The 122,059-nt window shown below is 35.1% G+C and overlaps 2 protein-coding genes across 2 annotated transcripts; both read right to left on the bottom strand.

The window, feature by feature from the left end:
- Positions 1-40,572: 40,572 nt before the first annotated feature.
- LOC129000542 (thyroid receptor-interacting protein 11-like) lies at positions 40,573-108,375 on the bottom strand. Its single transcript, XM_054427504.1, has 22 exons — positions 108,135-108,375; positions 103,428-103,513; positions 88,740-88,820; positions 63,936-64,026; positions 63,417-63,502; positions 63,066-63,165; positions 61,690-61,808; positions 60,588-60,726; positions 57,681-59,746; positions 57,092-57,208; positions 56,301-56,459; positions 55,255-55,365; positions 54,741-54,896; positions 54,466-54,606; positions 54,123-54,316; positions 53,335-53,498; positions 52,494-52,597; positions 51,624-51,723; positions 44,570-44,651; positions 42,925-43,084; positions 42,246-42,329; positions 40,573-40,782 (listed from the first exon to the last, which is right to left on the bottom strand). The coding sequence occupies exons 1-22, from the start codon at positions 108,247-108,249 to the stop codon at positions 40,675-40,677; spliced, it is 4,563 nt and encodes a 1,520-aa protein (XP_054283479.1). The 5' UTR covers positions 108,250-108,375; the 3' UTR covers positions 40,573-40,674.
- A 4,857-nt stretch (positions 108,376-113,232) lies between these two features.
- LOC129000104 (protein FAM98A) lies at positions 113,233-121,584 on the bottom strand. Its single transcript, XM_054427000.1, has 8 exons — positions 121,285-121,584; positions 120,063-120,262; positions 118,917-119,068; positions 117,783-117,902; positions 116,728-116,907; positions 115,369-115,569; positions 114,461-114,536; positions 113,233-113,823 (listed from the first exon to the last, which is right to left on the bottom strand). Exons 1-8 carry the CDS (start codon positions 121,320-121,322, stop codon positions 113,471-113,473), a joined length of 1,320 nt encoding a protein of 439 aa, XP_054282975.1. The 5' UTR covers positions 121,323-121,584; the 3' UTR covers positions 113,233-113,470.
- Between the last annotated feature and the right edge of the window lie 475 nt (positions 121,585-122,059).

Below are 122,059 nucleotides of genomic sequence, written 5' to 3' on the forward strand. Positions count from 1 at the left end.
CTGGGATATCCTAGATGTTCAGGATAGCCTAGGACGGACATTCTAGTGGTGGATCCCGTACAGTGAAGAAGGCAGTGTTGGTGTCCTGTGTAAACGGCCGGCGTACGTTGGAGGTACAGAGTGTACGTGGTGTGATCGCGCCGAGTGTTGGTGTAAGTTGGGTACAGACGGTACAGACCCACTGTTGGTGAGTGGACGACGTTCCTTACACTTTGGTTTAAGATTTGATTTAATATTAATCTTACACTTTATTGCGAGAGTTAGAGTTGTAACCGTGTTAGTCAAAGCCTGACGATAGTTAGGATTTATTTACAGGTGTCAGGAATAAAAAGTGTATTCCTGGCGGTTCTGGGCAGGTGCCAGAGCGCAAATAATATAATTTATTGACTGTAGTAGTTATTATTTTGCGTTGTACCAAGAGTTAGTTATATTACTAATAACTCTGAGGCCCGACAAACCTAGGTTGCACGATTTAGCGTGCGTAGTTGGAAACACGTGGCCAGTAGGCTAGTAGCTAATATTATTAGCCTATCAACAGAAGCCCAGCTAAGTAACATAAAGTTGGTAGTAGCAGTAACAGTAGTAGGGTTGTTATTGTATATTCATTCGATTATTTTAATTTAATGGTAGTCCAACACGTTATCTTGGTAGCTTGGATAGCGGAGTACCGGCTATCAGATAATACATTTATCTAGTGTTTGGAACGTAGTTAATATTTATTCATCTGCTACTAAGTTGCTCAATAATTTTAATAGTGCAATGGCCATTTAGTTTTGCTTGTTTAGCTTGGTATTTATTGAGACCAGCTACTAGCGGTGTAGTCACTCTACCTATAGTGTACTTGTATATTATTAGGTGGTACGATTATTGAGTGAACTGTTTGATTCTTAGCTTGGGCATTAGAGTTGTGTATTGGATTGTAGTGGCCTAGTAGACCCCGCCTGGTGATAACACGCGTTGTGGTTTTTATTGGCAAGTCGTCGTGTAACTCACCGTGTTTTAGGCACTCTGGGCTTAACTATTGGATAGTTAGGACGAAGCCCGAGTTGCGTAGTCAGCAACGACCCCCTAGGAGTGTGGAGAATCGGCGTAGGCCTGGTAGTGATTATTGCACGTTTGTTTTGGTGACTTGTTTTTGACTTGTTCACAGTGCCCGTGTATGAGCCAGTCCTATACCGGTTAGACCCGGCTTTTGGCCTAGTGGTTTCCCTGACCTTATCGCAGACCCTGGAATTTTACCCAGCCATCGTAGGCTGAGCTATCCCCGGCAAACGGTTGCGACTGGACTGCACTTTTAATATTTATTTTTCCAGTGCAGAAAATTTCGTCGCAAATCATATTACACTTTATCTTTATTGACAACAGAAACACGTTCAGGCTCAAAAAGTGATCTATGCAAACCGTTATGTGGCACAAGAACCTCCTACAGTCTGATATTTGCTTTAATGACCACAAATGACTTTTTGAGGCAGGGAATCTTCTTGAAAGTTCGAGACTAAGGCGTGACTCCAATTGTTACCACAACCCCATAGAAATATGGAATTCCCCTTTTATGTTAAGGAAATGCTAGATAGTTAATTTTATTTTTTTTCAACACGGGCTTTTTACAAAATATTAGTTTTCAAAATGAAAGCAAGTAAAAAAAGTTTCCCATATATTTATATTATTATAAAGTATCCTTTTTATCCGATCTCATAATCAGTTCCCACAATTCCTTTCTCCTTTTCACAACCACATTGCTGGGATTTTAATTCCGTTTACCTGACGATTATATTTCCAATTTTGCTAGGAAAAATCTTAATAAATTTAAATAAAAAATCACTTAAGTACCATTTATGATTGAATAGAAGTAAATAAACGCCCGAAAATTAAAGTTTAAGCATGATAAGCATTGGGTTGTCACTACACTAAAATATGAATGGACTCTGGTCGTTAGGTCCTTTCAAATGCATTTAATAGTGTGTTAGTTTTAATGTGGTAACCTCAGACACTTTATTACCAAATCGGCAATAACTCAAATCGGTTAACATTTACTAAACTGAATCTTTACTAGAAATGAGCTTAGATATAATAAACATAAATCAATACTATTGCTTTTCAATTGCAGAATTAGACATTCCATGCATATTAACTTTATGTAGTGTAATTTATAAAATTAAAAAATGAACAGTACTTTTTGCGTGAGTAAAAGCTTCTTTTCCAGATTTTTACCAATCATTTTCTTTGAAATCCTTCACAGGTTTTACTCTACTTACATTCTTCTATCCTTATGAGTTTAAGCGGAACTATTCTATCCTGAACTACGAGGAAGGTTTAAGTGTTTTTTGACCAAATCTAATAGTATATGATGAATAAAATAGATTTTACAAAACTGATCCATAAATAAGCAAACTACAAAGTTTAATTTTTCTTCATAAAAATAAGATAGTAATCTTAAACATGTAAAGTTTTTCTTTTCTCCGTAACGTTTGATTTCTAAAAAAACGCTTCAACATACAAAATTATTTCTTCATTTAGTTCTTAATTATGCCCGTAATGAAAGTCGAACAATTTAATATTTTATAGATACAACTTTTTTTTATTATTTTAAAGCCCCAAAACACTTTGTTCTTATGAGCCGATCTTGCAAGTTCGGAAACTAATTCAAGTTTATTCCGTCCTACACCTCTAAGCCGAATTTCATCAAAATCGGACCAAAACTATTGACCCCGCGTCTTGGTCTAACCATGCCATAACTACTTCCCTACAGAAAAATGTTCCAACAATAAACTCAAACTAGTTCAATGTCTTTTTTAGTAGATGAATAGTTTCGCTAACTCATAACGGTTACCCCTAATACATTGTCTAAATTCCTAAAGGCGAGTTCTAGATGTTTCCATAAAAACAAGAGGTTTGAGGCTAATGACCACAGTCATTACATTCACAGGATATTACCATCTAAAATACAGTCATTACCAAGAAATACTCGTATAGAGAAGATACTTATTTAGTTTTTTTAGCAGATTTCTCTAGAGGAAGGTTGACTGTTATGTAGTTAGACCTAAACCTGTTTCATTATAAATTGTTCTAAAGCTCTTGGAGGTAAAAACATCATTAAAATTAATTAATCATCTACACATCTACACATATTGTTTACAGAGACATAAAAATGCTAAGCTCAATCTATAATTTTTTCAAATAAATGTTCTCATATAATGTTATCATAACCAGTATTTTATTCTTAAAACATAACATTTTCTCATTTTCGTTCTAAACATTTTATGAACGGATCGACAATTTCCTTGACGCCAAAATTGAGCCAAATTCGGTTATGCTAAGCATTTGTTTGATTTTAAATATTTTTTCGCCATTAAACTAACTTAGTACGAACTAATTTCAGCTTCAAATTAATCCATTGGTTTATTGAGAAGGAGATATTTACCCTTTTAACTTTTTTTGTATAAAACTCATTTTTCTTTATATGACTTTTTCCTACATTTTACAAAAAAAAAACATAAATTATAGCAGCAAACCAAATTAATCGTTGAGGATAGTGTTTTTTAAATTGGGAATAAATGTGGCATTGTTGGGGTACCGGTAGTATTTTTGGTTGTGAACTATTTTTTATGGAAGTTTTAAGAATAAACGATCACCAATGAAGTGAGAACTCCTTCACCACTTAAACGCAATTCAGCTACTGCATTGATATTGCATTTACTGTTAAGCAGGCGTTTGACTAACACGATCAATATAAGGTTACAACCGTTTACAACGGTATGTAACAATTAACAATCACGTCAAAGAGAAAATTACAATCATACGCATTTGCAATTAAAATACTTATAGGTTTTTAAGTTAAACAATAATAAATTGTAAGCAATGTATTTTCATAGTTTAGCAACTATTATTTACGATACAAGCATTCACATTTTTCATTATGTAAAGTAAAATTCTTGTATGTTAAAATATTAATTAATGTTTAAATTAAATAATAAATGAATTATACAATTATTTAATTATTCATTTAATGAACCAAATGAGTACTTGAGTCAGGCTAATGTATTAATTTACTTCTACTGCACCAAATCAAGGCTTTTTATTCATTTGAATGGGTTTAATTACGTGAATCGTCTAAAAAAAGGTTTATTATTACGTATGCGTGATTTTCCAAACCAACTTAACAATAAATATTATAAAACTATTTATAATTTTTGCAAATTAAATTGTTATTATGTTAACTAACACTCTATGGTAATTACATAGCAAATTGTAGCTTTCATGATGGATAACCAAATATAGTCGTAAAGAAGATATTGGCATAATCAACTTTTTTCGTTTATTACCACAGGCCTACGCAACAAAACGTTTATCTAATGCCCTTTGATATTTCTGATTCACCAAAGAAAATTGTATTTGATCATTATATGCCATGTTTTATTGATGTTTACTTTAAATGTAAAGATTTGTTCGTAGTTTTAAATTCATAACAATTTAGTAAAGCTTAGCATTATTTTCTAAACGTTAATGCACCAGGAATATTTATTACTAATTCACTATATGCCTAATGATTGATTGTTTAAAGAGAAGTCACTCATGTACATCTTGACTTAATATTCCCTTTTCACTACTTCATGCAATATTCCTGAAAATTGATCGAATGTTTGTAATTGTATGAAATGGTCCAAAATATCCAATTTCTTAAAGTACTGAAACGTTATGAAACTAATTTAAGTTTACTTAGTTTAGAGTTTAAAGGTAGTTATGATAATGTAGTTATGAATAGCTAAGGGCTTGGTATCCTCTAAAAGCATTGTTTAAGAATGTGTTTAAACATTTTTAGTAGATAATGCTCCATTCTTCGAACAAATTACTATCCATACCATATCATAATAAATGATAATATGCAAACTTTTTAAGCACACAAATCCTCAAAAATCCACAATTACTATAAAGATAAATTACAATATGTACTTGTTATTCGGCTGTTTATAAAGTATATTTAAAATGTGTTATGCGATTACAGCCGTCCTACATTTGTATGTGAAATGCACCGACATTTACATCAACTATGCAAGGCAAGTGTAGAAGGGCACACCTGGTCCGTACAGCAAATGCTTCGAATAGTTGTAAAGAATACTTGAGTAGGGAAGTGCAGTCATTACAACCTTATGTTGTTCTACATTATAAACATTTAATCGTAATGAAAATGTAAAACTAGGTTAATCTGAGCCCATAAATTGCCACATTGCAAAATTGTAATCAAATTGTACAATTATTGTAAACCATAATATCCACCCCGTGGCAAACATGCAGACTAAGCGAATTTCCATCTTCCTGAATTAATATACAATTAAATCTATTTAAATAACATTAGGTTACTAGAGTACGAAGTTTGATGCTACAGTGAGTTTTAGTGTTTTTTTTAGTAAAATATTAATAGCTTAGTATAAAATAAATAAATTTGTCAAGTTTGATCAAAATATATCTATAAACAATCCAACTACAACATTTTACAATATTCTTCATAAGAATGAAATGGGAATTATAATTTTACAATTTGTTTAATTTTTCTCCGTAACCAATAACAGCACAAAAACACTTCAATATACAAAATTATGTTTTTAAGTGCTTTAAAATGGTCTAGAGAGAAATTGTTTTTTTTTTATCGGGTTACAGCAACCTTTTTAGATATGAAGGTCAATAAAAATGATGTTTGATTTTGAAAATGTTGCCCTTAGTTTCATCAAGGCCTGTAACATAGTAGCAAAGATGGCTATAATTCCCATTTGAAAATGTTGAGCGAACCCCTAGCCCCACCACCAGTAAGGGGAAAATTTTCAAAATTAACCATAATTATTGTAGCCTCTCCTATCTAAGAAGTTGCCACAAACAGATTTCAAATAGGCCTATCTCTAATTGTTAAAAATATAAGGAAAGAGAGGGTTCAAACTACTTTTCAGCCAACCTGTTTATGAGTAAATCAATAATTAATTTTTCCTTTCTAATTACCAATATGACGAAGGAATTCATGCAGAAATTGTAATCTTGTGATAATTAAATAATAGTGGTTTGCCTCTATTGAGCTATGTTTGGTATTGTAAGTCACTTAACTCTAATGAAGGCAATTAATTATTCATTCAGGCATATATTCAGGCGTATGATGATTTCAATGATGATCATATGCCCGGTTGAAATAAAATAATTTACTTACAACAACTAATAAATATGTTCAATAAGTTTTTACTTGAATGTTTATAGATTATGAAGAAGTAATTGATATACAATACTAAAGTTTTCCTCAAAAGCCACTACACCATTGAAAATCGATTCAACCAAAGTATATAGATCCGTTGACAAAATATTGGGCCAATAGAAGGTTGATATTAATACAGAGAGTTGCATTGATGAAAATAGCTATGCATTTTATTGATGAAAATACACAGGTATTGATCTGATGGAAATACCTTAGTGACAACACAAGCCACTTAACCTGTCCTTTGAAGTTGGCAGCTTTGCCATCGCGATCTGAAAGAAACGTGAAGTTGAAAGTTACTTTCAACTATCAAATAAAAATTATATTAGGAAATTGTGTGTAGGCTAAATAAAACATAATCAAATATTAATTATTTATTCTTCATCTTCCATGTTCTAAAATATGTCTGTGTAATGCTAGTTTCTAAAAAAAATAACTAGCATATTATAGTGAATCAACTGAAATAAAGTATAACCTTTTCACTCATACTCGGCTAATTTTTGTATTCCAAACCTCCTCCTGACTATCAGTCTTTTGACGAAGTGAAAGATATTTAAAATGTGCAAAAAATAAAATGGAAATGGGTAATAAGCTAAACCTGTTAAAATACCTATACCAACTTTTCAGACTTTCCAGGTTTTAAATTTGTTTTTTGTTAACACAATTAATTTCTTGAGATTTTTGTACTACTACACACCAAATTTCTGAATAAAAAAATGGGAAGTTAATTTAAAATATTTATTAACGTCACTTCCTCCATGAGACACCTACATAGGCAAACATAGGCCAGAAACGTATGTAACAACAAATTATTGTACTTTTCATAAAAATGAAACTATCGTATCCTGAAAATAAAAGTTCCAATAGTTGCCTTTGTGGTTTGACTTTTGTTTAAGAAAAACACCTGAACGAAGCCAACTCACAGGAGGTTAACGTGTTGAATATCTCCAATCTACCAGCTGTCTCTGGGGTGAGCCAAACAAAGACACACTTTGGGGAACGATTTGTACGAGGGAATGTGTCCAGGGATATGTTCCTATATTCATTTGAATGTTTTCAACAACATTTAATCCCTGTGCATATGTTTTAAATCACAAAAATGCATTAGACATCAATGCCTTGATGTCCCACGATTACCTAATAGGATAAATCAAAAGACTACACTTTTTGGTTATCTAGCACCAATGACAATTTCTTAATAGTACCAATAGTTTGTGTTACAACTAGGATAGTTTAAGTCAACACATTTCGATGCTACGCAGATAACTATTGTTTAAGTAAGAAACTAAAATCAATAACTAAAATTATTAATGTATTATTACAATAATGTAAATAATAATTCATGTTGTTCTTAATAAAATATTGATTTGTGCACTGTGCATAATTCTGGAAGTTTACAAATCAATAGCAGCTTACATTGGAGACCAATAATTACAATATCACCATTATTTACCACGGGTCAATGATGACTATTCAGTGTAGCAGAAGTAAACTGAATTCATTACTAGCTTGATTAAAACATTTCTCTTATAATTATTATTCATAGTTTAAATTGATAGTTAACGATGCAATGCAAATTCAAATTATTTTGAGCGCAGTGTATATTATACATGTAGAATATTAAAACAAAACTTTGTTTTTTATCTAATATGTTTAATCATAATTAATGTGTATTTAAATATTTTGGTAAGCAAAAATTATGGTTCAAACATCACCCTCCACGAAATACACAATCTTAAAATCAAATAATGCTTTACGTTGAACCTGTCATATAAATGTTGTAAATCAATATAACATTGAAAATAAGGAATTTGTCGGTCTGAGAGAACTGACAGTTAGTTCGGTACGTGACAGACGTTGGAATGTTACCGTATCGGAACTGGTAGTAAAAATGCACTTTTATAATGGTAAGATTTCCAAATCTTAAATTCAAAACTACATGTGCACGTTTGTTTGAGAATAATATAAACTTTAGTATTTTAATAATGTAATCTGTATACGGAAAAAAAGAGGAAATTATCTATCTCGAGCGTTTTGTAATATAAATGGAAATAGTGTCCTCATAACGCTAAGTAATTTAAAGCTAGCTAGAATTTTGCATTTTAACTGCCACCAAAAATACCTGTTTTACTACTAAGAACAGATTCAATGTTACGTGACGAAAATAGAAAAAACAAATAATAATTCCTTTTATTCAATCTCGATACTGCAAGTAGATTACCATCTTGTAACCTACTACATTAAGTCTACTATGATAAATATAATGCAAATATATTTAAAGGCTAGTTACTTTTCAGTAAGATTGTGTTGACTTTATGTTTGTTGAATGTTTTCAGGATAACTGAAGAGTTTAACTCTATGGTTATAACATCAGATTAAAAGCAAGGATTCTATATCTGGTGTTTAATTTGGCGGTAAAAGTTCTAAAGGAAAAAAATAGAAGACATCAATGCACAAAATTGTGTTCAGGTAGCATGTTTAAATCTAATGTTAAGCTTTTTGTTCTAATTCGTAGCCGGGATTAAGTGAATACAATTTAACATTGTCATTCCAATCACCTTCTTTACAGCTGGCCCATCCCAAGTGTGACCTAGAAGACTTAACTATATTATCAATATTTTACTCATCCCTGCAGTATCAAGCACATTATATTGCTTCTACTAGAATGATACATAGTAAACCTAAGATCTTTTTGATTAGCTAAGGAAAGTAAAGTGAAGTTTTTTGTGGAAGTTATTAATGCTTTAATTCTTTTAAAATTTAAAATTTCAAGATTTGATATTGAAAATTCTACATAGAGTTATTTTTTTAATAATGTGTAAAATGTACATTACTAATATTAACGCATTTTGTATAGCTTTGGTTACTATGAGATCAAATTGCTCGGCAGGTCCATGGCAGCGATGTCGTGGGTTCGGAACCTGGACTTCCCACTATATCAGTAAAATTCAACTCTTTTACCATACCAGGTCACTCCTTGTTTTACTGGATACGTTCCACGCATGTGGACACGCAAATGCAGGGGTAAAAGTGACCTCGGCTTTTCTTATTTAACAATTTATTACTACACTGACTGATGTATTAAGACTAAAATAGCTCCAAAACACTTTTTGGTAATTGTGGGAGTAAATGGTCATGAATACGTCTTTCGTTGTATGAGGTCAGTGTTATATAAGTAATATTAAGTGTTTAATTTACAATCCATAATATCTTTCATTTTATTACTCCTAAAGATTTCAATTGTACATACGCTGCTAAGTGTTTGTATAGAACCCCATGGCAATCTTGTGCAGTAGACTAATTAATAGATGGCTACAGTAACAGAACTGGAGGCGAGTAAATGTAGCAACAAACGCTGCGAGCTACTTAATATCTTCTGTTTGTGGACATTACAACCTGCAAACTGTTTGTATAGAACCCCACTTGGCAATCTAGTGTTGTAGACTAATTAATAGATGGCTACAGTTACAGAACTGGAGGCGAGCAAATGTAGCAACAAACGCTGCGAGCTACTTAATATCTTCTGTTTGTGGACATTACAGCCTGCAAACTGTTTGTGTAAGATGCAATATCACTACGCAATCACGCATTAAAAATACTAGCATATTGTGTTTTGGATTTTATTATTTGTATTTTATATAAGTTCATTGAGTTATTTAGGCAATATAATTTCAAATTTACATAGACTAATCTTAATGTGTATTTAAAAGCATAACTAAAAATAAAATGACTTACTTCAATTAAAATACATCCCTAAAAAAGTGATATTTGTTCCCCTAAAATAAGATATACGAGTACTTAAATTTGCTGCTATGAGGAAGGGAAAGTATGTTTTGATCAAATGTAAATACTATACGATTAAACAATAAATTCGTCAAATTTGATAAAAAATACATTTATAAACAAACATACTACGTTTCCTCAATAAGAATAACATTGGAATTTTAATTTACGAATATTTATATTTTCTCCGTAACCTTTAATTAATTGAATAACAATATTTCAATATACATAATGTACGTAATGATTTGTTTATTTAGATCCTATACGGTGGTCATGTTTAGACTAATTAATCATTTGCATGTTTTATAAACATTGGGACAGAAAACAAGTTGATTGATGGTGGGCAGCGTCTCAATATGTGCTTAAAAACAATGTTCCACAGATGAGCTGATTGACATTTATGTTCTGCAAAACAATGTTTACGCATGTATTGCTGTATTATGTAAATTATATTAATTTGCGAAAACTGCGACCACATGGTTATTTACTACTCAATTTTAGTAAAGTACCTGGGGACCGAGCTTTGCTCGAGGAAAATCATTAGTTTACTCTGAAAGCAGTCTCAGCATTGCAGATACAAAAATCCATTCGCAAAATCGTATACACTATTAATGCACTATTTTTTAACACATTTATGCAAAATTTGAAGTTGCTATCTTAAATCAATCTTGAGTATTAAAATCATTTGTATAAAGCACATACAGACAGATGGACGGGAAACTAATACCCGATGAATCATGTTTATATTGTGAGATAATTGTGAAACAATTTTTTGTGTTATGTTCCAGAGAGTTCCGGACCACAATGCATATATAAATTTGAGCTAATGGTGCTTTTTATTTGAAATAGCTTCTTCCCTAGAGAAAAAAAACTATAAAAAGAATAAACATAATAATTGATAGCATTTATATTTTACTGGTAATCATTGTATGTATTTTTAAATACAGGCATACGTTTTCAAAATGTTGTTAATGCATAATATGCTTATTGAGAACGGAGTTTCCCTTATAATATTCAAATTACAATTTAGCACGTTTATGGCTTGAGGCTCTCACATAAGGGTGTGAAAGACTTTTTTACTAAGCCATCAATGAATTACTGAATGTGTCTTTTATTGTAAGGAAGAAAAGCCATACTTTTATCCGGTTAAGTTTTTTCCGAAGTCTTTGTGTTTTTTTAGTATCACAGAATTTAGTTTTGACTAAATTGTGTGATACTAATGTACTACTATAAATTAATACTAATAATGTGATAGTAGCTTTGGCTTAATTTTTCTTCTACGTGCCAAAGATGTGTCAATGTATTTTGTCAGGAATCCTCAGGCTTTACTGATAGTTGAACTGGATGATACTATTTTAAAAATGTAAACAATATTCCGCCCACCTAATTATAATAGTTTTGTCTTCATATTACAAATTTTAAATACTTTTAGCATTAGCTGAATATCAAGAAACTGCAATTAATTATATTGACGACATATGAACCCTGACTCATCACAGAGAAAGCATGATAAACATTGAGTTGTAAATATTCATCCACTCTGGAAGTTAGGTAAGAGAGTGATATTTAAAACTGTGTTAGTTTATTTGTGGGCACTTCAGACGGTACGTGTTGGCGAATCGGTTAACATTTTTGCCAAATTACATGATTGCCAAAAGCAACCTTTAATAAAACTATCTATAAAGTAAACTAAACATATTTAAGTTATTTGTCATCGGATTTTAAGTTTATAAGATCAAACGCAATAACCAAAATATATGCTTACTAACCACACGTGAATTGTATAGCTAGGTTTTCTACCTATACAAACAGGACTTTTACTACCATTTTTAACTAATGTGCAACTAAATTTTCGATATGGTCTTCTCAAGCTAATTTATATTTATTTATTTATCTATTTTTTTTAATGAATAGTTTTTTTTAAGACATATTGGTTACTCGGTAATACAGGTTGGCTGAAAAGTAACTTGGACCCATTACCTTTTTAAACGTTTGAGATATTTGAAATCGGTTTGCGGACAACCATCTTAGATTTGAGAGGCTACAATAATTATGGTTAATTTTGAAAATGTTGCTCTTAGGTGGGGATAGAGACTGGTTATACATTTTCAAACGGAAAGTATAGTCAAGTTTGGTATCATTTTACTGGTCGGGATGAAACCATATCCATGACAAAAAGAAAATAATAGCAAAATGGCGCCCTAAAATGGACAGAGATCACTAATGAAAGCAATTATGGGAAGTTGGGGATTTTCCAGGCACCATTACTAACCACGCATATGTTATTAGAAATTATATGAACTAAACAAATGTCGCCTTGTTAAAAACTGAAAGTTTATAATAACTTTTACGACCACAATGCTTTTAAGACGGGTTATTAAGTAATTGTTTAGTTACCATTTTGTTATTAGTGGTTCGATTTGAATTTTCTTTATGTGAATTGTTTAGTTCCCTCAAGACCTGTAAAACGACACCACACTCTACTATACTCCCTTTCTAACAAATCAATGGGGGTGCAAGTTTCTTTTCGGACACCATGTATATTTTCCACATAAGTTTCTGGAGGTGAATTCAAGATGTTTCCAGGAAAAACCAGAGTGCCGAGACTAATGACTGGAGTCATTACATTCGCAGGCTATTGCCATCTAAGAGTCAGTCATTACCAAGTATGTATTTACTTAGTTTTTATAAAAGTAAGCAACTATCGTAGTAATCATGGTGTGGGTATATAACTTATCATTCTGAGACATCTGGAAATATAAATTTGTTGTTCAAATTCATATGAATAAAATAACTTAAACTGATAAATACTGCTATTTCGGTTGTTTTCAGATTATAGTGTAATCGATTGGCAATGTTCAATAGGTGTTCAAAAACGTCACGAGAAAACTACAAAACGTTGAACATTGAGTGTCTCCCCCCCAATACCTACGTTTTTTGGCCGTCCCAATATTTTCATCCCCCCCCCCCTCCCAACGAGCTACAACAGCGGACATCAAAAACTCGTCATCCCTCATCTACATGTCGCTGAGGGTCTCTATTATGTGTTTTTGCCTTTTCGTTCCCCAAAGGAAGACGTTAAGGTACCATTTTATTGAGTATATCATCCATTTATAGCAGTTTGCACTGCTTTCATGCATTTTATATCACCAATAATCGTTTTTTGAATGTTTATTCAGTATGTTAGCTACAATTCTGCGTGTGTTGAGCCTTGGGGAGGGTTTTGTACGTTTCATAACTTACTTTGTCATTGTCAATATAAGAAAAATTAAATTCAATAAAATTGACAAAGTACGCAAGTTTTCATTCATGAAGCATGTTTAGAAGTACAGTACTATATTTGACTTGAAGTAGCCTATTTTCTTTAACTGGTAAATAGATTGTCGTGCTTTTGTAACGTCATTTTGTACTAATAAATAAGTTGAAGCTTAGAGTACCTTACCTATTAAAGGCCTGAAAATTAAATATGATAACTCATTTCTTTTAGAAGCAAATCCCGAAAGTGTTTAAACCTTTAAGCATCTAGGATAATAGGAAAACTCGTTTTGATATGAATTAATGGCAATAATTTATCTTAAGAGACAATATAAACCATAGTAATTACGGTAAAGATTTTGGAAGGTATTGAATAAGTTAACGTTTAGAATGGTGTTTGGCATAAATTAGTTGTTAGGTTAGGCTGACAAACATTAAATATAGAATTTAGAACAATTTATTAAAAACTGTTTTGTAGTCTTTGTATGTAAATATGTAATTGACAAAAGCACAAATTTGAAGATGCGTTGATGAGGTCATGTACCAACTGATGTACCTATGGTTAAGGAAGTTGTTATGTCCAAGTACCTATGGCTAAGGAAGTTGTTATGTCCAAGTACCTATGGCTAAGGAAGTTTTTATGTCCAAGTACCTATGGCTAAGGAAATAATTATGTCCAAGTACCTATGGCTAAGGAAGTTGTTATGTCCAAGTACCTATGGCTAAGGAAGTAATTATGTCCTAGTACCTATGGCAAAGGAAGTAATTATGTCCTAGTACCTATGGCTAAGGAAGTAATTATGTCCTAGTACCTATGGTTAAGGAAGTAATTAGGTAAGTATTGAAACTAACGTTGCTTTATAACCATTTAAAAGTACCCTCATCATCATTACAGTTCCATTCAAATGCAGCCAAATCATCAAGTGAAATGAAGTGTTGTTGTTAACCAGTAATCGTCAGTTTATCATTCCTTGGTGAAACATAACGGATTCAATCAGTGTCGTCCACAATCACGTTGTAACTCCGCTGAGAGAATGAACAACGAGTCAATCTTTGCTAAATGTCTGCGGATGAACGTTTTAAGAAAACTTTTGACAATCGTGCAAAACAATAGGCTTTAAAAACTACATCATTAATTCAAAATTGGATTCAATCCAAACAAAAAAGATTAACAAAACTAAATAATAAAACTGTTTGTGAAAATATAACCATTGGCTAGAGTAATTGTGAAATAATTGCCTTACTTATTTTCTTAAATCGAATTAAAAAACAACTACAGTACAGACTTTGCGGATTTAACTCAAATTAATTTTTAATCAAGACATTACAACTAATTATGCATTAATGTATTCTTATTGACGTAGCATAGTCAGCACAAACGAATGTAGTATTTAAAATTATTTTTCGTAATATTAACTCCAAATATCACCTATACATTCAATAAGTAGCTACATGTGTTGAATTTTTACCGAAATATGCCTTTTGTTGAACCTTAAAAGATTTTTGATAAATTAACACAAAAACTTTGCTTAATAAGCCTCGTGTATTCATCAAGGTCCCTATTTATAGAGCGCTGCATAGATCGCCTGACAGGAATACCTTAGTGGCAACACAGCAAGCCACTTAACCTGCCCTTTGAAGTTCGTAGCTGAGCTAGAGAAATATAAGGGCGGGGATACAACTACGCAATGAAACACTAACAGAGATATACATATTATCTAACCTAATATGATATTCTTGATTTTTTTAAAGACATTTTTTAGCCTATCAGTAAACCTTTAACTGTTTTAGACACTTTGTTTTTTTTTTCATTTGTTGAAATATTTAATAACAGTATTGTGAGAAGTAATAAATATGTTCCATTAAACTTTGTTAATACCTCCCAGGAACGTATTAATAATAAAATTGGAAAAAAGAAAGTATTTGAATTATTGGTATACTTTTGATCGTCGTAAAAAAAAAAACACTTTTCATACTTTCCAAAGCTTAAAGCCTACTGTACATTTATTCTCAATATGTTGATGTTACGTGTGAGTTATATAATTTAATAAATGAATAAATTTCTTGCATTAGGCACACGACTATTCACACAAAAATTCGTATCCTACTTTTCGTAAAAGAAATTTACAGTATATACTATGAAAATTCACCTATACTTTTGTAGTTTGAATAATTTGCGTAAAATATAAACACCTGAACGAAGCCAACTCACAGGAGGTTAACGTGTTGAATATCTCCAATCTACCAGCTGTCTCTGGGGTGAGCCAAACAAAGACACACTTTGGGGAACGATTTGTACGACGGAATGTGTCCAGGGATTTAAAAACATTCAATTACTTGTTTCAAATACTTTTGAAAACTTTTAATAAAATCTGCTCATCTTCTATACACTGAAGAAACTGAGAGACTATTTATAAGTTTAAAAAAATAAACAATATAATTAATTACTTCAGAATTTTTGGTATTTTAAGTGGTGCATCCAGTATAATTCATATATTAGATATTTACTGAATCAACCGTTATAAGATGTATTGTATTTTGAATTCCAATTAAAAGTTCAAATTAAACTTTACCTGTAAATATACGGTTGATTCAGCAAAAATAAAATATATACATTAACTGAAAATGCACCTTTTTTTTAATTTTACTAACAACGCCAATCAATAATTCAAATTCATAAACTCGTCGTTTCATTTATCATTGTTAAATAATCCCAATGTCATTAATTAACAAAATTAACGTGTGCATCAGCCTGGAATTTTACAGATCAAAAACAATATCAAACTTATATTTGAGACCAATAATTAAATTATCAGCATTTACTACGGGTCAACGACAACTATTCAGTGCAGTAAAAGTTAATTAAATTGATTTACTGGGTTGTTTTAAACCATTTTCGTGTAATGATTATTCATAACTATTCTAATTGATGGTCTTGATCAATTAAAAATTAGTTGTAGCTTCAGCATGTTTTATCATGTTAAAACTTAAACTCCTTAATATTAAACTTGACTTACTTTTGGACATTTTAAACTTGTCATATTAGAGCTTAGTTTTATCCTATAAAAATTATACAGGGTGTTTATAAAAAAACTTTACAACTTTAAACAATCATAAAACCTTTATTTTTTCACTTACAGCTATGAAACAAAAATTAAAATTTAGGAAATTTTCTCAAGTTTATTTACATGATAAGAAGTTTACCTAACTTCAATGTGTTTCCCGTTGTTTGCTCGCAAAAAATCAAGTCGACATTCCAGTTCTGACCAAACACGACGCAAAATTGAATGATCTATTTCATCAAACGCTCTCCTGATCCTTTCTCTTAGTTCTTCTTTGTTGTTCACTTTACTAGCGTAGACACGATTCTTAACAAAACCCCAAACAAAAAAGTCACATGGAGTTATATCTGGTGACCTAGGAGGCCAAGGTGTTGGCCCACCACGGCCAATCCAACGATTTGGGAATTTTTGATCCAAACAATCCCGAACAAACCTCTTCCAGTGCGGGGGAGCACCGTCCTGTTGAAAAATTACATTTAGCTGTAATTCTTCTAGTTGGGGAAAAGCAAAATTCTCCAACATATCAATGTAAATGTTTCCATTTATGTTGTTTTCTTGGAAGAAAAAAGGACCTATCACCCTATCATGAAACAATCCACACCAAACATTAATTTTTTCACTGTCCCTGGTGTGCTCTTGATAACAATGGGGGTTCTCGGTTCCCCATATTCTAACATTTTGCTTGTTGACTTTACCTGATAAATGAAAGGTAGCCTCGTCTGAAAAAAAAATTCTTCTCAAATAATTTTCATCTTCCGCCAACCGATCTAGCACAGTCACAGCAAATTCTTTTCGGAGAATCCAGTCATTCGGCGTGATCTTTTGCAAAATTTGAAGTTTGTATGAACGAAATTTCAATGATTTAAGGATTTTGTGTACAGTAGAATGTTTTATATTCAAATCACGTGCCGCAGATCTGGTGGATTTTTTCGGGTCGTTCACAAATGATTGTTGAACACGCCGCACATCTTCATCGCTTACACGGGGTCGACCGTTTCCTCTCTTGTGATTCAAACTGCCAGTGTTCATAAACTTATAGTACCAAGCCCTAATTGTGGGTCTTGAAGGAGGATTCCTATTATATCTTGTCCGAAATCTCCGTTGAACAACAACATCAGATTTCGTTTCAATGAACCACTCCACACACTGCGCTTTGATTCGTGCTTCCATTGCGATGCTAATGAGACTTTTCAATTATTTGTTTTTGTTTACCAAACAACAATGTAAGGCCATCAGCTGATTGAACTGCCAGCTGATTAAAACTTTTTGAGCAGCCCTTTCATGTGGTGTCAATAGGAAACGTTTATGTCCCATGGATCATGAATGGGAGAATGTTAAAGTTGTAAAGTTTTTTTATAAACACCCTGTATTAACATTGCTTTCAAAGCGGTGAAAGCCAGTTGGAAGGAGCGCTTACGTTTAATGTTATAAAGTTGAGAGTGACAACTGATGGTTTAATGAAACCATATCAAGCATTTAAATCATCAGGTTAACTCAGAACTATTAACATCCATAGTAAGTGTGATAAGTAAAGAGGTTGGGTAGACAATCCACTCAAATCAAACTGTATATTATTCAACTATTGTAACCGGTGGAACACATTTTTCTTTACTGGAAGCAGTAGTGGTATAGATTTAGGAAGACTCTAACATAGCCCCTCAATTGCCGAAATCTACACAAAGCATCGTGTGTAGTACCAAGTAAAATCTTTAGGTTACAAAATTCTGTATTGGTATTGGGGAGCATTGGGTTTCAGTATTTAATATCACTGTCTGTTTCTATAACACTCTATGGCATGGAATACTTTTGGACGTGTTGCACGATAATCTACATACCAGCTTCTGATTTCCTTTGTGTGATTTATAGCAATACCAAGATTGTTAATTGTTCTTCTTAGTTGTGAAAGATCTCAATCTGTGTGGCAAGAAGCCGCTTTACTATCTGTTTTTATTTGTTAGTAGACAAAAATATGCCTAGTGGCATTTTTAAAGAAGATATCACAAACGTATATTTCTCAAACATCGTGTTTAAATCACCAACATGCGATTCAAACAGCTTGCCCAATATTGATAATATTTGCTTTCCATTGTAATTTTGTTGCCCTGCTGGCCTTATCTCATAAACGCACAGCGCTGGCTGAACCCAAGCAATTAACATTAATTTGCACGATAAAGGACAGATAGCAATCCAGGCACAGCAAAGCCTGTATCCATTTGGTTAGCCGAAGTACATTTTAAATACTTATCTTCCTTACAAAAATAGCAATAATCGTTTCCTCCATACTTTATATGTTCTGTTTTCTTACATTTTGTACAGCTTAAAAGCTTACATTATATGTGTTCTACCAACAGTTTTCTTACAACATCGTCAGCGTTTGTTTGACTGTTTCGTACGTTTTTCTCATCTTGATCTTCTGCCAATATCAGGAAGATTTCAAGAAGGCGTTCTAGCTCTCTCCTTACTCCTCATGTTTTTTAAGAAACGCATCTCTTGTAAAAAAATATTTAAAAACTGCTAAACACTATTTAATGCTAAAAGAGAGATTAATTGAACTGAAATGTAATACCCTAAAAGTCAAAAATATTAAAAATTCAAAATATTAAGTCATTTTTAAATTCCATAGACATTGGGTTAATTTTTCACAGTTAGGTCACTTGCTTTAGTATAATTCCCAAATCCAAATCGATGTCACTAAACCTTCTACCAGGATAAGCTTGGCAAAACGGATGAATCGTGCCGTGTCTGAAATTGTCTCTGAATTTTAATAGCGGCGGTATAAACTAAATTCAAGCTTAATTTTTATAACATTAAATTATTATTGTTAAATTTATAGTTGGTTTAAGAATAAGACCCTACTTTTATCAAAGATAGCCTGAATGACCTACGCCAGGAGGATCTAAATCGGCGGTCTTACTCGAAAACAAGCACTTACTGAAATCGTCACGATAAATAATTATCTGTTCCAACTAAAGCCGAGATTATTAAAAACCGTCATCTTGTTTAGTTTCATAATAGAGGAGCTTCTTCAAATCCTAACTCAAAACTGACGATAACTCAACTTTAGTCTTAGAATGGAGTTATTAATGGTAAACCACGGACCAGCGCCTGTTGAAGAGCAAACACAATCTGAAGACTGTATCTGAATTGCCTCAAGAAAAGGAAGGCGTTACGATTTTAACCGGTTAGGATAGTTTGACGTTTTTATTGGATTTAATGATCGCTTGGTCATTTTATTGATCAAGTTTGATTTGTATAGTAGCAGTTGGTGTTTAAAGATTATTTATTTAACAATTTTTTCTAACATGTAAGAAGAGAAGATATGGCCTATAGATCATATAAAATTCTTTTAAAATATTTTACACGGTTCAACCTCCACTTGGGATGAAATATTTTAATTAAGTAAAGTTTGTATTAAGGCCAAAGTCGTCTATTGAATTATTCAAAGAAAAATAAGTAATTCACTCCGGGGGATACTTTCCTATTCCATTAGTAGCATCGTAGCATCCACTTATCATGTTTATGTTATAAATTTATTCCGGTGTGCACTACTTCTTCAATTTACCTTCTTTTTTGTTAGATATTCTATCAAACAGAAAATATTATGACAGACGGCCTTTTACCAGGCAAATATCATGGATAATATGCACTGGATTACCTTATTTTATGAAGCAAATATTGTTTTATTATTTTTATACATTAAGATAGAACAATTTTCAACAGTCCATTTTGTGATTTCACTATCATAGAATACCTACTGTATTCATGAAGTTGCATGGTTCTTATTTGTTTAATTAGTTGATAGCTAAGATTTATTTTACTGCACAGTGTCACAAAATGTATTTACAGTTATCCACCGAATATATGAGACAATACAATTGTGACAAGGTTTGTATTTGTTTTGCCAAAAACTATAAATAATCGGTTGAAACAGAGCTTATATTTGTTTCACCGTAATGTATCTGTTGTATGGGTAAAGTTTGTATGTAACACAAAAGAATAACAATACAAAATGGATTATAACCGTACCATTGTATGGTGAGCCTACGATAAACTATTGTTGAATTGTTGAATTACTGTCAAAAAATCAATTCATTATATAGATATAAAGGTTGGTAACGTTCTTTCCTTGCAAGACATTCTGGATAGATTTATAAGCCGTTCAGAAGGTTTATTTGATTTATGATGGTAAAGTAAAAACTCTTAAAGTCATTCAAGCGCTGTTTTATTGTAATTTAGTCTATTACGAAACTAGTTGAAAAATAGGTGCTTATCAGACGAGTGATAGCTATGTATTATCTGAAGGTTTCATGAGGAGCAAAATACAACAGCTTCAAAACACAAATGACACAAATGATACAGGTTAAAACTTATATTGCATTTGTTATGAAAATATTTAAATATTTTTGTTGATGTAAAATTCACGTTAAGACAATTTCATATAAAGACAATTACAAAGTTACCGCTTTGTAATTGTATTTAACTTAAGATTTTGGTGACGTGAATTTTACATAAACAAAAATATTTGAATACTTTCATTACAAAATCCAATAGAAATTTAAACCTGATCTATCAAAATAGCAAGATACTTGATTTTCTACGTACATACGACGGATGACAGTAACACAACTCTGAACGTGTCCACCATGTTGTCAGGGCCGTCGCGAGAACACAACTGAACACACTTTGAGTCTCTCACCCTTACAATAATACACCCCCCCCTACCACCCCCTCCGTGGACATCAGAAGCTCATCATCCCCGTCACCATTAGTCGTATTTACACCTGTTTGTATGGTTAATAGAGGCTTCAAACTCCACATGCGAAAATTATTTTTAACTTTTTTCGCACGAAGGGTAGATTTTTATTTAAAATGACTAGAATAGTTTATGTGACTGAGTGAGTTTTTAAGGTGTTTAAGTATTTTACACACACTGTGTATATTGTTCAATCTACTTAATTTAAAAATCATAATACACATTAAATATATTCGTGTAAACTTCAACTCACACATCAACTCAAGTTATCCTGCCCAAATTGGACGCTGTCTAAAAAATAAAAACCTGCAAGACCTCAAGTATCTTCTCAGTCAAGAAAACTGGCTTAGTGTTACCTCAATAAACAATGCCGAAGAAGCTTTTAAAACTTTTAGTAACATAGTGAGAGTAGCTATGGATGCAGCCTGCCCCCAAAAGAAGATAAAAATACAAAGAAAACATAAACTAAAATTCTCCATGGACCCAGAAGCAGTGAGACTTAAAGCCGAATTTCTTAAAGCTCTAAGAAAGTTTGAGGTGACGGGAAATCCAGATGACAGAAGGGTTTCTATTGAAAATAAAAAGAACTATGACCTGTACTTGAAAACGATGCGGAAAAAGGTTAACTCTGACCAGTTTATGAAAGCTGAAAATAAATCTAAAGCTATCTGGGAAACAAAAAACACAGTGTGGTCCAAAAAGGAAACATCCCTAAATGAAATAACCCTTCAAGTAGATGGCCAACTCATGAGTAATGTGACCCATGTTGCAGAGCATTTGAATACATTTTTTACACAAGTAGGAGAAAAAACAGTAGAGAAACAAAAACACCTAAAGACCACAGCTCAAACTCCTGACGTAACTCAAACAGGTCCACTGTTTTCCTCCTTTCAAAGCACAGACGAGAAGGAAGTTAAAATGATTATAAACAAACTCGTCTGGAATTGATGAAATCTCGTCAAAAATACTTAAGCATTGCTGCAATGAACTAGCACTACCATTGGCTGATTTGATAAATAAGTCCCTAAAACAAGGCATCTTTCCTTCACTACTTAAAATAACTAAAGTATACCCGAAATTTAAAAAAGGTAGCACATTAGAAGCAAGCAACTACAGACCAATTTCCCTCGTTTCCACCTTCTCCAAAATATAAGAAAAAGTTGTTTTAAAAAGACTTTTAGACCACTGCACAAATCACAACCTACTAAACAACCTTCAACATGGATTTACAAAAGGGAAATCCACAACAACAGCAATAATTCAGATGGTTGAGTCCCTGATTGACAGCCTAGATGAAGGAAATCTAACAACAGGAATCTTTCTTGATTTCAGTAAGGCATTTGACTGCCTTGACCACCAGCTAATCATTAAAAAGCTGGATTCCCTGGGGGTATCAGGGATAGTAAGAGAATGGTTTCAAAGCTACCTTACAGACAGGAGTCAGTTTGTAGAACTAAGGCACAGAGATAACAGCCTAATAAGAAAAACAAGATCAAATTTTCAACCAATAAATCGAGGAGTTCCCCAAGGTTCAGTTATGGGTCCGGTACTGTTTATTCTTTTTACAAACGATTTGCCGCAACAAATAGGAGACGCCTGCCTTACTCTTATGTATGCTGATGACACAACCTTAGTGTTTAATGAACCACTAGCTGAAAATCTAGAAGTAAAATCCTATGTGTCACTCAGTATGGCCTACCAATACTGCTATAACAATGATCTCGCAGTAAACACGTCTAAAACAACTCAAATAGCTTTTGGCCGTAAATCTCAAGAAGTGCCACGACTCCCAGATGTAGAAGTGGAAGATGAAGCTAAGTTTTTGGGCATCACACTCGACAAGAATTTAACCTGGACCCCTCATGTGGACAATATATGTAAAAAATTAAGTTCAACCATCTATGCTCTTAAACATATAAAAAATGCAACAGATGACATGACAACAAAAGTAGCATACTTTGCACTTTTCGAGTCGCATATGAGATATGGACTTGTAGCATGGGGTGGAACCTCTGCCACTAACATGCAAAGAGTTCTCAGAAAACAAAAAAAGGCAGTCAGAATAACTGCAGGACTCCACAGACTCGACAGCTGCAGGGAAGCATTCAGGTCACTCAAAGTACTTACCCTTGTAGCACTCTACATCCAGGAAGTTGTGTTATTTGCAGTAAGAAATAACCCTACAAGGCGTGGCGAAATGCACCAACACAACCTGAGAAACACCATGCAGTACAACCTTCCACAACATCGCACGGCACAGTTTGAAAAGAAACCTTCATACGCAGGAATGAAAATCTACAACAGGCTACCTCCAGATCTAAGAAGCAAGTCAGAAGATGACCTCAAACCAGCTTTGCATCAATGGCTCATTAATCGACCTTTCTATTCCTTAGAAGAATACCATCAACAGGTCTTTGACCAAACAACACCTCAACCAAACATTTAGAAAAAATTGTAAATTGACGCTACTACTATTCTTAATGAATGTGTAAATAAAGATTATTTGTCTATTGTCTATTGTGTTTAGTGTTTTAAAAATGTATAGTGTGTATGCATAGTGTGTTATGTGTATTAAATGTAGCTTTCCTCATATGGTACTTAACACTAGGATGAATTGCTAAATAGAATTATGTTAGTCCTTTGAAGCTATAGTCATAAAACTTATTATGACTATAACTCATCCTATTTTAGCCTAGAAGCTTAACTACTGAAATCATCTAATGGAAATAGCAGTTTCTACCAAAATATTTTAAAAAATCGGGGTTTTAAGTCGTCTTGCGAAAATTCTATCTTACAAAATTACAAAATTGTAAACCTATAACAATGGTAATGAAATTATTTGAGAAATTCGGGGTGGTAATTAGATAGACACAATTAATTGATATAATAAAAAAAATAGATCATTACTACACACCGAACCATTTTCCTATCAGTTTTTTCACTGTGATTTGTTTACTTTAACCAACCAACCAACAACTTAACTACCAATAACCAACAACCAACAAACCAACAACTAACACAGTCCTACCTACACTTTGGTGATCAACAATCAGGCGTTTAAGATCAGTTTGATTTGACATGATTCATTTATGAATTTTGTTTAACTTGTCTAAATAGTCCTTGTTTGAGTAAACAAATTAAATTTTAACTTTTTCTAGTTAATGCAGATCATTTTGAAATACTAATTAGAAACAATCACATCCGCAGTAATTATTAACAATGAAAATTAATCATTCTTGGAATTAATTTTATCTCTAGTGCAATATTGTTGTTGTTTGGCAGAAAATGTGTTTAATGGCGCCATTAGCGTTGCAAATGGAAACTAAAAGATTAATGAATCAAATTATTCAGCAATTACAGTTTTATAATTACTTCTATTATGTTAAAACAAAAACCACAAACAACAACAAATCGAACAAATCGAATTATCCGAATGTTGTTACATGTTACTTCCCACCGAACACCCAACAGAAGAATAGTTTCTGGACTGAATCCCCATTTTTCTACAGTTTTCGGGAATTAGCAAGGCCATCAGGGATTTGGACCAATTCCCCAGAATAACGTTAAGTTTTCCAGCCACTAGAAAAAAACACACAAAAATAATCTATTGGAATCTGTAGTTTTATTTGGAACCAAAGAAGTCAAAAAATCAAAGCCGTTTAGTAGTATAATTGACGTTTGGACGCTGGATATATTAATAGTCAAAGGTATTATTTTGATCCTGGCAAAACTATTCAACATCTCTCATAGTTTTTAAGATCTAAACTAATTCAATCATGAAAATTAGTTACTTAACTGAACTAATAAGGTACATTGGTACATAACAATGTATAATTTTAAAGAATCAAATAAAATATAATCATTGACATGAGTATAGTTAGAAACCTTATCCTACAGCAAGTAAGCGTGGCCCAACAAAAAAGATTGTCATTTGCTGATTAACTTTGTTCAGCACAAACAACAAATAGTCCAAAGCAATGAGCAAATAACAGTACGTTAATGATCAGCCAAGCGCGATCATATTTAGCACACCTGGCTGCACTCAACCAGCCTCGGGAGTCTCAAGTATTCGACTGGAAAATATTACGAGGAAATATTACAGTTTGAAATGGGATTGTTTATTATACTTGTGAATAAATATTTCTGAAATGCTTTATACAAAAATGTGTTTATAAACCCACTCCAATAAGTTATACCATCTTTAAAACGATTAACTTGTATTCTACATTTTAAAATTAAACTTTAATTGTTATTCTATTAGTCAATTTTTTTTTAAGTGCTCGCTTTTTTATTTAAACAAATATTGTTGTCTGGAATAGATACTATCTGTCTCCACGAGTCCTACATCAAACGTCTAGAAGTCAGTTGGTTCATGAATGAAGTGGACGAAGAAAATAGTCTTTATATTTTTTAAGTTGGCACGATAGAAAACATTGTGAATAAAAAATAATTTCAAAACTCTTTCAACAATCATTACAAAATACTGTTATATCCTTTTAAAGTTAAGTATACGTAACATTTATTCTTCACACTTTGAAGTTCATTCGAAAATAAGCACAGGTTTTGCGACGGAAGCAACAAAAACAGTAAAAACGAAAGAGGAACAAAACATTTCCCGCAGAATTGGATATTGTGATTGGGTAACCAGTTGTGGCTGGGACGTGAGTTTGTAGGAATTCGTTTCCTTTTGATGAGTAGAGCGTACTTTCAAAATGTGTAGAACTGTTCTCACATTCTTTTAGTATTATAATAATGTAGAATTAGCATTTGCACTTTTCTCTTAGTTGGATTCAACAATTTTTCATCTGCAAGTGAAAACCTTCAACTGTGTATACAAAGGCTTACGACACAAAACAATCATGGAAATTTTAAAATAATTTATTTTTATATTTTTTATGACATATTATAAGCTTTGAATATAAAATATTCCTCTTAGAAATTTCCCATTTTCATAATTTGTTGGTTTGCACAACAACTAGGCTGTAAGTTCCGATGAGGCCAATTATCTGAAATAAGAAAATTTCCCGAGTTTTATTCATGTATTGACATCACAATAGTATTATATAGTAAATATCTTGAGGTACATAAACAGAAAACAATTCTTAAGACGTATTATTAGTGTAAAATGTAATGGTTTTATTTTCTAAGCATACGTCAACTGTATTTGTAACAGTAACACAGCAAAATTCATTATTGATTAAAATTTACTTTCAAATAGAACCCTATGCCTGAGAAATCCAAAAACTTGATGATCATAATTTTAAAAATCTTTGTTAATTAAGTAACTGCAATACATAAGAGGCACATTTTATACATACAATAAGTCTGCATGCGTGCAAATAGTACATTTACTTGTAACCCTTCAAACGTGTTTAATATAGCCACTAGGTTTTGTTTATCGGTCAATAAGGAAAGTACAAACATTTCACATTTTAGTTATTTCAAAGAGTTATTTTTAAAGTGAGGATAATAATCATACCCTCGGGGTCACACATTGTTGTACAAAAAAGTAAAAATGTTGTTGTTATCAAACCCCACTGCATTTTTAATATTGAATACTGTAGTTATTCTTTGTATGTTTGCCTAACTCGCATAAGCTTTGCCTCGACATGTTTCTTTACAAACTTTGCAGTATAATGTAATTTCGACCTTCGAAAATTTTCCATTTGGGCTTTGCCTAAGTTGTTAAACTAGAGCTCAAACCGAAAATAGCCACTTTAGGCTCTAGAAACAAATTATACTTATAGTTTTATACAGTATTTATTTTATGCACAACAAACTCAAACTCCTGCTAGATATTAACTACTGGTTAAAATACGAGATTTTATTAATCTGCAGAAGAAAACCCTTGCTGTGATTGTTTACTTTTTATTATTATCCATACAACTCACATTCAGCAGCTGTTTCATGCTGATAGGGAAGAGACCACAAGCTGTAAACTCCACTGAAGATCCTCCTATCAGGTCTTCGTATATGTCAAGCTGGAAAAAAATTAAATCAGTTATGTAAAAGATAAACTTGTCATTTTGAACAAAAAATTAAAAGGTGGTCGGACATTTGCTTCATCTACACGTTTGATACGGGTTATTTATTTTTACATTATTTTAGAACATTGTGAAAAATAATTTTTAAATCACGGGGGAAGCGTTTGGTAAGTTTTAGATACTTTCAACATGATGTTAAGCCTGTGAACACTTACTTTCATTCTTAGCATGACGTATGTTAAATCGACAACTCTGTAAGATGAAATTAAAAGAGATGGCCCAATGCGTACCTAGAGCCGAAAATGAGCTGCTCTCGATCGTTTTAAGTTCTTGACTTCGTCTCGAACTTAAAAACTATCTCAAGCCAGCAAAACCATTTCGGTCCATGGTATGAACGCTATTTTTCACCACACTAAACTCTATTACCACTATTCACCACAATACTAATGCCCTCTAACATTTTAAACTTCAACTTTAAGGTTATGTGAAAAAATAATTAAAGGAATCAGCAACAATAATAATAAATAGTTGCTAGGCAACGGTGACAATGAAAACAAGTCTATTGCAATGCTATGGATACTGATTGTGTATTTAATATGCATGTTTTAAGAAAATAAGCAAACATCTGATTTTCGGCCCTAGGGATGTAAAAACCTGCTCGGTCCCCAAAAGATGATGACAGCTGGCATGAACAGCAAAACGTAGCTTTCCACCTCCAATAACCGTTTGTATAAGGGGTAAAAACATCGTAGTTTGGTGAAAAACTAAACTATTTACGATAACAAACAAAATTTGATACACAGATGAACAATTAAAGACAGATGTTGGAGTTAAGGGACATGACACCCGAAATATTTACTATTTCAAAATTTTTATTATATCTATATCTATAAAAAAGGAAGTATGTATGTATACCCTATGGACTCCGAAACTGCTAGACATATTGTAATAAAACTTTCAGGCATTATTAGGCATTATTCAAGGAAGGTTTGTGTGAAGTTTGGTGCAGATCCGTCAAAAGGGCTCCGCCCCAGAGGATCTGAAGGGGTCTAATCTCACTTTTGGAACTTCAATGTTTACAAAGAAATGTAATTTGTATGTATCGTTTTACGATAAGATAAATATATAAACAGAAAGATGGGTACAAGAGTTACTAACCTGTATAGATTGCTGTCGAGGCAACTGGTCAGCCCAACAGACTCGTAAACGACGTAAAATCCTCAAAGTTGTGTCACTCTATAAAATATTAAAACTCAACATAAACATGATCTTATTCAGAGACAAAAAATATGTTTAGTCAAGAATTCAACTGAATTAATAATACATTTGTTATCATATGGCCTAAACTGCTTTAGTTTCTTTATATGAATTACACTCAAAATGTGTTTTGATTATTCAGTTGAATAATAAAACATATCTTGAGAAACTCAATAAATATTTTACATTGTATTAACCACAGTAGTACAATTATGTTCTAACCAATAATACATCTTAAATATGTTTTGCATTGTTCAGTATCATTTTTATCCAACAAAATTACATAATTTCACAACAAAGATCAATTCAAATTCAAATTATCTTTATTCGTCAAGTACATATATACATGAATAGTGTCACATTTCTTAATGATAAAGTTATAAAAAAGTATTTAAAATTTAAGAAAACGCTTCAAATTGTTAACCATCCTACAAATCACGTAACAATGAAATGTCTAGTTGTTATCATATTATGATACACACCCCTTTTACCAAATTGAACAATCATCTTGGAGTGTTATTTATTTAAACAATTTATCTTCGTATGTCTATCTATGTGATTGACCAGGAACTCAATATTTGACGAAAAATTGATACAAGACCATATCTGAGTGGTTTTAAAGCTAGAGTCTCCAAATCTGAAGGTCACGTTTATTCCTGAGAAGGTTCTTGCCAGTATTCAATTTTGCCATACTACTGATAATGTTTAATTATAACCAGCATTATAAATAAATATTAATAACCTAAAAATTCTAAAGCTTACCTCTTCCTTTACTTCTTGACACCAACGACAAATTACAACAAATCGAAAAGTATTAAAAGAGGCATAAAGGGCGTACGAAAAAACCTCGTCAAAAACCTTCATTTTCACCATCCGTGTGAACAGGACCGCGTAGCATATCATTGTTAAAATGAACACAGTAAACGTACAAACAAAGATAGGTCCAAAATAGAAAATATAAGATCTCACAAATTTTGATATTGAAACATATTCTCGAAGCAATATTTTCAACGAGTAAAAACTTTCTTGGTTGAAATGCTTAAGTTTTCTCAACTTTTTGTTCACTTCTGAATAAGCCTTTAAAGCTACGCAGTTAAACGTAAAAACAGCCACGTCTTCACCTGAATCAGGAATACAAGTGTAAGAATACAACAAAAGGTTTAGAATCGTCCAGTAGGACATTGTTCTGTGGACAGTGAGGTCTTTGAAAATTTTAACAAAAGGGTATATGAGACATGTGAAGTATAGGGTTACACAGAGACATTTGTTGTGAAAACTATAAGATTGAGAATAGAGGAAATATAAACTGCAAGCTGATGAGGAAGCTCGGGCTAGTAAGGGTGTTCGGAAAAGAACAAGTAACAGAAGTACAACAGTTGTGAAGATACGAAGGATCCAAAAAACATCAACAACTGATCTCGGGGGAAAAACACTTGACCCGATGATTGACACAACGATGATGACACCAACCAGGTGCAAAATCGTAAACATTCTGCCAAACATGCTGGGAGAGAAGCAACCTGGAAATGTAAAAACCATAACAATTGTTATACATTTATTGTAACTGTTAATATGTCAATGTATAAACTAGTTGTGTAAAAATAATGACAGGACCATTTTTTATATCCCCTTATACCATAGGACAACCTACATGATCTTTGTGTGATTTTGAGTTGCTCTAACAACCTATAGTCATGTTTACAAATAGCTTTAATTTAGCAGATGATCACGCCGACGTGAACAAACAAATATTAGTTTTTGTATTATCAACTGTTTTACTTTCCAACAACTAAAGTAAACATTAACTTTAAATTGAACCATAATCTAAAAGATGATATCAGTTTTGTAAGGAAGAAAATAATTGTAGTGTAGAGAAAATAACGTTCATAACACTAGTGAATGTGAGTCTATACAATAATTCACAACCATTTAAAATGCTAGATAAATCTCGCACTTCAAACATGGTTACAAATATGTAATGACTCACTTTCCACTCTTGTTATGAAATATACTATTTCACCAGCGTTAAAACTGCTCTGAAGGTATCACAGATAATACAGAAATGAATTACCTTGATTTGAAGTTTCACAGACCTAATTTAATAAATTACCTTGTTACCAATTAATTACCAATTAATAAATTCACTAAGCACCAGCTTAATCAAGTTATTCTACTACGATCTTTAATCTTTGATAATGAAAATATCTCACTTAAGAACTTATATACAAGGTGATTAGGCCTCTGTTGGCCAGTGATTTCTATAAGATATAACATCACATATCACAAGAGAACAAGTTTCAATTTCATACAAGTAACTTGAAAAAAAATTAACTTACCTACTGAGCCTATAATTGTTTTATTTACAAATAGTACAAAATAAAAGAAACAACAAAAAGTTAATAAATGTAAACCACCTTTGTATTTCCGTTGGGTATTGTGTTCGTGGCCATTGAAGTTAAGAGGAAGTATTCCAGAAAATATCAACATGTAATAGAAATGTGCAAAAACTACATGATCTCTGTCATTGCCCATTTTAAATAAAGAATAAATAGAAATTCAATTTTTTATGTATTCGAAAGAAGTTTTTGAATGTAATACCTCTCAATATCGTTACTGAGATATTTCATACAACAACGAGTATTGGAGAAATATTGAAAATCACTTACCTGTGTTTGTTTGGGGAACAATTCCACAGTGATTCATTTGGCCAGATAAGTGAGAGGCGAGATATCTTGTTTTTCTTACACCCCAAACTACCAGTGTTTATATTTCCTTGTATTTGTAAATGACCTCACCAAATGAGATTATCCCAATGAAGTTAGTTTTCCTAACATTTGTAAATAACCTAGCGAACAAATCTCAACGAAGTGAGTTTCATTACACCTTAATATTAATTGTTTTTCACATTTTCTAATCAAAACCAACTGGAAAAATCAAGTACTAGGTTACTTTAATCATCCACGAATTAAATAACCAATGTATATATATTACCGGTACTATTGATGTTTATTTATATTATAGATTTGATTTGTTATATGGTAATCAATAATTATTTGGATTTATAACAATAGTTACCAAAGGTTAGTGAAGCCCCAGTAAAGCTTTGTTGACATCCTTACCCAACAACAGTCTAGGGAAGTTTCTGCTACGATGGGCTTTCAAAAGTTGGCTTCCAACATTTTCCAAGTATCAAACTTTGCCTCCGCAGGTTTGCAAAGTTTGTAACTATGATTGAACTTACATTTGGTTGTACCAATCTGAATCTAATTCCGAAATTTCAACATTATTTTATAATACCTATATAAATATTCTTTTATAGCACTCAGGAATTGGAGTGTTAAACCCCCCTCCCCCCAATATAAGTTATTATTGGGTTTTACGATATATTTATATTTCATTCATTATATTTTACGATATACTCATTCACTTGTAATACTAGAACTGCAATGTATCCTTAAAATATGCTGACTACTGTCCTTTGAAAATACAGTTTTTATACAGTGTTTATATATATTGCATACACTATATGATAGCATACAAAACATTCAAAGTAAAATTTTGAAGCCAAAAATATCCTAGTTCATGGTAGCATTACTGTACTGTCTTGTTTAAGTATTCAGTTGGTTTACTTGACTGATTTTTCAACAATTAATTATCATTAATCAGCACTACTGCTTGGCAGGGGGAGGGAGCTGGTGTAGTGGTTAGAGTGCAGGACTTCGGTCCATGAGGGGTTCAAATCTTGCTAAATCACCAATGGATTTTAAGTGATAATTCCGCAACTCCTAGGTCAAGCGTGAATTAATGTGAAAAACAATCCCGGCTCGTGCCTAGCGTCCTAGGACAAAAACTACTACTTCGCATTTTAGTAATCTAACTTATGTTTTTTCTACTCAATCTGCATCTTTGCAATAAAGGTGTTTAATTGGGCTTCTTCAAGATACTGTTACTGATGCTATGTTATTCTGTTCTTTCACCAAATTTATGTGGTTTGAGGGGAATTTTCCCCATTATTTTTTTTATGTATATTTTGCAGCTGATTATCGTTTTGGCAAACCTCCCCAGCTGTTGAGCTATTGTTTGTAAGGTAGAAACTAGTATATAAACAGAAAATCAAAACAAATTGAAGAAACTACAATTACATGTTTCATTTATAGCGTCGGGTAAAAATAGTAAGTCTGTACATAATATATTGTTGGTCAAGTTTTCGACCACTAGTATATATTAATAGACAAGCATGTTTATTGAAACCTTTTTTTCTCAGCTCCTGTGCATCGCAGGGAAAATCTACGAATACTGTTAGAAAGATGTTTGCCTGTAGATGTGCAGAATCCCTTTATAAATTAAAATACCTGAAAAAACAAAAAGATATACGTCTAATAACACTAGTAATAATATTTTGTTTTTGTATGTCTTTTGTATAGAACCATAGATACCATTTTGTTCAGAATTTAAAGGGCTACAACATACTACTTTTTCATCAAAATCGTTTGGGCCATTTTTGAGAAAATCCTATTTCTCCGTAATTTTATGGGTTTTTATGGGAAAATCAACACTAAAAATCAAAATAAAAAAAAATAAAGAAAACACCTGGAGATATAATGGATTAGTACCTGAATACCAAATTTCATCAAAATCTGACTACAGGTGTGGTCTGTAGCTCTGTACACATTCAGACATCACTTTGAAAACCACGTTTTTGGGTTCAGGGGGACCCAAAATAGATACATCCACTCACTCAAAAATTATGACGAAAACACTACTTTCTCCATATACTATGTATAGGAGGAGAAGGTAAAAATCTATCTCGAAAATGGTGAACTTGTAATTTTACAACTGAATTGTGTTTTAATTTATTACAGCAATCAATGCTATAAGCAATCAAGGTTCCGAATAAAGGCCTTGTCCAGAGTTACACAAATTAGTTTCTACTCTCGAAACAATTCAAACTTTCACAGAACCTACCAACGCTACCTCATGTTTGATTTTCATTTTATATTGATTTGTCAGTTGTTGAATCAACTATAACTATTCACTAACATTAAATCAAGAGGGTTCACTGAAAAATCATATGTATGCATGTGTATATTTTTCAATGCTGAACACAAATTAATAACTAAACTAATCAAATAACAAACTAAATTCATTTGAAATGTTTAACCATAAGAAGCAATTTATTTTGATTGAAGTGCGACTAAAGAGTATGTAGCAATCACTCCTAGTACCTGCAACCAACAAATAGGAAAATCACACTTGTAGATTAATTAATTAGAAGAATACAAATTTGAAATGATTACGTGTGTTTTATAATAAAATCAATGATAAACATTGTATTTAAACTTTTCAACCTTATATGGATCACCTTAAAACAAGTTTGAGGTAAATATTTTTTCGCCTATCTAGATTGTGTTTATGTTTAAATTAATTTGTATCGTTGCACCCATCTTTAAACTATTCTACTCAAACAATCTACTACTGTCGCTAGTCCACTGGCTTTCATTCGCTCAAAAATAATGGAAAACATTCAGAAAGACTTTGGGACAAAATCACCTGGAAATGAAACACATCGAAACAGTCTTAATAAAAGAATGAGAAGTCTACATGCAGAACTTAGTAAATGGCACTATAATGCAAACACATCAAGGCACATAGTTTAATGCTATGATCAATTATGAATAAATAAAATGTACGGTAACTTGTCAAAGCATTGTTACTGTCAAGTGTTACTGTCTAGGGCCACATAATTCTTACCCAGGACTGCAGTTGTCATTGAGGACACCAGAGGGTGCAGTTATGAACCAACAAGGGTGAAAACTTGTCTTAAGATCAAACCAGTGACCTTGAGATTACTATATAAACTCTTTAACACCATATTATACTAGCAGAACTTGCCTTACAACTCCTTTCAAATTCAATACATTCCTACAATTTCCAACTTCAATACAGGCCAGATATTTCCCTTTATGTATTCACATAGTTTTATCATGTTCTACTGAGTACATATTTTATATGTATAACATTCATACTTGCATTTAGAATCTGCTGCAAGCTGATATGAAACATGCCACAAGCTGTGAACTCCACATTACAACTCTGCATGATCTCCTCGTAACCATCTAACTGTAAAACACCAGCAGATACAGCATTTTACAGAAGCTAAATCTAACCATTTAGCTTCTAAGCAAGGGTGACTGCAGGCCAAATCCTGTACAGGGCACTCACTACTGTACCGGGATGTTATTTTTTGTATTAAGTGCTTAAAAACAAGTCTTTACACACTTTAGGAACATAGAAATAAAATACCCCTGCTGCAGCAAACCTGCAGACTAAGTGAAGTTCCATTTGCCTGATTTGATTTTCACTTAAATCTACTTACATAACATTAGATATAATGAGTACCTAGGTTTGCTGCCACAGGAAGGGGAATAGAGTGTGTTTTTCAGTAAAATATTAACAGCTTAGTATAAAATAAATAAATTCGCCAAGTGGTATCAAAATACATATCCATAAACAAGGAAACTACAACGGTTTTCTTATTCTACATAACATGGAAATATTAAGTTTACATTTTTTTTAATCTTCTCTGTAACCAATAACTGTACAAAAACACTTCAATAGACTATATTATTTGTTTTTGAAGCTATTGAAAATAGTTTAGAGAGAGATTAGAAAAAAATATGTTTTAAGGGTGAAAATGGGGAAAAACAAATTTTCACCCAGTAAAGTACCCCTTAAAACCTTGTTTCCATGGTCCAATCATCATTTGCGAACTCATTAAAGTTTATCCCGCACTACACCTTAAATCCAAATTTCATCAAAATCGGACATAAATTACTCAAGTTATCACGTTCAAGGACACACAGTCTGAAATCTGATTACAAGTTTTGTTAGGTACATTTTTTTAGAGGTTGGCAGCCTCTTTTAACCTTGCATTTGCCCGTCCACATAGACTACAGATCTGTGCGTGGAACGTTTCCAGCAAAGCAAGGGGTGAGCCATTACAGTACGAAGGTGAACTGTACTGATAAAATGTTTGCGGCAGTGACCAGGATCCGAACCCACGACATCGCTGCCTTGGGCCTGAAAAAAGGACTAACTGAGCCACCGACTCAACTAATTTTTTTGCATGAAGAAATGCTGACAGATTCTGTCTTCAACTTGTCAGTACACTATTATTTGTTTGATCCCAAAAATCTGTTTAGGATTATTTTTACTATTCAAATGATTTTGACATACTGTAATTTATTTTATTAATACTGTACTTTGTTTTCAATAAATTACTGCACTTTAGTTTGAATTCCGCTGTTAAATCTGGCATTGGCTGAACTTAAATACCCAGAACATATCTCACAGAACAGATCTCACTTTGGCATATTGTTTTTTTCTGTTTTTTCTACATATTACCGGTACTTATTTTTTGTCAGGTTATAACGCAATCCATTTATTACAACTACGTAAATAGTAAGTTGTTTTACCCATAAAGGATACTTGACTCTTTAAACTTTGTATATTACCATAAGATACTACCTCGCAACCTTGTACCTTACCAACATGTCTTCGTCAGTAGACATTTGCACAGTCCATGAAATACGGAGATTTCGAAAGGTTACCAATGTTTCATTTAACTGAAAAAATATTTTAGTTCTTAAACACTTTGTCAATACCGTACTAATTTTAGAGTTTGGATATTATGAAAGTAATCTTTGGGGCAACTGGAAGTAATTCTTGTAGGAATAACTGCCTCTTGAAATAGCTGCATTTTATCATAACTTAATTTACATCTACGTTTTCTTAAAAATCTTTTTGAAAAAATTTATATCTTATAATTTTAGTTTATTTGACATCACTCATAAATTTAGGCGTTTCAATTTTTCCCTCTCATGTTTTTATGAATTAGTCACTAAAACTAATGAAAAGCTTACTTTGTTGCCATAAATTATAAGGTATTGTTCTTTATTTATTTTATTTTTTTTATTTGTAGTAATTCAGATGCAAGTGGCATCTTGGTGGATAAAATGCATCAACATTTACTCTTTAATTACAAATTGTTATTCCATCTAACTGTTATTCATTTTGTTTAGCTACTAAAATACATAAATGTTATAATTTATTGCTTACGGTAATTTTTTTTTTTTATTGGTTTTTTACTAATCAAAATTTACCTACATGACAGAAAATAACATGTGATTAATCAGTTACATCTCAATCACCTCATCCATATTCCAAATTCATAAAAAATTATGATTGTCATTTTACATTAGAAACAATATCTTAATCTAAAAGAATAATCGTACCTCAAGCTTCACCTTATGACACCAGTGACATATGAAAAACAAGCGGACGGTTGTGTACAGCGCGTGAATACCGAAAGGTATGATGCTGTCTAAGTTTCCTGATCTCACAGTGGCAATAATTGTGATGGCAAACCATATCATCCTGAATATATAAGCTGCAAAAGTGTTGAGAAAATGCGGACTAAAGTGTGCGGCAACTAACTGACAAAACTTTGATACAAATATATGTCTTTTCAACAGAACGATGAAATATTTGAAATTCTTTTTATTTAGCGCTTTAAGCTTTTGCATCTCTGAATTTATGCTGCTATACGCCCTGGATGAGATTAAACAAAAAATCGTCACTACAACTTCAACACCAGCGATGGGTGTGTAGAGATAATTGGATCTTGCAAGCATGGAAAAAAACTCAAAACTCACATTGTTCAGAAATGCATAAATTATTATATAATATATTGTAATGAAGGGATAGATACAAAGAAATGTAAACAGCCAAAAGGAGAATACATTCTTATGGGTTGATGGTAGACTGTAAACTTTACATGCCCTACTACAACACTGGGCAAGCTGTTGTGGTTTGTACAGGAGTGAAAGAAGCAAAGAGCAGATTGCAGCTCCTTTACTGATCACAAGAACAAGTCCTGTCATTGACAACAGATATCTCCAAGGAACCCGATTGAAGAGGTTGTAAGTTTCGTAGATAATGAATGCTACGTTGATGAACGAGAACGCTTGCCATTGTCTGCTCCCAGAAAAACAATCTGGAACAAATTGATACTAACAGACTAGAAAATACAATGTCATATAAAACTTATAAAGAATCAATGGTTAAGAACATGAAACATAACGAGGCAGGTGTTTCTTCATCCACGTTATTTGCCTCACACTATCGTTTAAAATCAACATTAATAACACATCAATTAAATGTATTTTGGGTCAAATAACAGCTGTTGTAGACACTGTTCTTTTATTCTGAAACGGAAAGATTCAAAACATAGATAAGACATACTTCCTTGGATTTCTCATCCTTATGGAACAGTTAAAGCCAATTTTATTGTTAGTTCTGACCAGTGAACTGTACTGTAGAGTTTGTTTTTTGTTTACAATTGGTATCTTATTATTTCAGTAATTTAAACCCCCGTTTAGCCAAATAAAACGATCTAACCATAAATAATAACTCATAATCTAGTTATATAACCAAACATTAAAGCACAAATTATGAAATTAACTCTAAAATAATATAAACTAAATTTCGTCAACACTAGCAATCAGTGTGTCACCGGACATGAACTAGACATGAAAAACGAGCCTCAAAATTTACAATGGGGTGGGAAGTCTACTTGTGTTGCTTAGTCTATGTTCAAACTCTAAACTTGCTACCTCTGTACCTTTTATTATACAGTACAATCACATAACACTAAAATGTCAAATACACAACTAATGTCCCCCAAAGTTAGAAGAAGTTTTCAACTGTACAAAAACCAGACCAAAACAAAGTGCTCAATAAACCCCAACAAAAACTATATATATACTACCCAAGTACTTTAGTACAGTTCACACTATAAATCTGTTCTTACCCGAATGATGACCACAGAGGTGCAGTGTATAATTTATGTGTCTGTTCCACTTTACAGGTAGAACTCCGATGATTTGTGCCATCAGAAGCAAAACCGACAAATATAGCCAGTCCCGACTCATAGCTTATATCACTGCACAATGGTTGTACAACAAAACAAAATATTGTATTGGTCAACACCGATTTGTATAATGGTGAGACAGCTGCAATTTACTTGGTTTGTTCCTAAATGGTCATTTAGGTTTGATAGTGATTCCCAAAATGTCTTTTATTGTGACAAGATTGCAATGTAGTGAAAAGGCTATTCAATAAATAATTAAGTGATAGGAAAATGTACATTTTTGTTCTAACAGTAGATACGTTGAAGTAGACGTTAGTTCCGTAATGGTTTCGTTCTCATCTTAAACTTGTAGCAATATTTTAGAATAACAAAAGAACTTCAATTTAGCCTAGCTATAGCTTGGGCTGATGTAAAATAAAATTATTGTTTTCATCAACTTTATAACATGGTAATGTTATAATAAAAAGGGCAACTTGTTTCAAACCAAAACAAAATATCATATGCACCCATTAACTATCATAGGATATTAAACAACCAGGATAGATCTTCCATTTGTATGAACCAGCTTTAGACAAAATGTTATTCATGTAGAACATTACAGTATGAATAACACACCACAAAATGCCACCTAGGCAATGAATATTTCATTAAAATATTCAACATTCTTCCATAATTTGTAAAACAACCTCAATATAATAAATAATACTTTAAATATTATTATGCCGTGGCACTAAATATTATGTAACAATGATGAAGTTACATAACCGAGGAAACACGATACATTTTTGTCTCCCCTGGGAGATCAACTAACAACTCAATTCAATTCCTGAGCAAACTTCATTAGTTGCAATCAAAATGTCTCTGTAAACTTGGTTGGTTTCTTCTCACCTGCCAGAAACCTAAAACCAAGCCAATTTGGATCTTGTTAAGTTTTCTATATTATTGAGTTATCATGACTTCAATAGCTTTTTCATTTTGCTTCTCTTTGCATTTATATGTATATTTTAAACCTTTAACTTTTAAAAGAAAACAAAATAATTTTTATTTAGATAAATATTATTAATTTCATTTCTCAATATTTTTAATGAGCAACATTACAATTACTTCTACAGAACCAGCTTCGGATTTGTAATGTTGGACGGTCAACTAGTATATAAATGACAAGCCCACTTTGGTTAACTATATAAAGGATGAGTACACTTTAATCGTTACTGGACCCAAATGTCAATATTTGTTATTAGGCTATCAATTAGTGATGCTATCTAACAAAAAGGGTCAAAGCTAGATCGTAACAGGACCAGAGTTTGGATCGTTCCCTTGTAAAAACGTAAAAAATGCTAATTGCGTGAAACAAATATGTACATTGAGAAAATTTAAATAGCAAGAAAAACCTGGAGGAGAGTGGTAGGGTTATGAGTTTCTGCATCTTTCTGTGATTTCATCAAAATTGTGAGTCTGTTAAGTAGATTTATGCCTACAGACACCCACACAGATTAATATGTCAAACAAAACCAAATGGTAATGATGGGATCTGAGGATAATGAAACAAAAACATACAACTGTACCAGACATATATGACTTATTGTAGAGACTTTAGTAGAGGTATGTACTCTAATATTGGATAAAACATGTACTAATGAATGTTGTTTATCTTTGTCAATATCTTACGACATCTCAAACTTTTAAATGAAGATAATAAAATAATAAACCCATATAAGAAAACTCAATACACTTGATTTAAATAAGTTGCCCACCAGTTCCCTATAACGAAAATTGTTTACTATTAGCAGTACACTTTTTCTACACAAAATGCATCCAAATGGTTTCTTTATGTTTTATAATTACTTAAACCTTAATACTGTGTAATACCTTATAAACCTTAATAACGTTAATAACCTGTATGAAAACTTAACTAAAGATTAAAAATCAATTTTAGTTCTTTTCCGGGCATTTTAGGTTAGGTATGCATTATCATCGATCACTAAGCAACTCATAGTCCTCGATAATTGGGAGTCCACTGTAATTTTTTTTCTTGAGGTTAACTGTAAGAAAGGATTGTGAGTTCCTATGTTTGTCTCAATACAGAAGCATTTAATTTTAATTTTTAAAAAAATGTTCAAGTGACTCAAATTAAATACAGAGTTACTTTGTCAAAATTAAAAAAATAATAGCCCAATATAATTTTACTATTTAGTCCTAATAATAAGTTTAAACAAAAAAAGATGCACCTCATTGATTGCCAAAAGGGTATATAAAATTATTTTAATTCTGTGGTAATGGATTTTTAACGGAGTCAGGTTAATTGAAACGCCAAATTAAAACAACATTTTCTTGAACCATAATAATACAATGAGATATAATAATAAGTATTTATACAATATAATACAAAATACTCTAAAATAGTTATTGAATATAAATTAAAGGTCTTGTTTGAGAACATCCTTAAGGACGGAACCGCTGGTTCGGCGAGCAGGCGGCAACGCTAGTTCACCTGAATTGAAAGATGTCTTACGACTCCTTGAACCCTGAAATAAGACATCATACTTGAAATTGAATCATAAGGCTTATTACTTTATACAAAAAACAAAATTCTAAAGGCACATAAAATTTAAGGGAGGGAAACAATATCTAAATTATTGGCTTAAAGACAACCCAAATCTTCTTAGGTCATGGATGGGGCCGACTTGCAGCCAATGAATAAGGTTTGCTTTGGCTGCAAGTAGGCCCTTCCCTGACTGCCTTAGTTATTTGAACAGACTACAGGGGAAAGTTTTTATACTAAAGCTCACAAAGGCAAGTGCCTGTTTTATATCTAGTTTACTTACTACCACTTCTCAAACAATAAAATATGTTACAGAGGGGAGCCGAATATTTGAACAAAACTCTGAACCCCATTTGTCAACTTTGGTAATTTGGATTTGGCTTCCTGAGTCCTGTTTCATAATAAACTACACATTAATATGACTAGTAAATCAACTGATCACCCAATGCAATTTTTTTTCTAATGGAAACTACAAGTTACAGCTTGTAACTTGTAAGTGTGTCATGAAACATGCCCCGATGAAGAATTTGGCTGACAAAAAACGTCTTGAAGTTGAAGAAACATAAAATTAGCTAGTTTAAAAAAATAAGGTTTTATAGGTTATATTTTCAAAATATTTACCGCGAATTTCCTTATAGGGAAGACTTGAGCCCGGGACCGATTTACTTTTTTATTTTGATGTCCCTAGAGGCCAAAAACACAATTGGTTCAAATCTGTATATATGTATAGGTGTGTCCATGAACTTGGGTAATTTTTGTTTGATTTTGATGAAATTTGGTTTGAAGGTGGATAATATTGTAAAATGTTGTAAATTGCTTATTTATTGATATGTTTTGATCAAACTTGGCAAATTTCTTTATTTTATACTAAGCTGTTAATATTTTACTAAAAACACACTTTATTAGCCTCCCTGTAGCAGCAAACCTATGTACTCATTTAATTATGTAATTAATTAGATTTAATTGTATAATATCAATACAGGCAAATGGAAATTTGTTTAGTTTGCAGGTAAGCTGCGGTGGGGGTATTTTTTTATTTGATGTCTTCACATTTTACTCATTTATTAATGAAAGAAAAGTAATACAGTTATGTAAAGATGACTGATTTGTTGCTTTTCATTTAATCTTTCAAAGACCATATGCATGACAAGAGGCCTTAACAGCATTTTAAGACTATAGGTCGGCCGCTTAGAAAACGACCTTCTCCAGCATTGGTTTAGCATTAGCGCGCAGGTCGTTTTCTAAGCGGCCGAACTATAGTTCAATGTCCTAACAAATTGGTGATTTGTACTAGAACTACATCTGGTCCAAACCTTTTTTACTTTCTACTTTACTTAGAGCAGAGGTGTAATTAACAATCAGATTTCTATGGATTAAAGCAATACCAATGTGAGATTTATCACACAGTTTGTATGAAAAATGATGTGGTTTATAATTTAAGATCACCTCAGTCTCCTGAACAGGCAGTCGCAGTTGTGGCTGAGGCCGTGACTCGCTCTCCAGAAAACGGACAAAAGCCTCAGACAAGCTCTGTGAACAACATTATAACATCTGAATCCAACATTTCATATAGGATAATATACATCTTGGACAGTAATTACTTACATCTTACACGATCATATTATAATTAAAATATTTAAGGAGTTTTCAAAGTAATTAATTCTGACCTTTTCTTGGCTTTTAACAGATTAACTTGAGTTTACTTTAATAATAGGTTGGTTCCTATTTGTTGTTAATCCACTACTAAGAAATTCACCAACAATTCCTTTTCTTTCGTTTGTTTATCGAGATATTGGAGTATTATAGCTTCACTTACAAACCACACAAGATCTTATAAATTTTCAAAAACATATTTGTGCAACTAGTGGGAAAATAAGCACTTTTTTAATGAAAGAAAAATAGACACCAAGTGAATTTTCATATCAAAACATGATGAAAGATTGTAGTAAAAAATTAAGAAAGTTAGTCTGTGACTGAGTCGATAACAGGACCAAGGTGGAGATGTTGGTTCGGTACTGCCAATAATATTTATCGGACAATTCACTCTTGTACTGCACCGGCTCTTTCTTTGATTTATATGCCTTTATGAACGTGATAAATAGGGGGCTGCAGACTCTAGACGCACCTGTTGCTTGAGCTTGATGTCTTTGGAGGCCGGCTCCAGGCCAATCCTCTGTCTGTCCTCAGGGCTGAAGTCCAACACAGTAGCTATCACACCTAGCGCCTGGGCTCGGCTGCTGGGAGGCGCACACAGGTGGCCCACCACTAGGTTACGCACCAGGCACCTGCAACCAACAACTCATTCTCATCACGTTACATGGACAGGTGTTTTAACTGTCTTAAAACTAAAACTAGTTAACAAACACATCTACACCAGAGTCCCGTTAGTAAAAACGTCCGGCTCATCCGAATCACATGTTCAAAAGAATAACCCTGTCACAGAAAACATGCACCAAGTTTTCTAGTGCGGCCGCAGCCTAAAATTTTCTTCAACGGCATACAAAAAGTAATAATTTAATTGTAGTGCATTATTCAAAAAGCATTTTTTTTTTACCCATTTTACAGCATGCTCCTGTTCAGGTATAACAAAAAATACAGTATACAGAGAAATTTGCTGAAACCAACAGTAATTAATAATGTTTACAATTTCTGAAATATTATTCTGACTGATCAGGTTACCCAACCCAAATATTTGTTAAGAAATCATCAGTAAATTCTATCAATTTCCAGCAAGTGTGAACGGTTAAAATTTTGAAAATAATTTGGGACTTAAAATATTTTGTTTTAATACATAATCTTTCCTAGATACAGGCCTAACGCCTAATGAGCTCTTTACGCACATATTAAAATGAAACAATAATCCACTATCACAGCAGTTTACTGATTGATTCCCAGATGAGTTAACTGGACATTATTGCAGTATGATTAATGCGTTGTAGACATCAGACTATTGTTAATTCCAAATGGACTGAAGCATAACACCTAGTCCTTGAGAGATAAGACTGGTATTGTTAGAGACAAGCCACCAGTGAGAAGCATTGTTAACATATCGATAATACGTTGAATACTACACTTCTTTGGAATTTATTGATTACCTTATCACACATTCACATTTACTGTTAATGAGTTTAAGTTCTTTAAGGGATTAAATTTACACGTTGAGTTTTTCATGGTAATATTTCAAAATTCAATCAAACAACACCAAGCAGAACTAATTTCTACTAAACTAATTTCACTTTATCGCTGTTTTCCTAATTTACTAGAAGATGGGATTCTCCAGTTTGCTATGATGGAATTGTTTTAAATAAAGAAAATTATTTATCACACCAACCTTAAGTAACAAGTGCAATGACTAACAACGTTGTTAAGACATTGTGACAAACATTTTTGGTGAAAACAGAAATCAAGGCTATCCAACAAACCAAAAACTAAAACAATAATATATCTTCCAACTGCACATCAAAAAATTACTTAATTTGAATATCTGCCACAATATGTAGAAGAAAACTATATAACTAAAAAAATCATTCAAACAATCCAATGAATATAAACATTTGATAAGGAAGTCGTAAATTGCTTAATGAAAAAAGTACTTATTGTGTGGACGACTTTTCTAATAATGTACTTGTCAAAGATTTGTACATAATAAGTATTGCATTGACTTCAAGTCCAAAACCTTCGCCTGGTTATGTAGCTAAAGGCTTGATGTAGATGTTTATGCAAAATAATAAAATTGCCTACGGTATTGACTGATTCAACACAAAACTTACCGATCTACTTTGCCTTCGACACTGACGCTGGCTGCTTGAATCCTCTCATCTGCCTTCTTCAGCTTCTCTGCCAACTCCGACACTAACAGTCAACAATCACAATGGTAAGTATCTGGACAGGCACACTGCTAGTTTAACTCAATACAGTTAATAAGTAGACATTCCATCTGAATGGGCCAGTAGCACACAGCTACACAGTAATGGGGATTGAGACATGGAATATGCTACTGTTTACAAATTTAGTACTGTACTTTCAGATTGGCATAGTTCAAGAGTTGTGTGAGAAAGCAAACTGTTCAGCAGCACAACCTGTGAAATGCTCGGTATTTTAATTTGTATTTATTTATTTTTGTTATTGTAAATCTGGCAGCTACTTAACCCATTGGCGCCGACTTACGAGCGTTACTCGTACGGCCGCTGCAGGCCCGGCGGACGACTTACGAGAGCCGCTCGTGTCACCGCTAGGCAGCGCCATTTGTTATTTAGTTATTATTATTTTTCGCCCTTTTAGCGAATTTCCCTATAGGGAAGTAGCTATTACCGTAGGTGGCACGGTAAGACCTAGACCCGGGACCGATTTACTTTTTCATTTTGATGTCCCCAGAGGCCAAAAACACTATTCGTTCAAATTTTTATATATGTATATATATATATATATATATATATATATATATATATATATATATAGACTTATATATATATATATACGTCCGTGAACGCGATAACTTGAGTAATTTTTGTCCGATTTTGATGAAATTTGGTTTAAAGGTGTAAAGCGGGATAAACTTGAATGAGTTCGCGAACCAGCACGACCGGACCATGGGAACGGGGCTTTACGGGGGGTTTTATGGGGTAAAAATTGGTTTTTCTCACTTTTGACCCTCAAAACACAAAATTTCCCAATTTCTCTTTAGACCTTTTTAAAGAGCTTAAAAAAACAAATAATTTAGTATATAAAAGTATTTTTGTTCGATTATTAGTAACGGAGAAAATTGTAAATTTAAAATTCCCATGTTATTCTTATGGAGAATATTGTCAAATGTTGTAGTTTGCTTGTTTATGAATATATTTTAATCAAACTTGGCAAATTTATTTATTTTCTACTAAGCTATCAATATTTTACTCAAAAACACACTTTATTAGTTTCCTTGTAGCAGCAAACCTAGGTACTTGTTAAACCTAATGTTATTAAAATATATTTAACTGAAAATCAATTCAGACAAATCGAAATTCGCTTAGTCGGCAGGTTTGCTGCGGCGGGGGTATTTGTTTCTTCTTACTATTATAATGTTTATAAATATCTTGCTTCTTGATTTGCGTATTTACTCATTTATTTTAGCGAATAACAAACAATTTTGTGTTGCCATGGAAACCACATATCACCAAAAATCAGCTGTGGTAAGGTAAACAAACAATTTTTAAAAAATGTTATTACTTATAAAAGTACACAACTTTTGATTTTTCTACGTAGGGAATCGATTGACCTTTATAATAGTAGTGTTATTTGGTGTCTGGATTAATCGTGGAATTTGTATATCAAGTTTACTTTCAAAATATTGTTTTTAAAATTTTTATTTTTATAATCTTTATATATATATATATTTTTAGTTTAGAACTTTGACTATCCAATTACCACTTTTCTGTAGACAATTTTACTGTGAACAAAATGGTGAAAGAATTATTAATTTATTACCTAAGGTTTTCATTTTATAGCAGTTAGAGTAAAAGTCTACAAATTCGGTAAAATTAATTGCCGCCAGAGGGTGCTGCAGATAGCGCATTAGTTCCTTCCCCAATGGGTTAAACATGGGGAAGGAATGCCTACTTTCCAGTAGTATTTTCTTATCAATCAAAGGTTAAACTTATTAGCACTGATAATAAATAGCTACATTGTATTTCTACTCATAAGGTCACTCCCTTTTATGTAATTAGGAATCATTGGTTCAAGAAATGCTGAATTGGTTCAACTGTGCACCCATTTTTTTTATGTTACACATTGCATTCTAGGCAATTGACCCAAACAGTTAATGTTTGGGTAAATAGTAAAAGTATATAATTTTAAATATTGTATTCTTAAATAAAATTATTCTTAAATAATACAGGTGAAATAAAATATCACAAATTAATTCTAAAGTTAACTCTGTTTAAGAAAAAATTTTAACTTATAAACGTTGGTAACAGAAAATCTTGTTTAAGATGAGCTTTTTTATTTAATTGGATGTATGAAGGATACATTTATTTGTAAGTACTTAAATAGGCCTACATTGGTCACATTTTTTAAACAATTGGTTGTCCCTAAGGTCCATGTCCAAGCCTTTAAAAAAAAATTTTCTTTAAAAAAACTGCTTCAGCCAGTTTTAAAATAGTCCAACTACAAAACACAAATACAATTGACTGCATTGTAGCACAGAACTAAGAGTAAACCAAGAAAGTTATGTCTAATCTTTATTTTGTAATTATAATAAATACATTATGCTTTCTTGTAAACAGTTAAATAAATTTAGTAGCACAAAACCTTAATAAGTTATAGCCTATTAAATAAATATACATACTATTATTGTGACACTGCACTTACTTAAATAAGGGTGTTTATCTTCCGACGATGTTAACTACTGATCAACTCTACATATGTACCTGAAGCTGACGATGGTGTTTTAAAACCAAAACATGTCCTGAATTGACATATTTTATTGAGCTATGACGTTTATAAGGGTAGATTGTATGAAAATTGTGAATTATGAGAATTGATTAAATTGTACAACATTTCTACAGATTATAGTAGAAAATAGGCTTTTAACTATTTTACTGGAGCATTTTGATGAAGTCTACTCTTACTAGAAGTTACAAACTAAAAAATTGTTTAATCAGTCTAGTTCATTTAAAAAAATCCTTAATGCACAACACAGATATCAAGGCTCAGCTTGACTATAGTTATAATATAAACTTAAAGAACATATTCAGGAAGGTCAATACCATTAAGATGGAAAAAGTACTGTACTGGTATTTACTTACATACTTACTTGTAAAGTGAATACATATACAATACATTGAAAATGTACAATAGTTATTTATTGATCTAAATGAATTATAAACACTAGAAGGTTGATTGAATAATATTTAGCTGAGTTCCATTGACACAACTATGTTGAATCTGTGAATCTGACAAAAAGTTGCAAGATTTTATGCAAACCTGTTGATATAAGGAAAATGGCAACCACAACTGACATAGTACTTACAAAAAGTAGGCCTATATTTTTCATGAACCATAACATACTGCAGTATTTATTTGGCAACATATTTATGAAATGTTTTTCTACTTTTTACTTTTCACTTTTACTTTTTTTTGCTTTTACTTTTTCTCTTTTACTTTTTAATTTACTATTTTACTTTTACTGTTTTACTTTTACTACTTTACTTTAACTATTAAACTCTTTTCACTGAGCCAACAAAAATAAAAAACTCCTGGGTTATAACGTACGTTCGCAAATAAATTTCAAGGGTGGTTTTTCCTTTGGCAAACAAAAAGATTAATTAATGATGAAGTTTTAAAAATTTACCAAATTAAAATTTGCTGGCAATCGATGAGATTACATTTAATAAAATAAGTTTATTGACGACTACATTCTAAATCTAAGCTTAACCCCTAACTAAGGTTTAATAAAAACAAAATTAAATAATGCAAATAATTCATTCTCATCTCAGTTAAAATAAACCATCCATTTGTCACAGTTATATTGAATGTATTTAGTCTTCCGACAATAAGTGTCTTCAATTATTTCATTCCAATCCAGGTATCTTTTGAGTCTTATTTTTTACCAGTTAACTTTTTTACCGTGCATAGCACATATTTTCCTTACATAAACAGTTGCAGCGTTACTACTCACTAGTAAAACCAGTTAACTTTGTAAACGTCATACTCACTGAAAGTACAAACTCAACGTAACAAACAGATGATAATTTACAACATGATCACACACAGAGAGCATTGTAATGTACTACGAAGCGTCTGGAGGTCTGGCTTCTCAGATGGATGAAAGTGAGGGAACTCGTCCAAGTATAACACAGGTACAGGTGTGTGCATGACCAGTACCTGATGGAATACTCAGACCAGAACTCTCCAACTCATGCTGCTATGCTGGCTCATGCTGTCATGCTACACTACCATGCTGTCTGGATACACTCAATTCCACGTTCACCAGTACAGGTTTTATAGGAGATCGTGCTATCAAGATTACTTAGATTCATTGTTATTGCCATGCAGGCTGGGTTTTTAATTATTTCTATACTTAAATGCTTGTTATTAAAAATATATCGTATTTTTACTTAACTTGGCTTTGGATATAGGTATTGTGGAAGGTTGAAATACAAGTAAAGGAGCTGAAACTGCTACTTGAAATGCATTCTATTGCATATTATTGGTTCTCTGTATGGCACAGTGAACTTGGAATGGAGAATTTACCAGTCATGAACTGCACTCATTATAACTATAGGTATATTAGAACTATGATGGAAAATACCAGTACTTAACTTTCCAGAGTTACTTCATTTTATCATTGACTTTAAGATATAAAGTCAATGATTTTATATAATTTCAATAGCCCTGCATATTGTAGACATGGACTGTACTGATCATGTAACTAACTAACTATGTATGGAAAGTAAACAAATTTTACAATTGAAATGTTTACTTAACTTTCAAGGTACGGATGTTTAATGATGAATTTGTTTACCAACTTAAATTAGGTTTAATTTAGTTGTAAGAGCAAAATGATACAGTGGATTATTGTTAAGAATATAACTTTTTCTAACTATGCAAAACCTAAAAACAAGTATATTTTTTGAATAAAATGTTACGGACACATTTACAAACACGCAACTAATAGTCAAAGCTTGTTTCTTTTTAACGGTTTGAAATTGTTTTAGGAAACAAAATTGGTAATCGTTAAAGTTCATTAGTACTGTTTTGTATGTGATGTCGGATGATCAGTTGGATGATGTCACTACCTCTCTTGATACCGGAAGTCAATTCTGCTTCTGATAAAAAGCGAGATTAACACCACCATCCAGAACATGACGTCGCGGCTTCTTTACTTCGCATTCCATAACATAACAAACCTGGCATTGCTACAAAACTTGTAGTGAATCTTGTAATAAATTAACAGTAAGACCCTGGTAGTAGTCAATTTAAGCAACAACTTATATTTTACCAGTCAGTGAAACTTTGAGTACTGTTTGAGACATTTAATAAACTGATAAGGTAGTAAAACTTTGATGTACTTTAGTCACCTTCAAAACTATAAATAAATTTATATGTTTCAAAACTAAACAAGGCCTATTTTATATTATATGTTGAGTTGTTGGGAATGTAATATAAAATTATTTACAGCATAATAAAATACTATGAAAAACAAATATATTACATGCTTCAATAGCAATAAATAATTTCTTTTTATTGACATATAACGTATTTAGCTATAACAAAGCATATTCATTACAACAAAAAATTCCACAGTAAGGGTGATTAATTTTAAATCATACACTTTTGTATCATAACAAATTTGCTTACCCTAATAATATATTCTTGTAAGAAATGGAGATGTCTGATTTGAAAGAAATTGCAATTGTAAATAGTTTCTTTGCGATTTGTTCTTTGAGGTACTGTTATTTTAGGTTTGTTGCAGTTTTGTACTAGAATTCTCAAAAAAAATCACACAATTTTATTATATTACTCTAACAAATTTTATTTAAAATCAAGTTATTATGAATCAAATAGGAACCCGATGGTTACAGTGAGTTGAAGTGAATGGAGTATTTGTACTCCGCATTGGTTTGAAAACTAATTTAAAGCTAGATCAGACAAAATATGTTTTAATCACTCACAACAAAACTAGAAATCACTTAGGCCCTACCTCATACAAAAGAGTAAATTACTACTAAGCACTCATCACAACCATTATAAATTACATGCACAAATTGTATATTAAAAATTACATAAAACACTAATAAAATGTTTGATCTAATAACCCTTGACAGCTAAGTTTTCAAGATCTATAAATAAATCGGAAATTAAAATGAGCTATCATATTGGCAGAATGGCGAAGTAGTACTTATCTCGATGGTGAAGAGTGGAGAATGAAGTTGAAGCCGGCATAAAGCTTGATACCAGCGAGCAATCTGAGCAAGACTTCTCAGAATTACCAGCTGATATTCAGCTATATAACCGGGACGAACGTAATCTATGCCATTAGATCACCTTCATAAACTCTAGATAAATGAACATTATAGATTGGCAGTGAAATAAAACTGTGCGTGAGGAGACAATGCATGTTGTGACGCTGATACTCATGTCTGATAATGTTCACCTAGTTTACTTATCAGTTCAATACCTTGTCATTAGCAGAAATTGTGATTCATAGTACGTAGAGACTACTATCCTGGTGATGGTTGTTTGTAAGGAAAAACGTTATGTTCATAGATGCAAAGAGGGACTTAAAATCAATAAATATGGATAAAAGAATTTAATTAGTTTTTTTCTACAATTGTTTGTCTACAAAGTGTTTCAGGTGATTTGTAATTGTTGTAAAGTTACCGGACAAAACTTTTCTATAGATACCTACCAACTTTCACAAATTTTAGTCTAAAACATTTAAAGAAACAATTTGCAACTGAACTCTAAGAAAATTTAGAAAAACTAAAAACAAAACAAGACAGTTTGGTGATTCTGGGCTAATATATTGGTCGCCAAATTTATGAAAAAAACCAAACCACTTTATGAAATAAGCAAATAGAACATCATTTTAGTCCATTGACTGCACAATCTGTATAAACAAACCAAAGCTAAAAACATAATCTCCTAAAATACACAATTTACGTTATTTCATACCAAAATTCTCGTAATCTCTATTAAATCATTCACAATACAACGAAAAATGCTAGTCACAAAAAATCACAAGATGCACTATAAAAGCCAAAACTTTAGCAATTTCATTCTTTTGTTATGGATCATCTATAAAATCAAGACAGAGACAAACAGAATGTTGACAGTAGTTTTTACCTTCTTGCTTCAGTTCTGTGATGACTTTGGACTTGTGATCCAACTGCTCAGTCAAACGAGACGCCGCGCTCAAACCTTCCTTGGCTTCTTTCAATTGTAGCTGTTGACATATTGTAATATTATAACATAATAGTGCTATGCTATTTAACTGAAATGAATAATCAAGGTTTGCATTTGCTAAACAATTCTGATTTCATCCTCACAGTCTTTACTAGAAACCTCGAAATTCAAAAATTTAAATCAAAACTGTCAAGCTGGTTGTAAAAAGTCCAGGCCAGCAATTGACTGATTGGTTTTCAACAGGACATTTTCAATTTTAAATATTTGTAATTATATTGAAATTTAAATTTATCCTTATCTATTTACCTTTATTTGGATTATTTGAAATTTTGATGCTATATGTACTTTATTAGGCTCACCCCTTGCTTTGCTGCCACGCACGGGCAGTTAGTCTATGTGGACGAGCAAATACAAAGTTAAAAAAGGCCGCCGACCTCTTAAAAAAAAAAAAAAATAAATAAATAAAAGAGAGTTTCCAGGCACACGTGTACAAGTGTGTACACTATTAGCCGCGCGTGTACTGGAGGGTTAATGAGGCAAAAAGTGTTATAAGTTCTAGGAATTGTGTTGTTTGGCTTTCTTGGGCTAAACACATAGATTTTGTGTGTTGTAGGCTGTCTAGAGTTTTATATTTACTGAGAAATCTGTAAATATGTGTGCCTAAAGACTAAACTACATATAAAACCCTTTTCGAAAGTAATTTTATACAGCTTGAGGCTATGCAGCACTGTATTGCTATTATTGCTTGTATTGTATAGTGTTCAAAGGAAAATAAATATTCTTATTCTTAGGTTATAAGCCAACACTGACCTGCAGAGCCTTGATCTCACTGGACAACTCCATGTTCTTGTTGTTTGCTTGCTGCAGTGTCTGCCTGATTCGTTCATTCTCCATTGCAACATCACGCTCCTTGTCTGCAAAATATTTACCACTGAAGAGTCTTTCATTGTAATTCTTTGATATGCTAAGAGGAGTAAATAAATTACATGTATAAACATCTAATAATCTTTGCCTTCTATCACAACTACCTGATGGTGCAGAGCTGGAAAAAAATGGAGAACAGCACTCCAGCTTAGGCTTAGTTTAGTGGCCAGCTTAGAAAACTGTTTCAATTAGCTTTCAACGGATTTTAAATTGGTAAAAAAATAACTGAAAGTAAATAAAGATACGTCTTATAACACTTCAAACATATATTTACGCTTATACTGTTACTCACAAGACGGTAAATATACAAAAGATGGTAAGTGGTGATCGATTTCGATTGGACACTCCAATCATCATCAGACCCAATAGGCGAATGAACTAATTCATTGTCATTCGCCTATTGGGTCTGATGATGATTATCAGATTCACCAATATTGGATGAAAACTGAAAACTATGTAACGGTAAACTTTGAAGCAACATCATTTGAACAGTTTAGTGAGTTTATACACCACCACATAGTAAAAGTTCTACCATAAAGATCTACGTTTACAGCAAAAGTTGCAGTAAATCTTCACTAAGCAAATTTTAAAACTTCACCACACCTTGATGAACAGTTTTCCTATAGTCGTGGACAAGCTAACGTGAACCTAAGGGTTGGGTCTGTGCCATTGTTCAAAGGTGCAGCGCCACTTGACTGAAGTTGACATGACTATAGCAGGTACCTACCTCGTTGGAACTGTTCCAATACAATCTGCAGGTTGGTGAGAGCCGCTTGCTGTTTGTGTAGTTTGTCTTCAGCCGTCGCCAACTGTGCTGATAATTTTTCTTTTTGTTCTGATAGTTGACGCACCTGACCAGCCAATGACTCCACCTGCTGATTCGCTCTAATACTGAAACAGAAACGTGTAAGATGATGAACAAACTAAACTGTTTAAGATTAGAACAAATGCATTTTTCTGACTAAAATATATTCACAATAAAATGATTTTTTATCACTTCGCACCGAAAGTAACTATTTTTGATAACAGCTGACATTGATGAAAGTAGTTGTTTCCCAAGCTCTAATTAAGAGCGAGGGGAAAATGATCAGCTGATTTTCCCTCGCTCCAAATATAGTTTCCCTCGTCCTCAATTAGTTCTCCATTTACCTAAAAATACATTCAAAAGAATATTCAATCATCAAAATTATTTGTATACAGGACACATTGTCATTTAATATTCATGAGTGTGTCTATGGAACTGCCTGCAATTTGTATGGACAATAAGTGTCAGTGTATCGCCTAGCTGTTCACAAACAGTTGTGAAACTTGATTTAAATTCCAATTGAGATGCCTTAGTATTCGTAGAGTAAAGAACTAATTTTTATTGTCGCAACACCTTTATCTCATAAAACCTGCAGACTATCAAGTTATTTTTATGTTATGGAGTACCAAATACAAGGATAAACATAAGGATTACAAAAGCATACATTGATTCATTACAAAATAAACGGTACAATATAACTCATAAATTACCTAGCTGAAGTGTAAGCAGTTGACGAGGACTTTGCTCTCTCCTCTGCAACAGAGAGTCTCTGTGTCAGCTCCTGCATCTGCTGCTCAGCCCTCACCATCTCCTGAGTGTAGTTGTCCTCCACAGCTACCAGATGTCCTCTCAGACGCTCCAACTCCCTCAACAACCCTGCCTCCTTCTCATGTTGTTCTGACACCTACAACATTGGTACATGTTGTAGTCATCTGCTGCTCAGCCCTCGCCATCTCCTGAGTGTAGTTGTCCTCCACAGCTACCAGATGTCCTCTCAGACGCTCCAACTCCCTCAACAACCCTGCCTCCTTCTCATGTTGTTCTGACACCTACAACATTGGTACATGTTGTAGTCATCTGCTGCTCAGCCCTCGCCATCTCCTGAGTGTAGTTGTCCTCCACAGCTACCAGATGTCCTCTCAGACGCTCCAACTCCCTCAACAACCCTGCCTCCTTCTCATGTTGTTCTGACACCTACAACATTGGTACATGTTGTAGTCATCTGCTGCTCAGCCCTCGCCATCTCCTGAGTGTAGTTGTCCTCCACAGCTACCAGATGTCCTCTCAGACGCTCCAACTCCCTCAACAACCCTGCCTCCTTCTCATGTTGTTCTGACACCTACAACATTGGTACATGTTGTAGTCATCTGCTGCTCAGCCCTCGCCATCTCCTGAGTGTAGTTGTCCTCCACAGCTACCAGATGTCCTCTCAGACGCTCCAACTCCCTCAACAACCCTGCCTCCTTCTCATGTTGTTCTGACACCTACAACATTGGTACATGTTGTAGTCATCTGCTGCTCAGCCCTCACCATCTCCTGAGTTAGTTGTCCACATACAGCTGAGCTAGAGGTTGTACACATAAATGCATAAACAGCAATCAAAACCACTAATTTTCTTGCCAGAACCTTGCTAACCTTTAACCTCAACATCTACGTTCATTCCGAGATTCATTACGGTATTTTACAAGGTGATAAAAAAGGGGGTATCACTAGGATTACCGGTACAGGACAAACGGGACGTGTTAACTAACATGATTGGTAAAGAGAACTGAATTAATTTCAAATTGTTAACTATAAACTGTCAATAAAACATGAAATCATTAGGTGATGTTAAAGTAATACCTCATCCTGAAGATATTTGTTCCTCAGCTGTTCTTGCTGTAAACTCTCGTAAAGTTCATCAACTCTGCGAGCCTCCTTTTCTTCTACTTCCGCTTTATCAGACTGCAATTTCTACAAAAAATATAAAGAAGTTAATGATTTTTTTAATAAAAATAATTTACTTTTTATTATTTTGGTACAACTGCCACTGTAATTGAGAAGTATGCTAACAATAAGGGGTGGTTCAGTAAGTTGGTTGTTGGTTTGATTATGGATAGAAAATGTGTTTTAGCGAATTTTCATAAAGGGAATAAGCTATTACCGTAGTACTCGTTGTAAGACCTGGACCCGGGACCGATTTAATTTTTTATCTTGAGGTCCCTTGAGGCCAAAAACACCAAATTCAAATTCATATATAATATATATTACATATTATGTGTGTGTTCATTAACCCGTAACTCAAGCAAAAATGATCCGATTTAGATTAAATTTGGTACAGACGCATAACCCACGTTTATTCAAACGTGTTTGCAAACCTGCAAGATTGAACTATGGGATTGGGGATTTATGGGGTTTTTATTGGGTAAAAATTGGTTTTTCCATTTTTGACGGAAAAACATAAAATTTTACAATTTATTTCCAAACCCTTTTGTAGAGCTCAAAAAAACAAACAATTTAGTACACTGAAGCGTTGTTATGCACCTAATAGTTACAGAGAAAATTCCAAAGTTTTAAATTTAAAATTCCCATGTTATTCTTATAGAGAATATTGTAAAATTTTATAGTTTGCTTTTTAATGGATATATTTTTATCAAACTTGGCAAATTTATTTATTTTATACTATTATAAGCTATTAATATTTTACTAGAAAATGCACTTTATTAGTTTCCTTGTAGCAGCAAACCTATGTACTCGTTAAACCTAATGTTGTTTAAATAGATTTAATTGAAAATCAATTCGGACGAATGGAAATTCGCTTAGTCCGCAGGTTTGCTGCTGCAGAGGTATTTTTGTTTATTGGTAGCTAGGTATGCAATAATATTGCAAGTTATTAGGTGGCTACTGACCGAGTTGGCTGTGTCGCTAGCGGGCTGGCCCTCTGCCTCCTGTCTGTCAGTGACTCTCAGTAGCTGGGACACATACTCCAGCTGGTTCTGCAGAGTGTGTATCTGCTCATTGAGAGACACCACCTGCTTGTCACTGGCCGCCACTAGAGCCTCCTTCTCCTGCAACCAGAAGTTCTAGAATATCCGGGCAGAAAAATTAACGAGAATCTAAAATGATCATCATTTTCAAATAAGCCTTGCATCAAAAATTTTTTTATGATTAGAAAGATTTAAAATCTATAGGTTTACAAGCAGCTCTTGCTCTTTATTATCTTTATTTTATATCTACTGCTTTCAATGGTTTCCCCATTGACAAGAGTATTTTTATTTGCAATAGCTATTAGAGTGTTGGCCAAATGTTGATATTTTGGTGGTTTAATAGAAGAAGGAAGATATAAGTGTTGGGTTTGGTTTATAGCTATTGACTAGGTTTTTGTTCAAGTATTTGTGGTTAATTATGAATTCAGTTCTCCCTAAGTAATTCCTTTCTAAAGGGAACTTACCATATACCTTATGTTAAAAATACCTAAGCTGTACTTATTTGTTTGTTATTCTTTCAATTTATTACCTAATTGAAATCAGGTGTGATTATTTGTTTGTATTACTGTATTCTGTTTTGTTTATTTCAGCTTAACTTAACCAATCAATAGTTTTATTAATACTTATGAAGTCAAACGGGGTGAAGCGTGGGTAACTGCTAGTTTTCATAAAGCTCTTTGCTAAAGTAGTTCATCATAGAAACAATTATCTACCTCCAGCTGTTTTTGCAGTTGACTTGTCGTTGATATTCTTTGTTGCTCTGTCTTGTTCAGTTCAGCACAAAGTCGTTGAATTTCTGCATGATATTTCAAACATTCAGTATGTTTTGTCTGTAATCATGATTTCCAAAAGTATAATCATACCATACAAAATAAAAACCTTTCAGTACAGCAAAACTCCAACTAATCTAATTATCAAAATAGCTAATGGTGTTTTATTGAATATATTCTCTGATAACAGCTTCATAATGTACTATAATTAATCTCTCAGTTGTTTCAATGCGAGCATTGCCTTATTGTAATTATTTTCAATACTCCGATACTCTACACGTCTCTTAATCTGTTAATATGAATTACATGGCATTGGTTAAGTGACAACTAAGTTGTGCTCCTTTAAATTATGAAGGGCTCATCCTCAACTATTTTATTAGAAACATTTCAAACAGAATGTGTGATCAAAGTATATTTTAATAGATGCTGGAATAACTTTAACAAATATTCAACTTAATGCACTGAACAAACCAAAGAAACTTCCCTAGATCAAATAAAAATGTTGTGATAGCTAAATGTTTTGATTATTTACCTGAACAGTTTCTATCAGTTGTTGTCGTTCTGCATGAAGGCTTCGTAGTTGGTCGTTGAGGTTACTCAGTGAATGGTCGCTCGATGAAAGGAGTTTTTCGTATCTTTCTTGAAGTTCTTGGTGTTTCGCCTCACGTTCTTCAAGTCTTTTACAAAGTTCTTCATACAGCTCTTCACTTATTTTTGGAGCATCAACTTCGTCAGTCTGATTCCCAATTGAGACCTTTTCTTTCAAATTCCTTAGTCTGTCTTCAATACTGTGTTTCTCTGCATGCAATGTTTCCATTTGAGCTGAAAGTTTCAGTATGCATTCGGTTTTGTCATTAACTTCAGATAACAAGGATTTGACATTTTCAGAGAGAGCAGAGTTTTCTTTGACGAGCCGAGTGTTGGCTTCTTCCAAGGATGCCAGTTTGCTAGATATCACACTGATAAAAGTTGATACATCAGCATTAATGTCTTCGCCTTGTTTTTCAATAGTATCACACATTTTCTCTGTCATGTTTTTCAGGTGCTTAATTAATTCCTCTTCTCTTTTTGCCATTTGGCTTTTAATATCTGTAATTTTCTTTTCCAAATTATCTTTAACTAGTTTTATCTCAGCCATTTCATTATCTGTAACAGACTTCTCTAGAATGGCTTCACATAGTTTTCTGTCTTTTGAGTCATTTTCTATTTTTAGAGCATCAAACCTTTCAGATAAATCCAAAACTTCCTTTTCAAACTTAACACATTTTTGGGTCAAACAAGAATTTAAAACTTTCAGTTCTTTGAACTTTAAATCATTTTCATGTGTCTGCTTTTCCAACTGCTGTTCCAAACACAGCTTCTCATTTTCAAGTAATTTAATTTCATTGTACTTTGAATTTAAAGACATTTCCAGTTCTTTCTTCAAGTTGGTCTCTACTTCAAAAACTGACTTCAATTCCATATGTTTTTGTTCTAGATCTTCTAATATAGATATTTTATTTTGTAATTCATCCTTTTCTTTCTCGAGCTGAATTTTAATGTCCATCAACATTTCCAACTCTACTTTGTTGTTTGAGGAATACTCTTGACTATTTTCAAATCTTTTTAGCTCTGCAAATAATTTTTCTTTTTCATCTTCCACTTTCTTTCTTAAAAGTTTCTCATTTTCAAGTTCTTCTGACACCTTTTTCAGCATAACATCAAGCTCTTTAACTTTGGTTGCTTCTTCTTCCAAGAGTGAATTTAAGTTTGGAAGCCCGTCAAGCTTTCTCTGGCCGTGCTTCATTTCTGCAATGACCTTCTCTTGTTCTTCTACTTTATGCTGGAGTTGAGATATTTCTGAGGACATTTCATCTCGTGAATGCTCCATTATACTCAGTTTCTTATACAGCTCTTCTTCATTTTCCTTGTATTTGGATACCTCAGTATGCAAATTATCTTGGTTTCGAACCATGGCTTCTGCAGCTTGTAGTCTCCTGACTAAGCCTTCAATTTCACTCTGAGAGTTACTGTGCTCAACTTCCAAATTTGATCGTACTTCTCGAAGAATACCTATTTCATTCTCCAAGGTCACGATTTTGTTTTCCAGGACTTCCACATCTTCATTATTTTCATTGATAGTGGGGAGATTCTTACACTTTTCTTTAAACTCTTCTATTTTCAACTGCAATGTTTTATTTTCTTCTTCTATTTCTTGGAGCTCATCGTCTTTGTTCCTCAGCTCCTTCAGTAAGTCTCTGATTTTGCTTTCGCTAGATTCAACTCTGGCCATGGTGTGTGAAAGCATTTTTTCAACAGCCGCTACTGTTTCCAAAACATTAGCATTGTCTTTACCAGTTTCAAAATACTTATCTGGGATTTCAGTAGTTATCATATTTTTTATTTCTTCTGAAAGTTCCGCCATTATTTGAGATTTGAGACTGGCTGAAATATCTTCATTTGTTTGACAGTCTGAATCCCTTAAGTTACTATTTCTTTCTTGCCGTTCTGTTTCATTATCTTTAACCAATTTTTCATATTTTAGATTAAGTTCTTCAAACTCTGCTTGCAAAACTTCGTATCGCTTTTGAGTGGAATCCTTCAGCACCATTATCTGTTCTGAAAATTAAACATCACAAAATTAAATCTATTTTCTTTAACTTACATATTATTTTAATTTTGTCAATTTATAGAAAATAACAAATTAAATTGTGGTAATACACCAGTACTGGATGGGAAAGAATACTATATTGTTTAGTTAAAGTTAAAAGTAAGTCACATTTAAACCAAAAGCCAGTACAAAGGGAAACTGGCTAAAGAATGTAAATATAGTTAAAATTTTCATACTTCTTTAATGAAGTTTTAACTTCTGTGATAAAAATTTTAGCATTAAATGCACAGATGTCACAATTTAAATGACAAAGCTAGTGTTTAAGAATGCAGAGACCTCAATGCTTTTGTATATATTGGATAAAGCTGTCATGTATCAGTAGGCGTACCATAGCTGTATAACCAATCACAAAGATGATCACAAGAGAAGGAAACTTGTATAAATACCTAAAAATGTCACTATTCATAACACCATAATGTGGAACCGTTGTTGCTGGTTAAGGAGATTTGATTCAACTAGTGGCTGTTCTAGACTTTGGTCATTGCTGTTGAAACTACTTTTTTACAATCTCCAGTTCCAACAAGAATAGTAATTCACTTTAAGTTTAAACTACTTCTGGAGTACTTGGATCTAGTTTCATCAGCACTTTTTTTCCTATAAAATGCATTTTTTGCTATGCGTGATCGTTTTGGATCCTTAATAACTCAAAGCAGTATAACTACATTATAAAACTAGCTGCAGCGTCTCAAACCCTAGACGTTGTTGATCAGACCAGGCATTTCTACAACTGGCAATGCTTATAGAACTAACTGTAGCAGATCACTCAGTTTGACATTCCTGGTGGTTTACCTATGGCCTCCTGATGTTGGATATCCAACTCCTCCATGCCAGTGGAGAGGTTTGCATTCTCGTCCTGAGAGACGGCCACTTGTGACTCCAGCTCCTGTACAGTACGAGACAACCTGGCCAGCTCTGCTCTCAGCTGGGCCTACAACACAACACATTGGCTTGTTTGTTGGACCTTTTTATACATTATATTATATATTATTAGTGATTTGTCAAGTATTTAATCACCAAGTCAACAAATAAAAAAAATTTAATTTGAAAATCAGGACTCGATTTCATAGGATTTAAATTTGAGATTCCAAATTTCTATGTTTGACTAGAGTAAAGCCTCGACTAACCAAAATAAAGGGTCACCCCCGTTTCAATAACCAATTCGGATAAAATCCTTTTTTAATTCATCAATGTTTTGTCAAATTTGGAAAAAAATTTTGGTTCAAATAGATTTACAACAGTAGTTTTACAGCAGTGTTTAGAGATTTGCATTACATTATTTTACAGCTGAAAACTAACGCTCATGTTTGTATTTATTGTATCATGTATTTAATACGAACAGCTGTAATTATTACACATTATTCGTCTGTTTAAATAAACATAATCTTTTCTTCATAAGAAATACATTGGGATATTAATGGCCTTTGGGGCAAAGCCCAAATACTTTAATTGCAGAAATTGGTGAAAGGGGGCGTCTACACAAAAAATACTTAATTTTGACACATCGTTTGTAAAATTCCGTCCATTATTAACGGAGGAGTAGTGTTTCGTATAAATCGCCTTCACGTATTATATATAAGGATATTTAACTATGGCACTTTTTTAATCAGGCTAGCAAACTTTTGTACTAATTTAGTTCTTTTTTTGTGCTCCGCCCTTTTGTACTAGTAAAAATATCTCATATAAGACTTGGGGGTATTTTTTTACATATTTATTTATTATAACTGTAGAGATTCAAGTTTGTAGCATGTTTGGTAGGTCTGGTATAATAGTTTAAAAAAGTGTCTCCTTTATGGGACATTTTGTATAAAAAATAATAAGAACTCAAACTTTGAATCGGTTTCTGATGACATATTTTCTTTCTACAGCATATTCATAGTCTACTTCTACATACCCGCTCTTGTCTGAGCTGATTGTTCTCGTATGCCACACTAGAGACGTCCGCAGAGCTGGAGGTTTGTGGTAGAGTATTGTTGTCGGTCTGAGTGCAGCGATGGCAATCCCCTGCACTTCCTAAACATGCAGAGTAGAAATTTGTTAAATGTATCACATGCTACTTGAGTTGTCTGACAACATACATTCAAGCTGTTTCATATTTACAAGCTTAACATTTAAATCTCAACTCATGAAATATTTACCACTATTTCAAATTGGAGCTTTATTATTTTAACAATCTTAAAGTGATTACAGAGAAGAATTGTTGAAGGGAAAGGACTAGTTGATGATAATTAACCATCATCGAATTACTTCTGATGAAGAACAGAATTTCTTTTGAGACAGAAGTTCAAATGGGACTTATGTCTGACAAAGTCCCATTAAGAGTCTTCTTTACCCCTACGAAAACAATAAAAACATGCCTTGGACGTCCCTCGCTCCGGGTGGAATGTGTGAAGATATACTGTAAAGACTTTTTTCTCTTAGAGATTAATGTTGGTTCTAGGGCCCTCATACATGATATATCCAAGAAAATAATAATATAAGTACAAAAAAGTCTTAAAGTAACGTAAATTTAGTCACTTTTAGACACTGATAAAACTAATTATTTTTTTTCATTTTCAACCTTTTGAGGTATAAGAGCTCTAATATAACTACAACTACTATTCAACTACATTGATACCAAATTTCAAGAAAATCTGTTGAAAAACGGCCTCCGAAACAGGGGGACAAAATTTACATGTTTTGTCGGAGGCTACTTCGCTAATAATAATAATAATAATAATAATAATCGCTACTAGCCTTTTACAAAACTTGGCTCAGGCGGCAGATGAATCACCGTCGTGTCGATTTAGTTCTCGTGTACTTACGATGTTTTCAGAATGGCGTGCATAATGACCCCGCGCTACCCGCCCGTCATCAACACATTCCCCCCAAGGTCATATCCCCAAAACGCAGGGTGATGAAGACTCTTAAACTGCCTCAAACTTAACATCAAGTTTAAAGAGGGGCGGAGACAAAACTTAGCTTTCTATTGTCTAAGGTGTGACTATTGAAGTCCATCGTTAGTTGATAGACGAGCATGAATAAAAGTGTTTGTCCAACAAGGCTTTGTCTGGGGGGTTGAATACATCTAAAATAGTAGTATTTGCTGAGCAAGATTTGAACTAGCTCATTCAGCCACAACGGTAACCTGTTTGAGACCTTCATTAACAGTAAACCCTAGCATTCAATTTATTATCGAGTCCAAATCTGAGGCTGCAGTATAATACAGTTCTGCTAAAAGGGTATGAACTTACAATCTCTATGAAACAAAGACCATCTAAACCAGAATACCTTGTTGTCGCCTTTCCACCTGAGCTTGCCGCCTGTCTTCTGCCACCTGTCTTGTCAGTAACGCAACCTCCTTCTCTAGGCGGGAACAGTTCTGCTCCATCTATAACATAACAATCATTGAAAATCATTCAAACAAACAAACAATAGAAACAACTAGGGCAATAATTGGTGATTCAATGATTGAGGTTAAATAATTCAATGGCCAGTTATATATTTGGATAGACCAGTTTATAAGTTATGTTATAATGTTAAGACGCCAGCATAAATGTGGATGTAGGTGCATGTTTCCAGTCTCAAATGTTTCCAATTAAGATTTCAGAATATTAAAGAAAATTCTGATTTTAAACTCACCAAGACTTTTTCCTGGAATGTTTTCCGGAGACGACTTCGAAGGGACGAGATTTCATCATCGGCCTTGGCATCTTTGGGAAGATTGTCTAAGAAACAATAAAACATCGAATGAAATAACAAAATTTTCATATGTTCAACTGCTTTCAACCTAAAGCTAACCATATACATGTGTATGATACACTTACGCAACTTTTGTTATCAACATACTGCAAAGTTTTAGTAAATTATAGAGACTGATGTTTTGAGGCTTTGACAATCATTTAAGTATAAGCTATACATTTACCTGTTTTGATTTTGACATAAGGTATTGAATAAGTATTTTAACAAAAGCAATTCATCAATCCCAACATTGTTTTTTGCATAAAGTTCAATGACTCAAAACAACAAAAATTGTCCCATTAATACAAAAACAAATTTTTTGTGAGCAACCTAACAAATGAAGGGTTTACATAATAATAGTTCTATAAGTTATTTCTAGTATCTGTAATGACGATTAGTTTAACAGGATGCAAGTGTTACCTTGTCCCAGGAAGGAGTCTGCCCCGACCTCATCGAGTGGTACGAGCGGCAACTGAGACACTGGCACCTCCTCACACTCTAGGGTAGCCTCCTGAAATAAAAACACATTTAAATTAATTAATTGTAGCAACATCCGTGACCATATTCTGCAGTCTCGGCGTCACCGCTGGTCGTCTCTCGCTATCGCGTCTACACCGGTAATCTGCTTTTTCGGCCACTTTTCGGATGACCGGACCTCAGATAATCGACGCTTGACTGTTGGTAGTGAGATTACTGATACCAAGATCCGATTTTGATAATTACCTTAAAATGTGATGGCACAAAGCTTAATAATTTGCTATTGACTTTATATTAGAATTAAATACTCGAAGTCTGAAATGTAAACCTTCAATCAATATTAAATGTTACTGAATTATGAGTGGTAGACAGTGTTGGATATATGACTATGCCGTGGTTTAGGACTGCGGCGTATTGTACAATGTTGTATGATCGCTCGTGGCGACGATGATGTTCCCTTGATCGCAGGAGATGTTAAGGATTTGTCTTCAATCGCGGGGGAAAATTATGATGTCTCCTCGACTGCTGGAGATGTTCATGATTTATTGTTTCAGGAGTTTCAACTCCCCTGACTTTAAAACTTGATTTTTTAGCAACTAAACATTTTTTTCTACAATTAAAAAATATTTTTTTAATGTCTTTAAAAAGCTTAAAAACGTGAGTTTAGGAGATAAACAGCCTACAACCCAATTTTCCTAGCAATGGCTCCCTCCGAGCATCCGTGCTGGAGCCGCCCCTGCCTTATAAAATACAGTAATTTAGTAATACTTGCAGCTTATTAAATTTTTCCAATTCTACATAGTCTAGTTATGCCATCTTCATTCATTGAATATATAATTACATAGTAGTTCTCCACCCAAATCCACACATATTCCTACTTTTTTATATAAAAGTTTACAATTGCCATTGACTATTGAATACTGAAGTTGTATCAATAAAAAGTCAAAGCTATTACACAGTGCACCAAGGATTATAGTATTCCAATAAATGTATTCCTTATAGAGTTTTTCAAATCAACATGTGTGTAAAGCTTTTTTAACAAACCCCTTGCCTTTGAGGAAGCCCTATAACACAAATTTAAAGCAACCTCAAACCTTTTTATAAAACATCAAATTGCACACAGGTAGACCAGTTTGGTCTTGCAGCACAGTCACAGAGCATATTTAACTTTTCTAGTGAATGTACTCATTTAGGTCTACGAGTCGGGTTATAATAAAATACATTTATACAAAGAATGACTGCAAAGCACAAGAGTACACAATTAGTATCGTAACCATCCCATCCAGTCTAAAATATCCCACTATCCACTAACCAGTACTAAAATACAGGTCTAGACATGCATTGAATGCACTTGAAACGTAGGGTGAGGAGTTGCAAACATAAATAAACTATATTAATCCGCTACAAGTAAACAAATGTAATAAGTAAATGTTTCTAAAATCAGAGACATGTAATGTTTATCTCTTAACTATGCTTTAGTGTTAGGCGTAGACAAAATATAACCTTTCAGTTCAGATAACCTAGAACTAGCAGCGACTCAGGCAATTTTCAACAGAAGTAAACAGTTTAGAGTTAATCATCACCAGTTGTAGGTAGTTCCATATGTTAAAGAGAGAATGGCCGCCTATTAGGCTTGTAACAACAGTGAAATGTATAATTGAGTCAGAGCAATCGGTCCCAATTGTTTAAGAAATTGTTTCCTACCTTTGAATAGTTAATTTTGATTTTCACAAATGTTGTTAATATTTTCAATTATGTTTCTTACACTCTATGAACCCTACTATATGACGAAGACTGCCACAAAAAAATTGGGTTAATAGCCTATTTATTCAAATTACTAAAAATAAGAGCGGTGAAACACTTTTCACTCACCCGGTTTAATTGATTTTGTTTTATTGTTGTAGAGGGCGAGTGGGGATGTTTTTCCAGGGTCATGGGATAATATAAGATTTAATCTTTCCATTCAAACACTAACATAAGTATACGGCGAGGTAAAATGTACATTGAAGACAAACTCCATTAACATAAATACTGTATTGGAGTAGGTCTATTTCTCAGCCACCACAGATAATGCCAAATTAGAAACAATCCTACATTGCACTATCGTTCATTCCTTTTAAAAATAAATAAAAAATATCTGTCTCTAACATGGTCAAATCCAAGGCCTTCAACGAGTTCCAGCTTTGCTTATACTACCAAGACATATACGACCCGTAGTAGTATAAGCCCCACCATATTACTATGATGGCAATTTCACACACAGTAGCGTATAACAATTAGATAGCACACGAGTCAGCAAGTCTATGCACTCTGTGTAAACTTAATTTTACGCCATAGGCAGTTATAATACAAACCTAATTACTGTACACAAGTTTTTGAACCTGTTGTTGCAATTAGGGCACACTCACTTTTAGGGGGATTTGAGTAATTCAAAGCATGTATTTATAACATATCTACGATATCCACCAAACCCAATCACGTTTTTTTTTATAATTCTCTTTCTCAGTGCCACAACTGGACTGGCGTTCGTGGCAATGTTGTATTATACCAGGTTTTTGCAATGAGACCTTTTCTAATCCTCTTTAACGAGAGTGGCGATTTCATTTCAGCCGCCTTTTAAGGTTTCTGGAAGGTTTAATATCAAACCACTAGTCTATAGTCAACAGTGTATTGTAGGCACGGTATGGTTGTTGGCCTGGCGCGGTCACCGTCGTCACCGGTCTGTGTTTGCACACAGATAGGCGTTGTTTGTTGTACGTCTGCCTGTGCTGTGCCCGGTGCCGGACCAGAAACTCTACCTACACAGTCACAGGTTGGTACATAAGTTCCCAAAACGAAACGAAACTAACAATACTCGTACACAAAATACTCAAACGTAGGCTGAGCGTAATTGATCTCTCTATCGTCGATCAAATGGCAACAAACTCTACCGTATATTCTTTGTTAACGCAACCGTTATCCATAGGTCTTATATCTCAGTTGATTTAAACGTAAGTCGTATTAAAAGGATTATCGTGTTCGCGGGAAGCTATAAGCGAGGAAACAAGAGGTGAAGTGACTGGCGATGGCGAGCAGGTGGCTGCTACAATACGTTTGATTGTGGGACAAAGACCTTTACAGTGCACGTCACACCAGCTCCCCTCTGTATGTCGTATTGTACCAGGGTCTGTTACATATAAACATGTGAGGTGCTTACCCTCAACATCTTGGGTAAGCCGCGCTAGCTATCGATTTTGCTAGTTGATGTGGATTCCGTCATGGATCTTTGGTCTGAACTTGTTTACCGGCAGAATAGAGAACCCAAATAAGATTCGCCCTTCTATGGATGATTGATTTATGAATAAATGTTCACGATTATACGACAAAACTTCGCTTCTCATTTGGGCCAATACGAGAAAAACGAATCAGATAACGCTACATTACACGCTCGAATTCGAATGAAGGTAAACAAACAAGAAACATAGATGACCCAAGTAACAGAAGAAAGATAAATGTATCCTTTACATTTAAAATTAATTTAGCAATTTTACGTGTACTAGTGAAATTACCTGCTGTCAAGTGATTTTTGTGACCTTGAAAGGCGACCGGTTTCGATCCTCACGAGATCATCTTCAGGCGGACCGGCGGACGATGGGCGGACGTCGTCATCATCGTTTCGTTCTTGCACACACGTCGATAAGAAAAACATTGAGTCACGGTTTTACAAAGTACTTAAACACAAAACACGTAAAAATGACCAATAACTATTACCGATCGGACAAGCGGCGGGCGACACGGAAGTAGAGTCTAGAAACACGTTCAATCCCCAATCACTCGCTAATCTACAACAACTGCCCAACTATTTACAACCACCCATCTAACCATTACATAAACCACCATGAGCCCTCGCTTATTCCACCTCAAAACTCATAACCAAACCATACTACCTTTTCCCCACCAACAGCTGCGACAGGTCGGGTCGCTGATTTACAATACACATCTTCGTAGCACATTTAGCAAGGGTTCTACCCACCCAAATCTAAGGAAATGGAGTCCTATTTCAGCCCCAGAACCCACTGAAAATTCAGATCGTGTCTCGTAATTTCAAAACCGTGCTGTCCAGGAAATCCCGTACAGCGACCAAGCTTCACCAAGTGTGCAACAGTTTCTGTAGCAATCGTGACGGATGTTTAGCGAGTTGCCGAGTGGTGATGCAAGTTTGCACACTTGTAGATGTAGACTATCGACGGCTGTGTGTTATCAGTTCCACTCCTAGAGCCTCACCCGTAGCAGAACACCGCTGCTGATAACAGGGGAAAGCGACGACCGTAATACTCGTACACAGTTCACAACCAATAAAACTAAAAACTGAAGTTAATTCCCGAGTAGAACATTTTGCATGCGGCAATTTAACGATGCTTGTACTATAGACCTTGCTGAAAAGCATACTGAGCTGCACTGTTCAACATTTAATAATGACTTTCAAGTTGAACGTTTGCCGTATGGTGTATCCTGGGATCCTTGGAAAAACCAGCAGCTTTTGGATGGCTTGACAGTGTGGGCTATAATACTCTTTCTAAACAACTAGTTCATCAGTTAGTTACAATACTGCCCACACATTCATTCAACTCTCATAATAATTCGAATTCGCCTTGAAACACGATGTGGTATCAGCGGTGTATAAATCTATAGTATGCACGATGGAACCTGCCTCCTAAAACCCTTCATCTAGCTGGAACTGGTTCGGGCCTTAAACATCTTTGTCCAGTCCCTAGGTATACCAGGTTCCGCATACAGAGTACTATCTACCTTTTTTTATACTAGGTTAAAGAATTAATATTTTTCGTTCTCTTGAATTGTGACCATAAGTCGGAAGGCTAAAAAATCAACTATTCAGAAAAGATTTGAGTTGGGTCGGCGATTCTCTCATGCTGACTCAGTGTCTCGAGTGTGGCTGTTTGAAGGAAGCCGGGTCACGAAGAACTGTGACGAAGAGGTTATCAGTACGGGCGGAAACGCGATGTACAGAACAGGAAACGCCGACAAATGTAACGAACGACAAGGCACGTACGTGAGCTATGACGGCGACATGACGCATGCTTGGGTGTCAATCGACCACGACATGCAGGGCAGCGGCAGACTCTTGGAAAACTACTCTGAACCCATAAATGAAAAAGATTGTTCTTGAGTGAATCAAAACCAATCTCATAGTGACGTTATAGTGTCAGTTTAAAGAGAACACATAGTAGCCACTCACAGAGTATTTTATTACGGTCTAAAGTTAAAAGTTGTCCACTGGGTCTTGTATTAAGTTTTGTCACTGAGATAGTTGATGTAGATTACTATATAGTCGTATCAGTTTGAGTTGGATAAAAGATCGATTCGAAATCAGTAGACTCAATTTCTAAACAACGCTCTCTCAGTGGCTTATGCCAACCATAGATGAAGTAATTACGTCCATTTTGATTTTAAAACTGGTGACAACTTTATAACATTGGGATGGAATGTCTAGTTGTATCCTAGTCGCAGATACTGTGATCATTAGGTCGCTATCTGTTACACTCATTCACTTGATTCAAAGTGTTATAGTTAAGCAAGTTGCACCTTCATTTACAGAGAACCACACACAAATTTATCCTAGTAAGTGTTGGTTCTTGTCAGGATATAAGAAAACTAACAATTCACATTCAAACAAGAATACAGAAGTACAACTCCTTCCCTGTGGCATTCCTGCAATATTCACTTGCAATCCTAAATATATTTGAACACATTCAATTGAGTGATTGGGTACAGAAGATTTGGCCCCGGGAAATTTTTGGAAATACACTAAGGCATAGTCACATTGTAAAACAACTTCTTTTTGTGGTGATCATAAAAATGGCGACATTATAGTAAGATAAAACGCAGTATACTGCTGATTTTCAACAGTATACTGTATTAATGAAAGATATAAGTAAACCGAAACAAGCACAATGTTTATAAATTGCATTTACTTGTAGAACACACAGGTCTTATTTCTTTTTAGTTTAAATATAGACAACAAGTTGTCAGTAAATTTTGCTGCAGACGAGTGGTTTTTCATGATTAATTTCAATGTAATCTATCTACTCTTTGACAGTGTTCAAAACAATTACATTGTAATGGTTTATTTTAAATCACCTCTTCAAATTTGAATACAATGGCATGATAGACCTAAACAATAGTCTAATGATTTGTCTGTACGGTACGTAACTATAATCAATTGATAGATTAGGTACTTGGTGACTAAGCTTATCCTTTGTAATGTTTTACTTCGTTTCCACTCACGCCGTTACAAGTGTTTTAGTTGAAACACTGTCTCAATTTCTCTCTGCATATTAATTTTTACTCGTGATGCTCGTATACGAACATTTATCTCAAAGTATAATTAGCATATCATTTGAATATTACTAGATAGGTGTTTCTCTCGGCAAAACCAGTTACGCGAACCAAGTCTCGTGTTGATTAGTAGGGCTGGTAGTTGTATTTAGTATGACTTCTAAATGTATTGAATTACTTTGGGCATTTCTTTTACCTGCCTCTGTACATCCACTGATGGAACTATTCTCAGTGTCGTAGCGTGATTGAAGTCGCTGATGGCAGCCAACAGAACACCATTATACCTTTATTTATTTGCCGTATTGTAAATGTATACAGTAACAGTGTAGATGTTCCAAAAAGTGTCGAAATACAATTCGTTTATTAACTTGAGTAAAAGTAAAGCATTATTGTAAAATTGAAAGTAGCCTTTTAAACCAGTGTTGCTGACTAAACTACCTGTTTTATTACTGACCAAGAGCAGCTCGATTCATTTTAAATCGCCAATATTCACTAACTTTTCTAAAGGATTGTGATTGAACTGACGATGTACTGATAGCTAGGCGAGCATTATACTCATTACCCAGCTGCCCACATCAAACACGTCGTGAGGTTTCACAATATGAGTCAGTAGTTAGTGGATGCCATCGGTTCGAGTTTTGATGCATCGTTTGACAGTCCGGTCTAACCTCTACTTCCTCGTGGCCTTACACTCTATGAATGCCGTTAATAATGCATGAAGCGCCGTGTCAGAATAAATGAATAACCAACACCAACACTAATACACCATACACTGTACACCCGCCTGGGCCTGACAACGCCAGGATCAGCGATCTGAACACACGAGTCAGCGAGAGATTTGTGTTCGTTGACAGCATTCATCATTTGGAATTTATCGAAATCAATAAAAAATATAACTCTGAGAAACATTCAGACTAGTTCGCCATTTTATTTTTTTAGAAGAGATGGCATTTTGGATAAAATGTTTATCTAATTGAATTTTAAATCGTTTTTAAATAGTAGATGTCCAAGAATTGACATTTCCCTTGGCGAATGCTTGCAATCCAGAATATCGCCAAGATGTATTCTATTCCTGCTAATGTTTTATAATGGGTTTGTGGTATTGAATTATAAATCACTAAAGCTAGAAGCCTCCAGACATGTGTATTAACAATTTATGAATTTATCATAACTATACAATAAAGGCTTTCAAGAATGCTGAAAAAACTACTTATATTTCGTAAATTCAAGTCCATTGCATTGATCAAAAAGCTAATTGTTACACATTCGTCCGTTAAGTATCAGAGCTTTTGCTTTGAGAACCTTTTCATTAGCCTGCCACAAAACAATTGAAGCTAGTAAGTAACGCGATTTTTATTTACGCAGTTCTTTCAACAATAGGCGAGGTGATATGTTATCACTAAAAGAAAACTCCGCCACAACTCTTGAAACGCAAATTCCACAGCGTAGGCAGTAACGTGCGTTGCTATAGCATTATGAAACTGCTCACATGTGTATCGTGAATGTAAACACTATAATTGGAAATTGACGATTTGGTGCATATTGATGAGACTAATTAATAGGAATCCATCAAATGAACTAATTAATTCGATTGGGGGACAAATGTTTAGAGACAGACAATAGGAATAGCCGTTCACCGGAGTTCAGACTATGAACCGCAACTTAATAATTGCGTTTTGATACCTCTTCCTGATGAATTGCCCAGTTTGTTGTCATATTAAATACTTCTAGTCAATCTGGTACGACCCAGCGGAACTGCAATGGCTTGACACTTTGAATTTTCTTTTGGAAAAAAGATTGTTTTGTTTCGTTCAAGACTTCACAATACACATCAACGCAACATTGAACATAAGTTATTAATCTATTTTTCAACTTAAATTGCCACTGACATCTAGCTGCAAAATCCACGTGTTCTCATATCAACCAACAATTACAGCAAAGCAACAAACTTGGTAAGTTTCAGCCTTCATTTCAGATATTCCTCGCAATCATTTATCTAAGCATTTCTAGAGAGTGAACTGTGATAACATTACTGGTAAAAGGGGAAATTGATTAGTCAGAGCTTTTTATAAGATACTAGCTGGCCCGACAGACGTCGTCCTGTCCTGTTGTGGTTTTATGTCACATGCTCGTTCATTTTCAAGATGAGCTCGTTCGCATGGCTCAATCACGTCCTGGTTGAAGTTCGTTCGCTGCGCTCACTTGCCTTCAGGTTAGCTCGTTCGCTACGCTAACTCGCCTCCAGGTTGAAGTTCGTTCGCTACGCTCACTCACCTTTTGGTTGCAAATTAGCTGTTCTCATAAATTAAAAAAAATATAGTGCTGCACCCTGTTGGTAAACCTATTAACTTTTTAATGCTATTGAACATCACAGAATCAAATTGTTTAGCTGCACCAGCTGTTAAGATTCTTTAATTCCATTTAAATATGAGTACTCATAAGGTTAACATGGGAAACTCCAGAGCCACTGGGGCGGAGCCCTATTGACGGATCTGCACCAAACTTCACACAAACCATCCTTGAATAATGCTTAATAATGCCTAAAAGTTTCATTGCAATCTGTAGAGCGGTTTCGGAGTCCATAAAGGACAAACATACAAATATACAAACATACAAATATACAAATATACAAATATACAAACATACATTGGATTTTATATATATAGAATAATAATCTAACAAATATAGATAAAACATTCCAAAAATTCTCACTACTGTACAATTAGTGCAAATTCATGAAGAACCACAGCTATTGTCGATCTAGAATAACATTGTGAATATTGTTTTGTATTGAAGCGATGACCTGATAAATGGTTTAGAAAATGTAAATAAGGATAGTGATAGATAATCTAAATAAGAGTATTATCAAAGGCTGAACGTATCATACAACGCGGCTAACCATCAATGATTAACTGCTGTATTGAAGAACGGAAATATTGAACAACACATACAGTAATAAGATATGCACTATATAGTACAGAGCCAGAAAATCCTGGTCTAACAAATTTGCGATAGCACTTGAAAACCAAAAATTATCTATTGATTACAACTCCTTATCTTTCTTTCTCGAGGTCTATGTCAAGAGGTCATTAAGTTAATAGCCCTCTTCACTTTTTGCTTATTGTTACTCCTTTTTTCAGCTCTAAATATATATAATTTATTTGCTTTCAATGTTTAACATTCACCAAAGAGATTTGTTTGAGTGAACATAGACAGTGTTTAAACAAACTATCAAGTATTGGAAAATATTTGCAAACCTAAAAGTGATATTTATAAGAGTAATGTTTATCTTAAACAACTCCGGATCTTTTTAAGCAGTTAGTTGCGTTAGTTTAACCTGTCTAATCGGTGGTTTCGAGTAGTTATGCTAAATTTACACATTTTTTATGTTGTTGGTTGATACGAACGCACGGTATTTTAGAACCACTAATCGTATTTAGAAGGTACATCTCATGATACCTTGGTACGTCACTACATGATTTTCCTACGGATTCGTATCCGTAAAAACAAACTTTCAGACGACAAACCTTCTGTTGTTATAACTATCTGATACGGATACTGATTATCTTTCATAAATGTTTAGAACTTGTCAAGAGTAGCCTGTGTACTATCTACAACTAAATATCTTGTTTTAGTTTAATTTGATTATCTTTAGTTCAACTTAATTATTTGTTTGAAGTTATTATTTGTGATGTCAAGTTTATGTTTTATGACATATTGACGCTGACATTGCTCTAATCACGATAAAAACCGAGTTATTTGGATGTTTCGAGGCCTTAAAGTATGATCTCATTCCAGGTGAGAAAAGTTCCTACAACAAAACATACTAATAAAAAAATAAGGTGGAACATAAAAATAAATATAATTGCTGCGAACAAAGGCTCAGGGAAAAAATCAACTTGTTCACCTGTTGATGGAATCCGATTCCAGATCCCGAAACGTCGTGAAAACTTGTTACATTAAATCGTGGTGAAAACTGTCCACAACAATCCCTTTTAAATAATAATTACAGTATTGTAATTTGAAAACATACATGTAAATGGTGTGCCATATAGCTAAATTTTTAAAGAATCTCATGATTGTTACAAATCGCATATTTCAGCATACAACGGTATCCAATAACTACCGCATTCGTTGTAATTATTGCACAATCGTTCCAATAACACATCGAGTTACATCATACCGCCAAGTCATCACTCATCATGGAACCATCCATTAATAAGCAAATCAGCAAAATTCAACACCCCCGCCTCAGCAGATCGGCCCACTCAGCAAGACATACTGTTAAAAATTGTAGTGTTATAAACGTAATAGTCAATGCTTATTTTACCCGGCTCCGAGATCCTACTTTTATCCCTTGTTCGTTCGTTCTTCGTGATGTTCCAATCCAAAGAGCTGAAACTGGACTAAGACTGTTTTAGGACTTAGTCCTCTTCAGCCAGGGAATTTATCCCTTGGACTTTAGCGGAACATAACTGGTAAAAATATATCCTCTGAAATCTCGAAACCTTATTCGATAGGTTTCAACGAACACAACTCAATTGATCACACTGTATACTCATTTATACACAATAACCTCGATATTTAATGCCTCAGTGTTTAGTTCATTGAATTATTCGAATTTTTTTTCAGGCTTAGGTGATGGACAAAGCAATAAACACGGTTCTAGCTATTTTGTAAGCCGTATATCTTTCCTGTTTTCAAATGGTTACATCTCATCCAAATTACACATCAGCCAAATTATAAACCTGAAAATGCATACTTTAATAAAAAGATGCTAAATTTAATTTCATGTACTATTTTTAATGATAATAATCATTCGGTGATCAAAATGAATCAAAGATTTCATTTAGGTAAGCGTGGAATGATATCCACAATCCGTTACTTTGAATATATAAAAACTTGCCAATTCTCAAATATGCTTTGGATCTTCGCGACATCAGACATTTTTGTAGTATGTTACTTCCATCTTTGTTTGCTTTAGTTGACAGCAATATCGGCATTTAGTATTGCGATTACTCACGGCCATGACGTAGCCACACTTTACTGTCGTTGCACAACCTCTCATGCCTCATGCTGACACTGTGTGGTTGTACCAACTCTGTGTGCATTTCATTACTTGTACTATGTGTTATTGTTGTATGCTCGAGTTGACAGCAATATCGGCGTTTAGTATTGCGATTACTCACGGCTATGACGTAGCCACACTTTACTGTCGTTGCACAACCTCTCATGCCTCATGCTGACACTGTGTGGTTGTACCAACTCTGTGTGCATTTCATTACTTGTACTATGTGTTATTGTTGTATGCTCGAGTTGACAGCGATATCGGCGTTTAGTATTGCGATTACTCACGGCCATGACGTAGCCACACTTTACTGTCGTTGCACAACCTCTCATGCCTCATGCTGACACTGTGTGGTTGTACCAACTCTGTGTGCATTTCATTACTTGTACTATGTGTTATTGTTGTATGCTCGAGTTGACAGCAATATCGGCGTTTAGTATTGCGATTACTCACGGCTATGACGTAGCCACACTTTACTGCCGTTGCACAACCTCTCATGCCTCATGCTGACACTGTGTGGTTGTACCAACTCTGTGTGCATTTCATTACTTGTACTATGTGTTATTGTTGTATGCTCGAGTTGACAGCAATATCGGCGTTTAGTATTGCGATTACTCACGGCTATGACGTAGCCACACTTTACTGCCGTTGCACAACCTCTCATGCCTCATGCTGACACTGTGTGGTTGTACCAACTCTGTGTGCATTTCATTACTTGTACTATGTGTTATTGTTGTATGCTCGAGATGGCAGCAATATCGCCGTTTAGTATTGCGATTACTCACGGCTATGACGTAGCCACACTTTACTGCCGTTGCACAACCTCTCATGCCTCATGCTGACACTGTGTGGTTGTACCAACTCTGTGTGCATTTCATTACTTGTACTATGTGTTATTGTTGTATGCTCGAGATGGCAGCAATATCGCCGTTTAGTATTGCGATTACTCACGGCTATGACGTAGCCACACTTTACTGCCGTTGCACAACCTCTCATGCCTCATGCTGACTCTGTGTAGTTGTACCAACTTTGTGTGCATTTCATTACTTGTACTATGTGTTATTGTTGTATGCTCGAGATGGCAGCAATATCGCCGTTTAGTATTGCGATTACTGTACTCACGGCTATGACGTAGCCACACTTTACTCCCGTTGCACAACCTCTCATGTCTCATGCTGACTCTGTGTAGTTGTACCAACTCTGTGTGCATTTCATTACTTGTACTATGTGTTATTGTTGTATGCTCGAGTTGACAGCAATATCGGCGTTTAGTATTGCGATTACTCACGGCTATGACGTAGCCACACTTTACTGTCGTTGCACAACCTCTCATGCCTCATGCTGACACTGTGTGGTTGTACCAACTCTGTGTGCATTTCATTACTTGTACTATGTGTTATTGTTATATGCTCGAGTTGACAGCAATATCGGCGTTTAGTATTGCGATTACTCACGGCTATGACGTAGCCACACTTTATTGCCGTTGCACAACCTCTCATGCCTCATGCTGACACTGTGTGGTTGTACCAACTCTGTGTGCATTTCATTACTTGTACTATGTGTTATTGTTATATGCTCGAGTTGACAGCAATATCGGCGTTTAGTATTGCGATTACTCACGGCTATGACGTAGCCACACTTTATTGCCGTTGCACAACCTCTCATGTCTCATGCTGACTCTGTGTAGTTGTACCAACTCTGTGTGAATTTCATTACTTGTACTCTGTGTTATTGTTGTATGCTCGAGTTGACAGCAATATCGGCGTTTAGTATTGCGATTACTCACGGCTATGACGTAGCCACACTTTACTGCCGTTGCACAACCTCTCATGCCTCATGCTGACAATGTGTGGTTGTACCAACTCTGTGTGCATTTCATTACTTGTACTATGTGTTATTGTTGTATGCTCGAGTTGACAGCAATATCGGCGTTTAGTATTGCGATTACTCACGGCTATGACGTAGCCACACTTTACTGCCGTTGCACAACCTCTCATGCCTCATGCTGACACTGTGTGGTTGTACCAACTCTGTGTGCATTTCATTACTTGTACTATGTGTTATTGTTGTATGCTCGAGTTGACAGCAATATCGGCGTTTAGTATTGCGATTACTCACGGCTATGACGTAGCCACACTTTACTGTCGTTGCACAACCTCTCATGCCTCATGCTGACACTGTGTGGTTGTACCAACTCTGTGTGCATTTCATTACTTGTACTATGTGTTATTGTTATATGCTCGAGTTGACAGCAATATCGGCGTTTAGTATTGCGATTACTCACGGCTATGACGTAGCCACACTTTATTGCCGTTGCACAACCTCTCATGTCTCATGCTGACTCTGTGTAGTTGTACCAACTCTGTGTGAATTTCATTACTTGTACTCTGTGTTATTGTTGTATGCTCGAGTTGACAGCAATATCGGCGTTTAGTATTGCGATTACTAACGCCAAATCCAATTTATGCCCTTACAATATACTCAAGCTACCTGTGGACGATCGTCGTTTGGAGGTGGAGTGTTTTGGAAGTAAATGCTGATTGGACTTCAGACTTCACAGCAACAAACAAGTGTTTTAATTTCCACTATTATTTTTACCAAACTTTGTGGGAATATCTACAACTCATTCAATAGGACTGTACCATTGTAGAATTGTTCCATTAGCCTATGGTAATGTAAGCTCTAATTCTCCTGACGCAATCTATAACATAATACAACACTTCGTGGCATCGGTGCACAAGTGAGCTGCAAGAATACAAGAAAACACGACTGCAAGCTCTCTCGTTAACCATTGAACAAAACATCGTTAACTTGTAATGGACAAGGAACACATAAAATCCATATCATACTACAAAGTAAATCAAAATTACAAAACCAAGATTAATCCAGCGTCCCTTCACCATGCAGCCACTCCTCGTGTGAGTGAAGGTCGCACATAGCTACATAGTAAACGGCGATGTATGCTAATGTTAAGGCTACATGTTCATGAGAATGTTTCACACACTGCGATAAAAAGCTTTATTTCGATAACGAGACAAAACAATTTCCAGCAAATCGCACATAAACTATATAGGCCTACAAATCAATTACAGTATACAGTATGGACGTCATAATGCCTGGAGATTGTCACCACAGTGATACTGGTGATACACATATCAGCGTCACCGGAGATCCGTGGTTGTGGTGATTGTGATGTACGTCACAAGATAGTCACAATATCACACGCGACACGTTACAAACTAGCCTTTCTGTTTACAAACGCGTCTCCTCAACTTGTAGTGTTGTATATAACTTGTCACTCCCTTGTCACCAATGTCGCCAAGAATGAGCTCTCGAGGATGAAATACTCGGTGATTAACACACGGGACAAACAAGGTCGTGGAACTCCACGGAGAACACATCAAATACAACTCACATACAACTCTCATCAACGTAGATAAACGTAGGACATAACAAAGTAAACTGAATTATTCCACTAAATTTATGCAATACAAAGTTATTTTTCGAAGTCTCCGCCTCATCAAGGGTTATTAACATTTTATACTAGTAAAGAATGTTTGATCTTGTATATAGCTTCATGTCATTAGAGTGTTACCAAATGTTTACAGAAATTGCATTTTCCATTTCAAAGGAAATCGTTTACTGAACGTAAAGAAACACGTAATGTTCATAGATACTCTTATTAAATAATATGAAATCAACATACTAAATATTTTAAATCTGTTTAAAATACAGTCTTATCTATAAATGGATAGCCTATTTACTTTTGTGTGAACAGTTTGTACGGTAAGGGTAGTTAAGATATACGCCCCTGTCAATTTGTTATATATTCAAGTTCTGATGAGGTATTTCGTTTAGGTAAACAGGACAGTGTAGAACTCTAGAAGAATCGAATTAATAATCCGCAAATACTTAATATGAGTATAATAAACTAACTCTGCAACATATTTGGCCTACGACGTGAGCAAATATTTTAAAAAATCAATTCAAACTACTTCAGTCAGTAATTATTTTAAAGAGTAAAAATCGACAAACTGCTTTTAGGTTTGGACAAATTTAAGTAAAAGTTTTTTTTCTTTGTCATTTTCGAATTTTAAATTCTGTGAAGTTCCGTATCTTAATGTAGCTGTATCAGACACACTGTCTCACCCAAGCCACGATGACGGGTTTGCAGCTCCTCTCGCAGTCAATGATCCAAGGGACGCGGATGGTCCTGCGGACGACTCTCGGTGGATGTCCGGTGGATCTGGACCTACACTTGGACACCCTCTCTCTGGACCACCCGCACACCGGGACCTTTGGACACTTGGACTCTCCCGACGTCTCGCCGAGGTCGTACTTCCCCAACAGCAACGCGACAAGTGGATTCTCCATGATCCAACATGGCTCGACGGGGAACCATGGGAGATAGAATACGTCGAATACGGAAAACCACCTTGACAAATGGGAACGATCGCGCGCGTCAGATTGCGTTGTTTGGATATGATAACAGCTAACAGTTGCCGCGATACCGGGGACTGATGCTATCGACGTACATAAAAACTGAACACGTCGCTGTGGTGCAAATATTGAGAAATACTGAGGGAACGCTGGAGACCAGTTCTACAGAGCTGTGATTCTAGCACTAACTTCAGGTCTGCCACGGTCATCATTGAATAGATCATGGTCAAATTCCTTTTTACATTTAAATGCCATTTATTTCGTGTTACACCCTTTGATTGGAACAACTATTGTACAACGCTCACGAGGTCCGAGACGAGTTTATCCCTATCCAAAGGGGAAAACACACAGTATCTGAACAGGAAGAATCTTAACACTGGCATTATAGAGTAAAATGTACTACGGTATCTTTAATTTCGACGTAAGTACAATTCTGCCGACATTTGATGGATTCATTTTTATTTAAAAACTTAACAAAGGGCTTACAAATCTGAGAACATTTGTAACTGTCCACATTAAGGACAAACATATATTATTTTCCTAAACCACAAAATTGTGACTACGGACGGTATCGCTCAGATAAAGTTCCTCTACACGAAACTACTACAAGAATAGGTATGCAAGCTCGCTCATCCAACCGTGGGCTTCCCTTTCAAAGCGACAGGGGATTACTGTATATAAAATTAAGTATCTGCTGCGCTCAGAGAGCACAGAATAAAAATATTTCTATTCTGTGCTCTCTGGCTGCGCTTACGTATTTCCAACTGTGTTTAAATTCTTCTAAATGTTTAAATTCCGTATTTAAAGGATCCTGCTCAGTATCAAAATAGATATACCTACCCGCAAAGATTACACGAAACGAAATTGCAGTCATCAACAAAAAACCATCCCAACTTTATCGCGTTTACAGCGTGGCCCCATTTGGACAATGTATCCACCCCCTACTAAACTCACCTACCGGTACAAGAAGTCTTCTTTTTTATATCATTTAACGGATCAATATTTCGATACCAAAACACAGAATACTGCGAGTGTTGCATACATTTAATGGTAAAAAGAACCAAGAGGTATATTTTGGGTATCATAAGTTTTTTACACATCGATTTTGAGAGCTTGTCGTTTTCTAGAATCTAGATGACGACCCTTCAACAGTACTTTTGGTGCCTCTATCAAGTGCCAAGTGAGGAAAACAATTAAGTACAACGATTTTTTCAAATAATAAATAAGTGGTGGTTATAGACCACCTAGATTGATAATCAATGATGTGAAAGAAATTAACAAATTCAGTAATTTTCTACACAACTGATAAAACAAAATCTGCCTGTTGAAGGCCGAAAGATGTCTAATATATTGCGCCAATAAATTTATAACGTACGATAAAAGAATTACCATACTATTCCCAAATAGCACGCTATTTTCATTTACGTGGTTTTGTTGACCGTCATGTGTTTGTAATAATTATGAAATATTTTGAATATCCTGTGAAATAAAGCATGGTTTTAAGCAAATTAAAACTCTCACGACATTTTGTAATGCATAAGGCACTATAGAAACGTTAAGCAATTAGGTAGTAAAACCATTACCTAGCTAAAAGGGCAATTAGATAGATATGTGCAACATTTAAATAACGTCACAATATTTTCAATAATTCAGAACGAAATTATCAAACATGTAATGAAACTAGCGATGTATGTTGCAATATTCTGCACACAAAAGTGAAACGCCAAGTACTACAGCAGTTTACCTAGGTTTCTATTCCAAATATAGGCAAATTAACCATACTCATATATGCATGAGAATGCAAAAGCGTGAAATAAATGGTAGTAGTCACATTAATGCAAAATGCAAACATCCATCAATAATTAATTCATCCTTTCCTAATGTTAAAATAAGATACATCTCGTCCAAACAATAAGTGGATGTGGACAATATAACAAGTTTCTACTATTACAATGCTATTTTAACGTATGCGTTATCGCAAGAAGACCAAAGTGGTCTTCTCGAGTGCTATAAATAGTTGAATTACAAGTTAAGAAACAATCATATATCCTACCTGAACACCAAATCCTCACAGGACACTATCAACACTATCGTTAGTAGATGCACGGACTGAGTGAGACTGAGCGAGCGACGCCGAAGCAACAATGCCTGCCCCGCCACGACGCTGCCTTCTGATTGGTGGATACCAGCTGGGCGGGGCCAACCCCCCTCTATACACACCTGGTGATACCACTATCAGTTGTCGAATTTGGTGACTGATAAGCCCAAATTGGCGAGCGGCGACGCTGCGGGTTCAACGGTCGTGCAAACAGCGAGAAGGTTGCTTAACATCAAAGACACCGCCACGGCCACACCGGTTTGAAATTTGAACACTTGGAATTGAAGAGGAAACGTAGGAAGCTGGGGAAACGTGGAAAAGCTTGACAAAGTCACACAGAAGTGTAAAATAAAGTGTAATCCTGTGTTCCTGTCAAAGAAAAACTGTGCTCGTTGAATTTCGGTGAACTTGCTTATTAATTCTATTTTCCAAGCAAACTACACTTATTAGAAGTAACACTCTTGTGAAAAGTAATTGTGAGTTTGTATAAAACGTTACATCATTTTTAACATTGTCTAGGTGGCCGAGTGGTTAGTGTAAATCTGAAAGTCACTGGTTATATTTTTGTAAGCGAGATCGATTTTGAGACGATTTTTTAGTACAATACTGTTGAACAAAATGTCAACGTGTATACCAAATTTGCAGAATTGTGATCAAGGTATAAAGACCAGGGTTTGGGCGTTCATAAAAGTTGAAGACAAGGACATTTCTGGACAAATACTAAGTTTGAACAAGTCTTAATCTAATGATTCTCAGGTGGGATTACAGAGTTTCAGTTCACAGAGAGCTACAAGAACGACATTGATTCGAATGATAACATTAAATATTTCTAATTAACTTGAGCTTCTAAAGTGTCCAATTGTATGACCCTGTAGTAAACAGTTGATTTCACGTTGGCACCACACGAACGTCTTCATTCAGCAAACTGAATCCATTTTACAACTCTGGTGTTCACTAATTAACTACCCATGTAAAAAAGTACAATTCATTGGTTTGAAAGCTGTAAAAGATTGTTGAAACTCAGCGGATTGCTAAACGATTATGTGGCAGGAAATTGAGCGTGTAATATAATTGCTGGGCACGCTTGAGCCACGCGCAGCAGCCGTGGAGAGATGTGACGAGCGCGAACAATACAACGGCTCACCCGTCATTGGTTTACTACTTATATATTAAAACTTATATTCATCAACAATGGCGACGACTCTTCTGTTTGTTGTCATCTTTCAAAGCGTGATAATACTACATGCGTCGTACCAGGTCGTACTCAAGGAACAATTGGACTGATGTTTCGTATACTGAAGTTTTAAACGTTCTCAATTGCAGATAGTCACCTATGTGAATCGTCTGGTACGTTTCTGATATGATTTATGTCGTTTACAATTTAGTCATCGTTGATTCACTTACTGTTTAGCCTAATAAAACCCATCTGTTTACACACACCATCTGCTTGTGGAAACCAAAAGGTTGGTAAAGCGCAACTGCACACGTATTCGTTACAAGGCAAAAAGGTGGTTCGTATTAAACTATAAACTGTGTCCCTTAGTTGCCATTGGCTGTATGGGCTATTAACTAACACTCCTGAACATCTCCTCAAGGCATGATCGCGCCACTCATCCTACTCTCATTTCCATTTATACTTGGTTTAAAATACCTACCTTCGAATGGTCGCCGTTTCAGTTTAAAGTATTTAAACAGTACCCAAAGATTCACAACTTTTACACCTTTCAAGGATAATTGGGGGGTAGCTCCCCCCATTCCCCCCTTGGGCGACGTCTCCAAAGAGTGTAGGGTTTTCGGCCAATGGTCGTAAATTCAGGGGCCATATTTATATAATCTAACTTAACATAACCTAACCAACCTAACCAAACTTCTATATGCTGATTAGGGCCAGAGGTGCTCCGTTTTCCCAAAGACACACACAGAGACGCAGGTGTCTGCGACGTCAACAACGGCCATTATATCATTTCCGGCACGGGTCACAGACAGAATCATCCGTCACTATAGGCCCTACCACCTTGTCAACTGTACACTACCATCCAGTTGTCCAACAAGTCACCGATTTGTTTGTTTATGAGGGAGAGTCAACGGCAAGAGTCATCATCCCGTGTATGTGGCCGTATACATCTTTGCTTATACAAGTGTTCTCTTTCTATTTGGCTTTAAACTATATATCTTGACCACACAAACAGTCGCATGGTCTTATTTTTCTGCCTGTGCATTTCGGTTCCGAGATAGCAAAAAGTATTTAGTTTTCTGTAACTAAAATACTCTCAAGCATGAGTTTACTGCGCTCGAAATATTCGTAAAATTCAGATCAATAGAGCGTTACATAGGTAATTCCATAATGGAGTGCCTACTCCTTTAATCTATGATACGAGTACTTCTTATCACAAAAATTAACTCCACCATGAGTTTACCGATGGTAATATTTGCAAAATTCAAGTCGCTAGAGCGTTATACAGGTAATTCTAATAAATAATACACTCGAAAAGGATTTTACTGCGCTCGGAATATTCGAAAATTCAAATCTAGCTATAAAACAAAGCAAGCTTTTTACCATGAAAGAGACACTCAAACACGAGCTTTACTGCACTTGGAATATTGGCAAAATTCAAATGGCTATAGATATACCTAGGTATTTCCAAGGTTTGCTGTGTATAGCAGTCTGTAGTGTAAGTACCGGAAGTATATTTCTACAAGAGTCAGACAGTTGCATAATGAAATCGAGGTCGTCTACAGCGCGTCGCATCAGCGCATTGTTGTCGCTCGTCAGACGCGCGTGGCTAGAGTACTACGTCACAAATCTACTGTACAAGCTTCAGTATCCAATAGTCAATGGTAGAAGTTATGAAACTGGCGTAAATGTAATGCATGTGACGATAATCTTTAAGATTTAACCAAACAGTTGGGCATGATTAGTTTTACCCAAAAATTAATTAATCATGGTAGCTTTGTTACAGACCAACATCAGCTGTTTCTTAACCAGGAAATAAAAAAAAATTTGAATCCAGATTCAAACCATAAAAATTGAAATGTTTCCCGTACCAAACCGTTGACCAACTTCATATGTGAGCACTAAACCTACCCGGCTTTAATGGTGGCCATTGGATTGAGCAATTATAATTTAACAATTTCCATAATATTACCACCAGACTTTAGAGTAAACATTACAGATTATATAGTCTGTCATATTACGCTATACGAATTGTGAGTTCTGACATTAACCTGTGGGTACTTTCGTTTATACGAAGGCCACTTATCGTACAGCGCGCTGCGGCGGTTAGGTTAGGTTAATTTATATGTGCATGTTTCGAAATGATACAAATTGAAAATGTTGTTCGCAATATACCTCATAATACTCTGAGTCAGGTCTGATGATGACTATGTCCTTTCGGAGAGATCCTTTCCAAATAGATTTGGAAGTTCAAATTAATCACGGTAGAGTCTTCAAACAAATACAAAACTATTGTATGATTTTATGTATAGTATGACATTTGCATATGTTAATGTTGAACGAAACTCATAGTTTCTGCATGTCCTTCACAAGTTAGTAGGGACTTTCTGTGTTTTATACCCATTTATACCTCACAGTGGAGTACAGAGGTGCGCACCAGTCACAAGACACAAGTAAGTGGCATATTTATATCGCTGTATTTGTCCAGGTGTGACGGCTAGGCCCACAACCACAACGCTACAGACTACAGAATACCGTGTACAACTGGGCAAACAACTACAGTGAGCACGCAACACGCTGACGTGAGGGTACAGAGTTGAACTGTAGAATCATGAAGTGGGGTGGCATAGTCGAAAATTTAACATTACAATGAACCGGACGAATCGCTGTTCCAAGTCTTCCAGATCAATTGAAATAATTTAAATACTTATTTAATGGTATCAATTTTATTGAAAGTGTAACGCTATTATGTGATCAAATAAATAAATAAGAACAATTCAGTGAAACATTGGTTGCTCTCTGTAAACATTATGTTTACATTACTCTGTGGAAATTTGAAAGACATCCTGTATCATCATCCGGCGGGGAATTCCTTTTTTCCAACCCCCCCCCCCCCCCAACATTTTCACTTGTAATGTTGTTCTTGCTCCTTGCTTATCGTAAATTCGAGTTTTAAACTCTGCTAGCTAAATAATTACCAGTCAAGTTTGGACAGTGAGTGTACAAGCAAGGCAGGTGTAACTGTAGTGTAGGTACCCGCAGCTCAGACCAGTTCCATCATCTACAGCTGTCCTCCAGCCTAAACCTACATTCGTACTCTAGCTTAAAACCTTTGCAACAAGAACAACTCACACTTATCAGTCCAGCAGTTTAGTAGTAAACAGAGTACGCCATAGTTATGCATAAAGTTCGCCGATTTTTTCTTTAATTACTAAGTCAATTAAGACCCGAAAAAGACTCTAAAAAACTGATTGTCTTAGATCCGAAAACTCATCAATATAGTCAATATCAAGTTTTAAATCCTGGATAAGTGATGATACCAATCATAAATATACTGTTCCTGTAAGAAAAAATACGAATCAATGCAATACTAGGGTTTTAACAAAGTTTCATTACTCGCTAATGTCATTTGTTCGTGTTTTTTTCTTTTTTTTTTTAAGGAACGGTGTAAACGCTGGCTTGTAACGCCGACCTTAAAAGACTCATTATTGTTGGGCCAATGAAAAATTGCTTTTGAGGCTATCACAACCGATGCCGTCGGGATTGGACCAGCATCCTCACAACCACGTGATTATGTGGTATCTAACCTAAGTGGCTAATTAATAATTAAAACTTTAAATTTTTACCTGAAATTCGCAATCGGTTAGGTTATAACGGCATGTGTTCGATCACAAACTCCCCCGACACGTGTGTCCTCTGCCAAAATATGAAAACCCCAGCACCTTTGTGTTATGTAAGTCACGGCCTATTACAATCACAATATTACAATGTACAATGTTAGTATTACAATTACAATGTTACTTGGCTACTTGGTTTATGCAGACGTCGTTTATTGTTTGTTTCTTTTCAACTACCGGTGCCCATTTTGATTTTATTCGCATACTGATATCGCAACATTGGTCACAACCACAATTCCCTACCAAGAAAACGAACAGAATTGACATCTACATAATTAAGGCGCTACCACCTATGTCAATCTTATCGGACGGAAATCACCAAAACCGCGGCGCGATCAACTATTAATGAACGATTAAGGAAGTGGGTCTGTGGGAACGGCTTGGCGATCTTCAACTGATAACGATACAGTAGATAAGTTGACGATAAGTGTTGGGCATCCGTCGAGTAGACATACACGTGTGTGACCTTCGACCTTGACCTAGTCGGTAGTCGGTAGTCACTAGTCACTAGTCAGTAGTCAGTAGTCAGTAGTCTAGTAGTCAGTAGTCACAGGTACGACTTGGGTGTCGCTGACTACTCAATGTACACGTATATTACCTGTTCACAATAATTAGTGTTGATATTTTCAACTTTAACACTCAAATTGTAAACTTGTTGCATTATTCATGTATGAGTTTTCTTATAACATAGGCTTACTAAATGCTCATATTATAAGAATTCACTTAACAAAATAGTTGACTTTTCAGTCACTTTTTATTACCAAACTAAATCAAACCCGTGACACGGAAAATATACATAAACAAATTGTATTTAATGCGGTAAACCCAATAAGACTTACCTCAGCGTTTGTTAATCCAGAAATTGTGTTAATTCGAAGCTTTGAGCTAATGGGTGTGTTAAGATTTGGTCAACAAATGAATTGAAATAGGATTACTACGCTAAAGCCTACTGATAAGAAGTTAAAAGAAAATAAATATCTAGATGTAGAGATAATAAACTGTATCAGCAATCTGACATACTTTCTCCCATTAGCTTTTCATGGTAAGTGGTGGGAGTAGTTATGGTATTTTATAAGGAAAAGCGCAAGTTGCAATAACTCTCGAACCGTATTTTTTACAGCATTAGAGAGCTGCAATATTTAGAATTGTATAAGGACTATAACATACTAATTTTAATCAATACCCGGATTTTTTTCGAAATGATTTACCGTTATTTTGGTTTTTTTTAGGGGGAAATAATAAAGCGACAATAACTTTTAAGCCTTAATGTGTACAGAAATGAGAGGGATGCCATTTTGATGCCATTTTATTTTCAGAATTTGAAGGGCTATAACATACTAAATAAAAAAAAAACATTTATGCCATTTTCAAAAAAATTGATTTTTCCATTATCTAATAGATTTGATGGAAAATCCCCATTAAAAATACAAATTTCAAAAAAATTAGTAGGATTAGTAGTAGTTAGGATTAGTACCTGCATACCTAATTTCATCAAAATCGGACCAAAGGTGTAGTCTGTAGCTATTATGTACACATCCACACAGACAGACTACAGACAGACACACGTGTCTGTGTTCAGGGGGGCCCAAAAAGGATATATCCACGCATAACTCAAACCCAAAAATGTTTACAAAAACAATACTTTCTCCATTATTTCCTCTGGCTTGCAGAGTTCATCATCGCACACAGCAATCAACCCTAACCTACCAATCAAGCCTAGTCTACTATGTAATCAAACAAAAGTTATCATAGGTAAGTGTTGCATGGTAATTATTGTACACATTAGATATACTGTACATAGGACCCGCAGATGTGTGCGCCTTTTTTCTTGATAAATGAACTCCGGGTACACTAAAAGCCTAAAGATTACTTATAACTGTGTTCTTAGACTACTTGTATAATTTATCAATTCTATGAGTACTAGTGTACTCTGCAATGTATGCCTACATCATACCTCGGAGACTCTGCGATCTCGTGGCGACTGCTTGGCCAGTATCTTGCGAAGCTGCGCGTTCTCTTCCCTCAGTCTAGCGACCTGAAACAGACAACACCGTACAGGAATCAAATAAAAGCTGTTGATTGATTCCTGGTCCCTGGGCAATATTTACTATATTTTCATTCAGTATATGGTTAACTCAAAAATAAATATTTTTAAACGATTGGTCGCGCAGACAAATAATAAAACACGTTCAGGCATAATAACTGATCCTTTTCAATCGTACAACTGCATAATTATCAAATACACCTTTTACGATTTCATAAATCTATTGTTGTCAACTGTTTTATGTCCACTTCAATTTTGGTAGCCACAGTCAAAATGTACGTTTACTTGAATTCGTAATAGATATTGTTTGTTGCTTTACTAACAAGATGAAAAACTATGTTTTTACCAATTATTTCAGTAACTCCAAATCAAATTCAGAGAAATTTCTTTGCATACCCAACACTTGCAACGCCCAACCATTTAGATGAGTCGTTAGAAATTAACAATAATTTGAAAATAGTTGACGACAGCCAGACATGGTGACGATGGCGTGATCTGTCTTACTCGTAGAAAAGTGTATTTTGACTCTTCGTCCGTCGCGGAAATAGCTGTCATCATTGCGTCATTACCAGTAAAACTGTCAATATCATCTATTAACTTTTTATTATAATTGTATAGTGTCACAGAAACTATGCATACACTATCTATATATTAATTACTTAAGTCGATTCTTTGCATCAAAATTGTGGGCGACTGGGGGTCGTAGAATGACGGTAGAGGGCTCAAATGAAAGGTAAAATCAGGGATAACGTTATCTATGATTGAGACTTTTTGTCAATAAAAAACCAAACCAAAAGTTTTCGTGTCAACTGACAATTCAGATGGATAGGAATTTCGCGATTGGCTTCGATAACTGGGAAATGGAACCCTAAAACCATAAAATATGACTCAATGTGGCTAATAATTTTGTTCATTTTGAATAATAGTACTTATTTACTTCCCTAAAGTTTCATCACGATCGGATGGTCGTTTAGTAACGCATAAAGGACCAAAATACGACAGACAAGCACTGGATTTCATATTTATAATATATATGATAACAACCACCAAAGCAAACAGAGTGTTTTTTACACAAAGATATAGTGTACACGGATATCCATCTTGACAAAAAGTAATGTTATTCTTAGTTTGTTTGAATACTACAATAATAAGTTGTTTTACATTTTGAGCTTTTTATGGACTTGTGTCCCTACATGCCACTAGTAGTTACACAACTTGTAAAAGTTGATTTAGAGTAGGTCTATCTAATGTAGAAACATGAAATTGATATATTATACCCGTTCCGATTCTGTATTAAAACCCACTACCAAAAATTAATATAAATTAATACTATTGTAACGTCTGATTAAAAGCTAGACGATCTAGTAGTAGAGCGCGGGACTTCAGTCACCGAGGTTCCGGATTCAAATCCCACCAATCACCAATGGATTTATCCAAGTAATAATGACGCAGCCTAGGCCTAGACTGAAGTAATGTAAATTATCCCGGTCTGGAGCTTTGTTTTACAAATCTGAACTTATGAATAACTTTTATTAAATTTTGTTCAACAAAGAATAAGCCTGAAAAACTCATTAACATTTTATTTAAGTTACAGTGGGTTGTGTTTAGGTTTTAAGGGGTTGTTATTTCATTTCTACATCTTTTAAGTCATCAAAAGATATGGACATGTTGGTGTTTGCACTATTCATTTGTTTTGATTTTACGACTATAAACATGGAATTGCAGTAATTTTCAAAGCGATTTCAATCAAAGGTTGTAATGATTTTTAAAAGGATAAAAATATAACGTAACTATTGCAGACGCACAGTATTTGACAGCTCTACATTTGCACGGGCTGAAGAAATCCTATAATCTAAAAAAAAGGTGTGTAAAAATTTTTATTTTCGTCCGAGGATTTTTAATTTGGCCACGAGAAATCGATTGGAGTTGGTTACAAGCATGTTACAAGGCTGGGAAAATCCAGTTTCCGCCCTACAACCCTTGAAAGTGCCCATGTTATCGTCAATACTTTTTGTAGTTGCAGTTAATAAAACAGCTGATACAGGTAATTTTTATAGCAATCTATAAAGGTGTAATTAAAGTGTGTTCTTTGTATCAAATAACACTTTTTCACTACTATCGTACATAATAAATATCTTTAATTTAGCTAAATAACTTACGTTATCAATTAAATGTTTAATTCAATCTGAGCAAAGCTCCGTCTCCTGGTACTATATTTATTAATCAGGCGTATGTAATATTCTTGAGAACTTCGATTGGACTCTCGTTTAGTAAACAATTGCATAGAGAATAATAATTTGAAAATTGTATAGACGGACTCAGGCCCTAGGGTTGATGATTTCAGTTATTCAGCGACGTTTGCTGGGCTGCTGTTATCAGCCAGTCAGCTACGGTTGTTGCTGTATCAACGGTCACACCCGCATGTAGCGGCACACCTGCGTGCTCCAACAACACACCACACCGATACCGCTTTATACCAATAACCAATTGTTAATGTGTGGTAACATTTTGTACGATGGTGTACAAGAGAGTCAACATTATTGTGTAAGAGAAAGCCTTTTATAGACAGTGAGTGAATACGTGATGAATCTGGCTGTTTCCAAATTATGACGTGCTAGATAAATTCATTTTCTAAAAGAATTAATAAATCCAAAATAAGTTTTATTTGCGACCAGCGAACACAGATTATTAATATATTGTGTTTGACCTTCATTAAACCAAGATTAATTTATTAACATTTCACTCTTGCGACAGAAACCCTGCTATCGTACTTTGTGGCTCGGTTGTTTCTGATTAACACTCCCAAGGCATGATTCTTGTTGTATTAACAATTGTGTCAAAAGTTCTCAGATATCTTACATTCTTTGATTTGCACACCATTTGCTTCTACGCTCGAAGTACTGCAATAGCAATAAGAAGCGACTCTACACTAAACAGTTGTTTGTTTGGTCATGTACTCGGTCAGGCACTTGGTGTATGGACAATAACTGCACTGCAGTACAAAGTCATAAACCATTCGTCGTAGTCATAACACTGTGTCTAGGAGACAACAGAACAGTCTTGCTCCGCGTGCTTTAACTGCTCGAATGCTCGGACACTGATTGCTAGTGTAATTAGTCTATCCGTTCATGTAAGTTACGTCTTTTAGAGCAATGCACCTTCGGAACACAAACATAATAGGCGGACTTGACATCAATAAATCACATACACGATGGTTCGCCGAGAAAACTCGCTTTCACCAGGGTACTGGGAAATAAGTTTACATGATACTACACAGAAACAGGTACTTTTCCATCCGTATTGATAGGCTGGAAAGTTGCCCTTTGCAATGCCTACACACGGAAAAGTAACGTAATGTACTTTTGCATGAGATCATTAACGAAATATACTCACGACTCTGACAAAAACGACAGTTATCAAGACACTGTTGACTTATTTTACAATTGTACAACGTGCAAGTTCAGACATATTATATGGGCTTATTTACAATGGAAAGAGCCATGTAAATAACGGTTTAAGCAATCTAATATGCAATATTAGTGAAAAACTGTCTTAATATCTGAAGCAATCGATGGCACTCCCTGAAATATACAGATGATCTATTTCAGATGTATTTGAGTACGTGTTTATTTGAAATCCGAAATTCGTGCTGTTAAATAAACTAAAACCACAACAGAATCCTTTACGGAAGTGCAGTAATGATTTATTTATAGAGTTGTTCTACATTTTACAACATGTATATATGTGTTGTGCGTTATATGGAATTCGGTTGAAGAATGTTACCTGCTATAAGATAAGACATCTTACAGATGGAATTTATTTCGTCGACTTGTAAAAAAAACTATTAGTTAAGCAGTATGATGTGCGTATGTTACATGCTGATTCAGTTAAAAATAATACTTTTCCAAACGGTTTGGAACAAATACTTTAGAGAGCGGGATAAAATTTAAGTAATAATTGCACACGAAATATGTTAAAAGCCCCCCCCCGGTCTCTAATGCCTCTAATAGTTAGTGACTTAAAATTTAGCTATCTACATGCTAATCGAGCATTTTAAATGCGCACCCAGTCATCATAATACTGTACATCTAAAAATGGGGTAGCCCAGTCTAGTACCTAATTAGGCTAAGGGCTAAAGGGTCACGTCCTGTCCCAGGCAATAACTCGCGTTTGTGAACGGATCGCGACGGTTGTAGGTTGTACGGGTCAGCTCCAGGGTCTGCTGGTCAAGGTTCCAACTCATAGTCCTCGCACTAACCTACACTAGTCCTGTGGACTGGTTGTCCAATACTTGCAAGATATGTGAATGTGAGATGCCGGTGCAAAACTGCACCATACATAACGTTAATTTGCAACATACACTTCTATTAAAATCGCAACTCTGGCAAGTACTGTTATATCCTTTTCATCCAAAGTGAAGTTGGGGTCCAACCAAACCTAACCAAAGCAAACTTGCGCAGTTGTATGTGTTTTTTAAGTGTTGGCCAACCAGTCCCAGGCAAACGGTGGTCAACCAGTCCCGGCCAGTCTTAACCCTGCCACTGAGAGTCCGTCTAGGTCTACCGATCGCAAACGGACGTTGAATGAACATTCAGTTGAGTGAACTCCAGGACTTCTCAGAACTTGGCCGGAAGGACTGTTTGTCGTCAGTCTTCGTCATCACGACACATCCGGCGAGCTGCGAGCTGCGGGGGAAGAGTTGGAGCTTCGTCAGCGACGACAGCCTCGCAGCTGCCAGACGCTGATAACTGCGACTGACGCTCTTCCTTGGCTGACGCATTCCACCAACCGTCCGTTGATAATAAGTACTTCTGTTACAAAGTCAACTCAACTGTATGCACATTGTTTTATGTTAACTACCACCATACGGACCTAACACAGAAATACATTATTAACTACACTGTCCTCTTGCTTTCTTAACAACCATAGCAAAGATCCTCTAAGATTAGAGTTGAGAAAAGGAAATAATTTTGCTGTAAGTAAATATAGATAAAGAACAAGTGGTTCTTTCATAGCATTAGGACAGAGACCCCGAAACCCCATGAGTAAAGAAACCCCAAACACGTTTCAACAAAGTAGATTTCATCGGGACTTTCTGCCAAGTATTGAAGCCCGGGAATTGTGATTTCTCAGTTTCCGGCCGCGGGTGAACTGCTGCATTACTGCAAATAACTACTCTATGGTGTTGTTTGATCGTTTCCTTAGTAAAGGGAGATTTAGGTGAACATTACGTTTTATCGGAGCGCGTGCTGTCGTTAATACCGTCGTCATGTCTTTAAAATATGTGTTGAATTCAATTTGATTTCTCTCTCTCTCTCTCTCTCTCTTTCTTCTGTGGTTCTATACTATAGCAAACCTCTATTCAGCAAAACCTGAGACTCAAAATCCCTTAATTTATAAAGAGTTTTCGAATCCCAGGTTTTGCTGAGATTGAGGTTTGATGAAAAAAAAATGAGTGTATGTACTTCAAAACAAGAGACGCAACAAAGAACGGGATACAAGGTAGGTCTTGAGAGCGTGTTGGTTTCTCGTTTTGTTTTAAACACAATTTGATAAATTTACAGCCTCGTGTGTGGGGGTGAGTCTGTTTGCCGGCTTATCTGGGATAGGATAGCGCTGTTTGTACAACGCCAACGCCAGATAACCGTTATTGGGACCAAAGAGTGGAGGGTAAACATTAATAAACAGATAAGGTGGATGGGTTGATGCATCGAACAGATGGCGTCTGACACGAGGTAACAATTAGTCATAAGTCTGATGGCCAATCGCTATCTGTGATTGGGGCTTTAAGGACATCACACATCTGCTGGCAGATAAGCCTTTGAAATGGAAAACGTGTTAATCGGAATTGCGGCGAATGAAAACGGTTCGGCATATGTTTTGTCACGGGGTTGATAAAACAGTAAAGTTGGTTGTAACTAATAGTTGACTATCTGAATATCTAGGATGTCTAGTTGAATATCTAGGATGTAGAATTTTAATTTTTAAACTCTTTAAGATTAATAACACACCACTTTGTTGAACACAATATATCTCTATCCTATCCCCCCTATCCCTGAATCCAATAATGTCCAGTCGCAGCAAACCTGCAGACTAAGTCAATTTCCATTTGTACTTATAAGGTTAAACCATGTTAAACTTTTTCCTTAAACATGTCACATTATTTATTCCCTATTTATATATCATTGATAGGTAAGGAAACAGGTTTTTTTTTCAAAATGTTAGTTGTATAGACCAACATAAATTTGCCAAATTTTATAAAAAATATCCACAAACAAAAAAATTGAAGAGTGACAATTCAAAGGAGGTTATTGGCGGCAAACGTGATTTTTTGGGGGTCTACCACAAAGATTGGCAGCAGAAAACAGAATGGTTGAGGAGCATATATGCTATACAGTAGTAGGCCTACTATTTCCAAACAGGTTAATGGGGGGGGGGTTTGAATCTGCTTATCCTATATATTTATAGGCAAGCATGATTCTTGAAAACCTTTTTTCTAATTTGTGTGCATCACAGGGAAAATCTATGCATACTGTTATAAATATATTTGCCTGCAGATGTGCAGAATCCCTTGTTTTTGTTAACACAACTCCTCCCTTATTTGTGGACCAATTTCAACGTTTAAGGTTACAAAAAATTTGTCTCAATATGTAGTTTTGCAATAAGGTTTTAGAATTTTAAAAATCCTACCCTTAAGGGTGTGAGACCCTCTCAAAGGTCGGGTTTTCCCCATAAGAAATACATAGAACAAATTTAAAAAAAACAACTGCTGTTTATAAAAAGAAACTCATTAGCTTTTTGAAATGTAATGTTTGTAATATCACAGACAAAAAGAATTAAATATAAACTGTCCGCCGTGCTATGGTTACCATAGGTTCTGGCTCACACCACTAGCAGCGCCGTGTAGTTACGTAGCGCGTACACCGTAGCTATATGGTGCTCCCAGCAGTGTGCGCCAGAACCTATGGTAAACGCAGCACAGCTGACAGTCTATATTTAATTCTTTTAGTCTATGGTAATATTCAGTAGGCTAAGACCAAGTTAAACAGTTAATCAGTTTTCGTGGAAGAACAGAAAATGCCTCGAGTTCAAAGTAGAAACATTGACAACGGGAGGAGGAGACAATTAATAATAAAAAATCTTATGCGTGTGAGGAAAGTAGAAAAAGAGAGGCCTCGTCTAACAGATATCATAGACAAAAAGAATTAAATATAAACTGTCTGCCGTGCTATGGTTACCATAGGTTCTGGCGCACACCGCTAGCAGCGCCGTGTAGTTACGTAGCGCGTACGCCGTAACTACATGGCGCTCCCAGTGGTGTGCGCCAGAACCTGTGGTAACCGCAGAACAGCTGACGGTCTATATTTAATTCTTTTTGTCTATGCAGATACCCATCCAGATACACATTCACTTGGTGAGAATAATAATATTTGCTAGTTCTGCTATGCAACTTACATTGGAAGTGTAAAAATATACGAAACATGTAGTGTTGTTACGGTGGTGAAGTAAACTTGCCTAATGCCAAATCAAATGAATGCAAGAAAAGTTTAATTTTTTAGTTTCCCCCAAAATCCCCCATTTTGGGTTTGCGAACCAAGTAGCAATTAGGCTCAAAAAGTACTTCATAACATGCCATAAAGGTGTGCAGAGTTAAGTTTTTCTAGTGTGAGCCGTTACAAAATTTACAGTGGGTCTCCAGACTTGGAAAGCTGTAAGATAAATTTCACTCACTTCTGAGAATTTCAATTGACTGCCATTTTTACTGGGTTGAGATAGAGACTCCTAGTGTGCGTTGTTGGTTTTCTTTGATCAAGGCCTTCAAAATGAGGGGTCACTCGATGGGTCTTACCATTTGAAATTTTTTAGTTTCCCCCAAAATCCCCTATTTTGAGGGTGTACATGAAGTGACGGTTATGCCCAAAAAGTACTTCATAACATGCCATAAAGGTGTGCAGAGTTTAGTTTTTCTAGTATTGGGCATTAAAAAATTGACAGGGGATCTCCAGACTATTTATTAACCCTGTATATAACAGTTTAGGTTTCATGGATGATAAAGATGTTGAATTAGATGAAGTTGTTTAAAGATTTGATAAGTTTTTTTTTTTCGTAAATCTAGTGAAGTATTTGAGAGATTTTTATTTAACAAAATCACCCAAGAAACCCATAGTTTTGAAGAAGTTTGTACAAAATTGGTTAACCAAGCCAACTCTTGTACTTTTGAGCAACTAAAAAACAGATTGATTATAGATATAATAGTAATTGGCATATCAGATTCTAGCTTAAGGGAAAAATGACTTTCTAGTGATAACCTTACCAGATGATGCAATTAGTAAGTGTAGGGCACATGAACAAGCTAAGAAACAACTAGCAGAAATATCAAGGGATGATTCCTTTTCTAGGCCTACTTTACAAAAATGTTTGGATAGTAAACGTTGTGGTTTACAACACACTAGTGGCCAATGTCCAGTTTTTAATTGAACTTGCAATCTATGCTTGACTAAAGGTCACTTTGCTAAAATGTGTAGGGCTCGAAAGAGTCTTCTTAGTAAGAGTAAAAATACTGATGCTTTAGAGGTTGTAGAGCATGAACATAAACTCGTCGTTCATAAGACCAGACAAGTCAGAATCTCCTGTCATGTGAATGAAAGTCAATCAATGACAGGAATTAGATCATTTTCTTCATATGAAGAGGAAACACAAATGGATATACTATTTAGTTAGAGGAACAATCTCTGGGGTTAAGTCACTAAAATAAGCAAAATTAAACTTTTCAGAAAAGCAATACTAAGTATAGCCTTTACACTTTTTTACACTGTGGCTGGACATGAAAGAGAAAATTCATTTTTAATTGTTTTGCAAATTAACAATTTCAAGTTGTTTAACTTACTATGCAAAGTGTATAAATCCAAGAGCCACTTTAAACCCCTTAAAAACAAATTATTAGCCTCAAAATTAACATTTTTATTATCTTTTTTTTAAGAACCCTATATGCTTACATCAAAGAAGAAGAATTGTTTTAAGGCAAACTTCAATTCATGCCTTAACAACTTCCCAGAATATTTTTCATATTTTTTATGTTTCTCTGATTCTTTTCAGGCATTGTTCACTTTTTAAAGTAAAACTCGGAGCAAAAAAACAATATCAAATACACTTACAGCATTGTCCTGTAAACAATAACAGCAAAAAACACATCTTCTGCATAGCCTTCCACTGCTAGTCATTGCTTCTAACCCAATGTCAGTAAAAATAGACCAATTGAACTAAAAGAGTTCTATTTGTAACTCATTCCCTACATACTGGTAGTTAAAAAGTGTAATGACTTCGCATTGTAGTAAATATTGCACTTTTATAACTTAATTAGACTGGACAAATAGGGCTAAAATTAGTCATAAAATAGCTACAATATGTTATATAAAAAGCATTTACTAAGATGAACCTAGGCCTATGGTTCATTCGTGCTCTTAGCCTTTTCACAATAAATCAACCAGTTAAAATCATAAATTAATAATATCCATCTTTAATTAGTGGAAAGAACCTCGTATTAAAATCAGACTTAATTTATACTAGAAGAAATACCTGAAATGAACCACCAAATATTATTGATTTAATTCAACATACTTTTCAAGTAACAAGCGTTAATTGTTGAATTGTTGAAGTTAATTGTTCAGTACAAATAAATTAAACCAGTTTTTGTCGGAAAGCCTAAAATATCTCATCCTTGTTTTGTTTATCTCTTCCTAGTTACCAAAAATAACAAAACTATTTAAACATCAGCTGTTAGCTTATGTAGCGTCAGCTGACGTTGTCATAGCAACGCATTATAGTTAGTCTGGTTTTGGTTTTCTAAAGGATTGTACACAAAATAACCACGACCAAAATGGTGACCCCAACTACAACCGTTATCTAAAGACTGTTAATTTCTTTGAAGAGTTCAAACCTTTTGTATTTCCTCCAACGAACGATGTCATTAGAAGACCTCAACTAACCAACTCGCCAAACTTAGAACTGCGAATGAAGAACTGCGTCAACGGATTGGACAACCCAGCACTTCTCAAAACATGTCGGTCAACAGCGTAGCAGTCAAACTTCCGCCCTTTTAGCCTGAAAGACCAAGTCTGTGGTACTGTCAATTTGACTCGCAATTTCTTATATCTGGAATTACCAACGACGACACCAAGTTTCACTACATGGTCTCGCAATTGGACACAGGAATTGCTGCTGAAGTCAAAGACATCATAACAAACCCTCCTCAAGGCGACAAATACGGACATCTTAAAAAGAAACTGATTGAACGCCTATCTGCATCCGAAGAGCAACGTGTGCGGCAGCTGCTGAGTGAAGAGGACCTGTGTAAAGACCTTGGAGACCGCGAGCCTTCCCAGTTTTTGAGGCATCTTAGGTCTCTTGCGGGCTCGACTTCCCTTCAAGACAACATGCTTCGTCAACTGTGGCTCAGACGACTCCCTCCCCATTCACAAGCCATATTGACAACTTGAGCTCTCCTTGGACAATCTGGCCGAACTGGCTGATAAGATCAACCAAGATCAACAATGATAAGATCATGGAGGTGGCTGACATTCCTTCAACACCTGGTATTTGTGAAGTCTATTCAGGTAACGCTTCTTTATTAAACGCAATAGAATCCCTCTCTAAACAAGTTCAAACATTATCAGAAACCGGAGTACGAGATAAACAGGTGAGACCTAGGGGTCGTTCCCAGTCCCTTGGTAGATCAGGAAACAAGCCTAATCCCTCTAAGAACTTGTGCTGGTACCATAGAAAATTCAAAAACAATGCTACCAAATGTCATTCACCATGCTCTTTTCAGGGAAACCTCAGCAACAATCCGTAGAGGCCGCAACGGATTGTTCAAATGCTGGTAGCCGTCTCTTTGTGATGGACAGAAATTCACGAACTAGGTTCCTTATCGACACCGGGTCTGATGTGTCGTGTTTTCCTAAGCGCCTTATCTATAAGTATAAAATCAAATATTAACGTTTTCCTACTAGCTATTCACTAAGTGCTGCCAATAACAGTGAAATAAAGACTTATGGTACCATGCCTCTCACCCTTAATTTAGGCCTTAGACGTAATTTCCTTTGGAGTCTAGTGGTAGCGGATGTTTCAATACCTATATTAGGTTCAGACTTCCTTTCACACTATCACTTATTACCCGATTGCAAGACGAAATATTTGGTTGACAAGATAACGGGATTGAATGCAGAGGGAATAGTTTCTAACAACAATCAAACTAGTATTAAAGTCATATCTTTATCCTCGCCATTGGCAGAAGTTTTTTCTGAATTCCCTGATATTAATGGGTAATGGGCCGATATATATACACATGAATATGTTCAAATCTACGATTTGGCAAAGGGAAATCGTTGATAGGTGTTTGAACATGACGAGTAATTTTTGAGCGTTGACACTCTCCACAGTACAAGGTCCACTCTTTACAATCGTGATTTATTGAAGGCCAAACATATCTTGAAGTTAACATTTATTCACGGGTTTTATCCCAGGGTGACTTAAGTTATGGATTGAATTAAACGCTTCCCTGCGTAAACATTTAGGGATACAACCGTTGTCTACCGTTCTTTATATCACAGTAGATAAAAACATCAGAGCCAGGAACTGGAACTGGTTGAAGTCAAAGTGAAGTACTGTTTTTGAGAATAGACTTAAGTTCCTCATCATTAAATTGAGATGACTTAAATATATATGCCTAAGACTATGTAGAAGTTGATTGATAGCCTAAACAAGAATAAGGATCCAGTTTAATATTTGGTGGGATAAATTAAACACAGTAAGGTACAATCTAATTATGCACTTGCAATAAGTGTTTTCTCTGTAACATCCCTTTTCCAGCCGTCCTACTCAACCGATTTTTCCGATTGGAGTGTCATTTTACAGCTTATGACCTAGCGGAGAGACGAATGGTAACTAAAAAGGTAATTTCCCTAGAGCTTCACCCCCTTCAAATTTCTATAGTTCACTTTCAAAGATTCCGTGGTGCTGAACATCTTTCTTTATAAAAAGGTATTAATATTATACCTACATCTCTTCCTTCCAAGCTCCAAAGAAACTCTCAGGAGGTGAAGTCTCTTATCATGACAAGTCCGGCACTGGGAAATCCTATCCCAAAGAAAGCCTTGCATTGTCAGGCTCACCAGAAGACAACGCTCTGTGGGTTATGTCATACAATTCATACAGTGACCACGTACCGACGATCGTATCCTGTTTTGTGGGTTTTGTGATTCAACATCGGAAACAAAGAGAAGTATAGTCAAGTTTAGACCTCAAATGCCTCTGGGGTGTATCATCTGGTATGGTTAGTAACCAGTGGTAGTGTACCCACTACGGTGTACAGTTATGTTCCACGTAAATAGCACACAATCTCACAGTACTCAATTGTCAACAGGAATCGCCTTAGTAGTTTCGATACAGTAATCGAGACTCTACTGTATGTTGTTCACTAAGGCAACCATTTAATTTTGGCTCATTATACCTACTGTTAGAAGGGTTGCCAAAAAGATATTCAAAGTGCTAATCCAATTAGGCCTACACAATTTTTAACATATTATAACGAAGAGTATCAGCATAGATTGATTGCTGTGCTAGACTTTTTTAAATACAAAGACATCATCTTTTTTTTTGTGGGGAGGATTTAAAAAAGCATTTAGGCTACACACACTGAGATGCTCAATGGCCTCTCAGTAGTGCCATACTCCTGCGGTCTCAATGTCTCCGGACCACCGGCAAAAACCCCCTTCATCTCCTATGACACTAGCCTGGAACTGCTTAGCTCATTACTTCTGGCTAGGCCTTTCAGACTACGCCTCTAGGGCTTTCCTTCTTATCCCGAAGTATGGCTTCGATGATCTGCTTTACACAGTACCAGGTTCCCTCCCCCTGGAGCATACATAGCTCCAAAGATGTTGTCGGGAGTAATGGCAACGCTGATTTCAGAGTTTAAGGAGGCTCGGAGGAGAAGAAGGTGTGCTCGGCCGTGTCTGCAATGTTGGGACTGTACAGACAGTCCAGGCTGGCGGCCTTCCCCATTCCGTGCAAAAAGGCCCGGAAGTACCTGTGACCGGACAAAAACTGGGTCACAATATACCCAACCTCACCATGCTCCCATTCCTCCCATGGTCGGGTGCTAGGAATGAGCCTGGCGGTCCAACGTCCCAGAGATTCGGTGTCCCATTCATACTGCCAGCGGTCAAAACTGTAAGTCGCATTCTTCTCTGGCAGCAGTCTCACTGTCTACTTCAGATCTCCTGCAGTAGATCGCCTGTCCCTCCCTCTTGAGATGGAAGACGAGGATGACTCTGGCAATCACTATAACTGCACGCTCGGAGACCATGCGGTAGGTGGAAGCAACTCGCAAGGCCCCTCGACGATGAACACGAGAGAGCCTGTCATGGAAGACATGCCTCTCCAGCACATGGGCCCAGACCTATGCTAATGCTAAAGACAGACATCATGCTAATGCATATTTTTGGGATGTCTCCTAGATTGCACAAACCCAGACGTTAAGAGAGTTTCTTAGCCGCTGTTTACACTAATATTATACAGGGTGAATAAAAATCAAGACCCCCCCTCTAATATTTTTCCAAGTAAATATACAGAGATATCCTTTTGATGGTCGAGCAATCTTAGCAGGAAGTTTCATTTTATCATTTTAAAATTGTTAAGTGTCCCCCCAAAAGGGGGGATTTGGGGGCAACTCAAATATTTTAAATGTAAAATCCCTTCAAGTGACACCTCATTTTGAAGTGTTTACAAAAACTTAAAGAATGCTGAAAACTAGAGGTCACTATCTCTTCTCTATCCAAAATGGTAGCCCGTCAAATGTTGGTGAAAATCAACGGTAAAATTGTTAATTTTGGCTGCCATTTTGGAAAGAGAAGAGATAGCGAGCTCTGGTTTTCACCATTCCTTAAGTTTTTGTTAACACTTCAAAATGATGCGTCACTTGAAGGGGGTTTACATTAAAAAATTTTGAGTGTCCTTCAAAAGGGGGGATTCGGGATACAACTAAAAATGTTTCAATAGAAACCCCTATCAAATGACACCTCATTTTGAAGTGTTTAAAAAAACTTAAAGAATGGTGAAAACCAGAGCTCGCTATCTCTTCTCTATCCAAAATGGCAGCCAATATTAACAATTTTACCATTTATTTTCCACAACATTTGACGGGCTACCATTTTGGATAGAGAAGAGATAGTGACCTCTAGTTTCACCATTCTTTAAGTTTTTGTAAACACTTCAAAATGAGGTGTCACTTGAAGGGGGTTTACATTTAAAATATTTGAGTTGCCCCCCAAATCCCCCCTTTTGGGGGGACACTCAACAATTTTAAAATGATAAAATGAAACTCCCTGCTAAGATTGCTCGACCACCAAAAGGATATCTCTGTATATTTACTTGGAAAAATATTAAAGGGGGGGGTCTTGACTTTTTATTCACCCTGTATAGAGGTACCAGGAGTCCAAAGGAAATCTGGCAACATTACATCAATTCGTCATCACACCATCTTCATATGGACCGCTGTAGAAATTGATAATATTGTTAGAAAATCTAGACATAGCCTACCTCTTTATCGTGACTCCTACTGCTACCCTTCTCTAGTTCTGAATGTGACTTCAAAGTGGCCTCTTCATGCAATGAAGACGGAGATTCTGAAACAAAGAATATTTTAATTTTGATAAAATCAAAAATAATCATTAAGGTTAATGCTCTAAAAACAAATGCTTTGGTTGGCGTGCTGGCTCTCTGAGTTCGCACCTCCTCCTACAATGCAATACAAAATTTGAAAAATTATGTGTGCAGTTTATGTAATTTAAGGGAAAATGAGGACATATTTCATTATATTTGTAGGTGTCCAATCCTTGCAGGTGTAAGAAAATGTTTTCTTAATGAAAAAGAACTTACTAGGGAAGATTTAATCTCATATTTAAATGGTAGGGACTGGCGAAGTCTAGGATTTTATTTAATTAATGCATGGAAGTAAGTAGGACGGATGGCATTTGCAATTGGAATGAACTGTGGGTGAAGTAAGCCTATACCGGTACAGCTGATTGTTTTCAATCATAGTCAAGCAACTGGAAGTGACAACTTTATTAGCAGACTCTGATTCAGCTATTTGAAAATCACCTGATTACACTTTTCACTTATTAAAACAATAGCCTAACAATAAATATGGGTACCTATCAGTCTCGATTTACGTCAAGTGTAGATGCCACACGCCCAATATTTAGTTGTTAAGCCTTGCCTTTTAGGAATTCGGAAGCCATTTTGTCATTTTTTTTCTCATTTGTACGCCTAGCACCGCCCCTTAAAATACTGGAAATCTATGACTAATAAGTTTAGACAGTTCTATCATTTAATGTAATTTACTATTGTTACCAGTATTTTATTTTTATTAATTATTTAAATATTCTGCCTTTTAGGAATTACAAAATAAAATGGTGCTGTTCTAAGATAACCTCACCAAACCAAACCTCTAGAACGTTATCAAACTCATTTTGATATGTCTGTAAAGGCATGTCAGGGTGGACAGTCAGACTTTATGCGAATTTGTGACTGCATTAAATGTTTTGAAGTTGTAAGTTATAAGTCAATGATAAGTTTAATTTTGTAATCAAAGATGTTATTCTTCTCGTCATCTGCTAAGTTACTCTCTTCACTTAACCTGAACAGTGGTGGCGATAGCGGGCCCGCAGGGCTTATCTCCTATTATAACAATATTTATATGAGAATTAAAATAGGTTTTTTTATGATGAAAATTTGTTCAAACCTATAGTTCAAGTAGTTTACAAGTGCTAAACGAACACTATTACTTGACCGATCGTTATAAATTATCTACCAACCTAAGTAAACGAATTGTCATCAGTTGGTTGCATAATAATAGGGCCGTATTTATAACCAATGTGGCCTCTGGCCTAAGAATATTTAAAACATTAATGTTAATCCTCCTAGCCCCCAGCGGGTGACACCATAAAGGATCCTCTATGCTGATTCGACTAAATAAACTTGACAATTTTGTTACACGACCAAACCGGCAAATTAACCTAGGTGGCTAGGACACTAGCTACCATTCCATGCTAAAGAAGGATTTTCATTTCATTTCATGTCTTACTATTAGGAGGCTGCCCTTTAGATTTGTTTACTTCGTACTTTAGATGTGTTTACATCGAGTCAGGTAAAAATGTTACTTACCTAAGGGCCTCAGACCAAATCAGATTGGTTCAAAATCGGGTTGCTTTGGAAACGGTTGATTTCTATAATAGGCCTATAATGTCGATTTTCGAGCCGAGCAGATCCTGGACTACAAGCTTGAGAGATCAAGCACAAAGTCTGAAAATCTGTTTCGAGCCGATTTTCTCAGTAGCATTTTTATGGTATAGCCTCTGGATCACTGATTTTAACAATAAAAGGTTTAAATTACCTGTATCCGTCAAGTGATCCTGGTTTGTAGTTGATTGACTACAGCCGTTTCATGTTGTAAAAACACATCTTCAGGTCAAACGTATATACATTGATTTAATCCATGGAATGGTCGTCAAGGTTTAAAGTTCACAAAAATAACACATACACGTACACGAAAACATTAAACATAAATTGGCCAACACAAAAATACGAAAAACGCGTGATAGGCATCGGACACGTACGGCGCCGCTAGAAGGTAGGTCATGACTGTCGTGTGCCGGAAGTGATAGCCCCCCACTATCAGCTGTTATCTATTGTGGTCTAAGATGCGTATGGCGGCATTGTAAACAATGTTCGACTCGAATGAGAGTTTTTCATTTAAGATGTTATCAGGCTGTTTTTTTGAAGCACGATAAATTTCAAATTCTTCTAATGTGTCCATGTATTTTCCTTTGTTACATAAATGGAGAACGTTGAGATTATTGTTTATATCTGTATAGTTGTGGTTGGAGTTAATCAAATGGTTGGAAAATGCCGACTTAGAGGAAATTTTAGGCAGGTGTTCTTTGAATCGGGTGGTAAATGATCGTGACGTTTGGCCTATGTAGAAGCTCGGGCAGTCGTTGCAAGACAATTTATAGACTCCGGTTTTATTGAACTTGTTGTCTGCCCCTTCTCGTTGGTATCTTGATTTTAGCATCGAGTCAAGTCTATTTGACGTCTTGAATGCTACAACGATGTTACTTTTTGTCATCTCGCTTCTTAAGGTGTTATTAAGAACAACGCCATACTCAGCACTGACGTATTTTTTATTATTTTCCCCATCCAAACTCGGTCTGGTTGTGTTGGAGTGTTTTTTAATGAGTTTGTCAATTAAGGAAGGTTTGTAACCGTTGGATACAGCAATGTACTTTAATATGCAAACCTCATTCTTGTAATCAGTATTGTTGAGGGGAATGGACAATAGGCGGTGGACAAAACTATTATAAGCGGCAATCTTGTGGCTGTATGGATGGTGTGAAGATGCGTGTATTGTCTGATCAGTCATGGTCGGTTTCCGGTATATCTTAAATTGCAAACTATTTTCGTTCTTTGTAATAGTGACGTCCAAGAAATTTATTGAATTGTTGTTTTCGGTTTCTAGAGTGAAGCTTATGTTGGGATGGATACTGTTTAAGAATGTTCCAAATAGTTTTAACTGTCTCTCGTTGCCATCAAACAAGAAATTTGAAATTTATCGTGCTTCAAAAAAACAGCCTGATAACATCTTAAATGAAAAACTCTCATTCGAGTCGAACATTGTTTACAATGCCGCCATACGCATCTTAGACCACAATAGATAACAGCTGATAGTGGGGGGCTATCACTTCCGGCACACGACAGTCATGACCTACCTTCTAGTGGCGCCGTACGTGTCCGATGCCTATCACGCGTTTTTCGTATTTTTGTGTTGGCCAATTTATGTTTAATGTTTTCGTGTACGTGTATGTGTTATTTTTGTGAACTTTAAACCTTGATGACCATTCCATGGATTAAATCAATGTATATACGTTTGACCTGAAGATGTGTTTTTACAACATGAAACGGCTGTAGTCAATCAACTACAAACCAGGATCACTTGACGGATACAGGTAATTTAAACCTTTTATTGTTTCTCAGTAGGCCTATTCAATACAATAATGCACAATTAAAAGTAAAAGCTCTTATATCCGTGAGGATCACGCTCACGAAATTGAAAGATTAGGCCTACGCTTTTGCCACGATCGCGGATATCGACGAGAACATTTTCCCCATGGGTGACGATGACGATGTCTCCGCGGCCGCAGATGTTCAATATTTTGCCACGATTGCGGAAGACGATAGGTAATGACGTTTATTTTTTAGCGAGAGATATGTCTAGGATTTAGCCGCGATAACGGAAAAATGATTTACCTGTCACCACCAACGGGTCGCGGGGAGATATTAGGCCGTGATATTAGATTGGGCCGTGAACGCGGGAGACGATGATGCTGCTATCTAATGATATCATAGGTTTGGTTGCATTTGCAATCACGGTTAACTAAATGTTTCTTCCATGACTTATGACTACGGGAAGTATTTACGATTTTGCCGCGATCATGGAAGACGATAATGACGCCTCGGGAGATGCCTTGTCAAGTTTATTGCAAAATTTAGGCTGTAATACATGGGAAAATGTTTTTAAAGATCATAGGGAGAGGGGGGCCCGGCGAACAAACTTGCGGGGGGGCCTGCGGGTTCTTATCGCCGCCACTGAACCTAAACTTATCGTAGCAGACGAACTAGCAGCACAGTATTGGTTTTGGTATTCTATGCTACTATAACTTATTCTAGTTCTAGTTTCAGTGAAGTGTCGTTATTAGGCCTAGGCCTATTGCCAAATGCCAATCAGAATCAGTTAGTTATATCATCCAGTTGCTTGTTGTGTGTTTGAAAACAATCAGCTGTAGGCTTACTTCAACCACAGTTCATTCCACTAACTTGTAAAATGCAGCCCTACCTTGTTTATTCTATTGTTGTATATTTTTATGGCGATATCTTGAGTAATATTCATCAGCGGTGAAAAATAATGGTATATTTAGATTCAGGATGTAATAAACTATAAAGATAGCTTTCACAATTTAAAATTCGTTTGGAAGCATCTAAGCTTATTGTAAATAAACACCATAATTTTCCATCAATATGACAAAACCCACTTTCCTTTAAGTAGCCTAATGGCCCTAATTTGGTACTTAAATACCTAGTTATAATTTGTTTAAAAGACTCCAAAGACTTCAAAATACAACAACGAAAGAGAACCTGAAAAAATTAAACTGTATGTAAATTAAAGTTAGCCTAAATGAGTAATCTTACCCTCTTGTTCTGAGCCTTCATGGGGACTTAACCCTACTATATTTGTGGCGACATCTTTAGTAAAGTTGGAAAGTTGACCTTTCAATGATGAAAACCCCTCACCAAACCATGCCATTGTAAAATTCCCGAACTCTTAAGCCAAATTCTAATTTTCAAAAACTAATTTCAGAAAATCCCTGAAATGTTTTGACAGATCTCATTTCGTCGCGACACTTTTCTTCTTCGCTTCACAACACAACCACAACACTCACATCTCAGCTCTCAGCTGTAATCATTATTTTGTTTTCAACAACTTTTCAAAGACGACGACGACCATCGTGTAATCCGTCAATCTGATCAGCTGATGACTTTTTTCAAAGAATGTTTGATTGAAAGGAAAACATTTGGTACTGATTTGGCATTGATTATGAGAATACAAATCTAATACCATTGACTATATATATTCTATATATTCTATATACCTGTAGTTATTTAAAGTCAATGCTAATACTCAACATATTGTGTGTCAGGCAATATGGTTCAGGTTCAGACGCAACAAATTGACAAACTGACACTCATCAATTTAATCAACTGCAGTAAATGCGCAATCAAATCAAAAAAACTGCCAACATTTTAGAGGTGAGATGGATGAACATTTGAGTTGGGAAGGGCAAATAAAAAACTGGAAGGGTCATGATTGAGGGATTTTTGTTCTTTGTAAAATACAGATGTTAAAATATCAAGACAGACAAGACAATAGCACAGACAAGGGAAACAAAGTTGTTTCCTTAGTCAATGACAATAGTCTTGTACATGTATTTATTTATTTAATTTTTGGTGCTTTAAAAAAATCAAGGGTATTTAATGTTAATGATTGAAACAGGCTATAATTTAGTTACCAAAATGATTTTTTACGAGGTGCATTTGTCTGAACTGCTGATTCTTTACTTATTTTATTGTCTGGAAACCTTTAAATCAAGTCTTTCATGCTGTAGGCCTAGTCATATTTTTGAGGTGTCTTTAAGGTTTTTACATTATACATTTTTTACGAAATCTATTGTAACTCATGTTATTTAATGAATAAAGATTGTAAGATGAATAAAGATTTGATTTGACATATAATACCCCCGCCGCAGAAACCTGCAGACTAAGCGAATTTCCATTTACCTGGCTGGATTTCTACTAAAATATACCCTGAAATTGTCAGATTTATTTCCTATTTAGATTACATTAATTTAATGAGTACCTAGATTTGCTGCTACAGGGATTGAGGTGTGGTTTTATTAGCGAATTTCCCATAGGGAATAAGCTATTACCGTAGTACTCATGGTAAGACAGGGGCCCATTTCATAATAAAGTACAAACTAATATTATTAGTAAATCAGCTGATCACCCAATGCAAATCTAATGGAAATTACAAGTTACAAGTTGTAACTTGTAACTTGTAGTTTATTATGAAATACGTCGGAAGTCGAGTGGGGTGCGCCCGCGGGGTGCGGGGCAGGGTGGCTAGTTTCGGGAGTTCCCGCTAGGGGCGCGCGTCGCCGTGGTTCGAAACCTTACAACAATGTCACATTTGTCTGTGGTGATCCTGGACGCGAGACAATTTTTTTTCGTTTTGTGGTCCCTAGAGGCCAAAAACACCATCCGTTCAAATTCATATATATATATTTATATGTATATATATTTATATTAATAAATAATATATAAAATAACATGAGTACTCTTTTTTTATTCTTTTTTATTTAATAAAAATAAATATATATATATATATATATATTAATACATATATATATATGTGTGTGTGTCAGATAGCACGATAACTCGAGCAAAAATGATCCTATTTTGATGAAATTTGGTACAAACGTGTAAACCTACGTTTATTCGAACGAGTTCGCGATCCAGCATGATCGGGCCTTGGGAACGGGGGTTTACGTGGGGTTTTATGGGGTAAAAATAGGTTTTCCCATTTTTTACCCAAAAAACATAAAATTTAGCAATTTCTTTACAAACCATTTTGTAGAGCTTAAGAAAACAAATAATTTAGTATATTGAAGCGCTACTATTTGCCTAATGGTTATGGAGAAATTTCCAAAAAATTGTAAATTTAAAATTCCCATGTTATTCTTATGGAGAATAAGTAAACTGTTGTAGATTGCTTGTTTATGAACATATTTTAATCAAATTTGGAAAATGTTTTTATTTCTTACTAACTATTAACATTTTACAAAAAAAAAACAGTTTTACCCTCCCTGATGCAGCAAACCAAAGTACTTGTTAAAACTAATTCTATTTAAATCGGGAATAAATGTTATATTTTTAAGTAGACATTTCAGTGTAAATCCAATCAGTCAAATGGAAATTCGCTTAGTCTGCAGGTTTGCTGCGGCGGGGGTATTGAAATGTTGATAGCTTAGTATGAAATAAATAAAATTATGAAATTTGATTAAATAAATATATCCATAAACAAGCAAACTACAACAGTTTATCCCATAAGAATAGCGTGAGTTTTAAATTTAAATTTTTGTAATTATCTCCGTAACCTTAGGCATACGATACAACAACGCTTCAATATACAAAATATTACTTTTTTAAGCTCTACAAAATGGTCTGGAAAGAAATTGTGAAATGTTATGTTTTTAGAGTCAAAAATAGGAAACCCCATAAAAACCCCCATAAACCCCCAAACCCCCGTTCCCATAGTCCGATCATGCTCATGCTGGTTCGCGAACTCATTCGAATAAACGTAGGTTTACACGTTTGTAAAAAATTTCATCAAAATCTGATCATTTTTGCTCAAGTTATCGCGCCAACGGACATATAGGCCTATATATATATATATATATATATATATATACTAGCAGAGTATCCGTCCTTCGAACAGGGTTGACACATAAGTTAAAAACGCTTATTGCAGATATACTCAGGCTTTGCGTTTGCAATGGGGGAGGACACACAGTTTGATAAAATTTGCTTCTTTAAATTTACGGTATATTATAGCCCACATCTACCATATCCATAATCTTCTACCACTTCACCTAAACAATAGAGAAAAATAAAATAAATAAATTATTACAAATTCGCAAAATATCACAAATTATTCATGAAATTAAAAACATAAACATAACTGTAAACAATTCTACTTTGACAGTTTTCATTGCGTATCACAGTTTTTTGTTGCTGTTTAGTTCAAATTAGCTGTTAACATAAATCCAGAAAAACAATAGTGCTGCTTTTTTATGCTTTTGCAACCAATTTTTTTAGTTGAGACTAAACCCTTTAATTCTCTTTAAATATGAATACTCCTAAGGTTAACACGGGGAACTACAGAGTCACTGGGGCGGCGGAGCCCGAAAGGATTTTTGAGATAAGAATATGCCTATATATGTTTATCGGGAATGTGAGCTATCATGCCAAATTTCGGCCCGATCCGTCCAGTAGTTAATGCGTGATTGATCTTCAAACAAACAAACACACAAACTTTCACATTTATTAGTAAGATAAGATAAGATATATATTAATCTTACTGATATTATATAAGTGAAAGTTTGTGTGTTTGTTGAAGTTCAATCACGCATTAACTACTGGACGGATTGGGCTGAAATTTTGACATAATGATGGCTTACATTCCCGATTAACATACAGGCATATTCTTATCTCAAAAATCCATTCGGGCTCCGCCCCAGGGGCTCTGTAGTTCCCCATTTTAACCTTATGAATATTCATATAGAAGTTATTAGTTTTAAAACTAACAAATAAAATAGACAGCTAATTTTTGTTTTTTGGCTTGATACATGAGTGATAGGCAAAAGATCTATTTTGCGATTTATTTTGAATGGAAAACAGAGTAGGTAATAAATTAGTATAAACCGGAATTAAATCTAATGCCGGTATGTATTTAGATCATAATCAAACCATTGAATGAAATATGAACTCAATTCACCTATAGATATAAACGTATTAGATACATTCATAGTATTCATGCTCGTCTCATGTTGCCCTTTATTGTTTTTTTCTCAAACTTTGTTTGACATGTATCCAACATTAGGTCTTCCATACCTTTAGCATGCATGTCGCTAGCCTAGTGGTTAGTAGTACTTAAGAATTTTTGGTGCATTTAAAAAAATCAAGGGTATTTAATGTTAATGATTGAAACAGGCTATAACTTAGTGGTTGTTTTATGTATGTAGGATGTGACATTTAAGAATTTGAATTTTTCAACATATATACCCTTCCCAAACTTTTATTTACCACCCCAGGTCATATACACCTTGTGATGTGCATTGGGTTTTACTCCTTATATGTTTCTAAGCCAATCACCTATTCAGGACATAGGAATAAAAGCACGAGGCATGTATAACCCCAGATAACTTGAAGATCAGTTGTATGGTTGTATTCTAGGTGAAAAATTACTTAGCTATATCAGTTCAATCATGTTTTAATCACTTGGATAGAATAATAAATATTTACTTTGCTAATTGCAGCTGGTTAGCTGGTTTAATTTAATTCTTACCAACAGCTGAATAGACCATAGCTCAAGATTTGTTGCACCAAATATGTTTACAAAACCTTCTTGTAGAAAATATTTATCTTAACACGTTCGCTGCAACGGACGTTCCGGAACGTCAGGTGGGCCACGGCGCCAGGAGCTAGGAACGTTCCAGAACATCACCGTTCATTGTTGTTTAAGGTTTCCATAGATAAGCCAGCTCATCACGAGCGTCCTATATTTCTTTGCAGCTCTTGGGGACGTACTTTTCTGACAGTAAAAAATATAGTTTCCTAAAATCACCACCAGGGTCGTTTAGAACAGGGCTTTGTCCCACCTCTTTCCTGCTAGATAGCGACACTACTTTACCGACTGCAACCTTGTTAGTGCTGCTATCTATCAGAATCACTTAGTACTAAAGCCTTGCAGAACATTGCCATCCAGTATAACTACTGTTGTTTTTACTGTAATTCAGTGTATCGGCGGCAATGTTACGCAGCTGCGAGCGTTAGTTCAGCTCGTGGCACCGTCCCGGCATCTAGCAGTCAGCATCGAATGTGTTAAAAGAAACTTCAATACTTTATTAAACATTAGGCATGGGAAAGGACTTTTGTAACAATATACTCCATGAACAGTTGAACATCATTTTAAAGAATCACAATAAAGTTCTATTACAAAAGTAAATTCAATCACATGGTAAATTGCTTAGTAAAAACAACCATTCCAGCATATTCAGTATACATGTTATTATTTCAATTCACAAAAGTTTTGCAAGACAAAAGGTAAACAAAAAATAAACCTAAAAAATAAATTAAAAGAATATCAGTCGGTGAGATTGCAGGTTCAATTATCGTGATGCAAGGATGAGTTAGTATCCTCTCCTCCCTCCTCTACCACCCCTCCCCCCGCCTCGCTCTCCCCTGTCTTGGTACCCTCCTCTATCTTGGTAGCCTCCCCTGTCTTGGTACCCTCCCTTGTCTTGGTGCCCACCCCTGTCTTGGTACCCACCACTTCTATTATCACGGTACCCTCTATTGTCTTGATAACCACCTCCCCTATTGTCATTATATCCCCCTCTTCCTCCTCTGTTCTGGTATCCGCCGCCCTGATAGCCACCACCTCCTTGATTCCAACCTCCTTGAACTCTTCCACCTCGGTCACCGCCTCCTTGAAATCCACCTCCTCCTCTGCCCCCTCCTCCTCCACCACCACCACCACCACCTGTAATAGAAAATGTATGAGTTGAAGAAGACTGGTCTGCTTTTATGACGTCTCAAAAACCATCAACTAGTCTCATAAAGTTTAAAATCAATAATTTAGAAAAGTGCCATTATGTCCAAAACTAAATGAAAGTCTTATTATGTCGGAGTCACAAAAAATTTAAAACTTAAACAATGTGCTTGATTCATATAGGTTCACAATATCCGAACAAAAACTTTACAAAAACTCTCATAATGTCTAAAGAACAGTTGTGGCCGACCCATATAGACCACAGACCCAAAGGAACCAATGTCTTTCAGGAGGTGTACAGATTTTCATAATCATGTCTCCTGCAACAAACATCTTTTACTAAATTTCTCATCCATAAATAATTTGCACTTTCCTCAAATGCATTGCAAGAGTATTAATGAGATATATAGCAATGCAATTTTTTGTATTATCTCTTGGAAAGTCAATCAAAAATAATCTTTTATTTAACATAATCTATAAGCATGGCTCACAGTACAGTCTCAAACTTCAGTGCAAGAAGGACAGGTTCGATTTGCGGCATTTCCACATATTTTGAGGGGTTTGGAACGCTTTGCCTTAGCTGAATTACAGAATGCCACTGGTATTAAAACCATCAAAAAACACCCACCTGGCCGCTGTTGCCAGCTGGGCATCTCAGGGGGAGGTGGTTGTTGTTCGCTCGGCCTACCCCCTCTGTCCGGAACCTGGAAAAACAATTGAATTGAATAGCTTAGCTGAATGCCTATTCAGGTTTTTAACAGTGTCTTGCTATGCAATTTGCATACATTTATTTTCAACACCATAGGTGTCTCATGGAGATAAATAGAACGCTTAGAGAAGTTGAAGTTTTGGTTGAGGCTCATTTAATATTGGTATGAACAATTTACGGGTTAAGAACACAAGAACATTCCAAATATGTAAAGTTTTGAATGTTACCAACGTGTATCGCAGCATGCTACATGCTTGGTTGTTGTTTGTTTGGGTACTTTCCTGTTAAAGGGAACATTCATTATTATCGATGATTTTTTCGATATATCGATATTTTTGTTTACCGATCGATTACATATTGACAACTGATCTTGTTTAGGCTAAAATAGTCTATTGGATTAAGAAATGAAACTGTTCTAAGCTAACCTAACATAACCAACCAAACTTACTGTACTATTTAAAAGTTCCTTTTGATAACAGAAAAGGCAAGTTAAACATGGGATGTTACACAGCAAGTTTGGTTAGTTATGTTAGGTTATTTATTTTAGAACATTTTCATTTCATGATTGTTTGTTGATACTAAACGATATTTATATGAATACTTATCATAGTTGTCAGCTGATATGTTTCAATTTGTTAATATTGATATATCGAGAAAATAATCATCGATAATAATAATGAATGTTCCCTTTGACAGGAAAGTACCTTTGTTTGATTTAATAAGTAACCGAGCACTTTAAAAACCCAGCAACTTACATATTTCAACTACATAACTCTTAATTTCTTTGACAAACCCTTTAAAGTAGTAGCAACATGTTTAACAATTACCCGTCCAATCATCACTTTGTTGATGGAGGACTGTGTGTGTTTGCGGACTGAGGCATTTGATGTCTTTTCCAAGATGGCGAGGTCCTCACGAGCAGCCAACATGTCCGCCAAGTCAACGTCGGGCTCTACCTTCATGGTGTTCCGTTTTGTTCCATATACCGTCACAATTCGGTCTTGTTGGTTTTTCAGTCGGTCAGACCACTAAACATACAATAAACTTTAGGGTTTACTAAAACCATGTTTACTTAAGTTTACTTGACTTTCAGGTTGAAATCAGAAATGGAAGAAAATAATTAATTTGATAGCGTACTCAGCATTGTACGAGGCATGTTTTTTAAGTAAATACCATTTTTAAATTTCTCCGTTCCAGCACTGCGATAGGCATTTTCGACATTTGCGCTGTGTATGGGCATCTATTGGTAAGACCTAGCCGGAAATTCAAGAACAATCGGCCGTGTTTACATCCGGTTTTGAGCATTCAAAATGGTGCCGCAAATTGAGACTGCCGCCGACTGTGAAGTGCGCGCTGTAATTAGATTTTTAAGTGCAGTAAATGAGCAACACGCTGGGTACGGGGACAGTAATGACGCCGCCCAGTGCGTTGCTCATCATGAACGTTGGTGGGGCCGTCTTAAAATGCCCTTATCCACTTGCGTACTATTGCGGCACTCATAATGTTCCCGCTATACACTTCACTAATCTGTCGATGATTTTCAATGGCTTTCACACCTTTAGCACTTACAAAACTAATTACAGCGTGCACTTCACAGTCGGCAGCAGTCTCAATTGGCGGCACCATTTTGAATGCTCGAAACCAGATGTAAACACGGCCGATTGTTCTCGAATTTCCGGCTAGGTCTTACCAATAGATGCCCATACACAGGGCAAATGTCGAAAATGCCAATCGCAGTGCTGGAATGGAGAAATTTAAAAACGGTACTTACTTAAAAAACATGCCGCGTATGTCTATTCATTTCCAATATGTCTAAGTAACAATCCAAGTAGTATAACAGTCACATGATGATTAATAAACAACATTTAAACTGTAAAACAATGATGCATCCATTACACTACCGGTATGGTATTATAAAAACTTTGCTAAGTATTTAAACTAGAACTAATAATAATTATTATTAATATAATTAAATACTAAGACGCTGGGTGTATTGTAAGCCAAATATGAGGGAAAGGATGAGTTAAATAAACTATAAATTTTGTAGAATTTTTATTAATGAACAGCTGTTTATTTAGCCAGGAGCATTTCTTAAGCGCAATCATTAAGTAAACATGAGTCTGGAAAAAAAAATCAACAATACTTCATTTCTACATCAGACTGTGAATGAAAATTTTGGTTCTCACCCCAAACGATTGAATGGTGACATCTAGCCGTTTTGTCAACATTTCTCTTCGCATCTTGTATTCTTTGTGTAGTTCGGTCTGCGTGTCTTTGACCTGATGCCATTGCTTGTCGGACAGGACACCCGTAAACAGAGGCTTGGCAACAAGGGCAGGCGGTGCTTTGCTTATCACCTCTTTGGTCTGAAAAGCAACACAAATGTCAAATAGACAAGATATGTCCATATTTAATTTTTTTAGCACAGATACTACCTCTGTACTAGTGACTTCAATTCCTATGTGAATATTAAAATCTGCCAGTCCACTCAGTCTATTTGCATCCATACACAGAACTCACAACCAAACAACTAGAATACGAGTACTACAATCAACTACACAGACTAAGTCAAGTGAGCATTGCAGCAACTAGCGCTGGTCGCTAGTGGAAACGGCACATAGGCACTAAAATCACTTAAGTCTGTCTGCATAGGCATAAAAAATACTTGTTACAAAACGCCTGCTTCTTGCTGTATTAAATTCAAGTTCTGTTGTTACAACTAACAATTAGGAAGTTTAATATTTTAAAAATTTGTGAAAAATTTACGTATACAGCTGACTCCAGTAAAGAGCTAAGCCTCCCTAGGTCCTTGAGAGGGCTTAATCCCCCAAAGCCCCTTTGGGGGCGCCGCTGACTGCTGCTATAAGCACACTGGGCTAGCAGGTTAGATTCAAGGAACTAATGCCCTGAGCTATACTCGGGCTTAGGTTTTTAAGTCTTAACCGAGATGTTCATGGTGACTTGAACCAATTTCATTAAAATACTTGTTGAAAGCTGAGTTTTCCTAGACACAGGATACAAAGCGTTGAGTGTGGAGAAGCAATTTCAATGGCGGTCCTCTTTGTTTCTAGGACAACAGTACCATTAAATTTCCTGAGACAAGAGAAAGCGGACTCCGCACTCCACAATCTGCTTCCTCGCCAACAAAAACCCAGCTTAAGCCAGCAAACATAAAAAATTGGTATTAAATTTAAATTAGGGTTTCTTTAAAGTAAATATTAAATAAATTAATCAAATCTACCTTGTTTACTACTTTTCCAAACAGCACTTCTGAGGTGATGTTAGCTGGAGGTTTTGGAAACTTAAGGGCAATCAGGAGATTTTTTAGGTCTGCAGCCGTTGAACTCTCTTGAAGAGTCACCTAATAACACACAAGTTTAAACATATAAACGAGTATGCCTCTAACAATCATTAGAACTCCTCTTTCCATAATTGTCCAATTCTAAAAGGTTTTCAAGAGCAAAACTTAGAAGTATTAACTGGGCCGGGATGCTATTTTAGCGGTTTTGAACAAGAACTAAGCTTACCTTAACACACCTTTATTTGCCTTTTCATATTTGACGAAGAAAATTTCCAAAATTCCAATCAGGGAGGCCTTTTTTTTAACCATTAACCAAAAGAACAAAGCTACCAATAAACCAGCATAAATTCACAAATTTATTATATGTTTGCTGACTTTAGTTGAGTTAAATCTATGGAGTGATTCAAATTATTTATTGAAAATAACACCCACAAAAGCAAACAAAGAAACACTTTTTTTTACACAAAAGATATGGTGTAGAGGGATATCTATTCTGACACATAGATAATATATTTCTGAATAATTTGTTTTACAGTATTGCTCTTTTTAGGGACTTATGTCCCTACAAGCCACTAGTAGTTTTTATCAAAGGTAAGATCTAAGAAAGTAACTTTTAAATAACCATCCATACTAGGGGGATAAAAACTATTGGGGCATAGGACGCCAAAATGCCAAATCCGACCTTGTGAATAAGTGTAGGTTTATACGTTTGTACAAAAAAAATTCCATCGACCATTTTTTACTCAAGTTATTGTCCTAACGGACACGTATATAGAGAATTTGGAGATGTTGTTAAAGTTGTCATCTGGGAACATAAAAACAAAAATGTAAATCAGGTACAGATCTTACCATGAGACCTATGGTACGGTAATAGCTTCTTCTATATATGGAACATTTGCTAAAATACAGTGGACCATTGAAAACCAGTGTCATTTTAAAATATCTTCGAGCTTATATCGTCCCCAATCCCTAATCTCGAGTTATTCTCAAGTCGAGGATAACCGAGGATAAATTAAGTTTCACTTGCTTGCATTGATAATAACGTTGCACTGTAAAACGTGAACACAGACAGACCTCCATGTTGTTTCTAGTATCAGGACGATCTACAGCCAGGATTCGAGCTGCCGCCAATTCACTTAGCAGGAAATCCAGGAGGAGCAGTCGCTGGTCTCTCGACATCAGCCGCTGATTTACATTGCCTTCTGTCAACAAACCGTACTGGCATCCTGGACAGCCAATAAAAGATTAGTAATTGTATTAGAAACTTAAGGACTTGTACTTAAAGACACTGAACCAACACTAAAGATGGAAAATAGAAAAATATCCCTAGGAAATCTGTTTTTAAAACTAACACCAAGGCCAAAATGACCTCATATATGACGATTTACCTCAACATATTACCAAGCTGATAAATTTTCAATTTATAACAGGTTCTCATAATAATGTGTTTTTATCATCAAGAATGACACTTATAACCTGCAAAAATACTATTCTCAACTTAAATGACAACACTATAAAATAATTATAGGCCTAATTAACTTACAGAGAACAACAAATTAATATCACAAAAATAGATCACATAAAGTCCACAGGAAGCATGCCGTTCTTTGCGGTGCCGCCACTCAGAAAGTTCTACAGCTGGTAGAACCCCGGAAGACGCTCTTACTTCTCCTTCTGAACGCCATTGCAGGCTTAGTCGTAATACCATTTTGGGCAGTTGTGTTTTACAGCACTAAAGAGAATAGGCCTAATATATGTTTTCGATTCAGAAATTTTCTACTCAGTCCTAACACACACTGCCTTTGCCACAGTGATAGAGATTGTTGTAAATAAAAAATTTTTCTCTCTCTCTCTCCCACAGTGGAAATATTCCGCTTTTAAGCACTCTCCTGAAAGTTGAGACAATTTGGCGCTTCCTCATTTACTTAAATATAGTGTATTTAAGCTAGATACTTTTCTCATTGCAAGGTGAGGCGCAACAACCTCCATTTAATGAGCTTTAAAACTTTAAATATTAATAATACAGTATAGGTACTTTTCTGTTATACCAACCACACCTTGATAGGCCTACTTTTGTATCGACCACATTAAGTTTAGGTTAGGTTACCTTATAATATAATAACCTAATATATAACTTTTTTTAATGAAGGTGTCGTCGGTATAACAGAAAAGTACAACACCATAATTCAAAATAATTTGTTTCAATAACCTTTCCCTCACCTAATTCCTTGAGAAAGCTACTGACTTCCAAGAGAAACGAGCTTGAATCATCTGGGCTGGAAATGGAATTCACATGTTCATCCAGGTTGCAAAGTAATTTTAATTCCTTCGATAACCATTCCACCAAACGAGTATATTCAACTGACTTTGGTCCCTCAGCAACAGCATTTTCAAGTTTTTCAGAATTTATGTTGTCATACCTGAAACATTTTTGTGGGGCTAGATTATTAACCCTTTAAACTTTTAATCCCGGCAGTCGTGGTTAGGCGTTCAGCTCGTGTACGCGAGAAAAATAAAGTTTTAATTCCCTGATGAAGCGGGACGTTATCTTTGGTCCCGCGAAACGTCGGAGTAAATCCAAGGACGATTTTTTAAGTGCGTGTATGTTTGTGTTGTGTGTCTTCGTTGTGTTACATTTTGACGAGTCCTGGATTAACAAATTAAGGTGAGTGAAGCCCACAAGCTGATCAAAACAGAACTTATATATCGTTGTGCGTCTTTTTCCCAAATAGGTAGTGCTATGGAATGATATATCGTTGTTCATGTTTCATCCAAACACTAAACAACAATATAACTCATCATGCCGGCGCGACTCTTGTTCATGTGAGTTTAAATGGGCATATCAGTTGACTGGATTGTTGTTTTGAAACAGCGATGGTTTCTCTCGATTCCTCTTACGATCGAGGCCCGTTATATCGTTTAATTTATTTTTACCGATTTTTGTCTCGCACACTAGACTTTACCACGGCAAACCTAGCACTTTTCGGATTGAACAAGTAAATAACTCTAAGCATTTTTAAGAAAATTAAAAAACTAATTCTAGCATTGAAAGGGTTAGTGATGAAACCACAGGTCATTTCTAATAAAAATCTTGGGTACCGTACAGTTTCTTAACTGGGCTATGAGAATATTGATTAATGATCGATATTTTTAAATATATCTACCTATTACAAAATTAAACTATCATAACCTAACCTAACCAACCAAACTTGCTGACGGTGAAAAAATCGCATGAAGGTTTACTGATCGAATCGATGGTTTCAACCGATATTAGCATAGCCCATTTAAGAAACTGAAATCTTTAGCCACAGGTTCCATAGATGACTAAGTTAGCTAAGTAGCTAAGTTAGCTAAGTAGCTAGGTACCTAGCATACTCAAGTTATCAGTTACCGGTAGCCTACCTTACTTGAAATTAAATTCTGGTCCAACTTGCGTACTTACCCAATGTCTTTGAATGCATCCAAAATGTCATTTTCCATATCAAAAATATCAACGAGGTTGAGTGAAGCCTATTTTTGTAAAACAACACAATTGCAAGCTACCTAAGCCTAACCTAAAACTTGGCCAAATACTTAGCCTAATAATGTAAATTTGCAAAATGTAACTTATCTAGATATAAAAGTACGAAAACTAATAAAATTACCGGTATCTAATTTCAGGGTAAATATTAAAAGCTGATATAGTTATAGTATTAAAGCTATGCTAGATTATGATTAGATTAGAGACTTCTGCTTCTGAGAGTGAAACCGAGACCCAAGACGACGGACGAGCGGCCGGGTTGGGGCGACGGGAGTGCCAGGGAGTGCCAAGTTCGAAGTCGCGGTGGGGCACACGGAAGATTTCTCAGGTGCCGCTTGACGTCACTAACTGCTGACGTCACTAACTGCTGCGTCTGAGGAAACAGACAATTTTATAATTTTTCTATTATTAAATTAAACTGTCAAAACCTAACCAAACCAACCAAACGTGCTGATAATGGAAAAATCGAATGAAGGTTTACTAATCTAAAAAATAGTTTTGTTCATAAAATAAAATTATAAATGCCTAAAGTTCAATTTCATAGTTTTTTAATTATAAAATGAAACTGTCATAACCTAACCAAACCAACCAAACTTGCTGATATGAAAAAAATTGTTGGCAAAAAGTTAATGCTACCAGCGGAATTCGAACCCGGTTCATTCGGATTATCAGCCCGACACGCTAACCACGAGTCGCT

Source organism: Macrosteles quadrilineatus, unplaced genomic scaffold (assembly GCF_028750875.1).
Source record: "Macrosteles quadrilineatus isolate MER2022 unplaced genomic scaffold, UCM_ALF_1.0 Scaffold_8__2_contigs__length_117827958, whole genome shotgun sequence".
In the NCBI taxonomy this organism is placed as follows: Eukaryota; Metazoa; Arthropoda; class Insecta; order Hemiptera; family Cicadellidae; genus Macrosteles; species Macrosteles quadrilineatus.

Coding starts and splice junctions, on each gene's coding strand:
- LOC129000542 (XM_054427504.1), bottom strand. CDS start 108,249: ATGGCATGGTTTGGTGAGGGGTTTTCATCATTGAAAGGTCAACTTTCC. Junction 61,809..63,065: donor GGTGGAAAGGCGACAACAAG/GTATTCTGGTTT, acceptor CTGCATGTTTAG/GAAGTGCAGGGGATTGCCAT. Junction 59,747..60,587: donor CCAACATCAGGAGGCCATAG/GTAAACCACCAG, acceptor TTTAATTTTCAG/AACAGATAATGGTGCTGAAG.
- LOC129000104 (XM_054427000.1), bottom strand. CDS start 121,322: ATGGAAAATGACATTTTGGATGCATTCAAAGACATTGG. Junction 119,069..120,062: donor TAGCTTTCTCAAGGAATTAG/GTGAGGGAAAGG, acceptor TTGGCTGTCCAG/GATGCCAGTACGGTTTGTTG. Junction 114,537..115,368: donor ACAAAGTGATGATTGGACGG/GTAATTGTTAAA, acceptor TTGTTTTTCCAG/GTTCCGGACAGAGGGGGTAG.